At 40.8% G+C, this 112,003-nt stretch overlaps 3 protein-coding genes, 1 long non-coding RNA gene and 1 pseudogene across 25 annotated transcripts; 2 read left to right on the top strand and 3 right to left on the bottom strand.

Annotated features, from left to right (window-relative positions):
• Window positions 1-10,888: 10,888 nt before the first annotated feature.
• Window positions 10,889-10,977, bottom strand: LOC112209726 (U2 spliceosomal RNA; annotated as a pseudogene).
• A 10,506-nt stretch (window positions 10,978-21,483) lies between these two features.
• On the top strand, window positions 21,484-42,494 carry ZSCAN12 (zinc finger and SCAN domain containing 12). 6 transcript variants are annotated; one of them, XR_010157940.1, is made up of 7 exons: window positions 21,484-21,648; window positions 22,846-23,315; window positions 28,265-28,409; window positions 29,571-30,717; window positions 35,074-35,155; window positions 38,705-39,123; window positions 40,443-42,494. XR_010157940.1 is itself a non-coding variant. In XM_054685656.2 (5 exons), the coding sequence occupies exons 2-4, from the start codon at window positions 22,914-22,916 to the stop codon at window positions 30,857-30,859; spliced, it is 1,836 nt and encodes a 611-aa protein (XP_054541631.1). In that variant the 5' UTR covers window positions 21,484-21,648; window positions 22,846-22,913; the 3' UTR covers window positions 30,860-30,895; window positions 35,074-36,575. The 6 variants fall into 6 exon arrangements, 2 of the variants coding, with proteins under 2 accessions (XP_054541631.1, XP_024212862.1); XR_008548444.2 differs by having other exon boundaries at window positions 29,571-30,895; window positions 38,705-39,346; window positions 40,443-42,355; XR_008548445.2 differs by lacking the exon at window positions 35,074-35,155.
• Window positions 42,495-52,139: 9,645 nt separating this feature from the next.
• On the bottom strand, window positions 52,140-71,434 carry ZKSCAN3 (zinc finger with KRAB and SCAN domains 3). 6 transcript variants are annotated; one of them, XM_009450725.5, is made up of 6 exons: window positions 71,371-71,434; window positions 61,321-61,784; window positions 59,829-59,976; window positions 57,936-58,018; window positions 57,506-57,629; window positions 52,140-55,894 (listed from the first exon to the last, which is right to left on the bottom strand). In XM_009450725.5, exons 2-6 carry the CDS (start codon window positions 61,720-61,722, stop codon window positions 55,035-55,037), a joined length of 1,617 nt encoding a protein of 538 aa, XP_009449000.1. In that variant the 5' UTR covers window positions 61,723-61,784; window positions 71,371-71,434; the 3' UTR covers window positions 52,140-55,034. The 6 variants fall into 6 exon arrangements, with proteins under 6 accessions (XP_009449000.1, XP_001141819.1, XP_054541634.1 ...); XM_001141819.8 differs by having other exon boundaries at window positions 71,268-71,421; XM_054685659.2 differs by lacking the exon at window positions 71,371-71,434 and adding an exon at window positions 70,931-71,227.
• Window positions 67,104-108,423, top strand: ZSCAN31 (zinc finger and SCAN domain containing 31). 12 transcript variants are annotated; one of them, XR_008548446.2, is made up of 6 exons: window positions 85,582-85,668; window positions 91,971-92,446; window positions 94,216-94,366; window positions 94,895-95,711; window positions 105,529-106,139; window positions 108,189-108,423. XR_008548446.2 is itself a non-coding variant. In XM_016955100.4 (4 exons), the coding sequence occupies exons 2-4, from the start codon at window positions 67,425-67,427 to the stop codon at window positions 95,581-95,583; spliced, it is 873 nt and encodes a 290-aa protein (XP_016810589.2). In that variant the 5' UTR covers window positions 67,104-67,188; window positions 67,367-67,424; the 3' UTR covers window positions 95,584-97,010. The 12 variants fall into 12 exon arrangements, 8 of the variants coding, with proteins under 8 accessions (XP_016810589.2, XP_009449013.2, XP_016810588.2 ...); XR_008548447.2 differs by lacking the exons at window positions 105,529-106,139; window positions 108,189-108,423 and adding an exon at window positions 96,941-97,010 and having other exon boundaries at window positions 85,390-85,668; XR_010157942.1 differs by lacking the exons at window positions 105,529-106,139; window positions 108,189-108,423 and adding an exon at window positions 96,941-97,010 and having other exon boundaries at window positions 85,580-85,668; window positions 92,035-92,446.
• LOC129144228 (uncharacterized) lies at window positions 96,865-108,580 on the bottom strand. The gene is made up of 3 exons (XR_008548451.1): window positions 108,417-108,580; window positions 97,868-97,941; window positions 96,865-96,947 (listed from the first exon to the last, which is right to left on the bottom strand). It is a non-coding gene; the product is annotated as an uncharacterized LOC129144228 (long non-coding RNA).
• Between the last annotated feature and the right edge of the window lie 3,423 nt (window positions 108,581-112,003).

The raw sequence follows: 112,003 nt of genomic DNA, 5'->3' as shown, positions 1-112,003 counted from the left end.
CTTTTCAGTTTGGCATGTGAATCCTTATGACATGAACCTAGTCATCTTTGATAGTTTTCTTGCTGATCTGTATGATAAGATGTACGAGGCCCATCTTATAGTTTTCCTTACATAGTCCTAGAATTAATACTTTTTCCAAGGACCCCCGATTCTGCCTAATGGGAAATGGTATTTCAAAACCAAAAATAGGGCATTAGGAGTGCTTATGGCTTAGTCATTGGTCCTAGGCCTTTCCAGTACTCAGAGTTAGGAAAAAATTTAAAAGAAAGTGTGTATCATGAGTTCACATTGATAGTTCTAATTCACATTTACTACTTCGGGGTCTTAATCTCTTATCTTCATCTGTATCTCCTTTTAGAGGATTCTCAAAGACACCAGGAATGATAGAACATCAAATAATTACTCATTTGCTGTCCCACAATATATACACAATAGCCTCATAATAAAAAACATCAGCATTACCCACAAATATGATTACTGTAAATAGCTTAATGGTGGCGTGTGTGTGTATACACATGTTTTCTGTTCTTTTTGTTCTTAAGATATATCTCACTTGGGCTATACAAAAAAAAAAATTTACTGCTTTAAGGACATATGAAATAATTACTCTTTTATATGGTTATGCCACCAGTGGATATACACATAAGTTCCTTCTGTTATCTCTTCTGGCATGTAGTTCTAAAAAGTGCTTATTTCGTGAGCAAGTGATTGAGTAAAGTATATGTGAATGAGTGAATTATGCTGACATTTTCAGTCTCTTCTTTCAGATGATTTGATCAAAATGAAGAATGAGAATGTTCTTCCCAAACAAAAGAAATGAAATAACATGCCAACAGGAAAACACTGTCAGATTTGATGGCAGTATTCCTGAGAACTTTGTGTAGATGTCCAAATGTATAAGGAAAGACTAGGAAAATATCCAGAAAATACCACAGTGATGAATGTGGAATAATTTCTGCTCAGAACTCTGTCCTAATTCAGCATCAGAAATTCACACTGGTGAGGATTCCTATGAATGTAACAAGTATGGGAAAGCCTTTACTCAGGAGTGTAGGCTTCATGCAAATAAGAGAATTCACACTGGAGTTAGATATATAAATGAGAAGAATATGGGAAAGCTTTCAATGCAAACACTGGACTCATTCATCGTTAAGAGAATCCATACTGGAGAGAGACCCTATAATAAATGTGACAAGTGCAACAAAGCCTTTGGCCAGTGGTCAGTCCTCAACCAGCACCAGAGGCTTCACACCAGGGACATATGTTACTACCAGTGTAACAAGTGTGGTAAAGTTCACAGTCAGAATTCAGCTTTTTCATCATATCAGAATCCATGTTGGAAAGAAACCCTTTCAGTGTAATCAGTATAGTAAAATTTCTCTTTAACATTCATTCCTTATTCAACACCAGAGAATCCACTCAAAAGAGAACTTAGGAAGTTGATAAATATGGATGGAAAAGGCTTTGCATAATAGCTTCTCACCTGACATTGAAATTTTGTGAGTGTCCAGCATCTGAAATTGGCAAGGCAGAATTTCTTCCCACCAGACCTTGAACTTGGTTTGGATGAGAACTGGCCCTTCAAAATGGTCCCCACCAAAATCCCGTCATTTAACAGAACAAGCCACTTACTTTTCCCCTAACTGCTAATCAAATAAAACACTTTTGTGATTCAGAGTGGCCTGTGGACCACCAGTTCAGTTTCCAGATGTTTTACTAGTTGTTCCAAATTACAGTTCTCACAAAAGCTTAGACTGTTGTTTAATAATACTTTTTAGTGAAAACTTAAGTTGTACATAAAATGCAAATATTAGATGATTAATGTATTTTAAATGTAGCTGCAGTGGTGATAATTTGTCAAGTCAAACATGTTCAGCATCCTTTTAGGGACAGCACAGTGAATTCTTGGGCCTTCCATTCCTACCTAAGTTCTGATGTATAACATGTACCTCCTAGCCAAGACTCCAAACAAGAAAGATGCTTTTTTTTTTTTCCTCTCTCTCTCTCTTAGAGACAGGATCTTGTTATGTCACCCAGGCTACAGTGCAGTGGTACAATCATATAGCTCACTGTAACCTCGAACTCCTGAGCTCAAGCAGTTCTCCTGCCTCAGCCTCTTGAATAGGTAGGACTACAAGTATATGCCAACATGCCCAGCTAATTTTAAAAAATTTTTTTAGATGGAAACTCACTGTGTTGCCCAGGCTGGTCTTGAACTCCTGGCCTCAAGCAATCCTCTCACCTCAGCCTCCCAAAGCTCTGGTATTATAGGCATGAGTCACTGCACCTAGCTGCATTTTTTTTTTTTAATAGAGGTGTGTTAATTTTAATTTGCATTAGGAAAACACTGGAGATACCCAAGCTGGTCTTCAAAGGAAGGAAATAAGCAGACTCAGATTTTGTTTATGGGCCAGGCAGGTAAATGAGTAAAGTAGTCCTAGAGTCAAAAAAAAAAAAAGTGAAAACAAAACAAGTTTTATTGATTTATTATTATTATTAATACATTTTATTAGGGGTTCAGGAAAATTGCCAAAATCCTCTTTATTGATTTTGAGTTCTACTGCAGGAGAAAGATGATCAAGTTAATTGTTCATTTTGACCACCATAAACATAATGATCTTTTTATACTTTTGAGTATAGTGTAGAAAAGCTTACTACGTTTTACTGCTGAATCATTTAAATAATCAACTAATAGTCTTTGAACCATCATTAATTTTAATACCAGTCTGTAAATTATGTCATATGTATCCAGATGTGGTGGCTCATGCCTGTAATCCCAGCTACTTCGAAGGCTGATGTGGGAGGGTCGCTTAAGGTCAGGAGTTAGAGGCTGCAGTGAGCTACATTTGTGCTGCTGCACTCCAGCCTGGGTGACAGAGTGAGATCCTGTATCTAAAAATAAATAAATAAATTGGCCGGGCATGGTGGCTCATGCCTGTAATCCCAGCACTTTGGGAGGCCAAGGCAGGCAGATCACGAGGTCAGGAGATTGAGACCATCCTGGCTAACACGGTGAAACCCCGTCTCTACTAAAAATAAAAAAAATTAGCTGGGTGTGGTGGCGGGCACCTGTAGTCCCAGCTACTCGGCAGGCTGAGGCAGGAGAATGGCGTGAACCCGGGAGGCAGAGCTTGCAGTGAGCCGAGATGGCTCCACTGCACTCTAGCCTGGGAGACAGAGTGAAACTCTATCTCAAAAAAATAAATAAATAAATAAATTATGGATATCCCATTCTCCATTATGTGCTTATTTCACATTGCATGCCTGTATCAAAATATCTCATGTGCCTTATAAATATATATACCTACAGTGTACCCACAAAAATTAAAAAATTAAAAATAAATAACATAATCATACAGTGTTTCACAACTTGAAGTCAACTTCACAGGGGTCTTACTGTGTTGCCTAGGCTGATCTCAAACTCCTGCCTCAAACTATCCACCCATTTTGGCTTCCCAAAATGCTGGGATTACAGGCATGAGCCACTGCACCTGGCCTTAATATTCTTTATCATGAATATAATCTGTATTCTTATGTGAATGCAAAATAATAAATGGGAAGCTCTGGAGAAATAATTTGTCTTTTATCTTTGATACTCAAAATCACTTAGTAAGAAATTTTCCTGAATGGTCATCAGTATAAATTCCTCCAGAGGCATTTGTTTATTCCTCAGTCTAGTTTTGAAATGAAACCAGAAGAAGGTAAATAATACACAGCTATAAAGAAGTGAAGCTGGTCTGACTCCAGAGTCTGCATTCTTTACCATTATACCACCTCACACTTCTAACAGCCTTGAAGAAATATTTTTACATATATTACCTTTTGATTCACATAGTCACCCTATGAAGTTGTCAGGACCAGTTATTCCCGTTTTGCTGATAGGAAGTTGAGACAGTTAAAAACAAAATATGTACGTACATACCCAATGCTAGGAAGCAAATTAATAAATACTAGGGCTCTGTATCCCAGTCCATTGTTCTTTCCACTAGATGTCCATGGACTTCAATATCAGAAGCCCCCAGATTAAGATGATCTGGCTCCTATGTAAACTTTATCTTAGCCGGGCGCGGTGGCTCAAGCCTGTAATCCCAGCACTTTGGAAGGCCAAGGCGGGTGGATCACGAGGTCAGGAGATCGAGACCATCCTGGCTAACACGGTGAAACCCCGTCTCTACTAAAAATACGAAAAAAATTAGCCGGGCGCGGTGGCAGGCGCCTGTAGTCCCAGCTATTAGGGAGGCTGGGGCAGGAGAATGGCGTGAACCCGGAAGGCGGAGCTTGCAGTGAGCCGAGATCGCGCCACTGCACTCTAGCCTGGGCGACAGAGCGAGACTCCGTCTCAAAACAAACAAACAAACAAACAAAAAAACTTTATCTTAAAGCAATTGTTTTCCCTTTCAGGAGTTGCACAGGGAAGAAAATTATCTCTTACAAGCCCTCAGAAGTGCTTCCTTCTTAAGCTTTTAGCCTCCAACTCTTAGAAAAATTGTTACATTTTCAGCAATTGTTCCAAGTGTCATGAATTCACAACTGAACGTAGAGTTTTAAAAAATTGCCTAGCCTACCTACTAGTTATCTGCGTAGGAAAACAGCTTACTTGGATGCTGTCTTTAATCATAAGCATGAACAAGATGATTGTTTACTATCTTTCTTCAATAGGTTTAGACTCTTTTTACTCAAAGTGGTCAGAAGATCAGCAGCCTTGGCATCACCCCAGACCAACTGAATCAGAATCTGCATTTTAACAAGATCCCCAGTTGATTGTTATATACCTTAAACCTTGGAAAACACTGCTCTGCCCTATTTTCCAGATTTCCCCATGAAAAACCTCACAAATATACTGTTTTTAATTGCCAAAAGTATGTGAACTATTGAACAAAACCTCTTAGGTTGGTTAAAGAACAAATAAATTGTTCTATTTCATGAAACTTTTTTTGAGGCACAGGGAGAAAAAGTTTATCAAGTTAGTTCCCAATAACAAACGTGCCTAGCACTAAAACCTATTGTGAACAATTTGGAATTTACATCTTTATCGTTTTTTCTAAAGCTTATAAAATGTTTTCAGATGTTCTCCATTAATCATTACAACTCTGTGAACTAGTTATTGTCTGTTTTCTACAGATAAAGAGGCTAAGAAAGGTAAAGGTTTATTTAATGTTAGAAAGTAATAAGCCAGAGAACTGGTTTAAGTTCAGTGGATTCCAGGTCAGTGTTCTGCAGTCCAGATCAAACAATTCAGCAGCGTCTATAAATTCCTAGAACATAGGCTGTGAGCAACTGAAGACATGTAAAAAAAGTTGAGTGCCTATTGTATGCACAATACTATGCAAAATGCAATAATATCTTGCTAAATTTTGAAAGCAATGTGAATTGGGTATTTCAAAGCCATGAAGGAGGGGTACCAAATAATTTGGTTTCTCTTGCCATTTAAAGTGGATTTTTCCTCCCAGAATCATAAGAGTGTATACATTTTACCTACTGGACGAACACTGATAAGTAGCACAGGAAGTTGAACTTTTGTTTTATTTAATCAGTTACTGACTAGAATAAAGTGATTGATTTATGATTAAATTGACTAATTTCTATTCATATTTGAGTATTTCTGTATCTCCCAAGTTGTTTTATTAGTTGTGCATTTCAAAGTTCTTGTTAATTGATGAAAACGTTTTGCCTTCTAGAGTAATTCTCCAAACTACCACTTTTCCTGTTACTTCCACACCTAATTAGGTACTACTCATTTGAGTTAAATGAAAATGATTTGAACACCTATGTGTAGTACAATGTAAGCTGCTACAGGATTGCAAAGATAAACATGGTGTCATGCCTGCATTTCAGGAAATCTAAGTTATAGTATATGAGAGTCAATATTAATAATTACATTTGCTTTGAAAGTCCTTTCAATTATATTAACTAATCCGATCTGTCATGACAGTGCATTGGTAGTTATATCTCCTAGCCTAGGAGTAGGTCTCAGTCTATGCCACGTGGGATGACTGAAAAAGGACTGGAAAATCCGCAGTCTTACTGGTTTGAAGAACCAAAGGACAGAGTTTAGGGGATCCCAGCAACTGTAAAGGGAGTGGGGTGGGAATCCTAGGAAGGCAAAAAACAGATAAGGGCAGCCCCAAGTTCTATATATAAAATCCACCCAAATTTCCCCATGGTTCCTGAACCATGCATCACAGAGTAGATTTCAAGTAGTTCAGCTATGGCTAAAATGTCAACTTAGGTTTCAGTTGCCATCCAGTACGGGAGTGACAATTTAAAGTTATCTACCTGCAGCCAGGCGCGGTGGCTCACGCCTATAATCCCAGCACTTTGGGAGGCCGAGGCGGGCGGATCACCTGGGTCAGGAGTTCGAGACCAGCCTGGCCAACATGGTGAAACCCCATTTCTACTAAAACTACAAAAATTAGCCAGGCGCCTGTAATCCCAGCTACTCAGGAGGCTGAGGCAGGAGAACAGCTTGAACCCGGGAGGCAGAAGTTGTGGTGAGCTGAGATTACACCACTGCACTCCAGCCTGGGAGACAAGAGCAAGACTCCGTCTCAAAAAATAAATAAATAAATAAATAATAAAGTTATCTACTGCTTAAAAATACAAAACTCAATACTTTGGAAGAACATAACAGAATCCAGAGAGCCTACAACATATTCCCTTTTCCAGGGCTGCATCCAAAATTAGTTTATTAAAATTAGTAAATTGTGGTTAATTTTCAAGAGAAAGTAGAAACCACCCATAAGATGACCAAGTTTTAACATGTGAAGTGTAAAAATCCACATGGAAACTTATGTTTCTGAAATCCTTAGGTGACAAATATATTGAGCACATATTGGATGCCATCATCTCATTATTAATCCCTTTTAGATTAGGGAATCCCTTTCCTCAAGGAATACACATTCTAGGGACAGAGAACCGACAAACACAGAAGTATTGATAATTTTAGGTACTGATAAATGCTATAAAGAAAATAAAATAGGATGTTGTCATGGTGACTGGAGTGTGGTTAAAGGCTACTCTACCATAATCAGGAAAGGCCTCTATTAAGAGCTTAATAATTGACTGTATACTGTTTTTAAACCTCACAAATTTATTTTTTTAATGTTCTCAGACAATGATAAGCAAGTTTATTTTTTAACCTACAGACACTTTAAGCATATTAAAGGCCTATAAAAGGCCTTTAAAAATCAGCACAATCATTGGCTTTCAAACTGTTCTCCAGAACCTTAGGTGACTCCTCAGATGTTACTTGGCAGTCAGCCATGGGCAGGATCAGGTCAGTCAAGCAGGGTTCTGGCATCCAGCCCCCTTTGCTTCACCTGAGAAAAGGCTCTGCTTTATTTTTAGGAATTTATTCAAATTCCTAAAAATGGTTTTTGCCAAATGCAGTAGTTCACACCTGTGATCCTGGCATTTTGGGAGGCCAAGACAGAAGGATCACTTGAGTCTAGAAGTTCTAGACCAGTGTTGCAACATAGTAAGACCTCGTCTCTAAAGAAAATTTAAAAATTAGCTGGTCATGGTGGCGCATGTCTATAGTCCCAGCTACTCTGCAGGTTTAGGTGGGATCGCTGGAGCCCAGAAGGTGAGGCTGCAGTAAGCTGTGATCACACCACTGCACTCCAGCCTGGGTGACAGAGCAAGTTCCTATTTAAAAAAAAAGAAAAAAGAAAAAAAATTCCTTTTACTGGTCTGTAAAAAGGAAGGGGGAATGGGATTAAAATCTAATGGCCTAATTTCTTGTTTCATTGGTTACAAAATAGACTCAGAGTTTATGTTACTTGCTCGAGGTCAATTTTTTAGTTGGAGACAAAATGAGGCCAAAATAATTGAGACCCCAGTCTGGTGCATATTCCTTGGCAACCCTGTCTCCATATTTATCAACCATGGCTAGTGAGTCTTCTCATTTTTGAGCCTGATTGGGTTTCTATTGTCTTTTTTTTTTTTTTTTTTTTTTAAGACGGAGTCTTACTCTCTCACCCAGGCTGGAGTGCAGTCGAGCAATCTCTGCTCACTGCAACCTCCATCTCCCAGGTTCAAGTGATCCTCCTGCCTCAGCCTCCCGACTAGCTGGGATTACAGGCAAGTACCACCATGCCCAGCTAATTTTTGTATTTTTAGTAGAGATACGGTTTCACCCATGTTGGCTAGGCTGGTCTCAAACTCCGAGGCCACCCAAAGTGCTGGGATACAGGCATGAGCCACAGTACCCAGCCAGGTTTCCATTGCCTTTCATATATTATTTCACTTCCTTTTCCTTAAAAATTCCTTATTTCGGTGAAATTACTACTTTTTTTAAAAAAATTTGCTTTATCAGAATGTATACTGCTGCTATGGTCTGAATGTTTGTGTGTCCCCAAAATTCATATATTGAAACCTAATCAGTCATCACTGTGATGGTATTAGGAGGTGAGGCCCTTTGGAGATACCCTCTTAAATAAGATTAGTGCCCTTATAAAAAAATGGCCACAGAGAGCTGCCATACCCTTCCACTGTGTGACGACATAGCAAGAAGTCACCATCATTGACCCTCACCAGACACCAGATCTGCTGGGGCCTTCATCTTGTACTTCTCCACTTCCAGAACTGTGAGAAATAAATGTTTGTTGTTTATACATCACCGAGTTTATGGTGTTTTTGTTATAATAGACTGAACAGATTAAGACATATGTACACTTTTTTCTTTCTTCCTTTTTTTAAGAGACAGGGTCTCACTCTGTTGCCCAGGCTGGAGTGCAGCAGTGCAACCATAGCTCATTGCAGCTTCAGACTCCTGAGTTCAAGGCTCAAGGGATCCTCCCACCTCAGCCTCCTGAGTAGCTAAAACTACAGACATGTGTCAACATGCCCAGCTAACTTTTAAATTTTTTGTAGAGACAGGATCTGACTATATTGCCTAGGCTGGTTTTGAACTCCTGGCCTCAAACGATCCTCCCTCCTTGGCCTCCCAAAGTACTCAGATTATAGGCATGAGCCACCACACCCAGCCACATGTATACTTTGCTTTCATTCCTCCTTTCCTTCCTCCTTTCTTTCTTCCTTTTTCAACTGAACCATCTAAAAGCAAGTTGTATGCAATCCCATTTACAATAGATACAAAAAAAAAAATACCTAGGAATATATCTAACCAAGCTTCAAAGACCTCTACAAAAAGAACTACAAAACACTGCTGAAAGAAATCATAGATGACACAAACAAAGGGAAAAGCATTTCCTGCTCATGGATTGGAAGAATCAATATCACTAAAATGACCATACTGGACAAAGCAATCTATAGATTCAACACTATTCCTATCAAATTACCAATGTCATTTTCACACAATTAGAAAAAACTATTCTAAAATTCATATGGAACCAAAAATAACCCAAATAGCCAAAGCAACCCTAAGCAAAAAGAGCAAACCTGAGGGCATCACATTAGTTGACTTCAAACTATGCTGTAAGACTACAGTAACCAAAACAGCACAGTACTGATACAAAAACAGACGCAGAGACCAATGGATCAAAATAGCCCAGAAATAAGGCTGCATACCTACAGTCATCTGATCTTTGACAAAGAACAAAAACAAGCAACAGGGAAAGGGGCTCCCTATTCAATAAATGGTGCTGAGATAGCTGGCTAGCCATATGCAGAAGAATGAAACTGGATTCCTACCTTTCACCATATAGAAAAATTAAGATGGATTAAAGATTTAAAAGTAAGACCACAAACTATAAGAATCCTAGAAAAGCATGAACCCGGGAGGCAGAGCTTGCAGTGAGCCAAGATTGCACCACTGCACTCCAGCCTGGGTGACACAGCGAGACTCCATCTCAAAAAAAAAAAAAAAAAAAAAAAAAAAATCCTAGAAGAAAACCTAGGAAATGGCATTCTGGACATCAGCCTTGGGAAAGAATTTATGATAAAGTCCTTTAAAGCAATCTCAACAAAAATGAAAATTGACAAGTGGGACCTAATTAAACTAAAGAGCTTCTTCACAGTAAAAGAAATTATTAACAGGTAAATAGACTACAAAATGAAAAAAAAATACTTGCAATCTGCATCCAGCAAAGATCTGATATCCAGAATTTATAAGGAAAACAAACAATTCAACATGCAAAGAACAACCCCATTAAAAAATGGGCAAATCACATGAACAGACGCATCTCAAAAGAAGACATACAAGCATCCAACAAACATATGAAAAAATGTGCAACATCACTAATCATCAGAGAAGTGCAAATAAAAACCACAATGAGAACCATCTTACACCAGTCAGAATGGTTGTTATTAAAAAGTCAAACAATAAGAGATGCTGGTGAGGCTGAGGAGAAAAAGGAACGCTTATACACAGTTCGGCCACTGTGGAAAGCAGTTTGGTGACTTCTCAAAGAACTACCATTCAACCCAGCAATCCCACTACTGGGTTATGTACCCAGAGGAAAATAAAGCATTCTACCAAAAATATATATGCACTTACATGTTCATCACAGCACTATACACAATAGCAAAAATGGAAGTAAAGGCTCCCCCATGTACCCCATGCTCCATGGAATCAACCTAGATGGCCATCAGTGGTGGAATAAAGAAAATGTGGCAAATATACACTGTGGAATACAGGTAGGCGCCACCACGCCTGGCTAATTTTTTTGTATTTTTTGTAGAGACGAGGTCTCGCTATATTGCCCAGGTTGGTCTCGAACTCCTGGGTTCAAGCGATCTGCCCACCATGGCCTCCCAAAGGGCTAGGATTACAGGAATGAACCACTGCCCCCGGCCAAATTACATATTCTTTATGTTTTTTACACATTTAAATAAATGTGTAAATGTTTTTTATACATTTAAATAAATGTGTAAATGTTTTTTATACATTTAAATAAATGTGTAAATGTTTTTATACATTTAAATAAATGTGTAAATGTTTTTATACATTTAAATAAATGTGTAAATGTTTTTATACATTTACACTTGATCTTAGCCAAAAGGCCGAGAAGCAATGTTTTTATACATTTAAATAAATGTGTAAATGTTTTTATACATTTAAATAAATGTGTACATGTTTTTATACATTTAAATAAATGTGTACATGTTTTTATACATTTAAATAAATGCCAAAACCACAGTATATTTTTATTAGACATATTTAACTTCGTTTCTTATACTAAGTAGCAGAGAAGGATCTATTTAAGAAGTCTTGGATAAAAAGAGACTCCAGGGCACCATCAGTTGTTGACTTAGGATAATAAGTATCCCAAATGGAACAAGACTTCCACTAAACCTTGACTTGCTTATTTCTAGAGTGTCTCTGTCACATACTCTCATATTTACTGTGATCCCCTTTTTATGGTTGTCCATTATTAGTGAGTATAAATCAACCTCAGAATCATCATCTTTAACGGTCCTTTCCTGCTCCTTACCACTGGCTACTTTTCCAAAGATTTTATACACTTAGTCCATATTTCTACACTTACCCATATGCATCACTTTACCACTGCAAAAGTTTCAGACAATGTCTCCTTGCTCTCAAATATTGTCCCTTCTACACATCTTGATTGGCTTCCTATTGTGCTTTGCATTTTTTCAGTGACCTTCATCAGTCTTCTTGCTAACTACTTCCCTCTCCTACATGCAGAAGCCCTGTTACCCTCATCCTAAAATACTTGCCTCATAAATCTAAATTGTACCAATTGAATTTATGTTCTTCCTTGGATAGTTCGTCTATTTGTAGCTTCAGATGGTGATTCTAGAAACAAATACAGAAATATGTGTCCAAAGCAAGAAACATGAAGAAAGGGAACCACATAGGGAACTATCTGGCAGACCCAAAGGAAAATTTTGCAGAATCTCAAGGAGCAGTTAGGTACACTCCACGATTAAGAAACAAGTCAAACTCAATGACTCCAAAACGAACGTTATCCAGAATTTAGTACATAATCAGCATCAGAGGCTCATCTGAACACAGAAAGTCTTGCAGCATGGGGTACATGGGGGAGCCTTTACTCCAAATACAGACCTCGCTGAGCAGCAAAGAAAGCAAACTCTGAGCCCACCCACTGTTATGTGAAGAGTGTGGGAAGACCCTTAGATCAAAAAATGGCCTTATTCATCAAATGGGAATCCAGGTGGAAAGAAAAACCCTGTAATGTGATGGGTGTGGGAAAACTGTTAAAGATCAGTTTTTAGTCAACATTGGAGACTTAATACAAGTGAAAAACACTTGTTGAAAAGGCTTTACTCAGAATGCAAGAGTTTTTGATGATCTTGAAAAACATTCGGAAGAGAAATGCTTTGGCTGGAATCAGTGTAGTAAAACCTTGATTCATCGGTCTGCCTTGATTCAGCATCAGGTAGTTTATATAGCAGAGAAAGCTTGTAAGTGCCATGATGGCAGGAAAGCTTCTGTACACAACTTATCCCTCTTCAGGAGATCCACTAGATGAAAACATTCTTTAAATGTATTCAGTGTTAGCCTTCAGTTAGAGAGCAGGCCACACTCAGCAGCAGAGATCCACTACGAAGATCCATTATGAGGTCCTATTTGCAGGATTTCTCCTGCGAATAGGACCGGCATGGGCAACCCAACATCTGTACTAAGAATGCTCACTCAGAGGAGAAAGAAGATACCCAGTAGGAAAGTGAGAGTCACAATGGAGGCCTTCCTGGAAATGATTTTCTGAAAAACAAGCTCTGTGAGCATAATGAGATTGAGACTAGTGACTCAGTAAAAGTCTTGTGAAACATCAGAACATACACTCTTCAAGGGAGAAATACCTCGAAGGTACTGACTGTGGGAAGCACTTAAGCCCAGGGCTTACTGAACTTTAGAAAACTTATGCAGGAGACCAATCCTACAATCTTCATTTTACATGAAGAATGTAAAAAGACTTTAAGTGCAAATGGTAGCTGTATTAGACATTTTTTTAAAAAAACACACTGGAGAGAGGCCCTACAAATGTAATGAATGTCAGAAAGCATCCTGCCAGTTGTTAGCCCTTAACCAGCACCAGTTTTTCCATGCTGGAGAGGAGCACTGTTATTGCAATGAGTGTGGCGAACATTTCAGAACACAGGCCTGTTTTACCATCTCTGAGTACAAACTGGAGGAAAACCCTTTTCAGTGTAAACTATGTAGTAAGTTTAGTAAACTATCTTTTAATTTGAGACTATCATAAAACAGCATAGTAAACAATATTGATTAAACATCAGGACAGATTTTATGATTGCTTTTAAAGTGGGAAATCTGCCTTTACTGTAAATACCTTATTTATCTCCCAGATTATTGACAAAGAAATTGAATAAACTGGTGTCAGACATCAAAGCAAGTTGTCTATATTATTGTAAATTCCATTTATTGTGAATGTATTATAACTAGGTACTAGTAGTAGAAGATACTTCACACATGGAAATTTTTTAGAGGTGAGGCAACTGAAGCTCAATGGAGTGGTCGTGTGCTCAAGGTCACTGTGACATATTTCACAAATGCTATCTTGACCCAGTTTGTAAGTTATGGCTAACAAATCTTCAATTCCCCTTTGCAGATAGTTTGCTAACCCCTATCCCAGTCTCTTTACTTATTGGTCCTCCACTCTCTGAAGCCACTGTGCACACACCACAACTGCCTCCCTTATTAGGGCCTCATTCTCTGAGGACAGGTACTAGACAACTAGGGACAGCCCCTATGACCCAGAGGCTATGAAATTAACCAGTTCACATGGAGCCCCTGAAACCGAGCTAACTCCACCTCCTTGCCATATATACACTGCCTTCTGCAACTCCAGCTTGCCGTTACTCTGTCCCTGGGTCCAACTCTGTGTAGCCCTGCATGGCAGCTTCTCTCTTTTGGAGTTGTAAGTAACAAAGTTCTGCTTTTCATCATCAGTATGTTGTGTCCCTTCATCAACGAATCTTTAAATTTTATAAAACAGTCACTCGGTTATTAAGTGCCAGAAGTGAGGTTCAGACCTATATCAAAATCTCTTAGATTCAGACTCTCTCTTAAATTGATGCTCTGCTTCTGTGTCACACTGACTCTCTCCTCGTGCTATCAAAATTACCTACTGTTGCAGCTCCCAACAGTGTTTCTTTTAGTGTTTGTGGAAGATATAGATTGCAGCCTTCCTCTTTTCCTTTATTCATACTCATATTCTTAATGCTTTGATTCAATCCTAGATGGAACTCAACAGTCTTCAATGTGGGAGTAATTTCCTACAGGGTCTCTAAGAGGTCATACAAAAATATCAGTTTTATCAAAAGATCAAAGTCTATGTTACACATACACACACACGCAGCAGATATTGTAGATTGGCCATGATATCTTAGTGATCTGTGAATTTCAAAACCTAAGGACCTGTAACTCAGAGGACAATCCAGCCCTCCCAAAGAAACCATTTGTATTAAACAACAGAACTGCCTAGATGATGCTTCTAGGATAGGTACATTTTACTATTTTGTTAATATGTTCATATTGTTCATCTTGGGTATTGTTCGCCTTGGGCAGTAGCATCCGCATTTTGACAAATACTCAAAATGTTAATTTTCCTTTTTCGGGGACGGAGTCTCATTCTGTCACCCAGGCTGCAGTGCAGTGGTGCAATCATGGCTTACTGCAAGCCTCAACTTCCTGGCCTCAAGTGATCTTATCACCTCGGCCTCCCAAAGTGCTGGGATTACAGGCATGCACCACTGCCCTTTAATTTTTCTTTTGCTGTTGTCTTTTTCTTCTCTCTTTTTTTTTAAAACATGAAAACTGCCAACATGCTGTTGTCTTTTTCTTTAATCAAAGTTAGATAGGCTTATAATTTTTATCGACCACTTTGCACTGAAAGGTTTATAATATTTAAAAAATCAAACAGCAAACCAGGTTTTATGATGAAAAGCAGCAGACCTACTTTATTATTTGACAAACTCCCTGGTAGTCCTGAGGGGTACCTTTTCTATCTCTGGTTCTCCTAATGGTCACCTCCATATCACTAAGCAATTTAGTTCTATTACTTGTTGTTGTTAATTTTGTTTATTTACTCTTAACACTGCCTATTGAATATTTGCTATGTTCAATTAGAACTTAAGTCACAATCTTCAATATATGATTATGTTACTATTCTCAGTTTCTACTTTTGTCTCCTTGGGATGAAGGGCAGCTTAAATTTTTACTCACTTTTTACTTTTTTACTCGCTCACTTTTTAAAACAAGGTTTTATTCAATTTATGCCCAGTTATATGGCTCAGTATCTGCTTACCAGCATGGACCTATTGAAATAGTTTTCAGACTTCTTCTCAATCTGTCGCACATTTCTTAAAGGTAGATGAGAGATGACCGGCAAAAAACAAATGGTATCAATGGTTCATCAATTAGATACAATTTGATTTTTTTTTAAACAGCTAGTTATGGACTCTCCCATTAGAGCTGTAGATAGGAAACAAAACATTCTATTATATCCATGTGAACCCTGGAAGTTCTTCCTTTATTGACATATTTACCTGTGTTCTTAACTATATGCTTTCTCTGAAGTACCTGTTTTCTCAACTATATACTTTCTGAAGCTCACAGAATTCACATCACAAAACTTTGTTTTGCTTTTGGCTTCTGTTTTCAAATCTGTAAATGAAATACTTCCTTTATTATCACTAATGATGATTTAGAGTTAAGAAATTAGTTTTTTGTTTTGTTTTGTTTTGTTTTGTTTTTGAGATGGAGTCTCACTCTGTCGCCCAGGCTGGAGTGCAGTGGCGTGATCTTGGCTCACTGCAACCTCCGCCTCCCAGGTTCAAGCAGTTCTCCTGCCTCAGCCTCCCAAGTAGCTGGAATTACAGGTGCCCACCACCATGCCCAGCTAATTTTTGTATTTTTAGTAGAGACAGGGTTTTACCATATTGGCCAGGCTGGTCTTGAACTCCTGACCTCAGGTGATCCTCCCCTGTCGGCCTCCTAAAGTGCTGGGATTACACGCATGAGCCACCATGCCTGGCCAGAAATTAGTATTTTTTAATAAATATGAGAATTTAAAATTTGGCAATATGTTAAATGTTTATATATTGAGTTTAAATACTAACATTTTTCCAGGTGAGAAATATGGATTTAAAATACAAAAATGTGATTTGACAACAACTGTTTTAGTATAGTTACCACAGGATCCCACAGTTTGATTTTTTAAAAAGGTTTCAGGTCTAACCCTGATTTGGTTTAGTGTCTAATGTGATTAAGAAATTGGTTAGTAACAAGAAATGGGGAAAGGATTCCCTATTTAATAAATGGTGCTGGGAAAACTGGCTAGCCATATGTAGAAAGCTGAAACTGGATCCCTTCCTTACACCTTATACAACAATTAATTCAAGATGGATTAAACACTTAAATGTTAGACCTAAAACTATAAAAACCCTAGAAGCAAACCTAGGCAATACCATTCAGGACATAGGTATGGGCAAGGACTTCATGACTAAAACACCAAAAGCAATGGCAACAAAAGCCAAAACAGATGAAGGGGATCTAATTAAACTAAAGAGCTTCTGCACAGCAAAAGAAACTACCATCAGAGTGAACAGGCAACCTACAGAATGGGAGAAAATTTTTGCAATCTACCTATCAGACAAAGGGCTAATATCCAGAATCTACAAAGAACTTAAACAAATTTACAAGAAAAAATCAAACGACCCCATCAAAAAGTGGGCAAAGGATAGGAACAGACATTTTTCAAAAGAAGACATTTATGCAGACAACAGACAAATGAGAAAATGCTCATCATCACTGGTCATCAGAGAAATGCAAATCAAAACCACCATGAGATGCCATCTCACACCAATTAGAATGGCAATCATTAAAATGTCAGGAAACAACAGGTGCTGGAGAGGATGTGGAGAAATAGGAACACTTTTACACTGTTGGTGGGAGTGTAAACTAGTTCAACCATTGTGGAAGACAGTGTGGCGATTCCTCAAGGATCTAGAACTACAAATACCATTTGACCCAGTGATCCCATTACTGGGTATATACCCAAAGGATTATAAATCATGCTACTATAAAGACACATGCACACGTATGTTTATTGCAGCACTATTCACAATAGCAAAGACTTGGAACCAACCCAAATGTCCATCAGTGATAGACTGGATAAAGAAAATGTGGCACATATATACCATGGAATACTATTCAGCCATAAAAAAGGATGAGTTCATGTCCTTTGTAGTGACATGGATGAAGCAGGAAACCATCATTCTGAGCAAACTATGGCAAGGACAGAAAATCAAACACCGCATGTTCTCACTCATAGGTGGGAACTGAACAACGAGAACACTTGGACACAGGGTGGGGTACATCACACACCAGGGCCTGTCGTGGGGTGGGGGGATAGGGGAAGGATAGCATTAGGAGAAACACCTAATGTAAATGATGAATTAGTGGGTGCAGCAAACCAGCATGGCACATGTATACATATGTAACAAACCTGCACGTTGTGCACATGTACCCTAGAACTTAAAGTATAATAAAAAATAAATAAATAATAAAAAAAGATAAAAAAGAAATTGTTAACTATAGCCTATAAAAAATTACCTTATACTGTACATAATAATTTCCATAAAAATTGGAGCTATACCTGGCCTAAAATTTAGTTCAAGTCCTCGACATCAAGCTTTTTCCCAACTGGAAATTTAAATATCAACTACAAATTGAAAATTGCATGTTGACTATGTCATTGAAACGAAGGAAAGTTAATATTCTTAGGAAATAGTCTAATCAAACCGTTACAATCTAGTAAACATCTGATCTTGTTATCTATTGCTGCATAAACAGTTACTCCAAAACAGTGGACAAAAACACACCATCATGTTTTGGGCCAGGAATTTGGGGAGGACTTAGCTGAGAAATTCTTCTGTTTCATGTGGTGTCAACTAAGATCACATGCTGGTATTCATCTGGCAGTATAATTTGTCTGGAAAATCCAAGACAGCTTCACTGCCATGCCAAGTGCCTTGGCAGGGACAGCCAGAAAAGTGGGCTTAGCCGGGCTGATCTTCTCCATGTGGTCTCAGAGCTTCTTTATGTGGTCTCAGAGCTTCTTTATGTGGTCTCGGAGACACACAAAGCTCACTTTGGGGTCATTTTTTTGGCATCTTGAAGGATTCTTGCAACTCAGTCACTGGAAAGCAGGGTTGGCAGACTTCTTCCATGGTGGCTCAGGACTTCAAGAGCAATTGTTCTAAAAGACAAAAAGTGAAAGCTGCTGCTCTCCAAAGGCTCAGGCCAGAAACCACAGCATCACTTTTGCAGTATTTTATTGGTCAAATTAATGATTAACCCCACTCAGATTCAAGGGAAAGTGACATAGACCCCACATCTTGATGAGAAATGTCAAATAATTTGTAGTCATCTTTAATTTTCCACAATACCTTTATCCACCTCAGATTTAAAGTCTGAAGGAAAAATAAGCCTTTTTTTGAAATCTTTTCCCAAATAACTTTTTTCTCAATTGTCTCCATCCCCTTTCAACCTCACTAAATAAACCTGGCACAATTATGAGCTAATCAAGTTTATACATGCTTTCATTTTCACAAAGTAACAAAGTGAGCTTCCAATATTACAGTTTTACCTTTTCTCTTAGTCTTTGAGTCCTAGATCTCAACATCTGCTTTTTTTCCCTTTTAAGTGCAGTTAGAAGGCTTATCAATATATCACAGGAAGCTTTCTCCTTTTTAAATGTTAGAGTTATTTGATTAGTAAAATGGTCAAAAAGTGTTAGTAATAATGTTAGACAAAAATTGTTTAAAATAAAGGTATTCTGGAGATCCATTTTGTCTGCTCTTTGTCTCTATATCCTTGTGTTTCTCTAGTGTCAAAAGACGGAGATTGGTTTTACTCAGAGTTCTGTCTTAAGCTCTCTTTGTGCTTAGATGCTCTTTTCTTCTGGCTACATTGCATCTGTGACAAAAAGTTGACTGTTTCACCTAGGTCCCTGGGAACTATGCCAAGTCAATCATCCTTGGGCAAGCTGACTTTTTAAGTGAGACTTTCATATCAGCTTCTTACAGTAAGTCATGCCAAGTGGAACTTGGAAAACAACTGCGTTGCAAAAATCCTTCAAGATGCCTAGAAAAGGACCCCAAAGTGAGCTTGAGGGTCACTTCCAGGTTGAATTCAAGTTGTTGTCCAATAATTTCTCTGTCTGTTGTTTTCTGAGATGTTCTACGGCTTCAGGTGAGATTTGAGCCCTGGCACAGTGTGAGGAGGGATCTCTCTCTCCCTTCTCCGCAGACGCCCTGAAAGAAGAATCTATAGGGCTGGCAGTAGGGGGCAAAGGGCACTCCAGAAATCTGTCTTAGGCTGTTTTTTAGCACCACACACTTCATGAGATATCTTAATCGTTTTAACCATTACTGAAAGGTGGAAGGCTCCAAAATATGGATCTCAAGCTAACTCTCTTCTCATGACTCCTAGACCCACAAATCCCTAAACCAATCCATTAACAAATAGCAACATCTACAATGTAATGCTTCCTAGGATTTCGAACTTAACATGGCCAAGCTGTGCTCATAAATTTCTTCTCAAAATGCTACTTGTCATTTAGTGTCCCCTGTCTTGGTGGAGGGACCACCATCCTCTGACGATACCAGGCTTTTTTTTTTTTTTTTTTTTGGTTCTCTTATCCCCCACATAATCAATGATGAAGCCCTGATCCATTTTTCCTCCTGAGAATTTCTCAATTTCATCCCCTCATATTTAGCATTTTAAAAATCAGGCCTCCCCTGATCCCATTTAATCTTGTGTGTGTGTCACTTCATATTTTTGTCAAAGTATCTTTGAGATGGATTTCTAGAAGTGGTATTGCAGGAACAAAGGGTAAACTTACATATATAATTTTGCTGTATAGTATTATCTTTCCTACCTATGGGTTGTACCATTTTGCATTCCCACTAGAATGTTAAGAGTTTCTCCTTCCTCATGAGTAGAGCATGCTGTCAAACTTTTGTACCATTGCCAATCTGATGACTAACGGTACCTCAGTCAGCATAGTTTTTAATTTGTATGTTCATATTTTGAGTGAAGTTGAACATATTTACAGATGTTTGAGGGCTGCTAGCATTTCTTATTCTGTCAACTATTTATTTCTTTTGGCCATTTTCTCTATTGGGTTATTGGTTATTCTCAACTTTTAGGAGCTCTTTAGATATTTGGAAAACTAGCCCTTGCCTGTGATATGTTGCAAGCCTTTTTCTTTCCTTATTTTTTTTTTTTTTGACAAGCAATACATTTTATTTTCATGTAGCCAGATTTATTATTTTTATGGGTTTTAGATTTTGAGTCATATGGTTAGATAATGTTTCCCCATTCCCACGTGTTAGAATTATTATTCATGTTTTCTTCTAATACATGTATAGGTGGATTTTTTATATTTAGATCTCAGATCCATTTAGAATTTATCTCTATTGTGATGTGTGGTGGGAAATACAAATCCAGTTTTACCTTTGCCAAACGGTTATCATCCCAGCACAACTTCTAAGTTCTTCATTTCCCTGTTGATATGTGGTGTCACCTTCATCATTTACTCAATATCCTTACATACCTGGATCCATTTCTGGTCTATTCTTTCTCTCTGTTAATACACTAAAATTATATGGGTATGTTCCAGTATCTGATAAGGTTGACCCTCACCATTTTTCTTTTTCATGGGTTTCCTGGCTATTCTTATTTCCCCACTTGAATTTTATAATCAGTTTATCTAATTCCAGAACAATATTTGTTGATATTTTTGTTGGAATACTACAGTTGCATACGTATTTAGGGAGGACTGACCTCTTTGAGTCTTTCCAAGAACCTCATATCGCTTTCTGTTTGTTTAAATGTATACTTGGCCTTTTAGGAACGTTTTAAAGCTTTCCCCATAGAAGTTTTGTCCATTTCTTGTTAAGTTTATTCCTAGTTTCACTTTTTTGCTGCTCTTGTAAATATGGTCTTCTCTTCCATTATATCTCGTAACTCGTTATCATTGATTATTCACATATATGAAGGCCGTTGATTTTAGTGTGTTAACTTTATATCTTGCTATTTTACTAAATTATCCTTTTTTTATAGTTTTTCCATTGAACCGGGTTTTCTGACATATAATCATACATCAGCACATAAAAGAGAACATCAAAAGAATCGTGGATGGCGAAAGAGCCGGCAGAAACCAGCCGGCTGGCCGTTGAGAAGTCTGTGTGGAAGAAGTCCCTTCGCCACCGCTAAGCGCGGATTTGGGAAGGTCCCCCGGAGAACATCCCTTTGAGGCATCTCTAACCTCAGAGACACAGAATCCCAAAGTGAATGGAGATGCAAGGGATTTCCCTGTCTTAAGATCAGTTCTACAAGCCTCGACCACCCATCGGGTCGGGGGAAGTGTGGACAATGGCTGGGTAAAGAAGAGGAGAAAGATAAACCCGTTCCATTTACCCGCCGGCCTGAAAGCCATCAGCCTTCCTCTCACGTAGACGCGCGGAAACACTACCGAGTTGAAAGCCCCTTTCGCTCCCTTCCTAGAGCGGCCGCGGAAGTGCGCCCCGCGCGGGCTGGTTCTTAGACCCCCCGTGGCCGCTTCCGGTCTTTATGGGTCACTTTTGATCGGTTCCGGGTCCCAAAAGGGTTCGAGGCCTCTTGCCTTCGCTCCGTAGGAGAGAGTTCTCTTCTGGCCCTGGGGGCCGCAGGTGAGCGATGTTGTGCTCTGTACGCTGCGAGCAGGTGGGCGGGAGATTGCTGTATTCCAGCTGCTGGGCCCCTCAGGCTCTGGCCGGTGCAGAGTGGACCCCGGTCCTCCCAAACCCAGGCGGATCCGCGGGAAGCTCTCCCTCCCCAAAGTGCGTTGGGACATTAGGATGAGGGTTTGGCTCCCAGTCTCTGCAGCAATTCCAGGCTGTAAGGCCCATACCTTCCGCGTTTGCTTCGGGCTGTGTATCCTTGGGTTCAGCGCTTACCGACATTTCTGGACAGTGGTGGGTCACAGACGCTCGCCGGCGTCCTAGGGACCCTTTCCTGGGCCTTCCTCACTTCAGATTATAATCATAGACCACGAGGTTAGAGGGAAGCCTTAAAGAGTAACCTCTTCAGCCTTCTCACTTTATAAATGAAGAATGAGGAGCAGAAAGATTAAGTCCCTGAAGAAATAAATTTACATGACTGTAGCTTTTGTGATTTCATGGTTTCCACCAGACATCTGGACATTCAAAAGATAAAAGTAACTAATCAAGGATGTCCTAACCTTTTGTTATTATTATTTACTTGATCTAAATGTTAGTTTTATTCCATTTGTCTTTCATTTAGGACCAAATGAGAATAAGTTTACCAACAAGTCTTACTCTTAAGTCCTGAAACAACTTGGCACCTTTCCTCAGTCTTTCTCTTTAAATTAGTCTAATCTTTTTTTTTTTTTTTTTTTTTTTTGAGACGGAGTCTCGCTCTGTCGCCCAGGCTGGAGTGCAGTGGCGCGATCTCGGCTCACTGCAAGCTCCGCCTCCCGGGTTCACGCCATTCCCCTGCCTCAGCCTCCCGAGTAGCTGGGACTACAGGCGCCCGCCATCACGCCCGGCTAATTTTTTTTTTTTTTTTTTTTTTTTTTTGTATTTTTAGTAGAGACGGGGTTTCACCATGTTAGCCAGGATGGTCTCGATCTCCTGACCTCGTGATCCGCCCGACTCGGCCTCCCAAAGTGCTGGGATTACAGGCGTGAGCCACTGTGCCCGGCCTAAATCGGTCTAATCTTAAGTCTTTTCTATCAGAGTATTTTTCTGAGTAAGTATTGTACATTAATCCGGAGGTCAGATTTCAAAGGTCATAGTTAAGTTCTCAGAATTTGCAGTTTTACTTTATGGTGGAGTTTGTATTAATAATGATGGCTTATTCTTCAGGACTGTCCAGGAATACATTTTCCAGGTGAGATCTTACTTGAAACACCGGTAGTTCTAGCACAGCTAAAATGGCATCTACTTGGGCTATCCAGGCCCACATGGACCAGGATGAACCTTTGGAAGTAAAGATAGAGGAAGAGAAATACACCACCAGACAGGATTGGGACCTGCGTAAAAACAACACCCATAGCAGAGAGGTCTTCCGTCAGTACTTCAGACAGTTCTGCTACCAGGAGACATCTGGTCCCCGTGAGGCTTTGAGCCGACTCCGAGAACTTTGCCATCAGTGGCTGAGGCCAGAGACCCACACCAAAGAACAGATTCTGGAGCTGCTGGTGCTGGAGCAGTTCCTGACCATCCTACCTGAGGAGCTCCAGGCCTGGGTGCAGGAGCAGCATCCAGAGAGTGGGGAGGAGGTGGTGACTGTGCTGGAGGATTTAGAGAGAGAACTGGATGAACCAGGAGAGCAGGTGAGAAAAAAGATGTGACTTCTGCTTGAGAAAACATAAATTGTGGATTTCTAGGCCAGAGTGAAGAACAGCCATTTTTTCACAAAGCATGTTTTTGACAGTTTGGTGCATCAGAAAGGGGCATGAGTTTCACGGAAAGTTGGCTAATGTGGTCCCAACTTATTTATAACTTTTCTGTGGAAGGATTTTATATTTCTCTATTAAGCTACAAAATTCTGTTTGATAAACATGCTGCTCATCTTAGAAAACTTCTAAGACAAGAGAAGGTATCAAAGAGATGACAGTAGCAGGATGGGAAGCAGTCTCTTGGAGGGGCATCACTCTGTTGCACAATACAAATAATTAAGAATTAAGGTTTTGCAGATAGATCCATTGCTCTGACTCCATTACAGGGTTTTAAAATGAAGAAATTAACTATTTCAGGGGAATGAGATGTGGGAGTACAATGGAAAGTTAGTGAGGAGAGCAGGGTGGGGAATCTGTGTTTCTTTGAGTAGCAGAAAGCCCAGTTAGGTTGGAAAGGTGAATTCCGAATAGCAGAGTTGAGATAGTGTCCAGGACCTTGAATCTCAACCTCTGGAATTGAGATTTTATTCTGTAGGACAGATGCCCCTAACCTTTTCTCCTTGAGTCTAAATGAGCTTTACTAATTGTAAGATGTAAAAGAGAACCAAATTATGTAGAACGTTTTTGTTTTGTTTTTAATACTAAAATGAGACAGTGGTTCTCAACCAGTGCCAATTTTGTGCACCAGAGGGCATTTGGCAATGTCTTGGGACATTTTTGGTTGTTATAACTTGGGGAAGTGCTGCTAGTATCTAGTGGATCACTCGGGGAGGTGCTGCTAGTATCTAGTGGGTAGAGAGGGCAAGGCTAATGCTAAACCTCTTACAACACACAGGACAGCCCCAGACAACAAAGTCAGTAGAGCCAATGCTAGGAACATGTCAGTAGAGCCAATGCTAGGAAACCCTGGTATAAAGAGTTTGAAACTTAGGGAAATAATGAAACAGAAGTATAATCTAGCACTGTGATACAAAATGCAATAGAGAGGGTAGGAACATGTGGCAAAAATATCTAAGTTTGAAATAGGATCATGAGGCCAGGCACGGTGACTCATGCCTGTAATCCTAGCGCTTGGGAGGCCAAGGGAGGTGGATCACCTGAGGTCAGGAGTTCAACGCCAGCCTGGGCAACATGGTGAAACCCCGTCTCTACTAAAAATACAAAAGTCAGCCGGGTGTGGCGGGACATGCCTGTAATCCCAGATACTTGGTAGGCTGAAGCAGGAGAATCACTTGAACCTAGGAGGCAGAGGTTGCAGTGAGCCGAGATTGTGCCACTGTACCCCAGCCTGGGCAACAGAGTGAGACTCCGTTTAAAAAACAAAACAAACAAACAAACAGAAAAAAGAAATAGGATCGTGAAAGTGTGATTACCAAGGATGAGGCATGTCTTAGGTAAGAACTGTTTGGAAGTGATGACAGATTAGCTCTATTAAATAAAGAAGGAAGAACCAATGGAGAACTCTTTACAGAGCAATGTATTCTAAGCTAAACACTAGGGATTTTAAGCTTGAAAGACTAGTATAATGGAGACACTCCTAACAAAGTTAAAGACTGCAGGAAACAATTAAGCACATATTTACCGAATGTCTGTTTGGACTAGGTACTGTTTTAGGCACTGTGAATGCAACAGTGAACAAAACACAGGGGTTGCTGCTCTCATGTAGGTTCTGGTCCACTGAGACAGATAGTAAATTAAAAATCAACAAACCAGCCTGGGCAACATAGTGAGACCCCCATCTCTATAAAAAATACAAAAATTAGCCAGGCAGGTGTGTGTAGTCCTAGCTACTTGAGAGGCTAAAGTGGGAGGATTGCTTGAGCCCAGGAGATCGAGGCTGCAGTGAACCACGATCATACCACTGCACTCCAGCCTGGGTGACACAGTGAGACCCTATCTCCAAAAAAAAAAAAAAAATCAACAAACACCTACAAGATGTAGGTGGTAATAAATTCTGTTCAAACAACAACAACAATAAAAGCAGAGAAAAGGAATAGTGAAATAAGTGGGGATTGTGCTGTTTTCTGTAGACTTGTCAGAGAAGGTTTTTCAGATAGGTGACATTTACAGGAGAAATCTGATTGAAAAGAGCAAGCCATAAGCTATCAGGGATAACAGCATTCAGGCAGAGGGTCTTAAAGTGAGAATGTACTTATCATGGTGGAGATGTGTTTGTCAAGGAGGAGATGAAATAAAATGCTTATAAGATTATATTATGTCAGAACTTGTAGGCCATTATAAGAATTTCGAATTGTATTCTGAGATGGAAAGTCATTGGAGAATTTTGAACAGAAGCGAGATATAATCTGACTTGAATTTTAAAATAGTCACTCTGGCTACTGTGAGAAAGTTCCACAATGGGGCTGGGGTAGGCATAGGAGTAAAAGGTAGAGGCAACGAAACCATTTTAGGAGCAATAATAATAAGCAATAATCCAGGCAAGAGATATTGGTGACTTGGACTAGAATAGTAGCAGTGGGAGTGGTAAAATGTGATTGGATTCTGGATATATTTTGGAGCTAGAGCTTGACAGGGTTTGTTTTTATATAGAATGTGGAATATGAGAGAAAGTAAGTTAAGGATTATGCCGAAATATTTGGTCTGAACATCAGATAGAGTGGATTTGTCATTCATAGAGATGGTAAAGACTGGGAGAGAAGTGGGTTTGGGGTGGAAAGACAGGAATCAAAACTTAGGGTTTGAGCCAGGCACGGTGGCTCAAGCCTGCAATCCTAGCACTTTGGGAGGCCCACGTGGGCAGATCACCTGAGGTCAGGAGTTCAAGACCAGCCTGGCCAACATGATGAAAGCCTGTCTCTACTAAAAATACAAAAATTAGCTGGGTGTGGTGGCAGGCACCTATAATCCCAGCTACTCAGGAGGCTGAGGCAGGAGAATCGCTTGAACCCAGGAGTCGGAAGTTGCAGTGAACCAAGATCTTGCCACTGCACTCCAGCCTGGACGACAGAGTGAGACTCTGCCTCAAAAAAACAAAAAAAACAGGGTTTGGACATGTTAATTTTGAGATTCCTATTAGAATCCAAGCAGAAAAGTTGAGCAAACAACTAGATATAATAAACTGGAATTCAGTGGAAGGGTCTGTGCTAGAACTACAGAATTGGGGCTTTTCAGAATATGCATAGTATTTAAAGCCACGAGATAGGATGAGATCATGAAGGGAGTAATGAGCAGTAGAAACAGAGTAACTAGGGAGGTACAAAGAATGGGATTCTTAGATGCAGGCAAAAGTAATTTGGTTTTAAATGTGCTGAACTTGTATTGCCAACCAGTTCTTTCTCTGAAAGCACTGCAGGGGCATATAATGGAGTTTACAGCTTGATTTCTGAGGCCTGACCAGAGATCCCAGAATAGAAGGCACAGCTCACAGTACTGGCCTTTTCCCCTGGCTTTCTTTTTTCAAAATATGAGATATCAAAACACCATTTTCTATACATCTGAGATAGCATTTTGCTGACTCTCGCTTTTATTCTGAAGACTGAGGCTACAAAATGAAAATGTATCAGGGAAATAGAGGCAGTATATGGTGATTTCTTAGTTATAAAATTTAACCTTTGAAGAGAATGGGGGAGTAATTTGAGAACCTGTTGTATGCCAATCCCTGTGCAAGGTGGTTTATACAAATGTTATTTATAATCTCAGAGAGAGTAAGTAACTAGCCCAAGGTCACAGAGCTACTAGACTAAGAGAGAGAGTAAGTAATCCATGTGATTCCAAATCCCTGCTTTTTACAATACCTTGCTGAAGAAACCTGTTATTTTTAAATGCAAGAGGAAATAGGCCCATGGAAGAATGGGAGCCACCCAGTGGCTGAAATTGAATAAATGAGTTAACTGAGGGAGCAAGGGTCAGAGGGAAGCCAAAAGATTGAAGGCAAAAGTAGAGATGTAAGCCTTGAAAAAGAGAAGACATCATCCTAAGATAGAAGAAATGGAGAGGAGTATGAGGGTGGAGATAGATAAAATGAAGAGTAGATGATTTTTGAGATGATTGTGATCTTGGATAAATAGAAAATAAGATAATCTTCCCAGAGAGAAGTGGGACGGGCACCTCAGAAGAGCAGAGACTATTGGGAACAGCTTAGGGAATGAATATGGAAGAGATTTCTCTCCTTCCCTTCTTTTCCCTTTCTTTCTCCTCATTTGTTCCCTTCAACCTTTTTTTTTTTTTTTTTTTTGGAGCTACAGTGTCTCTGTCACCCAGGCTGGAGTTCAGTAGTGTAATCATAGTTCACTATAACCTTGAACTGGGCTCAAGCAATCCTCCTGCCTTAGTCCCCTGAGTAGTTAGGACTACAGATGTGCACCACCATGCCCAGATCATTTTTAATTTTTTTGGAGAGATGGGGTCTTGCTATATTGCCTAGGCTTGTCTCAAACTCCTGGCCTCAAGCAATCCTCCCACCATGGCATCCCAAGGGTGCCTTTTTTTTTTTTTTTATCATTTCTCTACATTATTTACCTTTACATATCCCCTTTCCTTTTCCTCTTTCTCTCTTAATGTTTTATTTTACCCTAAGTTCTATCTTATTTCCTCCTTTCTGCCTCTTTTCACCTTTTTCTTCTCTCCTTTATTTTGTCTTTCTCCCTTTCCTTTCTCCACTTCTTTAAGCATAAGATAAGGAGGTAAAAGTGGCACAACCAACATACTTTAGCGGTAACAACAGGAGAAATTACATCTGGGTGGAGAAGGGAAGATTCCCCAGAGGAGGCGACATTTATATTGGCCTTGAAGAATGGGTAGGGTTATGGCAGGCTTATATCTGGGAAAAAGGTCATTTCAGGGTTCAGCCACTGCCACAAATAGTATACTTTTTGTTTTCTGTTATCAGAGTGAGTCTGTCAGCTACATCTCATTTTCCTCAGGTCTCAGCCCACACTGGGGAACAGGAAATGTTCTTGCAGGAGACGGTACGTCTACGAAAAGAAGGAGAACCCAGTATGTCCCTCCAGTCCATGAAAGCCCAGCCAAAGTATGAATCTCCAGAACTTGAATCCCAACAGGAGCAAGGTAAAGAAGAAAGACCCATCTTGGGAGGAAGGGGAAGATGGGTAACATAGGACATTGGGGCTTTTTTGTACTTGCTACTGTTTCTGATCATTAAAGTCAAAAAGGCCGTCTCAGAATCTGATGGTTCATATATAGACTCTCAGACAGCCTAGTTTGTCACTCTTCAACCCTTACTTTTTTGTATATTCATATTCTTCTAAATTCTGGCTTTACCACTTAATTTAGTCCTTCTGATATTTATCTCTATTTATACTGACCTCCTTGCTATTTTTAGCCTTTATCCTATCAGACAATACCTCTATCTTCCACTTGCACTATATCCTTTCTGCTTCACTAAATAAGCCTTTGCTCCATTATGTCTGCAACTAACTTTCAGATGGTTCAAGAAAAAAAAAATTTGTATACTTACAAAGAAAAGGAGTAATAGGCTGGGTGCGGTGGCTCACGCCTATAATCCCAACACTTTGGGAGGCCAAGGTGGGTGGATCACGAGGTCAGGAGTTCGAGACCAGCCTGACCAACATGGTGAAACCCCGTGTCTACTAAAAATACAAAAATTAGCTGGGCATGGTGGCGCGTGCCTGTAATCCCAGCTACTCAGGAGGCTGAGGCAGGAGAATCGCTTGAACCTAGGAGGCGGAGGTTGTAGTGAGCTGACATCGCCCCACTGCACTCCAGCCTGAGCAACAGAGCAAGACTGTCTCAAAAAAAAAAAAAAAAAAAAAAGAAAAAATAATAAAACTAATGTTGCAAAATATTAAAAGTTGGTGAATGTGTGAAAGATCCGCTACCTTATTTCTACTTTCTCTGTATCCTTTTCATTTTCATTTAATTTTTTAAGTAGGTAAAAATGTACATGGCTCAAAAACAAAAAATTTTTAAGTTATTTAATGAAAAGTTTCTATTCTACTCGATTTTCCCAGCCACCTAGTCTCTTCCTCCTACTCTGAAATAGGTTGTAACTGTTACTAATTTTTTGTGTGTCCTTCCAGATATTTTTTTGATGCATATGTTTTCCATATTGAAACAAATATATTTTGCTCTCTTTATCACTAAGATGTTAGACTCTTGCATTTTTTTTTTCTAAACAGCTGCTTAATATTAAAATGTATGGATACATTTTAAAGGTAGAAAGAGGTAACATTTATGATCCCTTCTTAGTTTTAGATGTTGAGACTGGAAATGAGTATGGGAATTTAAAGCAAGAAGTTTCTGAAGAAATGGAACCACATGGGAATACATCCAGTAAATTTGAAAATGATATGTCCAAGTCTGCTAGGTGTGGAGAAACTCGTGAACCTGAAGAAATAACAGAAGAGCCCTCTGCTTGCTCCAGAGAAGATAAACAACCTACCTGTGATGAAAATGGAGTAAGCCTGACTGAGAACTCTGACCATACTGAACATCAGAGAATCTGTCCAGGAGAAGAATCTTATGGATGTGATGACTGTGGAAAAACTTTTAGTCAGCACTCACACCTCATAGAACATCAGAGGATCCATACTGGAGATAGACCCTACAGATGCGAAGAATGTGGAAAAGCTTTCCGTGGGAGAACTGTGCTTATTCGACACAAAATAATACACACTGGAGAGAAACCGTATAAGTGTAATGAGTGTGGCAAAGCCTTTGGCCGGTGGTCAGCTCTTAACCAACATCAGAGACTTCACACAGGAGAAAAACACTATCACTGTAATGACTGTGGCAAAGCCTTTAGTCAGAAAGCAGGCCTCTTTCACCATATCAAGATCCACACAAGAGACAAACCTTATCAGTGCACTCATTGTAATAAAAGTTTTAGTCGGCGTTCCATACTTACTCAGCATCAAGGAGTTCATACCGGCGCCAAGCCCTATGAGTGCAACGAGTGTGGAAAAGCCTTTGTTTATAACTCATCCCTTGTTTCCCATCAGGAAATCCACCACAAAGAAAAATGCTATCAGTGTAAGGAATGTGGGAAATCCTTCAGTCAGAGTGGCCTTATTCAGCATCAGAGAATTCACACTGGGGAAAAACCCTACAAATGTGACGTATGTGAAAAAGCCTTTATTCAAAGGACAAGTCTTACAGAACATCAGCGAATTCACACTGGAGAAAGACCCTATAAATGTGATAAGTGTGGGAAGGCGTTTACTCAAAGATCAGTCCTCACGGAACATCAGAGAATCCACACTGGAGAGAGGCCCTACAAGTGTGATGAGTGTGGGAATGCCTTCCGAGGAATCACCAGCCTCATTCAGCATCAGAGAATCCACACTGGGGAGAAGCCCTACCAATGTGATGAGTGTGGAAAAGCCTTCAGACAGAGGTCAGATCTTAGTAAACACCAGAGAATCCATAATAGAGGTGGTACCTATGTGTGTAAAGAGTGTGGGAAATCATTCAGGCAGAACTCAGCTCTTACTCAACATCAGACTATCCACAAAGGAGAAAAATCTGTTTCTGTGTGATGACTACAGGGAAGTTATCTCACAGAGTTCAGGCCGGTGAGAAATACTATTTAGCTTTACAATTACTGGGGCAAAACTTCAGTCACCATTGTTATAAGGAAACCTCAGATATTTAATAAGAATTCACTGTGTGCTGCCCATTGTACTAGGTGCTGTGGAGAACAAGAAGATAACCCCAAACTCTTTTCTCAGAGAGTTTGTAGCCTAGTTTGGGATAGATAAGATCCACATATTTAGTCATATAAGACTACAGGAGAGTAGAATAGATGCACCAGATGGTGTCGAATGAAAGTGGTACTTTGTAGACTATAAGTGCTGTAAATTCTAAAGGACAGGTTACTTTTGCCTGGAGTGGTCAAGAAAGATTTTATTTAAAATAAGGATTTGATGGGCAGACTTAGCAGTCAAAAGGGAGAAAGCGGGTAAAACAAATGTAAGCCAACGTAAGAGTGCATGTGGTTTGGAAGCATCAGGGAAAAGACTAGCCAATCTGAAGTAAAAGGTTCGTGCAAATTGGGCAATCAATAGCATTAAGTTGGAAACAGCTTGGGGACAGACACATAAGAGGGCCAGAGTGTGAATAATTTCATCTAATACTTTATAGCACTTGGACATTTACAGAGCACTTTTCTCAATTCCTAAAATACCTTGGTAAATCAAAAGCATTCTCCATTTTAAAAATGAGAATACTCTTGCCTATGGAGATGGCAACATAGCTATAATCCCACACAAAGAAAAAGACCAGTAACCTAAGTGCAGGTCTTTTGACTTCTAGTCCTGGCCATTACTCTAGTGATCCTCCAACTTTGATGAACATCAAAATCACGTTTGGAGCTTGTTTAACATCCCTGAATCCCACTCACATTCTGCTTCATTAGGCCTAGGATGGGAGTTGAGAATCTTCATTTTTATAGCTCCACAGTTACTTAATATACTTTAAAATTTGAGAAACGTTGAGTTGAATGACAGCTGACTTCATGGCTGTCTGTGAAGTGGGGAAGCCTGAACACAGTCCTATAAACTAAAGGCCACTGCAGACTTTTAGCACAAGGAGATCCTTACGGGGAACATGTGCCATCAGCTCTTTGGAGTGAACAAGGAATTAGACCCCCATCATGCCAAAAAACTAGGATTTTTAGGTGGTCTTTCCATCCCTTCAGATTTAAGTATTCAAAGAAAGAGAGACAGACCTACATTCCAAGGGTCTTCTGAGTGCAAGGCCTTGTGTTGTTTGTTTATTTAGGGGAGGGCCTGGTGCTCTTCTGTTTTATGCTTTACCTTCTTTTATTTCTCAGATCTCATGTTAGCACTATGTTCTGAATTCCCTAATAATTGCTCTTGAGAACTGATTTACATTTTGTTGGTTTGTTTACTTCTTGAGCACATAAAAGGACCCCAAATTAGAGATACTATCCCTTGGGCTTCTGAAAAATGAATCAACCAAAACTGGTTGACTCTAACCTTGCCTTGCTGAGTAAAAATTCTGCTTTGGATGAGAACCTGTCTTGATTATTTTAGTGGACAACAGATAAGCCACATGGAAGTACACATGGCTCCTGATCTGTCTTTTTATTTACAGAAATCATTCTTAATCTCTACTGAGATGGCCTGTTATTTCCTTCCTTTTCTACCCTACCACAGCAAACTCCACAATTTCTGGGACTAACTTCCTACTACACCCCAACACAACTCCAGTCCTCTCTTCTCTTCACACTTCTAGCTGGTTAGTGGGTTTGAAGTGGTGAGACAGTGACAAAAGGGGAAGGGGAAAAATAAAAGAAGGGTAATCTGCATTCTTCCTTAGTAAGTCCCACTCCTAATTACCTTTCTACACAGCCCTGTGTCTTTGTCCCATCTTCTCTTCACTCCTGTAATATACTCCCCACCCCCATTTTCTTAGTGCCCCTGTCTCTTGCCTCTCTAGCCATAAACCCTGTATAGAATTTCATCCCTGGGTTGGAACTAGAAGCGTCTCTGGTCCTATAGGAATATTATGTTTCTAGCTAAGTTGTAAATATGAACACATATTCCCATAGAAGTCATAATGGTATAAGTATTATAATTCAGGTATATTAGGTGTCAAATTGGCTTCTGGGATTGGAACTTACATGACTTTCTGTGTGGAAAAATCTTCTTGAGTTCACAAGAGAGAAAGGCAAATGAACAGTTGAAAAACAACTTACTCATAAGTTGAGGACTGCTTAGTTAGGCTTTTTTCATAACCCCAGCATTGGAGTTGCACACATGAGGCACTGAGGCAACTGGGATTGGAAACCTAGTTTTTTTCCTCCAGGAAACAAGGAACCCAGAGTGAGTCTGGGAGCTCTGTAGCTCTAAGTATGTGAGGCCTATGCTCTACCTAAGTTTACCCTGCCTCCCATTTCTCACATAATGAGAATGCAAACTTGTAACCAAACCAAGGTTCAGCTGCTTGCGGCTCCAAAGCCAAAACTCGGGAGAGAAGAAAATTGGTGCGAGGAAAAGCAGATTTATTCGGAGAGCCAGCAAACTGAGACGATGGTAGACTACTGTCCTAAAGTACCATCTTAAGTCAGTACAAATGTTGGGCTCGGCTCTTTTTATGTTAAGGGCAAAGGGAAGAGGACAGAGTTGGGATGAAGAGGTGACCTATGACCACAGACATCTGGGCGCCAGCAGGAGTCCAAGGAGGTTGGGAACTTCTTTGTCATTGGTTGGGTCACAATGCTCCTGCAAATCTTCAACAAAACATAATTGTTATACATACTTCTTTAATCCCAGAGTTAGTTTTTAAAACTACATGATTGCTGTTTTTGCATATTATCTCTGCTCTAAAATTAGCCTACATGGAGGAATAGGTAAAGGGTCCTTAAACAAAAATGGAGTTAGTTATGGTAGTTCTTTTGCTGTTTCACTGTTAGAAACTCTTCTCAGTGGAGGGGACTTTACTTAGTGATGAGAACCTGTGTGAGAATGTTCTCCTTACCAAACATGCTATGCATACTCCTTATCTAATCTGATTTTATAGACTTGTTATCCAAACTGAAATTACTGTTCATAGTAACTTCAGAGCCTCTCTTTTAATCTGACTGCTCGCTGGAATGCAATCGTTGTTTTAAACTTGCCTTCTACTCCTCTGAGTGCCTTTACTTGCGGTCTTTCCAGTTCATTTTCTGCTTAATATGTTCTGTCATTGCGCACATTCCTGCATTTGCCTTTCTGCACACTACTTAATCTTTCTTATATACCTAATATTATAAAGAGACCATAAACAAAGACTCAGAACAATGGAATATGCCTATTATAGGAGGGTACAGTTCATACTTGTTTAAAAATAAATGTGGAGGCTGGGTGCAGTGGCTCACACTTATAATCCCAGCACTTTGGGAGGCCGAGGTGGGCGGATCACGAGGTCAGGAGGTTGAGACCATCTTGACAATGTGGTGAAACCCCGTCTCCACTAAAAATACAAAAATTAACCGGGCGTGGTGGCACATGCCTGTAATCCCAGCTACTCGGGAGGCTGAGGCAGGAGAATCGCTTGAATCCGGGAGGTGGAGGTTGCAGTGAGCTGAGATGGCACCACTGCTCTCCCGCCTGGTGACAGAGCAAGACTCCATCTCAACGTAAAATAAAATAAAAATAAAAATACACGTGGGGGTTTTGTTCTGGTTATTTCTCATGCTTAAATACAGTTGTAGTACCAAAAAAAGGTGGAGTGACATGGAATTTCCAGGTAGGCATCAAAGAGGATTAAACTAGCTTTCCAGGATAAAGAGGAAATATAGTAGAATAAGGCTACTAATTGGAGCTAAATTGGCAATATAGGCAAATTGAAGGCCCTGAGGGGCAAATGGAGGATGTGACATGTTAGATATGGAATAGGAGTGCTACATTAGGGAATGCAGTGAAGAGAGAATGCTTTGTGATAAAGTCAGGAGTACATTTTGTGGATAAAATATAGATGTGGTGTGACAGTGACAAGATCCTAGGAAACCAGAAACCTCTGAAGCATTTTATGTATGTGGATTTTGAAATAACAATAACAGGGGGTGGGATGGAAACGAAGAATATAAAAGCGAAGCAGGTGCAAGGTAGAAATAATGGTCATCAATTGTAGTAACAATGGCCAGATAGAAGTATCTGTTGTAAAACTTGAATGAATCATAAAGCTTGCAAATAATATTAAGAATAAGAATAAGATTGACTGGCTTGTCTTTTCTAATTGGTTCAAGGTAAACAAGACATTAAGTGTTTAAGGCAAAAAGCATGGAGAGGTTGGGGAAGAGCCAAGTTTCTAAAGTAATGAAAAGTGAGGTGAGTTTCAACACGGGCTGTGAATGAAAACGTAACCTGACAATCAAACTGATTCCAGAGAGTGCAGTGGGAAGTGACTGCAGAGGAAAAAAGAATGGGGCCCTCCTTCCAAAAATAAATTGTATTAAGAGGTTGCCAGAGTTTGAGGTATGAGATGAAGCTAATGAGGAAAGACAGTGGGATTGAGCAGGGCTCCAAATTGAGACATCTCAACTGTATAATGAGGTTGGTTGTAGAGACCTCTAAGATACAAGAACTTAGACAAGTCTGCATTCCTGTACTCAGTACAGAAGTAGCCACTTTTGTTAATATACAGATTATTTGTAGAGTTGTTATAGTCAAAACAAAGCTGTTCTTATTGGCCATCTTCTGGAATTGAGAAAAGGATTTATTAATGACAATACTGCACACTTATTAGCTGCTTACTAAGGGCCAGACATTACTAAATGCTTTACTTACAACATTTCACTTTCAGCTGGGGAAACTGAAATAGATAAGCTAAAGCTGCTCAAGGTCCCGAAGTTGGTATGTGGTCAGGCCAAGATTTGAACCCAAGCAGCCCAGTTCCAGAGTTCACACTTTTAACCTCTGTGATACACTTCCTCTCTTTATTTCAGTTGAACAAACCATGTGTTGCAGTGGTAATTCAGTGTCTTGAGTAATTATCTGTAAAAACTTTTTATCTCCAGTCATTATTCTGAAAAATGATTCAGAAAGTCCTGGAGTCCAAACACCTCAGGTAATAATATTATCACCCCCTCTGCATACCAAATCTTGGATGAGGTTTGGCCAGCATAAACAGCTCTACTTCTTGTTGCCTGCACAGTGAGGGTGTCACAGGAGACATTCCACTTTAAAAATGGGCTCTTTATATGAAAAGATCACCCTTCTTAGCTTAGAATGATAAATCACTCTGCATTATTCTCACAGAATAAGGAATATTTGGCTGTCTAATTTAATACAGAAAGATTTAAAGATTTGTCCCCAAGTGTTGATAACCCATTATGTATCTATCTTTAATGCCAGTTTTCAAAAGTGATTTTATATTAGAAGATACTTCTTGGATTTAAAAATGCACACACACACATATATGTGATATATGATATTTTTCTTTGCTTAAGACTTACCAATTTTACAGTTCAAATGGTGACCCTCCTAACTCCACAAGGCCAGAATTTGAGCAAATGCTTGTTGTTCAACCTAGACATAATCATTCGATAGCCTTTAATTGAATCTCTTCCCAACTTTTATCCTTTAAACCGAAAAGTTATATACCACAGTCACTACAGCAGCTCATTTTATTGGAATTTCTTTGGATCCTCTCCCTCTCAAACGTTCTGTGTGCTTTTGGTAAGGAGTCCTCACACATTATTTTTTACTTGTATAGTATTTCTACATATATATATAAATGTGTAAAAAGTATGTATGAATATTTTTGTGTTGTAATTTGTATTTTATATATATATGACCTCATGTATATAATTTGATGTTGACAAAGCCAACTATGATAAGTGTTTTAAACTTTTCAGTTGATTAGCCCCCTAGCTTACATTGTAAGACCATCATTTAGAGCCAGCAGTTTTCCCTTGATTTCATCTCTTGAAGAGACAGTTGATTCTCTTCATACACGTTAAAAACACCATTTAGGTGTCAGAAACCCATCAGTCAAGGCTCCCAGAGCTTTCACCTATCATAGTTCAAGTTAATCTCTAGGGTATATGTCTGTTTGCTCCTGCCAGTCATTTTCCTAAGCCCAGTTGGCCTGCTCCTGGAAGTCCCAAGAAGGGCTCCATAGTGGAAGCCATTTGTTACTTTTGATTTATGATTACATCATCATTACTCCTCTTCAAGCTTAGTGGGCATATCTTAGTGTTTTGATCTAGTGCCTTAGTTCTGCCTACTTGAGTAACGAATTTAGGAGTAGATGTCTCCTCATTTCATCCCTGATAAAGATTGAGGCAGTTTAGGGACTCTGCAGCTTCCTCTGGCCAAATTCCCTACTTATTCCTGAGATAGGGTTTAAGAACCTGGATTCTAGAGACGGATTGCCATGGTTCGAATCTCAGTTTACTAGCTAAGTGACTTTGGGCAAGGGATTTAACCTCTCGTCCCTCAGTTTCCTCCTATGTAAAATGACAAGGATAATAGTACCAACCCAATGTAGATTAAATGAGTTTACGAAGTGTTAGAATAGTGCTTGGCACATTAGTGCTTTACAACTGCTATTTTGATTGTTGTTGTGAGCTCTCTCAAATGCATTGTCTCTAGATGCCAGTGACCCAGGTCAAAATTTACCTTTAACCAAGCTGCATGTTTCCCAGACTGCTGCACAGTCCTCCTAGCCCTGAGATAAAAGCTCCCACCCAGGTATACTTTTACTTTCCTGCTGGAGAACTGATGAGCAGTGGCCAGCAGGGGACACTTATCACCCAAGCTGGAAAGGAGAGATTTCTTCCCTTTTGTCTCCGCCCCTGTTAGTTATCAGAGGTACCTAGCGGCCCCTGCTACCCGAAGTTTGCCTTCCGAGCTGCTCTTCCGACGTTCTGCAGCTGGAAGGCCGGCCTCACACGGGTCTGACGCGCCCCGGCCTGGGAGCATGGGCCCCTGGGGTTACCTGACTGCTCAGCTGGAACTCGCGCTGCTCAGCTGGGGCGGGGTTCGGCCGGGCAACCACAGAGAGGAGAAAGCCTCCAGAATCCTAGAGAAGCTGAATGCTGAGACAGCCGTTGACGGCAGCGGCACGTGAAAGTACCGACCTTTCTGGCCTTTGTGACGGACCTTTGGAGGCGGGTAGTCTCAGGTTCGTGCGCTCCGGCCTTTCAGTGTCTCTGGTGAGGTTGGGCCTGATAGGTTGAGAGCTGCCAGGGGAAGTTAAGGATGACTTCCAAGTTTTGAGGTATCAGGAAAACTGGCTGTTGAGAAAAAGGAGTCTGGGTTCCCCGTTTGGTGAAAGGAAAGTTGGGTTCATTTGGGGAAATTATGTGATTCATGATTTTCCCAAGATCGACGCTGAGTACAAGAAAAGACAGAATCCACCTAGCTGTTGTGTGACTTTGAGCAAATTACTTAATCTCTCTGTGCCTCAGTTTTATTCCTCTGTCAGTGAGATTATAAGTGTCTACTTAAATGGCTGCATGCATGGTGCATTTTAAATAAATATTAGCTGTTGTTATTTTTCATTTCTGATGTTCTTATCTCCGCCGTTTATATAGGATATTGCATGTATGGTGCATTTTAATAAATATTAGCCGTTGTTATTTTTCATTTCTGATGTTCTTATCTCTGCCGTTTATATGGGTATTTTGAAGTGGGGGGGAGCCAAGGGAAGAGGGTCATGATCTTTAAAGTTTTATTAATAAAAACTTTTAGAGAGTAAAAGGCTAGCAGATGGGGCTAGCTAATAATTTGCAGTCACTTCTGCTTTCCTAATTTATTTACCTTCCTGACAGAGTGCCGTTTTCTTTCAGTGCCTTGTTCAGATAAGTGAGTTCTTGGCTAAAGAAGTAAACAAAATTTAGCTTCTGTTAACATTGTTATTTTATGCCTCAGGAAGAAGACCAGCTACAAGGAAATACTTCTGAAAAATCACTCTGAACCCCAAGCTGGAGTGAATCTTCTCCTGAGCTCTCTCATTCCAGAATGGCAATCTTGTTTCAGGAAAGATCTCTAATAGTGACTGATGGTAAAGGAAGAAGGCTGTGCCTAGAACAAAGAATCAGGCTGGCAAAGAAATCACAGGTCTTTCCTCAAACTTTAAATTGTTACTCTCTGGAGATAGCTACCTGGACTTTACAGAGCTGTCAGAAGACTTGGGAAGGTTTGCCAGCATTGGAAAAAGCCACTTGGACTTCACAGAGCTGTCAGAAGACTTAGGAAGCTTTGCCAGTAGTTCCTGAGACCAGAAATACATATTATGAAGCAGGTGCTGGAACAGGCCCTGGCCCCTACTTGTGAAGCTGCAGATATAGGTAAGATAATATCATCCAGAATGTGGAGACGAGGCAATCGATGATGCTGGAAAAGTTGAAGAGACAGTTTGAATGAAGGACAAACCACCGATGGGAAAGCTTGGGAGGATCACTTATAGCTTGACTAGCAAAAGGCTTTGGGAATAGGATAGAAAGCAGCAAACCTGAACTTTAGGATCCACCAGATGTCTCTGGAGCCATAACCCAACATTTCCCATAAATAGTAGGTTTTAATTCTCCTGCTATTTAGGTGCATCTCTGGGACCTCCTCTTTCTATATTGGGTTTTTTGTTTGTTGGGTGTTTTAACTTAGGATTTAGCTTCAAATTCCATTTCCCAAGACCAATTTTATCACATTGCCTTTAGGTCTCAGGCTAAAGGATATAACAAGATATGCTTTTGGCAAAGATAGTACCTTGGAATGAAAGGTTTCAGATCAAACCTAAGATCCTACCTTAGTTTACCTCTCAGTGTTATTGCCTTTTGATATGGAAAGCTGATGAGAGAGCATCTCTGGAGAGAAAGAAGAGGAGAGCCTCACGGGAAGCTTTTAGAACTTTTAGTAGCATCCTCTCCCCAGAAAACTTGTCTCTACTCATCTCTTTCTCATTATCTACCTGATTCGTTAAGTAGGAAATCTCAGCCATATTTGTAGGGGATTGGGGTTTTGATTTTTTCGACCCACTTAACTCCTTTAGCTTCAAAGTGTTGCTTTCTTACATTTTAGACATGAATATTATCTAGAAAATTTATTTACCCACTGTTGATTTTCCAGTTTATTGATTTCCCCACATCAGATTAGTGTGTATTTTGAAACTGGTTTAGCTATTGTTTCAAGTTAACTTTGATCATATCCCGTTGTTTACTGATCCACTCAACAAATATTTATTGAACATTCTGTAGGTTTATAGTAGTAGCCAAGATACTTAAAGTGAGTAGAAATAGTCCTTTTAACTGTCCTTAACAAATTAAACTTTCTCTTGGTTTCATGATATTCCTTGTTTCTCAGCTTTGGATTCAAACTGATCTTCTCTTTTTTGATTATACTTTCCTGATTTCTTTTATTGTCATATTTTTGTGAAAAGTCTTCCATGCACTTCCAGTCTCTTTCTGCCTAGCTGTCTCTTCTCACCCAAATTGGACCCCCCTACTCCTACCCTGCCACGTGCCTTCACAAAAATGAGATGCTTGTTTAGAGACTTAGAAAAGGCATGCACTTTAGGTAAAAGTGGGTTTTATTTTTAATCACTGTACCCTATCATAAATCTCATTTCAGAAGAGACAACTGACATTTGAATTGTCTGTGCATTTTGTTTTAGATGGTGTTACTGAGAAGGAAACTAAGGACTTGGCTCCAAAACAAAACAAAACAAAATCTGGAGATGCTGAATTTTGTTGGGGGGAATGTCTGTAGAACTGCAACATCAATGCAGTAAGTGTAGTAAAAGCTTTAGTTTCTGGTGAGTCATTACTCAGCATCATGGAGTCCACGATGAAGAGAATCTCTTTGCAATCTGTGCAGTCAACAAGTTTTTGAAAGGCTTTTGTTTATAGTGGAACCCTCTTTTCCCCCTAGAAGAACCACCACAAGGAAAAATGCTGTCACCATAAGGAATGTGGGAAAGTTTTCAGCCACATGGCCTTATTTGACTTCAAAGAATCCACATGAGAGAGAGACTGCATAAATGTAATAACTGAGGAGGCCTTTGTTCAGCAAAGAAACCTTATACAAACTCGTATAAGGAATGTAGGAAGACCTTCACCCAGAAGCCAGGACTGACTGTGCACCAGAGAATCTGCACAATAAACATGATGAATGTGGAGATGCTTGCTTCAGCATTGGAGAATTCACAGTAAAGGGAAACCCTGCCAGTGTGATGAGTACGGAAAAGTCTTCAGAGGTTGGAACTTGGGAAAAATCAGTGAGTGAATTCATATTAGAGAGGCTCTTATAAATGAGAGGATTGTGGAAACTTGTATAGACAGAGATCAGACCTCAACAAGGGAGCCTCCACAGTATTGAAAAGTTAATATAATTACTGTAAGTGAGCAAGTTGTATGGGGAATGGGTAGTCTAAATTGCTCATTTTAGCCAGTAAAAACATTAAATTAGTTTCTTAGATCAAGAAAAGGAAATGTTAGAAGTTATTTTTCCCTTCCAGAGGGGTCTATATGTGTAAGCAACCAGGACTTTTGAAATAAGTTGCATCTCTGGATTTGTGATCTGTCTCCTGGATGATTATCTCTGTTTTAGGAGACAGGTATTTTTTCTTCATGCCTGCTCTAGTCTCATCTCATATCTTTAATTCATTCAGCAAGTATACACAATAGTATTATCATCTACTGTTTGTTGTAAATATATATATATTATTTTCTTTTTGGTCTGAGTAGGCTTGTATTGGTACCCTAGGACATAAAAATCACATATATCATGTTTCAGTAAATGCAGTGAAAGGAACTATATTATTAAATTGCTGGGAATTTCTATAAATTTGAGACTACCTTTATATTCTCCAACACAAGACCGTGTAGGTGTCCCTTCAGAGAGTATATTTTTCTAGCTTTGGCTTCTTTATTTTCTTTATTTTTTTGAGATGGAGTCTTGCTCCTGTCGCCCAGGCTGGAGTGCAATGGCACGATCTCGGCTCACTGCAACCTCCGCCTCCCAGGTTCAAGTGATTCTCCTGTCTCAGTCTCCCGAGTAGCTGGGATTACAGGCACTTGCCACCACTCCCAGCTAATTTTTGTATTTTTAGTAGAGACAGGGTTTCACCATGTTGTCCAGGCTGGTCTCGAACTCCTGACCTCGTGATCTGCCCACCTTGGTCTCCCAAAGTTCAGGGATTACAGGCATGAGCCACCATGCCCGGCTGTTTTTTTAAGATAGAAAAATATACTTCACGTATAGCCTATTGACAGATAATGACTGATATTTTTTCTTATAGATAACACATAATAAACATTGTGAAGACTAATAAGTAACTTGCTTATTCTTTTCATTTCTAAAACCTGTAGGAAAGAATCTTTAGAAGCTGTCAACAAGTTGATAATGTAGCCCAATCTCTACCCATGATAGGAGAGTAAGGCTTATATATTTTATAGTAGGGCACTAAATACAGGAACCATGTATTTAAAAACTTTTTAGTGATTATCTCAGAATTCTAGGTGTCCCTCTGCTGTACATCCCTAAATTTTTTGCATAGGTATTATTAATAAATTCATTATTTTCAAAGATGGACTGTGTTCTGTAAAAAGCTTTTCCAGTATCTGCAAATCACACAGTTTTTTTTAACTCTATTACTATTATATAAAATGATTTCTTAATATTGAACCAACCTTGCATTCCTAGAATAAACCTCACTTAGCCATGATGTGTTATTTTCTTAATATATTAATGGGTTTACTTGCTAATATTTTGCTTAGTACATTTCCTTCAATATTCATGTGAAATTGGTCCATAATTTTTATACTATATTTTTCAGGTTTAGATTTCACTCTTTTACTTGCATTATAAAAATAATTTAAGTCTGTGTTCATTTTTAATGCTCTAGAACAATTTATGAAGCATCAGAACTAGCTAATCTTTGAAGGATAGATTCTGATGTGAAACCTTCTGGGTCATATGCTTTTTTGTGGGATAATTTCTTGGTAACTTCCTCTATTCTATGAAAGTTATCTATTCAGGCTTTCTATTTATAATGGGTTCCATTTTGGTAATCTTTATTTGCCTTGGAAATTATCCATTTCATCAAGGCTTTCAAATTTATTTGCCTAGAATATGCAATGTAACCTAATGATTTTTAAAACAAATTTTATTTATTTATTTTTTTTAGAGACAGGGTCTTGTTCTTTTACCCAGGCTGGGGTGCAGTGGTGCAATCGTAGCACACTGCAGCCTTGAACTCCTGGGCTCAAGGAATCCTTCACCTCAGTCTCCCAAGTAGCTGGGACAACAGGCACACACCACCACACCTAGCTAATTTTTTTGTTTGTTTTTGTAGAAACAGAGTCTTTGTTGTTCATGCTGGTCCTAAACTCCTGGCCTCAAGCAATTCTCCTGCCTCAGCCTTCCAAAGTGCTGCGATTACAGGCATGAGCTACCATATCTGGCTTCCTTATGACTTTTTAAACAGCTTTATGGAAGGAAATTGATATGTAGTGAACTGTATAAGTGTACAGCTTGATAAGTTCTAACATGTATACACCTGTGAAACAGTCACTACTATCAATATGTCACCCAAAAAAGCTTCCTCATGTCCCATGATAATTCCTCCCACCCTTACCTGCACTCTTCCCCCCTCTCCAGGCAACCTCTGTTCTGCCTTCTATTGCTAATTTAGTTTGCATTTTCTGGAATTTTATGTAAATGGACTCATACAGAATGTTCTGTTTCCGGGGGGGTCTTGCTTGTTTTATTCAGCATAATGATTTCAACATTCATCGATATTGTTGGATGTATAAATAATTCTTTTTTTTTTTTTTTTTGAGACACAGTCTCACTCTGTTGCCAGGCTGGAGTGCAGTGGCATAACCTTGGCTCACTGCAACCTCTGCCTCCCGGGTTCGAGCAATTCTTCTGCCTCAGCCTCCCAAGTAACTGGGACTGCAGGCATGCGCCAGCACGCCCAGTTAATTTTTGTATTTTTAGTAGAAACGGGGTTTCACTATGTTGGCCAGGATGGTCTCGATCTCTTGACCGTGATCTGCCCGCCTCGGCCTCCCAAAGTGCTGGGATTACAGGCGTGAGCCACCACACCCGGCCTGCTTTTGCAATAATTTTATCAGCTAAGCACCAGGTCTCCTGCCAGGTATTTGCACTACAGAAGTGTGAAATATTTACAGTTTATTGCTTGTATTTCCTGCGTTGGTCCTTTTATTTTCTTTTATCATGGGCTCTGAATTTATCTATTCTTAGAAGGTTTTGCATTCACCCTTAATGTATATATCTTATTCAATCGAGTTATTTGGTCAACTTATTTTGTAATTGGAATCATTATTGAACTCCTACTTTAATGAAGGTAACACTGAAGATTCATAATAGCTACTTAGTCTAATTTTATTTAGATATTCTAATCTGTTTTTGTTTCCAGTTCAATATTATACTAGTAAGATAATCTACATAATATCTCTATGTCCTCAAATATACTGATTTTAATTTTTTCTCATGGTAATTCTGTACAAGTTAGTCATTTAAGATATAAACAGTTTTCAGAAATGGTAGAAGAGTTCCCAACCATTTTACCACAGGACTGATGCTGTCTTCCACCACCCTGTTTTTGAAATATTGTGCCTGTTAAAATATAATTACTTAAGGCTGGGCTCAGTGGTTCTTGCCTGTAATCCCAGCACTTTGGGAGGCCAAGGCAGGCGGATCACCTGAGGTCAGGAGTTCAAGACCAGCATGGCCAACATGGTGAAACCCCGTCTCTACTAAAAATACAAAAATTAGTCGGGTGTGGTGGTGGGTGCCTGTAATCCCAGCTACTTTGGAGTCTGAGGCAGGAGAATCACTTGAACCCAGGAGGCGTAAGTTGCAGTGAGCCAAGATCAAGCCACTGCATTCCAGCCTGGATGACAAGAGTGAGACTCTGTCTCAAAAAAATAATAATAAAATAAAAAAAATATATAATTATTTAATATCTTTAACTTACTTTCCTGTTTCTTATTAACTCTCGAAAAGCATAACTAGCCAAGTTCACTCTCATTATCTGATGTATGTCTATACTAACAATCCATCAGCCACATAACAAGAATTCCTATCATTTCAGCAGCCACCCAATCTGAATTACCTGATTTACTCATTCAACAAATACTTATGTGCCAGGAAATGTAGGTATTGTTGTTAAAATGGTAAACAAAACATGCAAAATTTCTAGTTTTCACAAAGAATCTACATTCTAAGAGATGTAGGCCAGTTGACCAATGAACAAGTGAAAAATAATGTATGGGCATCCAGTTCCTGACAAGATGGAGCAGATACACTTCTCCCTATTTCTCCCACTAAGTACAGCTAAGACCCCTAGGCATTATATGTAAAACAAACAAGAAGACACTGCAAGTTGGAGGGGAAAAGGCATTTAGGACCTTCAGGATACAGAGAAAGACACAGAGGTGAATTCCCGTGGTATTTTTATTTTTATATTTTTGTTTCTGCTTCATGTATCTTCCAGTAACAGTGGAGACCACATGAATTGGGTGCTAGAGAAGCCTACAACTCAAAAGTGCTGCAGTTGATTCTACCCAGGGAGTTATTTCAGTAATTGGATTTTTCAGTTATAAAATTTCTATTTGCTGTTCTTTGAAAATATCTTCTAGCTTTTGCTGAGACTATTTCTTTGCTGAGACTTTTTTTTTCAAACATTTAACTAAATGCTTCCTGAAGCATTTTTATGGTGACTGCTTTAAAATCCTTGTCAAATAATTCCATCCAACAATACCAGAATACATTTTTTCTTTAAGTATCCACAGAACATTCACAAAGAATGACTACATACTGGGCCATAAAACAAACCTAACCAAATTTGCAAGATTGAAATCATACAGAGTATATTCTCTGGCCACAATGGAACCAAACTAAAAATAACAGACAACAGGAGAATCTCCAAACATTTGGGACTAAACAAAACAGTTCTAAATAATGCCTAAGTCAAGGAATAAGTCTCAAAGGGAAAAAAAAATTAAACATAGGCCTGAATAAAAATACAACTTATAATATGTGAGACATAGCTAACGAATGCTGAGAGGGAAGGTTAGAGCTCTGACTGCTTGTGTTAGAAAAGAGGAATAGTCTCAAATCAATAATTAAGTTCCTACCTCAAGAAACTAAAAGATCAAGAGCAAAACAAACCTAAGGCAGCGGAAAGAAGGAAATAACAAAGATAACAGAAATCAATGAAATTAACGGGATAACAATAGAGAAAATAGTTGAAGCAAGAAAACCTGTTAGAATTTATATCATAGAAGCAGAGAGCAGAACAGCAGGTTGCCAGAAACTGGAGAGGGGAGGATGGAGAGAGGTTGGTCAACAGGTACAAAGTTACGATTAGATAGGAGGAATAAACTCTGGGGTTCTATTATTGCACAGTAGGGTGACTGTGGTTAACAGTAAAATACCGTATATTACAAAATAGCAGGAAGAGAGGCTTTTGAGTATTCTTACCACAAGAGAAGTGATAAATGCACAAAATGATGGATACACTACACTGATTGGATCATAATACAACATAGATATTTATCAAGATGTCAAATTGTACTCCATAGATATGTAAAATTACATTGTGTCAAATACATAAAACAATTTTAAATCAATAAAACAGGTAAACCTCTAGCAAGACTGGCAAAGATAAAAAGAAAGGCCAAATCACTAATAACAAGAATGAGAAAAGGGATATTATTACAGATCCTGCATTCGTTTGAAGGATCATAAAGGTAGATTTGAAAATTTGCACTCATAACTTTGACAACTTAGAAGAAATGAACCAATTCTTCAAAAAGTCCAGGTGGCCAAGATGAAACAGATAGTTTGAGTAGTCTTATAATCATTAAAGAAATTGAATTCATAATCTAAAAGTTTCCAAATCATCAGGCCCAGATGCCTTCACTGGAGAATTCTACCAAACATGTGAAGAAGAATTAGCACCAATTTTACAAAACCTGTTCCAGAAAATAGAAGAGGAAAGTATACGCTCCAACTCATTTTATAAGGTTAGAATTACTCTGATACCATAAGGAGACAACGGCAGCACAAAAAAGAAAACTACAGTCTAGTATCCTTCATGAACTTAGATGCAAAAGTTCTCAACAAAATATTAGCAAATTGAATCTAGGTATTTATAAAAAGAAGTATACACCATGACTAAGGGGGATTTTTTTTTCCAGTACAAAAGTTTGTTTTAATATTTAAAAATCAGTGTATTTCATCACATCAACATATATATATAACAGAAATATTGTATAACCATACAATTGGCACAGAAAAAGCATTTGACAAATCCAACACCCATTCATGACAGAAACTTACAGCCCACTAGAAATAGAAACTTCCCACTTCATAAAGAACATCTGCAAAACATTTACAGATAACTTCATATTTAACAGCAAAAGACTATGCTTTAACCATAACATTGGGATGAAGACAAGAATGTCCACTCTCACCACTCTTATTCAACACAGCACTGAAAATACAAGCCAAAGCAACAGGCAAAAAATGATTAAAAGCATACAGATTGCTTGTAGATTTCATGTACACGCACAAAAGAAAACAAAATACAAATTGGAAACAAAAAAACCTGCTCCTATTTGCAGATTATATAATTGTGTGCATAGAATATTCCAAATAATCTATTACAATTTTTGAATCTAATACAAAATGTAGCTAGAACTAGTAAATGAATTCAGCAAGGTTGCAAGATACAAATCAACATGCAAATAACAATCCTGTTTTTATGTACTAATAATGAACATTTGGACATTGACATTTAAAATGCAAAGCCATTTGTAATCACTCCAAAAATAATGTAGAAGTCTAACAAACGTACAGGATCTGTATCCTGATAAAATGCTGAAGAAAGAAATCTGAATAAATGGAGAGACATACCATGTATGTGGATTAGAAGATACAACATGGTAAATATATCGATTCTTCCTATGTTTAGGTTTGACACAAATCCTATCAAAATCTCAGCAAAAATTTTTGTAGATATAAATTTATTCTAAAATGTGCATGGAAAGGCAAAGGACTAATAACTAAATTTTGAAAAAATAAAGTGAGAGGAATCACTGTACCCGATGTCAAGGTATACTATAAACCTACAGTGATCAAGAGAGTTGGATATTATAGAAGGACAGACATATAGTTGAATGGAACAGACTGGAGGACCTAGAAATAGATCCAAACAAAAACGCCTAATTCTTGACAAAGGTGCAGAAGCCACTGAGTGGAGGAAGGATAGCTTTTTCAGACAATGGCAATAGAGCACCGAACATCCGTAAACCAAACAACAACAACAACAAACTCAAAATGGGTCATGGGCTAAAATAATACCTAAAATTTGAGACCTCTTAGAAGCATCAGAGCCTAGGGCTAGGCAAAGATTCTTAAAATTGACATCAAAAGCATAATTCATTAAATGAAATGTTTATGACTTTGTATTTATCAAAATGTAAAATTTATGCTCTGAAAGACCCTGTTAAAAAGATGAAAAGACAGCCGGGCACAGTGGCTCATGCCTGTAATCCCAACACTTTGGAAGGCTGAGGCCGGTGGATCACAAGGTCAGGAGATCAAGACCAGCCTGGCCAACATGGTGAAACCCCGTCTCTACTAAAAATACAAAAATTAGCTGGGCATGGTGGCATGCGCCTGTAGTCCCAGCTACTTGGGAGGCTGAGGCAGGAGAATCGCTTGAACCCGGGAGGCGGAGGTTGCAGTGAGCCGAGATTGTGCCGCTGCACTCCAGCCTGGTGACAAAGCGAGACTGTGTCTCAAAAAAAAAAAAAAAAAAAGAAAAGAAAAGACAAGCTACAGATAGGGAAAAATATTTGCAAGCCAAGTCTTTGACAGAGGACTTATAAGTAGAATATAAAAAGAATTCACCAAATCTCAACAGTTAAACAGCAAACAATTTAACTAGGTATGGTCAAAAATCATGAACACACATTTTGCTGTAGAGTGTCCAACAATGGGCAGCTACTTGTGTCATTCACTGGACCATTTATGCCCCAGTGAATAGCGTCTTCCAGGTACCCTCACTCACAAGGTTGCTTAACTTTTTTCTTTTCATTGCAAGTTTTCCCCAAACTCTTATCAGCTGAATGTAGACACTTAAAAGAAAAAAAAAAAAAAGCAGATAAAGAAGTTTTGTGCAGACATTTAAAAGGTTACAATAGCAACTATCAGGAGAGCACGTAGTCTGTTGGCCGGGAGCTCGCGGAGTGCCAAGTAATGTGGAGGAGTCCATCATGCAGAGTTAGCTGGAGCACCAGAGAATCTTCTTTCCTCAAATAAACTGAGGTTGCGATATAGGCCAGAGAGAAATCAAGGGAGCACAGAAAGACCTGTTCCACACTGGTAAGCACAGACTTGCACTTTCATTTTTAAGTGCAAATCATCCACTCAGTCATAACAAACTTATTTTTTTTTTTTTGAGACAGGGTCTCGCTCTATCGCCTAGGCTGGAATGCAGTGTCACCATCACAGCTCGGCTCACTGCAGCCTAGACTTCCTGGGCTCAAGGGATCCTCCTACCTCAGCCTCCTCCTGAGTAGCTGAGACCACAGGCATGTGCCACTATGCCCAGCTAATTTTTTTAATTCTTGAAATTTTCTGTAGAGACAAGGTCTCGTTATGTTGCCCAGGCTGGTCTCAAACTCCTTAGCTCAAGCCATACTGCTGTCTGGGCCTTCCAAAGTGTTGGGATTACAGGCATGAGCTACCATGCCTGGCCTGCAACAAACTTTTAATAACAACTAAGGCATTGGGCAACTGGGTTCAATCCTACCTAAAGTAACTTAACCTCTAAACATTCATCAGGAAGTGGCATATGATATTGGATCCTGGAGAGTCTATTCACATCCTATAATCTAGCCAATGCAGTATAGCTATTAATACAATGGGAAGACTCTTACTCCTTCCTTCTTGCCCACCACTTAGGCAAGAACATGTGCTACTAGATCCTGGGAAGTCTCATCATGTGTCCTATCCAGTCCTGTGGGAGCACATCTATCTTTATTCTGAAAGGGCATTGTAATGTCACCAGCCCCATGTTTGGCACCAATTTGTCAAGGAAAGGCTAGCATATAGTCATGTGTCACTTAATGAAAGAGGTTATGTTTTGAGAAATGCATCATTAGACAATTTTGTCATTGTGTGAACATCGTAGAGTGTACTTACACAAACTTAGGCTGTTACTCCTAGGTTACAAACCCATAGAGCATGTTACCATACTGAATTGTAACCCAATGGTATTTGTGTATCTAAACATAGAAAAGGTACAGTAAAAATATTATAATCTTTTTTGTGTGACAGTGTTTTGCTTTGCCACCCAGGCTGGAGTGCACTGGCACAATCATAGCTCACTGTAACCTCGAATTCCTGGGCTCAAGTAATTCTCCCACCTCAGCCTCCTAAGTAGCTAGGACTACAGGTGCATGCCACCACACCCCGCTAACTTTTATTTTTGTTAGAGATGGAGTCTCGCTGTTTCCCAGGCTGGTCTCAAACTCATGGCCTCCAGAAATCCTCCCACCTTGGCCTCCCAAAGTGCTGGGATTACAAACGTGAACCACCATACCTAGCCTGTCATTATAAACTTATGGGGCCACTTTTGTAGATGTGGTCTGTTATTGACCAAATTATAATTGAGCAAAGTGTCATTATGCAGTGCATGACTGTACTTGATCAGAAAAGAAATAAGCCCTTTCTGGATTAAAACAGTTCAGCTCTCTATGTCTTTTTCTCACAAGATGGCATCAGAAGAAGCCATGTGACTGCAACACATATGGTGAAACATTTCGTTGCTGAGGAGCTGATGTTGTTCTGCAGATAAGCAGTTTATAGCTTGCAGTTATACCTTAAATGGGGAGAGGTAGAAAGCCTCATTCCTCATCAGAGGAAACTGTCTCAGGACAGCCTCCATGGTAGATAGGGAGGTGTGTGAGAAATGGCATTGTATCAGCTTCTCACACAACCTACCATGCACTCATGTTCTAGGTGAGTTATAGGGCTTACATCAGCTGGTGTTAAATCCTGGTCTATGTGGCTCATATGAAGAGATGCAAGTTGCCAGGCAGCCATGGTGCAGTCATTCCTCTGAAGGAAGAACTATTAAGTCGGCACCAAAGTGAGAACAGAAATGGATAAAATACCTTGTAAGACAGAAGATGGTTTAGGTCTTAGGTTCTTTGGGGGCAGAGATAATGTCTTGTTCATCTTTGATTCCTTAGCACCTGACATAACACAGTCAGGTTTGCTGAATGAATGGCTATAAACACATAATTTCTTTAGAAATAAGGGAAGACTTTTATGTCTGGAAATATGAATATGAATACTTTGGTCTCTGGCAGTCAGTGTCAGGAGATTTTATGTTATGTTAATAATACAAAAGAACAAATAGAACCAGTCAATTTTCAGAATCATTCATTTATCAGGAACTCTGCTAGATGCTGAGGATACAATGGTGATCTAGTTGTTTATCTCTTGTCCCTCAGCCTGCCTCATACCAGCCGTTCCCTATCCTGATCTGTAAGCAGGGTAGGGAGGCTACAAACATTATTTCCCAGGCTCCTACTGCCAATTGGAAGAACTGACAAAAGGGGGAAGCACGGGTTAAAGGTTTTAATGCTTTACCGAAACTGTAATACTATACTGTAGTTTTAATGTTGAAACTATAGTATTGTGATGGCCAGTTTTATATGTCAACTTGACCAGGCCACAAGGTGCCCACATATTTAGTCAAACATCATTCTGAGTGTTTGATTTTGGATGTGATGAATCATTGCATCAGTAAACTAGGTAAGGCAGATTACCCTCCCTAATGTGGGTGGGCCCCATCTGATTAGTTGAAGGCAGGAAGAAAACAAAAAAGATAACGCTCCCTCAAAGGGTACTCCTCCTGCCCATCTTGAGGTGGGACATCAGTCTTTTCTGGCCTTCAGACTCCAACTAGAACACTGGCTCTTCCTGGTCTTGAACCTGCTGGCCTTTGGACTGGAGCTAACACCACTGGCTCCGCTAGGTCTCTAGTTTGCAGATAGGAGAACCTAGGACTTCTCAGCCTCCATAATCATATGAACCAATTCTTTCCAATAAATAAATATATATATACAAACCTATATTATGTATAATATACATAAACCAGTATTATAAATACAAATATATATGTATACACATACAGACATATACATACATATTTAGACACAGATCCTATTGGTTCTATTTCTCTGGAGAATCCTAATATATGTTCAGAAAGTTTGGAAATCATGCAATGCATTTTTCTCAATTTAAGAATCCACTCAAACAAAGTAACCATATGGTTTATTACTATAATACAAATAATATACATTAGGATTTGTTAGATTTGTGTCCCCTAGATCCCTGAAAACCTTGAAGGACCAAGCCTTGGAAACTAGCATAAAAACAGGGACTTGGATAGTTCTATAAAGGATTTTGGATAATGATTCAATTTCTACTAAACAAAATACATACAGCAGGAGATAATATATCACAATGCCCAAGTCATTAACTATCAAAGGTGACCAGAAAAGTCTTGTTATATTTGAATTCCAGAGTTTTTGACTGATATTATAAATATGGAAGAGATTGCTGGTGCCAGAAACCGAGTGAGAAATGTGAGTAGATGCAATAATGAAAGCATATTTCTACAATAAGTAGAAGTGATACTAACAAAAAAGGAACTGTCTTTCCACAGTTGTCACACTCATAAGGCTTCTCCCATTGAGGGTTCTCTGGTGTTTGATAAGACCTGAGCTGCGACTGAAGCCCTTGCTGCATTGTTCATTTTGTTAGTGCACTTCTCCTTATTGTAGGAATAAGGTGAAGTGCTTACACAAAAGTTTGCAGCAGAATAGTCATTCCGAAATACTTTTGTAGAAACAACTCCACTGAATGTATACATAATAAATACTACTTGTATAATGCTGACTAAAAATTTTCTCACTTGAATACACAAGACTAAAATTTTGACTATCATGATGGGAAAAAAAAAAGATGGTCTACACAGTATGTTTAACAAAAAAGTAGATAGCCTGAGGAATTAAATTAATGGTTCAAACCGTCATCATGAAAAATTGAGATGCTGTTACCACACAGGTGATTTGGGAATCAATGTATAAGAAGACCAAGACAGTCAGACACTAATAATGGCGTTCTGAAACCATAAGTGATACTTGGGCCGGGCGCGGTGGCTCACGCCTGTAATCCCAGCATTTTGGGAGGCCGAGACAGGTGGATCACGAGGTCAGGAGATCGAGACCATCCTGGCTAACACAGTGAAACCTCGTCTCATCATTCTCAGCAAACTATCGCCAAGAACAAAAAACCAAACACCGCATATTCTCACTCATAGGTGGGAATTGAACAATGAGAACACTTGGACACAGGAAGTGGAACATCACACACTGGGGCCTGTTGTGGGGTGGGGGGAGGGGGGAGGGAAAGCATTAGGAGATACACCCAATGTAAATGACGAGTTAATGGGTGCAGCACACCAACATGACACATGTATACATATGTAACAAACCTGCACGTTGTGCACATGTACCCTAGAACTTAAAGTATAAAATAAAAAAAAAAAATAGCCCGGCGTGGAGGCAGACGCCTATAGTCCCAGCTACTCGGGAGGCTGAGGCAGGAGAATGGCATGAACCTGGGAGGCGGAGCTTGCAGTGAGCCGAGATCGCGCCACTGCACTCCAGCCTGGGTGACAGAGATGACTCCGTCTAAAAAAAAAAAAAAAAATTTGGTGTGAATCCATTGAGCTGGAGAAAGTATGAACTTAGCAGGAATAAGTTTTGATGCAGTTTACTATACAGTGTGTGTTGGGTGGTAGGGTGGGGCAGGATAGTATCGATTGTTTTAGGAGGCATTGGTTAGGCCCGAGAGAACTAAGATACTGAGCATTAGAATATTCATCATTTTATTCTGACTTGATGACTGATTTTCACACTGTCTGAATAGGAAAGTTTTTTCCTTAAAGAATAGCAACAGGAAAACATTAAAGAGTGAAATTTGGGCTGGGTATGGTGGCTCACACCTGTAATTCCAGTACTTGAGAGGGTGAGGCAGGAGGATTGCCCAGGATTTCGAGACCAGCCTGGGCAACATAGTGAGACCTCATATTTACAAAAAAAAAAAAAAAAGCAATTCCATGGATGGCACACATTCATAATGATTTAGTGATAAGCTTTTTAAGGCATTTGCACTAGAATAGAATTCCTAGTCTGGTAAAGAAATATGGATTCTTGGCCAGGCATGGTGGCTCATGCCTGTAATCCCAGCACTTTGGTAGGCTGAGGCAGGAGGATCATGAGGTCAGGAGATCGAGACCATCCTGGCTAACACGGTAAAACCCCGTCTCTACTAAAAACATAAAAAATTAGCCGGGCATGGTGGCACACACCTGTAGTCCCAGCTACTCAGGAGGCTGAGGCAGGAGAATCGCTTGAACCCAGGAGGCGGAGGTTGCAGTGAGCCAAGATTGTGCCACTGCACTCCAGCCTGGGCGACAGAGCAAGACTACGTCTCCAAAAAAAAAATGGATTCTTTCAATCACAGTAACCCTGCTCTGCGTATGTACTTGGTAAGAAACACACTAGATTGAGTCACAATCTAGGTCAGAGAATTGGACACAAGCACAAATGGCCTTGGCGAGAAGTTCTTCAGAAACCTGGATAACATCAGATTTTCAGATCTATGAAGGTAATCTCACTGGTACATTCAATAAACATTTATTAGCACCTGCAGAAAAGGCACAGAGGGGGATATAAGACTTTATGAATCTGACCAACTGTGGAGGATTCATTACAGTCAAAAAGAATGGTCAGAGAAGCAGCCCCCAAATCACAACCATCCACCCAGTAGACATCACCAAGTGCTGGTTTAGGGCAAGTAGCCAGTCTAAACATCCATTTAATTCTAGTGGGAGAGAACAAACAGTTTCAGGTCTTACCTCTTCTAGACAACTCTCCCGTAGCCTCCTATCAAATATGTTTTGATTACAAACCCCTTCTAGAACTTAGAAGATAATTTGTCTAACCCAGTCTACATTTTCTAACACCTGATAATGTGTAGTGGTAAATAAAGCTCAGCCCACAATTTCTATAGTTGAGACTCCAGGGGGAGTGGCTTCAGATCAGTGACAAATGAGCACCAACTCTGGCATGTATGGCATGGGTCACTGTGATAGGATGTTTTTCCCTACATGGCTTCTCTGATGTTGAACAAGGTATGAAATTCGGGTGAAGCCTTTTCCACATGCATTACACTGATAGGGTTTCTCACCAGTGTGGATTTTTTGATGTTCAATGAGGCCTGTATTCTGAGTGAAACTTCTTTCACACTCATTACATTTATAAGACATGGGAGTTTCAACATTTTCCAACTGGCCTTCCATCCTACTTTTCCAGGCCTCTCCCTGCTCAGGTTCCTGAACATTTTTATCCCCAGTATGGATCCTCTGATGTCTCAGGAGATGTGAACTTCGCCTAAAGGCTTTGCCACACATACTGCACTGATACGGCTTCTCCCCAGTGTGGATTCTGTGATGTTCAAGGAGGCTGCAGCTCTGGCTGAAGGTCTTCCCACAGTCATCACACTCATAGGGCTTCTCCCCAGTGTGGGTTCTCTGGTGCTTGATAAGGTCTGAGCTATGACTGAAGGCCTTACCACATTCTTCACACTCATATGGCTTCTCACCAGTGTGGACTCTCTGATGAATGACGAGGGCAGAGCTCCCAATGAAGGCTTTGCCACACTCTTCACATTCGTAGGGTTTCTCACCAGTGTGGATTCTCCTGTGTTTACTCAGGCCTGAGCTTTGAGCAAAACTCTTTCCACATTCATGGCAGATGTGCCGCCTCCCTCCTGTGGCATTTTTCTGCTTTCTTTGTAGCCTGCCCTCCTGTTCACCAGCTTCTGCACATGTAGGAATCTGGGCAATGTCTTCTCTCAGGTGGCACGATATCTTCCCATGCTCCTTTTCTGGAAGCTCCTCAGCTGGAGGCAAGTCCCTGCTCTTAGTCTGTTTTTCATCACCTGAAACAACAAATAACTGGCAACTGTGGCTTACGCCATGGAAGGAAAGCTCTGTGATGAGTACCAGGGAGGCAAGAATTACAGAGGTCTATAAATGCCTGGGATGAGGATTTAAGTGCTAGAATAAGGATGGGAATAAAAGGGGAGAACAGGAGTGCTGGGGAGGAGAGAGACCTAAGAATGGGAATGGGGCCATTGGAAAGGTACACACTGGGAGTGGAGGGAGTGGGTAGAAGACAGTGAGGATCCAGGACTATGCTGGGGATGTATGTGGTTGGATCCAGGACTATGCTGGGGATGTATGTGGTCGTTCTAAGTTCTAAGAATTGTAAGGCAGGGCCATGCACCTAGGATTAGATACTAAAACGGTTGAACAGAAAGTGACAGTAAATGGAGCATGTGGAAGGATTTCTGAAATACCTTTGAGAAACAGCGACTGGGAGGCTCAGGCTGGCAGATCACTTGAGGTCAGGAGTTCAAAACCAGCCTGGCCAACATGGTGAAACCCCATCTCTATTAAAAATACAAAAATTAACCGGGCATGGTGGTGGGTGCCTATAATCCCAGCCACTCAGGAGGCTGAGGCAGGAGAATCACTTGAACATGAGAGGTAGAGGATGCAGTGAGCCAAGACTGCACCACTGCACTCCAGCCTGGGCGACAGAGTGAGAGTCCATCTCAAAAACGAAAGAAATAAATAAACGAAACAGCGAAAGTGGAGAGTCAGAAATTGGGCACTGATCAATGATACGATAAAGACAGTTGTCTCGGTTCATATCCCAGGCAGAGGCAGGGTCCCCAAACAGAACTGGATTCAGTGCTGTGAATTTTATGCCACCAATTAGCTACGTGGCCTCAGACAAGTCAGGCAATCTTCTCAGCCTCTGCACCTTCATCTCTGAGGTCAGGGTCTATAGTCAATGTCTAAGGACACTTCTCTCACACTCTATGGTCCCAAGGCCCATTTCCTGAAGAGGCCTCCCAGCTTTCCTCTTCAGTCAGGGATAGGAACAGGAGGACATCAACATTTAGTGGGCATCTCCTGTGAGCCAGACCTGTACTCGGGGTTGTATCGACTTCAACCCATTTAACTTAACTAGAATACTGGCACGGAGAGGAGAAAGCAAGGTCAGAAGGGATAAGCAGGCCAGGTGGAGTAGCTCATGCTCATGCCTGTAATTCCAGCATTTTGAGGGGCCAAGGCAGGAAGATTGCTTGAGCCCTGGAGTCCGAGACCAGCCTAGGCAACATAGCAAAACTCTATCTCGACAAAAAATTAAAATTAAAAAATTAGCCAAGTGTGGTGGTACATGCCTTTAGTCCCAGCAGTTTGGGAGGCTGTGGTGAGAGGATCAATTTAGCCCAAAATGTTGAGGCTGCAGTGAGCCATGATTGTGTCACTGCACTCTATCCTGAGTGACTGAGCAAGACCCTATCTCTCAAAAACAACAAAAAAAGAAAGGGTAAGGAGCTAGTCAGTTACAGGCTTTCAGAAATGGTGATTGTGAATCCAAACATAACAGGGCTCAACAGCTTCCAATAGCTCAACAGGTTCTAATATACAAAGAATGCCAAGAAACCTTAACAGAAATTAGTGCCCTTTAGTCTTACCCAGGGAGACCAGGCTGCCATGGTTCTCCTGCTTTTCATCTCTACAGAGATTCCCCTGAGATGAATCCTGCTGTGTCCATTCAGGGGTGAGGGTCAGGGCCACATCTTCCACTTTCAACAACCCCTAAAACAATAGGTAATCCCATTGAAGAAGGGGCTGACCAAAATGGTGGAGTGGGGAAGATCTGGGAAGCACCCCCAGGCCCCATTCCTGCCAACAGCTAGTAATAAACAGGAAAAGCCTCTTAAGTGGGCACCTAAATAAAGTTAATGATAAACAACCTCGAGATAGATGAGAAAATGCAGATCCCATTTGAGATCTGTATGGAGGATCTAGGATGGGGGTAGAGGGGAATGGGGAGTGAGGAGTCTTCACAGGAAGCTCAATAGTAGTGAGGGGCATTGGGGGAGGGATAGGGCTCCAGCTCACCCGGGACTCTGGAGTAAGCCTAGAAGCTACCACTGCATCTTCTCTGCAGCATCCTCCATGGGCAAGCATGGGGACCTGGAGAACTAAGAAGGAAAGAAGCTCTGGATGAGATGTACCCTGGCATTCAGCCTCCCTGCCTTGTGCAATCTAAGTTAAATAACTGGATTAATAGATTCCTGTCTCACTTGATTGAGCCCAGGAGTCTGAAGCTGCAATGAGCTGTGATTGAGCCACTGCACTCCAGCCTGGGCAACAAAGTAAGACCCTGTCTCTCTAAATAAATAAATTCCTGCCAAACAAGTTTATACATAGTGTGCTCCTTTCCAAAATTCCTGGTCCCTACCAGCTCCAATCCTATGGCTAAAGATAACTGTTGTGCTCTGCAGATACACGAAAACAATGCAAAAAGGCAGGATCCTTGTGAGCAGTTGTGAAATAAAAAGAACATAAAAAACAAAAAAGCTTTCCATCTGAAGATCCTTTGAATTTTGCTAGAGATAGGAGGAAAAATCGGATTTTGGGTCAGTATGTCCTTAGTAGCCATTAGGGTGCTTTTTGCTCTGGATTTGAAAAGCTAAAAGGAGTCAGACAAAGCTGGGCTATGAAAGGCTAAGTAAGGGTCTGGCTTTATACAACGTATGGAAATTCAAGAGAGAGAAAAGTAAAGAACTTCAGGTTTCCTTATTATTCCTTATATAACTTCAGGAAGCATATATATATTCCTCATATATTCCTTATATATTCCTTATATGACTTCAGGAAGCATATATATTCCTCATGTATTCCTTATATAACTTCAGGAAGCAAATTTTTAAAGGGGCACAAAACAGGTGGTTTAGGCTAGAACCTCTGTTTAAAAATAAAGATCGCATGTTGGCTAGAACATCCCAGTGATGTGTATCTTGGGAACTTGTACATGTGTTTAAGACACATGAAAGGACATCTCAGAACACATACAGCCATTTCCTATGCAGTGAATTTCATATTGTTTTAATAACAGACCCAGGATTTAGAAGATTTATACCCTTTAATTTGCAATAGTCCTATAATTTATGAGATTGGCTGGCTGGCTTTACAGATTCTGTTTACTTTCTGCATAAGACTTCCCACTGTCATACGAATTGTATTATTAATGTGTTTATTTACCATCTTCCTCACTTAAATGTAAGCTCCACTGGGACAAGAACAGTTTCACTCACAGTTCCATTCCCAGAGCTAACTGGCCACCACACTGGAGGCCTCCATAATTACAAGTTAAAGAAGAACAAAGACAAGTAGCTGGTATACACAAGTGTGGTAGCTTACACCTATAATCCCAGCACCTTGGGAGGCCCAGGCAGGAGGATCACTTGAGCCCAAGAGTTTGAGACCAGCCTGGGAAACATGGTGAGACCTCAAATCCACAAAAAAGTTTTTAAAACCTAGCCAGGCATGGTGGTGCACACCTGTAGTCCCAGCTACTCGGGAGGCTGAGGTGAGAGGATTGCTTGAGCCCAGGAAGTGGAGGCTGCAGTGAGCGATCCAGAGGATCGCTTGAGCCCAGGAAGTGGAGGCTGCTTGAGCCCAGGAAGTGGAGTGCCACTGCACTCCAGCCTGGGTGAAACAACAAGACCCTGTCTCAAGAAAACAAAAACCAATACAACAAAACAAAACCCAAACAAGAACCAATTCTTTCCAAACCTAAGTTTTACTAATATCTTATTTACTATGTCCAGTCTTGGTTGAAAAAGCTTTCCATCATTATGTTGGAAATACTCCTTTTAGTCTCAGTCTTAAATGAGAGTTGATCTGTGATGGGCATATAAGCCCCCTATCAATGAATTTTGTTGGCTATCCTTAAATGAAATTGGATGAAGTCTGCAGAATTCATACTGTCTAGAAAATAATCCTTACCTCTATCTTGTAAGGGCTGGGATCCCAGAGATTCATGCTTGAGCAGAGCCTTCATTAGCTGAAATTGGCTACTTTGTGACCCTGGGGCTGGTGTCAATAGTGCCATCTTGCAACAGAGCAGTTCTTGCCCCTGGTCAACACCTGAAACCTAGAAATCATTTGTTCTTATTTTCATGTTTTCATCAAACACTTCCATAGAACTACCTAGGTGGCTGGCACTATTTCCAAGTGCATTATAAATGTTAACTCATTTAACGCAGAAAACAACAATCTTATAAGGGAGGTATTATTATTATACCCATTTTACTGATAGGGAAATTAAGGCACAGCCAGTTTAAGTAGCTAATCAGTGGCAATGCTAGGATGGGAGCTCAGGTAGAATGATGCCAGAGCACATGTTCTTATCATTACTCTATGCTCCTTCATATATACATTTGTGCTTTTATGAAAATCCATTGGAAACTGGTGCAAAATTCTCAGAGAATATTAATACCTTTTATTATCTGAAAAGGGGATTACAATCTCTAGTTTATGGAGTTTGGGGGACCCAAACAACATCACAGTATGTGAAATCACCTAACATGGCCTGGCATACGATATGTATGCAGGTTTCCTTCCAGACATTTATAGTTATTATAAAATTACAGTTTTCAAGTTACTTTCTCATGTGCAGCTCAGAATTTCCCACATCCTTTATAAAGAATGAAGCTAAGAGACTCGCACTGACTTTCCACTGTTACAGGCCTTGGGTGCAACAGACCCAAGTCAAGAACCTTGGTATCCAGCTCACCATTTAGAAGGCTCTGGCCACACAGGTCCTCTGACCTCTGAGGGTGTGTGCACAGGGACACAGGATGATGCAAAGAGGACACAGTCTCATAAAACAGGGAAGAACATGGAGGTAAAAGTCGGCCCATTTTCTACCAGAGGTTCATAACCAGTGGTCCATGAACTCCTTCCCACGTAGTCCATGAACTTGAACAGGACAAAAGCTAATCTTATTTTTAACTAGTCTTTAAGAGAAAGTTAGCATTTCCTTCCAATTATGAATGGAAGCAACAAATCAATGTAGCATAAGCAGTACCCACGACTTTGTCACCAATAGAACCTGCAGATGTTTTTACATCACATTACAACCAAGCAAACAGATACTTATCACTGCTTTGTAATTGCCAGTTATAAGACCTGTCCGTAGGTTTTATTATTTAGTGTACTAATAAAAAAAGTATGACTTTAATACAAATTTAATACTTTGCAAACTGTATGTTGATATGACTGCGTTCTTTTGTAATCCTTTATGGTTTCTTTATGTATTTTAAAAAAAAATTATTCTGAGAAGGAGTCCAGGGACTTCACCTTACTGCCAAGGAGGTTCACGGTACAAAAAAGAGATGAAGAACCCCTGGATGTTAAAGGAATGCCCCTCACTCCGATCTGGGATTTCAGGAGGAAACAGACCACAGCGCTCAGATACTAAACCTGTTCTTTCTACCTGCGGCGCCGGCTCATCCAGCTGCCTCTCCAAATACTCCAGTAGCACCACCACCTCCTCCCCGCTCTCTGGATGCTGCTCCCGCACCCAGCTCTGCAGATTCCCCGGCAGGATGGTCAGGAACTGCTCCAGCACCAACAGCTCCAGGATCTGCTCCTTGCTGTGCATCTCAGGCTGCAGCCACTGTCGGCAGAGCTCTCGGAGCCGACTCAGCGCCTCGCGGGGGCCTGCAGCCTCCGGGTAGCGGAAGCCTCGGAAGCGCTCGCGGGAGCCCTCAGAACCCAGATCTGGGCTACTGGGAAAACCGGCTTCTTCTTCCTCCACCTTTATGACCAGAAGCTCCATCTGGTCTTCTGTAGACTGGGCATCCAGGGCTGTGCTTTCACTTAATTCTCTAGCCATCCTAGGCCAAGGCAGTACTCAGGCCTCACTCTAGCTTCCAGCGCTATTTCTGCAGAAGATCCCTGAAAGGTGGGAAATCATTATTAACCAGTAAACTTGCAAGTAGTCCCTTCTCTCCTGCCCAGGAGCCCAGAGACATCTCTGGGGAACTGCTGCAGAAATTTCTCCATGTTCAGTGGTTCTGCAGCTTAATCCTCTACACCACCCCAAGCCTGAATCCCATAGTAAGGTTCCCAAAGGATGTCCTGGAGTGATCCTGGACACCCCCAAGCCCCTGACTAATCAGGAAAAAAACTGAAATTGGTGAGGATCCAGGGCACTTCCTGGACTCTCTAGGAAGCTCCTCTCAGTGACTTGCTCAGAGTTATCCCATTAACAACCAGGTCTGTGGTTGTCTAAATTCTAAGATGACCCTAACGATTTCCTGCCCTAATCCTCAGGACTTTCAATATGAGATAGCAAGTCCAGACTGACTGGACTGATCCCAAAGAGCTGAATTCTACCGACAACCTCAATGACCTCATAAGTAGATTCCTCTCAGAGCCTCCAGATAATAGCCCAGCCCTACCAACACCTTGGCTTTGGCCTGGGAAGACCCTAATATTGAACTCAGCTGAGCCTGCCTGGCCTTCTGACCTATAGAACTGGAACAAATAAGCTGATTTTTTTTTTTTTTTTTTTTTTTTTTTTGCTTATTTGTTTGTTTTGAGACAGAGTCTTGCCCTGTCACCCAGGCTGGAGTGCAGTGGCATGATCTCGGCTTGCTGCAACCTCCACCTCCCATGTTCAAAAGATTCTTCTGCCTCAGCCTCCCAAGAAGCTGGGATTATAGGTGTGCACCACCATGCCCAGCTAATTTTTGTATTTTTAGTAGAGCCGAGGTTTCACCATGTTGGCCAGGCTGATCTCGAACTCCTGACCTCAAAAGATCTGCCTCGGCCTCCCAAAGTGCTGGGATTAAACACATGAGCCACTGCGCGCAGCCCAGATTTTGTTTTAAGCTGATAAATTTGAGGTAAATGTTATACAGCAATAGAAAACTAATACAGTTGATTCTATATCTGTGGGTTCTGCATTGAGAGATTCAACCAACCACAGCTGGAAAATATCTGGGAAAAAAAAATAACAAAAACAACAATTAAAAAATACAAATAAAAATACAATATAAAAAGTGTTTACAAAACATTTACATTGTATTTGGTTTATAAGTAATCTAGAGATGATTTAAAGTGTACAAGAGAAGTTGAGCCTGGTGCCGCACTACTGCAGTCCCAGCTACTCAGGAGGAAGAGGCAGGAGGATCACCTGAGCCCAGGAGTTCAAGGATGCAGTAAGCTATGATTGTGCCTCTGTACTCCAGCCTAGGCAACAGTGCAGAGACTCCATCTCTTAAAAAAAACATACAGAAGGATGTGTGTAGGTTATAGGAAAATACTATATGCCATTTTATGTAAGACTTGAGCATCCACAAATTTTGGTATCATTGGGGATCCCGGAATGAATCCCCCACAGATAGTGAAGGATGGCTGTACCAGGTCTTATCTGTGGTCAAGGTACTGTAGTAAGGGGAAGAAGAAAGAAAAGACAGAAGGCCCTGGACCAAAAGAAATAGAACTGAATTAAACCTTGGCTGCCTGCTAGTGAGACCCTCAATTATATCTGAAGTGAGGCTTGCCCAAAAAACTGGCATAATATTCACATTAAAATTCAGCTGAAAGAAGGATTTCTGCAGGCTCTTCGGATCTTTGGGCTGAAGGCCCTTCAGTTTCTCTCAGAAACATCAAGGCAGCCGAAAACATCACCAAGCCCTTCCCCTGGAGAGAGCATAGGCTGCCCCTGGTCTTTGCCACCTCCTCAATCTGCCACTTTCTTTCTTCCCCTTCAAGACTGAACTTCTTGAAAGAAAGTCCTTAGTCCCTGATTCTAGTCCTCACCTCCCACTAAGCCTTCCACACACTGTAGGCTGCAACTGCCAACACCACTAAGATTTCGCATGCAGAAGGAACCAAAGGTGCTTCCCTCAATTCCCATTTTCCATGGCCTCTTCTCAGGCAACTGGGCTGAGGATACTGTCCACTTCCAAAAACTCACTTGTCCTTACTTCAAGGAACTTGCTTTCTCCTGCTTTCCTCCTTCCTGGTTCTTCTCAGCTCCCATCATAATCTGGTTAAGTGTTCTGAAGCCAGGTTTCCTGAGGTCGTCAAAATCCTGGCTTTACTACCTACTAGCTCTGTGCCTCCCTCTCCTTATCTGTAATAGGGATAGTGATAGCAGATAGGGCCATTGTAAGCATTAAGTAAGTGAGTGTATAAAGCTCTTAGAACAGTGCCTGGTGTGTGGTTGTAAGGAACATGGCTGTGCTGCAGCGAAGCAGGCATAGGCCGAGGTAAACATCCTGCACGACTCAGCAGGATTGGAGCGCACGCACACAATTCCGTGCATTATATAATCACAGTTATGTAGCCATAATCTGGGGAGGCTCATCACCTGGCTCTAAGATACTACTGTTTGTGAGGTGTATAAATGTGGCACTGACACTGTGAAAGAGCTGCTGAGTAAAGCCATGTCCCATCTACCTGCTGTCTCTCGAGTGTTCTTCCAGCTCCCTGCCCCCCATCCACCCACTCCCCTTGGACCTCAGCTGGGGCTCTAACCTGACATTTGGCATAGTGAGCAAGATGAGGTGAGTGGGTCTTCAGCCCCCAGGCTCCCGGAGCGGCTATGCAGCCACAGCATGAGCTGTGGCACCCAGTGGCAGCCGTGCTGCAAGGATGGGCTCTGGTGGAAACATGGGCGGCAGTGGACAGACCCTCCACGAGTGTGGAGAAGGTGCTGAAGCACCTGGAAATGCACAGGACCGAGAAGGAGTGTGCCTTTGCCAACAGAGTCAGATGGGCATTTGTGACTGTGCTGCTGGAAGGGCATGCCCAGTCCCTGCTGGACGCAGTGCAGGGAGGAGGAATAACCTCCGTTACAGGCTCACCCAGTGGTATGCAAGAAAATAGAGCATGAACAGCCACTGGGCCCCAAGGGTGGGCCTAGAGACCCCCTACCATAGTGAAGCACACTTCTTATAGTGCTTGTACCCCCCACTGAGTTGTGGGAGTTAGGCAAGCAGTGCCAGCAGCATTTGGGGGAGACTCCCTGCCTGAATTCTGTCTCTCCGGGACAAAGGAGCTGATCCATTTCCTGCTCCGCCTCTGAGATGGAAAAGCTGGCTTCTTTAATTACAGTGTGGTCTGATGCCGGTGAAATACCAGAAACTGTCAGTAGATGGCAGTTGTATATAGACTTAGTGCAAGTCATTCGGGAAAAGGACATTGCTGGGCAACTAGGTCCCGCCGGAGCGTTCCAGATCAAAGATTACCTGCTGCAGTCAGGCAGAAATGTAAAGTCTTTCCTGTTTGATTGGGAACTGACCAAGGTGCCGGGCTTGGGGGGACACCGGACAACCAAAGGCAATATATGGAATCGGCAAGCCACTGGTCCCTAACCCTGAATAAGTTTCCGGGCAGAGCTGCATTTATTGACGGTTATGAAAGCTGGTCAGTGAAAGTGAAACCTGTATCTTTGGACCTCGGCATCGGCCGCTTAGCTCCCTGCTTATGCACTGTGGATGTCTCTCCCATGCCTGAGGACAGGCTGTGGGTGGATGTTTTGCACGGCTTGGCAGCTGTGCCGTCTATCATGGATTTGATAGGCCACTTGACAACAGAACTGGGATGGTGCCACTGTGTGGTGGACTTGGCCAATGCATTTCTCTTAATCGACATTGCTCCAGAGAGCCAGGAACACTTTGTCTTCATGGGAGGGTGACAATGGACTTTCACAGTGTTGCTGCAGGGATATATGCATAGCCCCAACATATGTCATGATCTTATTAATGATGTTATATTAACCTCTGATTCTCTTGCAGATTTAGAAGCAGCAACGCAGCCTCTTGCCTGGAATTGGGATGATGCGGCTGAAACCACCTTCCTGGCAGCCAAACAGGCTATTCAGCAGGCACAAGCCCTATGGGTAGCTGATCAGGGGCACCCATTTAAACTTGATGTGCATGTGACCAGATAGTTTTGACTGGGGCTTATGGCATCACACAGAGCTCTTTAGAATGCCAGTAGACTTTTGGTCCCAACTTTGGAAGGGAGCTGAGCTCCAGTATTCCTCGACAGAGAAGCAGTTACTAACTGCATATGCTGCCCTTTAGACTCGCGACAGCCTGGCAGGATGGGCTACAGTCGTCGCGCGCATGACTTACCCAATAGCAGGGTGGGTATGCTCATGGGTAACAACCCACACACTGGGATGGCACAGACATCCACTTTTGTAAAGTGGGGTGCTTAAGCCTACTTGGAACAGCAAAGTATGCTAACTCAAGTCCCTTAGAAGCACAATTACAGGAAGTCTTAGGACCTACAGTCCTAATGCAAGAGAAGGTTATGGGACCTGAGGCACCCCTAGATCCTGAGCCTTCACCTTTTAAGGAAGGGCATTCCCGCATTCCCAATGGGGCATGGTACACAGATAGGTCTAGCCAGGGTGCTACTGCTACCTGGACTGCTGTTGCAGCCCAGCCTAGTACCAACACCCTATGGTTTGATACCAGGTATGGACAAAGTAGCTAATAAACTGAACTCAGGGCAATGTAAATGGTGATCACCAAGAAGGTGACACCTATGGTAATCTGCACTGATAGCTGGGCAGTTTATCAAGGCTTAACCTTGTGGCTAACTACCTAGAAGTTATAGAAGTGGCTAGTCACTGACCCATGTAGGGCCAGGCCATGTGGCCAGATCTATGGGAGAAAGGATGACTTCCTCCAACCAGGTATGGGGACAAACAGTAACCTGTTGTTGCCCGCCCCAACACCCTAAAGGTAGGGAAGCAAAAACCCTGGATTAATATATAAAGCAACACTGGGGTAACATCACCATGTAGTGATTGCTCACTATAACCTGAAATTATTGCTCCCTGTATTACTGTGGCCCAAGTGCCCAGAGCTTATGTGCCAGGCTTATGTGTCAAGCCTCTATGTATACATTGGGCCTGTGTGCCCAGAGCCTATATGTCAGACTTATGTGTCAAGCCTGTGTGTATCAGCCCTGGGTGCCCAAAGTTTATATGTCAGGCCTGTGTGCCAAACCTATATATTGGGCCTGTGTACCCAAAAACCTATGTCTCCCTCGGCCAAGGGGGTGGAGTGTAAGGTAAATGGATGTGCTTTGGTCAAGAATAGGCCGAGGCAGATATGCAGGCCAGCGTGACTCAGCGAGTTTGGAACGCAGGCGCACCACTCCACTTGTTATATAACCTGTTTGTGTAAGCTCATACTTGGCTTACAGCCACTATTGTCTGTAAATGGTATAACTGCCCTGCTGACGCTGTACATAGGACTTGTGCCCAGAGAGAGAGAGAAAAACTGCTGATCCTGTAAGAGAGAACTGGCCATCTTGCAGACAGACAGAGGTGAGCCAGGAATTAACAAGTGTGCCAAGGAGTACAGCTGTAAGTGTGGGAGCAGCAGGAGCCACAGAGCCGTTTGCTGAGAAGGGCTGCGGTCGGAGGAGGCAGCCGAGACAGAGGCAGACAGTGTGAGAGCTGCAGCAGCTGCTGCTGAATAAAATCATATTTTACCTGCCTACAGCCCCGAGTGTTCTTTCAACTACCTGCCACCCATCCAACAACTCCCCTCGGACCTCAGTATGGACTGGAACCTGACACTTGGCATGACAGTGGTAAGTACCATATACATGTTGGCTAATAGTATAATTCACTGGTCTTTCTTTTTTTAAATAAGAGTAGGCCTGGTGGTTCTGTTCTTGACCTTTTCTTTTCTCTATCCACAGTCTTCCCCAGAACTATCTTTAATCACTCGCAAGGTTTTAACTTCTATTTCTAGGCTGTAGACTCCTGATCCCTATCCTGAGCTGCCTTCCAGACAGTCCTATATGGAAATCTTGCAAACAAATCCAATTCAATATGCCCCAAATCAAAGTGATTTTCTTGCTTCCTAATCTACTCCTTCCTCAGTATGGTATTATCTAGAAACAACAGCACCAGCCATCAGGTTTCGTCAGAGTCATCACTTTGTAATGGATGATTTCTGTATTTTAGGAGGGAAAAGTAAGATATTCTGAAAGACAGCCTATCCCAGAAGCCATGAGACCTGGGCCTGATCTAAGAGGGAAGGGAAACCTGAGATTCCTGTGAACCAGCTGGGACTAGATTTTAAACTAGAAGTGAGTGACTGCAAAATTATTTGACTGGACTCGGATGTCAGTAAGTCCCTCTTTACTCAGTGGAATGGAGAGGCTAGAAAATGTAAGGCTGGGCTGGGCGCAGTGGCTCACGCCTGTAATCCCAACACTTTGGGAGGCTGAGGTGGGCACATCATGAGGTCAAGAGATCGAGACCATCCTGGCCAACATGGTGAAACCCCGTCTCTACTAAAAATACAAAAATTAGCTGGGCGTGATGGCATGCGCCTATAGTCTCAGCTACTTGGGAGGCTGAGGCAGGAGAATCGCTTGAACCCGGAAGGCGGAGGTTGCAATGAGCCAAGATCGCACCACTGCACCTGCACTCCAGCCTGGCAACAGAGCAAGACTCTGCCTCAAAAAAAAAAAAAAAAAAAAAGAAAAGAAAAGAAAAGAAATGTAAGGCTGGTAGAGGTTACAAAGGGAAAAACAATTCCAAGTCCGTATCTTCCTGAACCTCTATTCCTCAGTCCAACTCTCTACAGTTCAAAGGATGGTAGGGAATAGAAGGAAATTAGGAAACTGAGAGAAGCCATTGATTGTCACAAATGAAAAGTACCAGAAAATACTTCCTCCTAATAAGCTGCCACAAGAGATCTGGGGTACTGCTACATGAGCTAATAATACCAAAATAAGTGAGCCTAAATCTAATCTAGTCTTTAGATCCAAATACCAGTGTACAGGTGAAATATAGGAGCAAATTACATTAAAGGCTTTCAAACTTTGTTACATATTAGAATCACTGGGGAGCTTTTAAAACATCCTAATGCCTTGGGTACAATCAAGATCAATCAGTCTGGGTGCAGTGGCTCACACCTGTAATCCCAGCACTTTGGGAGGCCGAGGCAGATTTCCTGGGGTCAGGAGTTCAAGAACAGCCTGGCCCATATGACGAAACCCTGTCTCTACTGAAAATACAAAAATTAGCTGGGCGTGGTGGTACACACCTGTAATCCCAGCTACTTGGGAGGCTGTGGCATGAGAATCACTTGAGCCTGGGAGATGGAGATTGCAATGAAAAAAAAAATCAATTAAATCACTCTCTGGGGGTGGGACTTTTAATACATCAATAACTTTTAAAACTTTCTAGGTCATTCTGATGTGCAGCTGAGTTTGAGATCTAATAAGTTAAAGATACTAAAAAGAAGCAATCGACCAAATCCAGAATGTGAGGCATTTTATAAAACAGAAGGTTCAAGTTCCTCAACAAATAAATGGCATTTTAACCAAAAGGAGTGGGAGGGAATGGGAACTGTCATAGATTAGAAGACTGAACAGACTTATCAAATAAATGCAAATGGTGAACCATATTCGGACCCCACTGAAAACAACAACTGTAAAAAGACTGTAAAAAAAAAAACTCTAGAAATATTTGAGACAATTATTTGAAAATCAAGATAATGATATCAAGGAATTATTGTCAATTTTTTTGCATGTGATCATGATACTATGATTATATTAAAAGTCCCTGTATATAAGAAATTGACACTGAAGTACTTGTACTTGTGAGTGAACTAAAATGTTTCCATCTGCAATTTGCTATAAAATGAAAGAGAAGAGAGGGACGAAATGAGGAAAAAAGAGATAAAGAAAGAGGGGGAGAGGGAGGGAAGGAAAGGAAGACAAAGAAAGGAGGGAGAGGGAAAGAAAGGAGAGAGGGAAAGAGGGAGGAAGTAAAAGGGAAGGAGGGAGACAAAAGGGAAGGAGGAGGAGAAGGGAAGGAAAGAGAGTGGAAAGGAGGGAAAAGAAGAATGAAAGAAAATGACCAAAAGATGATGGCTGAAGCTGAGTCATGGTTATATTGGTGTTCATTGTAACATTCTCTCTACAATTAAATGTGTTTAAATTTCTCTCCAAAATTTTAGAAAATTAAACAATGTCCTAACTTCTTTCCTTCCTGAATAATACAGTCAAAAAGCATTAAGGTAGGGTCAAGGAAGGCGAGAGAGAGCCACAGCCCAACCCAGAGTGAATCTGGAGCCCAAGTGGAATGAGGAGGGTGTCCACGGTGGGGAAGGGAGGAAGTCTATGGCAGGAAAACAACACTGATACATTTACATCATTTATTCTACAAACTCCATTTAGGTTTCACTACCTGGCCCCTACTTGGATCTGAGCCAAACTGATCACAGTGGGAAGGCACAAGATTGGGAAATTGGTTGCAAACACAAAGTATTTATCAAATCAGTAAATATACTGAAGATAAGGAAAGGAAAGTTTCTCATTAACAGAAAAGAGTTACAAGTCTATGAAAGAGCTAACCCTGTAAAAGTTGGGTTGAAATGAAGGGTGTTAGTATGAAGCCAGTTTCAGGCTAGGGCGCTCCTGGAAGCTCGAAAACTGGTGGATCTCCAGCACTAAGCAGGACATCAGATTTTTGCAAAAACCAGGGGTCCTAGTCCTTTTTCACTATTAAAAACTTCTATTGTTCCTCCTAATCTCCAGCCAAGGAAAAGGTACCCCCGAGTCTTAAAGCCTTTGAGAGTTTGAGTATCACAACGTCCAACACAAACCAGTTTTGGTCTTTGCTTTGGGATAGGCTCTTTTTCAGAGTATCTTATTTTTCCCTCCTAAAATATAGAAATCATCCATTACAAAGTGAATTGATGAATGACAGTAAAATTGAAAGCAACCGTACAAAAGCCAGTCACTAATGTGTCATCATAGTTATAAATAATAATAGTACCACTAATAAAAGCAAATCTTTAAATCATGCTTACTCTGTACCTTACCCATACGAATGCATTCAATCCTCACAACAACCCAGTGAGTTAGGGAATATTATCCCCATTTTACAAAATAGTAAAATGAGGCAGAGAGAGAGCTTAGGAACTAGTGAAAAGTCACACAGCCAGTAAGTGGCAGAGGCAGGATTTGAACCAGATAATCTGACTCCAACGTTCTGGCTCTTGGCCAGTACCACAGAATAATTTAAAGACCTTGAAACTGACCTTGTTACCAGGCAGTGCAAAAATGTAACGGCTCCCATTCTCGAGGCTTGTCTATGTGACCCATGCATCCCGTCTCCAAATACCCTCAAGAACCGACCCGGACACTCGGTAACGGCCCTAAACAAGGGACACCCATATTGGGCTCTACGCGGGAACGCCGAGGACCACTTCATTCCGCCGCAGAGCGCCCTTCCCTCCCCCACGGCTTCTCGCAGGGGTCTCCCTCCTTGGGAGCCGAGGCTGCAGGAACTGGGGAGGGAAGGGCCTCTCTCCACAAACACACACACACACACACACACACACACACACACACACACACACACTCCTGCAAACGCACCTCTACCCGGGGACAAAAGAACTGCAAGACCGACAGGAGGAGAGCCGCGGGATGAGATTTAACCCCACAGTGGAAGGCAGACGCCGATTCACCCCATACTCACAAAGTGCTTCAAACTAGCAAACCACCCGCAGGGCGGGGCACAGAAGCCACTTCCGGGCCTCTCTAGCCACCTCCCTGACAGACTCTGTCGTTTGCTAGCTCGGCACCTTGTGTCCCCTCCCCTTTTGCTATTAAAGAGGCTTTAAAATTTTTATTTTTCCAGCTATAACTAAGGGAGAAAGGCAAGGTGCAGAATTCTTTTCATAATTTGCTATATTTGCGAATAGAAGAGAGTAAAAAGAATCTAAATTATGTGTGCGTGTGTGGCACAAAGAAGCCCTGGAAAAATCGGAAAATTAATAATAGTGGTTACCTACGAGAGGTGAACGGTCAGAAACTGAGTGAAAACGGGCACAAGAGTGAGAAGGAAAGTGTTAGGGTGCATGTTTTAAATGTACTTTTAATTTTAGAGTTGATTGCATTGCCTAATTAGAATATGAATTCTAAATACATAAATTTTAAGGAGCATGCTGCGTGGTTTACATAAAAAATCCAAGATAATCTAACACTCAAATTATGATGATTAATAAGAGAGTTTAGCAAGTTGGCTGGACTTTTTAAAATTCATGTTCACAATGACATTCTCCATCAAAATTATAAAAATAGAATTTTTAAAAGACATCTATCACAGAAGCAAATACTTACAAAAGATACCTGAATGGAAACATTAGTAACTTTATTCATTAGGGATAAGTAGTTGAAATTATGAGACATATATATGCACCTATATATATGAGACATATATATGCACCTATATATATGAGACATATATATGCACCTATATATATGAGACATATATATGCACCTATATATATGAGACATATATATGCACCTATATATATGAGACATATATATACACCTATATATATGAGACATATATATACACCTATATATATGAGACATATATATACACCTATATATGAGACATATATATACACCTATATATATGAGACATATATATACACCTATATATATGAGACATATATATACACCTATATATATGAGACATATATATACACCTATATATATGAGACATATATATACACCTATATATGAGACATATATATACACCTATATATATGAGACATATATATACACCTATATATGAGACATATATATACACCTATATATGAGACATATATATACACCTATATATACGAGACATATATATACACCTATATATGAGACATATATATACACCTATATATGAGACATATATATACACCTATGTATATGAGACATATATATACACCTATGTATATGAGACATATATACACCTATGTATATGAGACATATATACACCTATGTATATGAGACATGTATATACACCTATGTATATGAGACATGTATATACACCTATGTATATGAGACATGTATATACACCTATGTATATGAGACATGTGTATACAGCTATGTATATGAGACATGTGTATACACCTATGTATATGAGACATGTATATACACCTATGTATATGAGACATGTGTATACACCTGTATATGAGACATGTATATACACCTATATATATGAGAACTCAATATCATAAAGATATCATTCCTTCCTAAATTGATACACAAATTCAGTACAAAGCAAATCAAGATTCCAATTGTGCTCAGTGGAATTTGACTAGTTGATTTTAAATGTATATGGAATAATGAAAGAGTCACGAATCCAAGACATTTTTAAAACAAATGAAGGAGCTGCAGAAACTTGCCCTATATAATTTATTATAAAATTATAGCAGCTAAGACAATATAGTATTGGCACAACTACAGACAAATAGACCAATGAAACAGAACTGAGGACTGAGCAACAAACATGTATGTGTGGATGCTTGATATACGGTGGAAATTGCATTACAAATCAGTGAGGAATAAAGGAGCTACTTGACAAATAGTACTGTAATATTTGGATATCTAAATGGAAAAATAAAATAAAATTGGGTTTCTACTTTATATGTTGCACAAAAAATCAGTTCCAATCAGCTAACTTTCAGACTTTTAAAAGAAAATTTAGAATAATTGCTCTTTTTTCTATTCACAAGTTTGCTTCTATAGAATCATTTTTTTATGAGCTCAAGTAAAACAAGATTTCTTTTAAACTGCACAAACATACAAACTATAAGGAAAACAATAAATAAATTTGACCTCATTAAAAATTAAAACTATATCAAAAGATACTAGAAACTAATGGAAAAGACAATTAAATTAAAAGGTTGGGAGAAGATATTTGCAACACATATAGTCAACAAAGGATCAGTCCACTGAATATATAATGAACATCTACAAATGAATAAGAGAGAAAAAAGCCAACAATCATACAGAAAAAAAATGGCAAAAAATATGCACAGGCAATTCCCAGAGAGGAATCTCGAATGACCAATAAACATAAGCATATACAGTTAATCATTAGCAATTAAATAAAGGCAAATTTTAAATCATTTTATACCAACACCTGAGTAATAACATTTGCTGATAAGAATGTGAAAATTTTGAGACTGTCATACACAGTTGCTGGGACTATAAATTGGTACACTCATCTAAAAAAGCAATTTTGAAATATATAGTAAAGTTGAAATATATGGTAAACCTGAAAATGATACACACATTGGCCCAGCAGCTTCAAAGTACTTACCCTGTAGGAGCTCTTGTACATAAACAAAAATGTTAATAGACTAGTCTAGGCCAGACATAGCTTTAGATGCTCAGGATATAACAAGGGCAATAAAAGGTAAAGACCCCTGTTCTCATAGAGCTAATGTTCCAGGGGAGACTGGGCCAAAAAAAATAAAATAAAATAAACAAAAACAAAGAAAAGAATTAAGCAGAATAAATAAATACATAAACTGGAATGGAAGTTGATAAGCACTGCGATTTTTAAAAAGGGGAAGGAGAGGAAGAAAAAGAAGAAAATCAGGGTAGAGAGATCAGAAGTCCTGGCATGAGAGGGGGCTAACTGCAATATAAATAAGATGGTGTAAGTCTAGTGACATTCTGGCCAAGATCTGAAGGAGATGAAGGGGTTAGCCCTGTGCATATCTAAGGAAGAGTGTTCCCAGTAGAGGAAACAGCAAGGGAGCCAGATTGGCTGAGGTGGAGTGAACAAGAGAGGGTATCAGAGATAAGGTTACTCTGGGATTTTTAAGCAAGAATTTTACTGAGCTGTGCTTTCAGGAATAACACTCACAAGAAGTTAAAGAAATAGGGCTAGGCAGAGTAGTTGAACTGTGGTGCAGTTACAAGAGAGGCTCCAGCTGATCCTCTCAGGAGCTCAAGGGATGGGACAGTCCTTAAGAATTGCCTTGCCTTGATATAAGGGGTATAAGGTGGAAGGAAGGTAACCTTCTGTGAGGCAACTTTTTGACCAAGGAAAATTCCCAGAGACAGGCTCAATTAAGAGACATCAGCTACCTACTCTCCTGTTCGTTTGGTATAGTAAGAAATGGAAATAACTATTCCAGAATTATTCTTTCTTTCTGAGGAAATTTATAAGAATAGATTAGTAGAAAGATTTACAGTTCCTAGTGTTGTAGCATATCTTAAAGTCATAAAGGATATTTACTGTCTCTCTCCTCTACTATCCATTCTAGATTCCCCTCATCCTTTACTATCATCTTTGTTCATTTAGGTAGTTTACCTTGTAGGTGACCAAAACACTCTGGTAACTATGTTCTTCTCAATTGTGGCTGCTGCACTTGTCCATTTAATAATAAAGACTGTACCGAGGAGGCTGAGTGCCGTGCCTCATACCTGTAATCCCAGCACTTTGAGAGGCTGAGATGGGTGGATCACTTGAGGTCAGGAGTTCAAGACTAGCCTGGACAACATGGTGAAACCCCGTCTCTACTAAAACTACAAAAATTAGCGGGTGTGGTAGTGGGTGCCTGTAATCCCAGCTACTCAGGAGGCTGAGACATGAGAATTGCTTGAACCTGGGAGGCAGAGGTTGTAGTGAGCTGAGATCACGCCATTGCACACTGCACTCCAGCCTGGGAGACAGAGTGAGACTCAGTTTAAAAAAAAAAAAAAAAGATTGTACTGAGGAGAAGCAAGAAGCAAGAGAACACCTAATGGATAACTTGAGTGACAAACTTCATTTTTCCCTGTCCCCACTGTGTAACAGCAGCCTTACCTTCTCTTGATATTGGAACCATCAACTTCTGCCAGGGTGGTGACTCCACTTCTTGTGTGCTGATGTCAGAAAAAGGAGGCAAAAAAATCTGTGTGGCAGCCCTACCTTTCCATTTACAGGGACTCCCTGTTTGTCATGGTGAAAGTGTTCTTCTAGGAATAAAGACTTTTGAACTCACGGAGCCTAGAATCAAGAGGGTACATAGAAAGCACGTCTTTCCCTATGTGGGTCTCTAGGAGTGAGGGAATTCAGAGCTACTTCTACCTCTACTCCTTTGTTCCCAGGCATGCATAGTTGCATACTAGGAAACAAACACTACATAATAATTATTGTCTTAGGGTGTTTATACTTTGCTCTGGAGGATGACACCCCATTGTTTCAGGGTATCATATGTAAGTTGGCACTTTAGCTATGCTTTCAAAGGTTGTTCCATTGCTCTATCTGGCCAGCATGTTCCTGGTGGCTAAGTGTGTGATAGAACCAGTGGATCCCATGGTCATGTGCTCACTGCTACACCTCCTTTGAACCCATGTAAAGTTATGCCAGATCCTATGTCAGTGGATCAATGATTCTGTATGTTCTTGGATAATAGTACTAGCTGAGTCCTATGACCAGAAAAGGCAAACCCACACCTAGAATATGTGTTAATTCTAGTCAAGATGAATCACTTGCCACTGATGGGATTGGTCCCCTCATGATGTTGTATCATATCAATACTCAATATTAATTTTTGTTGCAAGTAAGTTGGACATTCAGTTGTAGCCAGGCACCACTGAGCGGGGAGGGACCATGCTGTTAGGCATAGATAGCCTCCATCTCTGCTGCTATGTTTACCTTGTCCATGAGTCCATCCTGCCAGCACTGGGGTAGCTAATGATGGAGGCTGGTTAATATAAACCAGCAAGGTCATTCTGTCTGCTTATTTGTTCATTGCCTTTTCCATGGTGAATATTCTATAATGAGTTTTAATGTGTACAACAGAGATCTTTGGACTTTCTTCCCACTCTTATAGGTCCATCCACATGACTCTTTCCCAGACCTCTTTGTTTTCAATCTTCCAATCATTTTTCTTTTCTTTTCTTTTCTTTTTTTTTTTTTTTTGAGACACAGTTTCACTGCGTTGCCCAGCTTGGAGTGCAATGGTGCAATCTCAGCTCACTGCAACCTCTGCCTCCTAGGTTCAAGCAATTCTTTTGCCTCAGCCCCCTGTGTAGCTGGGACTACAGGTACATGCCACCATGCCGGCTAATTTTTTCTTTTCTTTTTTTTTTTTGTAGTTTTATTAGAGAACGGGTTTTGCCATGTTGACCAGACTGATCTGGAGTTCCCGACCTCAAGTGATCCACCTGCCTTGGCATCCCAAAGTGCTGGGATTACAGGCGTGAGCCACCATGTCTGGCCCAATTTTTTTCTTCTAGTTCCCTAAAAATCAGACAAGACATTCATCATTACCCTAAATGTACTATATATATTTTTACCTGTAGCCACAAAGATAACTAAGTGCACCTAACTAGGTGTACCATTCAAAACTCTGCCCACTGGGTGGAATTCCCTTGACTACTAATGCCAGGATCACGTCTGAGAGGAGTTCTAAGATAGCCACCATCCATTTTCAGCCTTTAGTAACATACCATGATACTTAATCCAAATAATCCAAACTCAGTATTTTTCCTCCTTTGTCAATTAGTCATAAGGAACCTCCACCAATCACAACTATCACACACTCAGATAGTCACAGGGATGAGCTCAAAGATAGGTGCTAGTGTGGTTGAGATGGATGACAGGAACATGTGGGCCACCTACTCAGAAAGCTTATTTGTCCTCTAGTCCTGCACATGTCCAGTGCTGAACATACCACACACATCTTATGATGCACTGTTGCTGGACCCATCCAATCTGATATCTTGGTGGATCTGATAGAACTATGATAATTCTTCATTGAATATATCATTGAAGATATATTGGAACCATCAACTCCTGCCAAGGTAGTGACTCCTTTTCTTGTCTGCTGATGTCTTAGAAAAAGGAGGCCAAAAAACCCGTGTGACAGCCCTACCTTTCCATTTACATCTTCATTGAATATATTTCCCTGCTTCTGTAGAAAATGTATCTTATCAAGGCCTCCAACATATCACATTTTGCTCATGTGGTCTGAATAATACATTATCAGTAGAGTGAACCAATATAACACCCTTAGAATTGTATCTTTAGTCCAGATCCCTTCTGACTATAATATGATAAGGGGCAGGAGAGATAACATAGCCCCTGGGAAACAACCAGAAATGGAAACCTTTGTCCATCTTTTCATGCTTTTGTTCCTCCTTTCTAAGAGGGATGGAAAAGAATGCATTTACCAAATCAATGACTACACATTATATACCTGAGGTCATATTAATCTGTTATAGAAAATATACTGCATATAGGCCAGGCACAGTGGCTCACACCTGTAATCCCAACACTTTGGGAGGCCGAGGCGGGCGGATCATGAGGTCAGGAGATCAAGACTATCCTGGCTAACACGGTGAAACCCCGTTTCTACTAAACGAAATACAAAATATTAGCCGGGCATGGTGGTGGGCGCCTGTAGTCCCAGCAGGAGAATGGCGCGAACCCGGGAGGCAGAGCTTGCAGTGAGCCGAGATCCCGCGACTGCACTCCAGCCTGGGCGACAGAGCGAGACTCCGTCTCAAAAAAAAAAAAAAAAAAAAAAGAAAGAAAAAAAAAGAAAAGAAAATATGCAGCATATAGCATTGTAGCTGCAACTGGGGCTACTAGTTGGTTGAGTTTGCAGTAGTTAACTGTCATTCTTTAGAGTCTGCCTGGCTTTGTAGGGGGCTGGTGAGAAAAGGTGGGGGATGATCATGTCTACCACCCTTCATTCTTTTCATCTTTAAGATTGATATTAACCTTTCCACTCCCATTGGGATGCAAAAAATTTTTTTCTGAGTACTCTTTTGTTTGGGGAATGGGTAGCAGTTTCAGAAACTACCACTTGGCTTTTTCCAGTACAATAATTCTATAATAAACCCTAGCCCAAATGATCAATATGGGGTTACTCCAACTCAAATATGCTCATTCCAGTTTTATATTCAGAAATGAGAGAAATGATCAATGCAGGCAGAGAGTGTCTGTGGACCCACTATGAGCCTTATCTGGGCCAGAACTTTATTTCTTATCTGGCCCCTATATGACCACATCCTAACAGGGGGCCACAATGACACTCTGGGTACCTAGGTATCAATGTCAACTCACACTGTGTAAAAGGTTCATCCTAAAAAGCTTTGGATATTCCCCCTTTCTCCAATATATATCTAACTAAATAAATGTCCTGACTGCAGTCTCTCTGTAGAAGACTTGGAGAAATGTTCCATATGCTATTTGGTTTAGTGCTACATGGTCTTTCCTCTTCGGGACACAGCCAGTTCTGAGAACTAGCTGTAGTCCAAAAACTGCAGAAGGACTTGAGATGTTTTATTATGATAGTTGCCCTCAGCCTTATCACTTACCCTTGATTTTTAAAAAAGTATTATGGATCAAACAATAGCCATCTGTATATAAGCAACATCTCCCAGGGCCCTTGCCAGAATATTAAATCATAGTAGAGTGCCTCTATCTTGATACACTCTTTCTTATCCAACTTTATATATCAGATTCCTGTTGATCCAGCTCTCTTAGGATCCAATTATATATGTGTGTTCCTAGGTTCTGACACTACATGTTGGCTAGGTCCTACTGCAACTTTGGTAGATAGTGTTTTTACTCCCTTTGCAGACCCAGTACTTATCTAGCCAGATTTTGCTGTGATGTAACCTTAGGAACTAACGTAGTGTCCAGGTGTGGTGGTGGGGTGTGTCCTGAGCAGGCACATCATCTTCAAGCAAGTAGAGAACACTAGGGAGGAATGGGATACTTTTGAAGGTCCACAGGGTTCAGGAGAATCTGAGGAGTCGAGACTTTTTGGTGCTTTGGCCTAGATATCCCTATCCTAAATCACAGAGTTCCATTCCTTTCCAATTAGCTCTCTGGCATTAGCTTAGCAGGCCTGCTGGATGTGACATCTTTTCTCGAGCTCTGCCACACATTCAGTTGAGCTCCAGGCCTGATCCTCAGCCTTTGCTGCCTTTCTGGCTGAAGGAGACTCTTTATATGGTGTCAGGGATGTCTCTGAATTTTTCACTTTGCCTTACATTCATAATCACCCAATTCCATTGCCTTCTTCCAATGCATCTGTGGTCCTCAAAAACAACTGTACTATTTCAAAGTCATTATAAATATGTTTTCTACCTAAATTCTAAAAAAAAATATTAGAAGAACATTCCTTCTAGGGCCTTTTGTGTTCCTACACATCTTACAGTGTATGCCAACAATGCAAAGCCCTGACCATTCTTTTGCCCACGCCATTTCTCAGGGTTGTTTATGCAGGTTGTAAGCTACCCCAACTTTTCTTTGTTTTTAGCAGCCCCCAGGCATCCAAACCATGACAGTTCCATCAGCTCTCCAAATGAGGTAAGATAGAAGCCAGTCCCTTGGGCCATCCTCCAAAGAGCCAGAACAGAGGATGCATGCTCCAATTTTTTCTTTCTCCCAAGGAAGAAGTCATAAGCCAAGACATTCTCTCCTAGCTCTGAGCTGTGCGCACTTGGGGGAAGGGCTGACATGAGTCCTATGGTCTGAAGTTTGTGTTCCCCCAAAATTCTTATGTTTAAACCTAGCCCCTAAGGTGATGGCATTAAAAGGTGAGGACTTGGGAGTGATTAGGTAATGAGAGTTCTGCCCTCATGAATGGGGTTAGTGCCCTATAAGAAAAGGCTAGAGGGAGCCTGTTTGCCCCATCCACCAGAAGAGGACACATAGAAGGCACCATGTCTATAAAGTAGAGAGAAGCTTTCACTCTATGCCAAATCTGCTATTGCCTTGACCTTGTACTTCTCAGCCTTCAGGACTGTGAGCAACGAATTTCTATTGTTTATAAATTACTCAGTTTAAGGTATTTTGTTACAGCAGCCTGAATAGACTAAGACATTGTGTAAAGTGAAATTTCAATGTAGCTGTTTTGGATTTGAGCTCACCTGGGGTACTGCAACTTTTTAACTTGATTCTGGAATTCTCATAAGGATATATTGATCCATATATAATTGTTAATCAGCGTTTCTGCAGGGGAACAGGGCTAATACTTCCTATTCTGCCATCTTTCTCTTGTAACTCCTAACCCAGAATTTTAAATCCAGTGGAAATGTCCTTCAAAAATAAGAGTGAAATAAAGACATTTTCTATTAAATGAAAGCTGAAAAATACTTCTCCAGCAGACTTGCACCTGCACTGCAAGCCAACCAACCAAACCAAAAGCAAAACCAAACCCTAAAGAAAAACAAAAAACTTCAGTCTGAAGGGAAGTGACAGCTGAAAACTCAGATCTACAAGAAGGAATTAAGAGCATCAGAATGGTGAATATGTATGTGAATATAAAAGCCTTGCTTTTTAGTTAATTTCCTTAAAAAACAAGTGATCATTTAAAGCAAAAATAATATCATTTTAAGCTGGCAGTTATAATGTACAGAGAAGTAAAATATATAAGAATACTACAAAAGATGGGTGTTTTAGTCTGTTGTCATGCTGCTATAAAGAAATACCCAAGACTGGGTAATTTATAAAGAGAGGAGGTTTAATTGACTCACAGTTCAGCATGGCTGGGGAGACCTCAGGAAACTTACAATCATGGCAGAAGGAGAAGCAACATGTTCTTCTTCACATGGCAGCAGGAGAGAGAAGAAGAGAACAGAGTGAAGGGGGAAACCCCTTATAAAACCTCAGATCTCATGAGACCTTAGTATCATGAGAATAGCAAGGAGAAAACCGCCCCCATGATTCAATTATTTCCCACTGGGCCCCTCCCACCACATGTGGGGATTATGGGAACAATTCAAGATGACATTTGGGTGGGGACACAGCAAAACCATATCAATGGGCAAGAGCAAAGGAATAATAGTGTCATAAGTTTCTGTCTATATGTGAAATGTAAATTGTTAAATATGCAACTAAGACTAAAATGTGAAGTGATACAATATTATTTCCAATTAGGCTGTGATAAATTAAAGGTGGGTATTGTAATTACTGTAACAGTCATCAGATTCCTACCTATTTCCACTGCAGCACTTAACTTATTCAGAAGTGGGTTTATGATTAAGTCTATAAAGTGTAAGTGATTCTACATTTGCATGTTTCTTCAAATGCCCTGGCCTGGAATGATACCTAGCAATGTGTTTACATGGTTCATATGCTTGTAAAATTTGAGGGGAAAAAATGGATTCTACACTTGCAGTTTCTTCAAATGCCCTGGCCTGGAATGATACCTAGCAATGTGTTTACATGGTTCATATGCCTGCAAAATTTGAGGGGAAAAAATGGATATTTTAGCAACAGGTGTTTAAACCACTGTTTGTTTCCATTTCTGACTCCCCATCTCTTATTTTTCTCTTGTTGAGTGGCACTGAAATAACAATAGAGAATTTTAGCATCTGGTAAGGGGACACTATCTTAGAAATAAGTCATTTTAACTACAATTTGAAAAGATATTTTGGCATGATTTAAGCAATAAATGCTAAATTACAAAATTCAATAATTTATTAAAGAACTGAGAGCAAATTTAAATTTAAAAATTAATGGAGGCTAGGCGTGGTGGCTCATGCCTGTAATCCCAGCACATTGGAAGGCCGAGGTAGGCAGATCACCTGAGGTCAGGAGTTTGAGACCAGCCTGGCCAACACGGCGAAACCCCGTCTCTACTAAAAATACAAAATTTGCCAGGCGTGGTGGCACATGCCTGTAATCCCAGATACTCGAGGTATGAGAATTGCTTGAACCTGGGAGGCAGAAGTTGCAGTGAGCTGAGATCAAGCCACTGCACTCCATCCTGGGAAATAGAGCATGACTCCTTCCCCACTCCCCTGCCAAAAAAAATTAATGGAATGTGAGAAACAAAAGAAATAAAGATAATAAAATCAATGGAAATTATTCTGACATCAGGAAGCAAATTATAACAAAAGAAACAATGTCAAATTATATGAAATCAGCAAGTCATTAAGAAAAAAAGCTAAACTTTGAATACAGTAAAAAAATATGCTCTTGGATTAATTCTCTAGTGAAGAAAAGTGAATCACTGAACACATTGAAAAGAGATTTAAATTTCTTGCACATTTTACATAAAATACTGATATTGACAAAGACATCATAATATGCCATTGACAATGAGGACATCTAAGACCAACTAGTTAATGTGTCATCAACACAGAGATTCTCAGATTAGTCCCCATATAAAAAAATTTGAATGTCCTGAAATCTTGTAGCTCATAATTGAAAGAAACTTGATAGAAGTTTACTCAAATGTCAACAATTTTAAAAAGCTTTTGATCAACCATGCTAGAGGAATGGCTACATTAACTTTTTATTCTTTCTAGAAAAATTTAAATTATGAAATTAACATACAAAGAAGCAGTCCAAGAACATAAAGCCAACAAATTAGGGGAGAGTTACTATAGAGGAGTCAGGCAGTTAAATAATAAAAATATTTTGTTATTTTTCTGATTTTTGTTTGTGATATTTGGAAGACTTTAAAATTTGTAGTATAGCTGGATGTGGTGGCAGCAGCTCACACCTTTAATCCCAGCATTTTGGGAGGCAGAAGCAAGAGGATTGCTTGAGCACAGGAGTTTAAGGTTGCAGTGATCACACCACTCCACCCCAGCTTAGTTGACAGAACGAGACCCTGTTCTGTCTCGTTGTGTAATTGTAATTATCATTACAATTACAAAAAAAATTGTAATGTGATGTAAAGAATGTATTTTCCATTCTATATTTATTTATTTATTTTTTGAGATGGGATCTCACTCTGTCATCCACGCTGGAGTGCAGTGGCACAATCTCAGCTCACTGAAAACCCCACCTTCCAGGCTCAAGCAGTCCTCCCACCTCAGACCCACAGGCATGTGCCACAATGCCTGGCTAATTTTTGTATTTTGGGTAGAGATGGGGTTTCGCCACGTTGCCCAGGCTGGTCTTGAACTCCTGAGCTCATGCAATCTGCCTGCCTCAGCCTCCCAATGTGCTAGGATTATAGGCGTGAACCACCACGCCTGGCCTATTTTCCATTCTAAATCTCCATTTTTGTTTTTTTTCTTTTTCCTTCTTTATTTATTTATTTATTTAATTTTGGAGACAGGGTCTCAGTCTGTCACTCAAGCTAGAGTGCAGTGGCACGATCATGGCTACTGCAGCTGGTGATTCTCCCTGCTCAGCCTCCCCAGTAGCTGAAACTAATAGCATGAGTAACTGTGCCTGGCTAATATTTTTTATTTTTTGCAGAGACAGAGTCTCACTATGTCGCCCAGGCTTGTCTTGAACTCCTGGACTCAAGAGATCCTCCCATCTTGGCCTCTCAAAGTGTTGGGATTACAGGCGTGAGCTATTACACCTGACTTAAGTCTCCATTTTCATATCTATGTTTGTACTTGTAATTTTGTATTCCTTTTCTCAAATAGGGTCTCTTGAATTGTATAAGCTGGGTCTCTTTCTGTCTGTATTCCTTGTTACATTATAAACCCCATGAGGATGAGGACCTTGTGTCCTTCATTATTATTATATCCAGCAAGCCCTTGGCACAAAGATCGCATTCAATGGGAATCTATATAATTAATGAATGAGTTGTAAAAAATCAATTCAACCTCTTAACATGTATTATCTGTCTTCTCTATTTCTATTGCTACTGCCTTGATTCAGGCCCTCACTCTCTCTACCCTGGATTCTTGTAGTAGTCTCCTAGCTGGTCTCCCTGCCTGTAGTCTCATTTCCTTACAGTCCATCCCCACATGGCTGCCAAGATAACATTTCTAGATGTAAATTTGATCAGACTGCTCAAATTCCTTGGTTAGGGATCCAAAAAAAGTAAGAGCTGGTGCCCCTGCCACATATACCACTCTCCAGTCATGCTGATCAGCCCAGTTCTTTGGATGTACCAAAGGATTTCACCCCAGTTCTGCTTTTGTACATTTGATTCCCTCTCCCAGAAATTTATTTCCTTTGCTCCTTTTCCAGTGTACACTGGCAGATTCCTGCTGAGTCTTGTTTTGCCCCATTAGTTTTCCTCTCTCTTCCACGCCACGAATTCAAACTAATACATACATTTATTTCCTACATACGTACTTAGCATGTTCCAGAGGCTATTCTCATCGATTTACAAGCACTTATTTTATTTTACTGCATTTCACATGCACGTCTGTTTTACGCAGTTACTTGTTTACACGTTCTTCTTCTAGACTTTGGGATTCCAGAAGACAGAGGTTTGAGTGTAAAACACAAAATAACAAAACCACAACAAAAACAACTCTGTATTCTCGTCCCCACCATTACCATCTCTCCTTTGTGATGTCAAAGAGACCAGAGGAAGTGGACAGACTCGGGGAAGAATAGGTAAGTATTAGAGACAGAAAAAGTATGAAGTCCCTTCTGTGAGGACTAACAATAGTGATGCCATTTTACAACCTTGATGACTGTGTTCTCAAGAAACAAAGCAAATGTCAACCCCGTCCATAGCTTCAACAGAGCATAACAGCTCTAACCGCAACAGAGCCTAACGGCCCTAACCACATCTGTCCCCAGTTGGAAAGTGTCCAAACAGTTCCAACTAGCCAGCACTTCCCCAACCCCTCCCCAACAGAAATTTTATTATAAAAGCCTCAGCTTGTAAGCGATCAGGATCTCAGCCAGATTCCTAACTGGAACTCTTCGCAGGCTTTTCCTGTAAATAAACCTGTTTGGCCGTGGAATTGCCTCCTGTTACTCGCTCTCTACGTTTATATCTTCCTAACACCTTCCGGCTCTAATGTTTTGCGTCTCGATGACCATCTAACTCCTAAATGCTGGGGGCCGCTCCCCATAGAAATGCCTCGCCGGATTTCTCTGCCTCGCACCCAGTGGGACTGGGATTTTTGGCCCCGGGGTTTGCAATAAGGGAGTCACCAAGAAGCAGCCACCTCTGGAATTCCTAGGAAGGAAAGAGTTGCCTGGCTTCAGCCAGTGGGCTCAGAACGGCTGACGCATTTCCGGCCTTTGCGGTTGATCGGTCATTGGGGTGCTGCAGCCCCGCCACCTGTTCCGTAGCTTGCCGGTGCCCCGAAGGTGAGTCTTGGCCCCTTGTCGCGACCCGCCAGGTTCCCAGAAGATTTCAGGTCTGTGCCTTGGAGTAGGCGGGGAGGGAACGTCTGCGCAGGCGTGACCCCCGCCCCTACACATTCACTGGCCTGAAGCCCCCGTGGAGTAGGTGGAGGTCCCGCCCCTTATCCTGAAGATTAAACAGTCTTTCTTTGTCTGAGATAACGCCCGGAGTTCTTTGTCCTGCCTCCAAGACGATAAAGGAGCGCAGACACAAAGGTGAGGTTAGAGCGAAAGTTTAATAAGCGAAAGGAAAAAGCTCTCTGCCAGCAGAGAAGGGGTCCCGACCGGGAGTACCCATTATGGGGCCCGTTCTGGGGTTTTTATGGACTGGAAAGGAGAGGGAATGCGCTTAGTCTGCGGGCTGTCCTGGCGAACGCTTGACTCAGCTTGGTCCGGGACCAATCAGGAGCTGAAATGATGATTCATAGCTGCTGCTTAGCTTGGCCCAGGACCTATCAGAAGCCGAAGTGAAAGTTTGGCCCCGGACCAATCAGGGGCTGAGGTGATGATTCACAGAAGCTGGGCTTATAGTCCTAATAAAGGAAAGTAGAGCGCCTGCCGGAACCTACCAGAGCCCACCGTGTCCATACCCACAAAAGGAGAAGAAACTTTTCCTGGGAACCTGCTGACTATACAAAGGACAAAGGCATTATGTGTCAGGCCTTGTTCCCTTATCTGAGTGAGCTGGAGGTTCTGTGCAAGTTTTTATCCAAATGGCCCCGAGGTTTTTCTATCTATGCAGCCGTGGGCATATCTCTAGGCACAACACCCTGTGCTAGTTCCCTTATCGGTGCCTGCAACCTGGTTTTTTCCCCAGGCTTAGTTTTATGTTATGTGGGGATAAGACACTAAATCATGGGCGGGGGCAGGCTCTCCAGGGACCCTTCCCTTGCTATCTACCTAAGGCAAGCTAGGTAGCCCTTTCACAGGGTGGTGGGAGAGACCCCTAGAGAGGTCGGAGCTTTGCGGCGAAACCGAGGTCCAGAGGTAGAGAAGGGTCTCTCCCTGTCAAAAGCCTTATTACCTATATACACGTAACTTTTATTTAATAAGTCAACATTATGCAATGTTTGTCGCATATGTTTTCTTTAAATATTGTAAAAACCACCAACCTCATAACTTGTCACCTCTAGTTTCTAATGCATCTCTAAAAATTAGGGACATTTCCCTACATAACCACAAGATTATTAGCACACCCAACTAAGTGTAGGCGCTTCACCTAACACCTAGTTCATGTTTAAATCCTTCCACCCCCTGTTGTCCCACAGATGTCTTTTATACCTGTTTGTACCAACTAGGATCCAATCATAGACCACTCACTGCATGTAGTTGAGTCTTAACCTAGGGCAATTTTACTCTTTGCCTCCCTTCCTCCCATCCCATTGCCTTGTTGAAAAGGAGGCTCTTCCAGTCTTCCTGTAGTGCATCCCCATTTCTGGATTTGACTGTTCCCTCATGGTATTTAAGGTCTTCTTCTGTTTTCTTGTCATCGTAATTGGTATCCTTTGAGATTTATTTTACAACACACATGATTTGTGATTTACATGATCTCTTTGTTGCTGTTGCTAATTATGCTGACGTGAATGAAAACATTCTCATGAATGAAAACATTCTCTTTTATGCTCTTTCTGCCATGTTTTTATTTCAGTGAAGGACAGTGGGGACACATCAAATTCTGCATTGTTTCACTCTTTGCTGTCTGACACCTCATAAACACTTAGTAAATATATGTGAAATGAATTCCTTTGTGGATTACAGGCAATGCATAAAAACTTAATCTTGTATTTAGGATGAGCTCTTCCACTTCCTCCAGGGGTATACCTTGTATACATTTTTAAAATTATGGCTTTTATTTTATTGTATTGTAACTATGTCCTCATGAGCTATAAACACCTCTATATTCCAAGCTCTTAGCTCAGCTCCATAAATTGATTGTCCAGTGACTGAACTGCTTTTACAAAGGTTAAGCTCTTTCTCCTTTCACTTGTACAGTAACATCTAAACTAAGTGGAAGTCTTTCTAGATTCAGTGCAATAGTCTTCACCCCCTCCACTTTACCCTTTTTTTAACTCTTGCCTCTTCTGCTTCTACTCTTGCTTTCTGCTTCCACTTTTGCCTCTACCCTCATTCCCTCAGCTCATTCTCCATCCAGTAGCAGAGCTTCTCGGTACAGAATTCAGCCTTGTCACTCCCTTTCTTAAAGCCTTCAGTGGTTTCTCATTGCATTTATAAAATCCTAACTCCTATGCCCTACATGATCTGACTCCTGCTTGGCTTGCCAGCCTAATATTTTGCCACTCTTCTGCCACATGACTGTAGACACTCCAGCCTCCTTTCCTGTCTTTGATGGCAGCATGCACTTCCTCAGGGCCTTTGGATAGTCCAGAGTGCTCTTCCCCTCCCTCATCCCTATTCTGTATGGCTCACTTCTTTTGCACTTAAGGGCTCGGCTTAAATGTTACCTCACTTCCCACTACCCCATCTAAATAGGCTGTTCATTTATTTGGTCACTCAGTGCCTAGTTTATTATCCTCAGTAATCATCACAACTCATAATTATTTTATTTGCCTCCTTACTTATTTTTGTTGTTGCTTTTATTTTTGGTTTGTCTTCCCCGTTAAAATGTATGCTCCAGCAAAACAGGGCCTGGTCCCGTCTTTTTCACCATTGTAGCCCTAGTGCCCAGCCAAGTACCTGGTATGTTACGGGTGCTCAATGAACATTTATTGACTAAATGAGCAAATAAATAGGTTAGTTACTAGTAATGAGTCTCTCCTTGTCCCTTGCCTCCTGGGCCTTAGTTGCTGATAAAGTCATAAGCTGAGTCAGCAGTCAACTACCTTTTATTTTTCCGTCTCCCTTTCATGAGTGTGGAAGTCCACTGCAGGTCCTGGAATGAAACAGTGAGCCTGGTTCCCTACAACCTGAGACACACCACATTTAATCCCCCAGGAGTTGAATTCTAGGATGTCTTTGACTGTTTCTGCAGTCAAGTCATCAGCTCCACTAACTACTCTGTGTTTGTGTTTCTGGTCCACTGAGATTTTTGTCTTGTATTTGCAGCTGGCCATGTCTTTCTCTTTATCCCCTTTTATATATCATCTCCCAATGCCAAATGTTTGGAGTCAATTTGGTAATTAATCATAAATTGGCCTGTTTCATATCACCCTGGAAATCTGAATCCAATCTTTAATGTTGCTTTTGAGCTGTTGTTGGGATGTTCAGGGGGACACCCCTGGTGGTATCTAGAGATGGGCTTCAGTACACAAATGGGAGGTCACCACTGGTCACAGTCTGTCCTGGATTTTCTTGAATATTTCTTCTAGTATTTTCAACTGTCTACTGACTATTAACATATAAAGTCAATATTTTCTTTTGTTGGGTCTGTTTCCTCTATGAAATGAAGATATTCAATTTACTAATACTACTTTACTAATAATACCTGCTCATTGATATTTATGTAATAATTGCTATGGGCCAGGTACTGCGCTAAGCTTTTTATATGCGTTACCTTGTATAATCATAACACCTATAAGAGGAGTACTATGGTCATTAACGCTTAGAGAGGCCACAGGATTTGAACGTTATTCACTGTACTGCAGTGCTTCAGTAAAGATCATTTTAAATAGTTTATTCTATTTAATTTGTCAGATGTCTATCAAGTATTTGTTCCCTGCTAGGATATCAGATGACACCAAATTTGCATTTAATCGAATAAATCAGGTAAACAAAACATTGAAGATGCGTTCATAATTTTGTGGTAAGTCCAGACTTCTAAGTCTTCTAGGCATTTTAAAAATAAGAAGTGTCTGTAATCTGTAGCAGTTTGGGAGAGGAGATAGGAAGAGATGGGAGGACTGGCTGGGAACATAGGGTAATGCATATACATCCTGGGAACAGGGGTGGTTTGGGGGACAAGAAGAAAGAGTGTATTTTCCCTTCTGTGTTCCTTTCCCTGTCCTTACCATGGCTTGATGAAGTGAAAGGGGATATAGGAGGGGAGAATATATTTATTTGCCCAGAAAACATTTATGGAGCACTGACAGTGGGCCAGGCACTGTGCTATGCATTAAGGATAAAGACAGTTCATGGTGGCATAAGACCAGGAGGTAAATCCTAAGCACCAATTATGGGGAGAAGAATACAATTGATGGAGAAATACTCCACCTGTGGCTTTGGGTATGTGAGAGATTGCCTGTAGTGATCAAGAAAACAAAAAACAAAAAAAGCCAACTGTATCTCCATGGTTTCTCAATAGCATTAAAGTGCAGAACGCATATTTGCAGAACAATTTTTGCCTATAAACCTAAGGCCATGAGAAGCTACATGTTTAATAATAATGGAATCCAATACAAATTCATAATTAGAAATTTTCAGACTTTCAGTCTTCTGCACTGAAGACTCAACAAACCAAATTACCAGATGCTACAGTAAGGAGTAAAAAGATATACATTTGGCATTGGACATTGACAAAGAATAAATGCCATGATCTTTGTAACTCTTCAAATTCTCAATTCTGTAACATCATTTTATGTGAATATTTTATTAAGGTCTGTCTTTCCCATGGTAAATACCATAAAGTTAGGGACCGTTCCTTTATTCCAGACACCTAATAGACACATAATATTGGAATGAATTGAATAAATGCATTTTCACCCAATAAAGTGTAACTGAAAAACTTCCAAGTGATCTCAGACCTTAATAATTCAATTAGCATTGGGCAAAAATCATATAAAACTTAAATTACACCACTAAAGTCAACATTGTATCAGTTTAACTACCATTAAACTTCCCAACTTAAATGGCCACAACCTTGCAACATATTCTTACCATTTCCATCCTGAATCTTAATATTTTCTATAAATACAGATCTAACACCATAACAATGAAATAAAAGCCTTGATGCCTCTCAGTTTTCCATAAAGTCAAGTCTAACGTCTAAGCCTAGAGTTGAAGGCCATTTTCTATCCCATATAATGCATCTTTCTAACCTCATCTCCTCTCACAATTTTACCCACAACCCATATTCTATAGTTCAGCTTTGCCTGTCTTTATCGCCATTGTGTGTGCTCTTAAATACCTTTCCTCATGTTGTTTGCTTGATTTATGATGCCGGATACCTTCCTTTCTCTGCCTGATAAATTCCTTTTCATGATTTTAGTCTAATTCAAGTGTACTTTCCCCTAAGTCATATTCTTTCAATATTCCATACCCTGTCAGAAATTCTTTTTTCTATTCTTTACTCCCTGAATATTCTGGTGAGGCCTCTATTATAGCATTCATCATCTGATATTATAGCTGGTTTTATATATCCTGTTCTCCTCCTAGAGCTACCATATACACATATTGCCCAGGCTTTTAAATCACTTCTACAGACTGAATATCCCTTATCCAAAATGCTTGGGACCAGAGTGTTTTGGATTTCAGATTTTTCTGGATTTTGGAATATTTGCATTATACTTAACAGTTGAACATCCCTAATCTGAAAATCTGAAATATGAAATGCTCCAATGAGCATTTCCTTTTAGCATCATGTCTGTGCTCAAAAAGTAAATATCTCTTGCTTTTTTTATTCCACAGTTACCTAATTCTGCTTCCCAGAGGTTCACCCTTCTATATCAGTTATCTATTGCCATAATAATGTGGTATAATAAATAGCCACAAAACGTTGGTGGCATATAGTGATAAACTTATGTTTAGCACATAAGTATATGGGGCACAGCTTACTTGGGGTGGGCAGGCCCTATTTATACATCTGCATTCAACAGCTCTGCAGACCTCAGGCTAGGCCTGCTCACATGTCTGGCAGTTAGCTGGCTGTCAGCTAATCCAGGATGGTCTCATCTGCTCCACTGGGGTGATCTGGCTCTGTCCTGCATGTCTCTTATCATCTGAAAGATATCCTTCTTCTGGCAGTTTCAGAGGGCAAAAGTAAGCAAACCCAGTCACATAAGTACTGTTCAAACCTCTCCATGCATCACATTTGCTAATATCATTGGCAAAATCAAGTCATATTGTTGAATCCAGTGTCACAATGGAAGGGCACTGCAAAATATTAATACATGGCTATAGGGAAGGGGGAAGAATTGAGGCCATTAACATACTCTGCCATAGCCTTTTCCCAGTTGCTAAACATATGTAAGTCAGTAACTATATATACATTTTATTAACATAAATGATAGAATACCATTCATGTTTCCATACTTGGCTTTTTTCCCCACTACTTTATGATTTATTTCCATTAATATATAATGCTCTATCATCAGGTGTCTTCTCCTAAGGAAGATTAAATCAGAAAATTTTAAATCACAGTTATCCCTTTACTTAAAGCCAGAGTAAGCCTTCCAAATTAACCCCAGGAATGGCTTCAACAGAGGAACAGTACGATCTTAAGATTGTGAAAGTGGAGGAAGACCCTATCTGGGACCAAGAAACCCACCTTCGAGGGAACAACTTTTCTGGCCAAGAAGCCTCCCGACAACTTTTTAGGCAGTTTTGTTACCAAGAGACTCCTGGTCCCCGAGAAGCTCTGAGCCGGCTCCGAGAACTCTGTCATCAGTGGCTAAGGCCAGAAATCCACACCAAAGAGCAAATCTTGGAGCTACTGGTGCTGGAGCAATTCCTGACTATCCTGCCTGAGGAGCTCCAGGCCTGGGTGCGGGAGCACCATCCGGAGAGTGGGGAGGAGGCTGTGGCTGTAGTTGAAGATCTGGAACAAGAGCTTAGTGAGCCAGGGAACCAGGTGAGAGGAGAAAGATGGACTTCTAGACATTAAATACTAAATGAAAGGTGGGGTTTGGTGACACAGGTTGGTTGGCTATAGCTATATGTATTAGTTCTCTGTTTTGTAACAAATTACCCCTAAACCTTAATGGCCAAGACTATGGTCATCTGATGACAAGACTCAGGTGGGCGGATCCACTTCCAAGATGGTTTACTGGTACAATTGTTGGTAGGGGGCCTCAGCTACTCACTGGCTGTTGGCAGGAGGTCTTAGTTCTTTACCATGTTGGTACTCTTCATGGGGCTGCTTGAGTGCCCTCACAACATGTCAGGTGGCTTCCTCCAGAGAGGAGAAGGAGAGAAAGAGAGAGAAAGGAAAAAGCCACAGTGCTTTTTTGTTGCGGGAAGTCAGGGACCCCAAACGGAGGGACCAGCTGAAGCCATAGCAGAAGAATGTAGATTGTGAAGATTTCATGGACATTTATTAGTTCCCCAAATTAATACTTTTGTAATTTCTTATGCCTGTCTTTACTGCAGTCTCTAAACATAAATTGTAAAGATTTCATGGACACTTATCACTTCCCCAATCAATACCCTTGTGATTTCCTATGCCTGTCTTTACTTTAATCTCTTAATCCTGTCAGCTGAGGAGGATGTATATTGCCTCAGGACCCTGTAATAATTGCATTAACTGCACAAATTGTACAGCGTGTGTGTTTGAGCAATATGAAATGTGGGCACCTTGAAAAAAGAACAGGATAACAGCAATTGTTCAGGGAATAAGAGAGATAACCTTAAATTCTGACTGCCAGTTAGCTGGGCGGAACAGAGCCATATTTCTCTTCTTTCAAAAGCAAATAGGAGAAATATCCCTGAATTATTTTTCTCAGCAAGGAACATCCCTGAGAAAGAGAATGTGCGCCTGGGGGTAGGTCTCTGAACTGGCCCCCCTGGGTGTAGCCATCTCTTATGGTTGAGACTGCTGGGGTGAAATAGACCCCAGTCTCCCATAGCACTCCCAGGCTTATTAGGAAGAGGAAATTCCCACCTAATAAATTTTGGTCAGACCGGTTGATCTCAAAAACCCTGTCTCCTGATAAGATGTTATCAATGACAGTGGTGCCCAAAACTTCATTAGCAATTTTAATTTCGCCTTGGTCCTGTGGTCCTGTGATCTCACCCTGCCTCCACTTGCCTTGTGATATTCTATTACCTTGTAAAGTACTTGATGTCTGTGACCCACACCTATTCGCACACTTCCTCCCCTTTTGAAAATCCCTAATAAAAACTTGCTGGTTTTTGTGGCTTGTGGGGCATCACGGAACCTACTGACATGTGATGTCTTCCCTGGACACCCAGCTTTAAAATTTCTCTCTTTTGTACTCTGTCCCTTTATTTCTCAAGCTGGCTGACGCTTAAGGAAAATAGAAAAGAACCTACATGAATATCAGGACAGATTCTCCGATACTTTTTACGACTCAGAAGTTATATACCATCTCTTCTGCCTCACTTTCTATTCAGTAGAGTTGAGCTATCAAGTACAGCCCACATTCAGGGGGTTGGGGGCGGGCAGTTAGATTCTACCTGGTGGATTTATTTTAAACCACCACACTTGATTGGGCCACTCTTCCCTGTTTTGCTTTTGGGTAATGAATTAAACTCTGGTCCTTCCACTGTGACATCTCTCTAGAAAATGTTTCATATAGTTCCATGTGATATCTTTCATTTAGTATTAGCTTGTACTCCTATAATCCCCCTCTTTAACCAAATATGCCTACCTGCCTTCAGGCTCCAGACCATGAACATGGACATTCTGAAGTGCTCTTGGAGGATGTGGAACATCTGAAGGTCAAGCAGGAACCAACAGACATACAGCTTCAGCCTATGGTGACACAGCTCAGATATGAATCTTTTCACCTCCACCAATTTCAAGAACAAGGTAAGGATTTTGACAGGTCCCTTCAGGAGATCTCTGGTGGGTCTATATAGGGCGATAGTTAAGACTGTGGACTCTGGGGCTAAATTGCCTGGGTTGGAATTTAAACGCTGCATTTAATAGCTCTGTGACAATGGACAAGTCAGGTAACCTCCCTGTGCCTTCAGTTTATGCATATTTGAAGTGGGGATAATCATAGCACTTCAGTCACAGAGTCATTTGAGATTTAAAAAGTTAACATATGTAAAACACTTAGAACAGTGCCTGCCTTGTAATGATTATAATATAGTGCCTGCTTATGTACATCCTCACTGGGAGCCTCTGGGTGCTCCCTCCAGCCATTTTAGCAGTGCTGATGACCCCTTACTCTACCAGCCTAAACATCCCTGTTTAACCCAACCTGCTCCTTAACTGACAGTTCTTCATTCCTAGAACATGTCTGTTTGATATCGATCTTTCTATTTCCATCCTATGATTGTATTCTTTCATAAAGGAAAGAGATTACATTGTTTGGTCCATTTATTATTCCAGATGGTGAAAGTATACCTGAGAACCAGGAGTTGGCATCAAAGCAAGAAATCTTAAAAGAAATGGAACATTTGGGGGATAGCAGACTCCAAAGAGATGTATCTTTGGATTCTAAGTACAGAGAAACTTGTAAACGAGACAGCAAGGCAGAAAAGCAGCAGGCACATTCCACTGGAGAGAGACGCCACAGGTGCAATGAATGTGGGAAAAGCTTCACTAAGAGTTCAGTACTCATTGAGCACCAGAGAATCCACACTGGGGAGAAGCCATATGAATGTGAAGAATGTGGGAAGGCCTTCAGCCGGAGGTCAAGCCTGAATGAACATCGGCGGAGCCACACTGGAGAGAAACCCTATCAATGTAAGGAGTGTGGGAAAGCCTTCAGTGCCAGCAATGGCCTCACTCGACACAGAAGAATCCACACAGGGGAAAAACCATATGAATGCAAAGTGTGTGGGAAGGCTTTCCTCCTCAGCTCATGCCTTGTTCAGCATCAGAGGATACACACTGGAGAGAAGCGCTATCAGTGTCGTGAGTGTGGCAAAGCCTTCATTCAGAATGCAGGGCTTTTCCAGCATCTCCGAGTCCACACTGGTGAGAAACCCTATCAGTGCAGTCAGTGCAGTAAACTCTTTAGTAAGCGGACACTTCTTAAGAAACATCAGAAAATCCACACTGGAGAGAGACCATAAGGGTGATGTTTGGGAAAGCCTTCAGTCATCATTGCAACCTTATTAGGCATTTTAGAATCCATACTGTTCCAGCAGAACTGGACTAATTCTGTGGACCCTCAGACCCCTAAATGGGGCCGTCTTGGAAAGTAAGATTTTCAAGTGGCTTATTCTGTTCTTATAAAATTTATTTTGTATTGCATTGAACCACTTGTCTACAAACCAGGTGTTGGTGTCTCCTGTGTGGATGACTGTGATTGTAGGGGGTTGCTGGGTGGCCTTCTTATTCCCTAGCCTTTGGTCCATTTCTTATGATTTCCTTTAAAGGGACCAAATCTTATCTGGAAATAAATTGTTATGGAGGGGCTGTTTTTGAGCAATACTGCATATTGAACAATTCTAAAAGACCAGTATCTATGTATACTTTTTAAAAAAAGATTTGCTAAGATCAAAGGATATTCAGAGGTGCATCTTTTTCTGTAAGAGTGACATTTTAAACAAATGTAAGGTTTTGGGGAATAAGAATCGTCCACATTCCCACAGGAAATCATTGCTATGGTCTCCCCTAGGAATGTGATAGATAGCTTCTATAATTATGCAGCATTATCCATGGTATGAAACCTGTAGTTTTAATGGTTTAGAAATCTATGTCTCATTTCATATCTAACTCATGTTTTTGATATGAATCAATATATATGTTGATATCATGAGTTAATATGAGTTTGACATGAATCATCAACATAGTATATACATATCAACATAACTGTGTTGATGATTCATATCAAATTCTCAATGCAGGTCATTACTGTAAGTTTTCCATTTTTGTTACAAATAATAAGTAAGATGATACTTCAAAATCTCTGTTCTTCACAAGGTACCTCTTTAATTCATAGCCTTTTATGTCAGCATTATTCTTCTTTTGGGGGTTGGTCAGCAACTTTGAGTGCCATTGCAAGCAGCATCATTTAAGTAGTTTTATAAAGAAAAGAAGTCTGATATCTTGGGCAGCTTGCTGCTTACTGGGGAGACCAGCATGCTTAGACATTTATTGTCAGGGTTAAACATATGCTCTGGCACCAAGTTCAAATCTTTCCTCCCCATTTGTGAGCTGTGGGACTTTAGGCAAGTAATCTAAATGCTGCTATGCTATAGTCTCCCCACCTGTAAAACAGAGGATGATACCAGTACCTTCCTCATAGGGTACATAAGATTAAATAAATACAAACTTGTACTTAAAATGTAGCTCTCAATAAATGTGCATTATGATTTACATACGAAATAATAGCATTTAACAAATGTAGGTAGAATTTTAAGTATCATGTTAAAATTAGGATACGAAATGCCTCTGCTGACATTCTTGTTACTCTTTTCTCCACAGTCAAAACCTGAATCAGAATATTTCAAAAGAGAGGAAATAAAAGTTCAGCTTAAAACTGTTCTGCCCTAAACCTTTGTCTTTGAAGTTTATTTTTAAAGCGTTAAAGAATACATACATATGTGTGTGTATTTTTTTTTCCTCATGGCTTAGGAACCATAAACAATTCTTTAAAAGTCACTTACTATTTTATTTGTCAATAGAACAATTAGCAATTAGCTGAATTCAGATTTTCTGGAATAGTGTTTATGAAATTTTATAATACCTACAAATCACTTGAGATCTTGTTAAAATGCAGATTCCTACTTCAAAAGGTCAGAAGGGGGCCCAGGAATCTCCATTTTAAATGAGCAATGCACTCCTAGGTGCCTCAGATGCTGCTGGTTCATGGAGTGCACTTTGAGTATCAAGGTCCCAGACTACCCTGAGGATTAGTATGGTCCTTTTAATATGATACAGGCACCAAGCACATAATAGCTTCCTTTCCATCCTTCCACTTGCAACCTCTACATCAGTAGGTAGTCCCTAAACCTGTGCTCCCCTCACTGACCCACTGCCTGTCCCACCCTAAGAGGACTGAGATGCCTGTGAAGTGCAATGGGCAGGTGGGTTGAGGTGAGTTTGTAGAGCAAGGCAGTGTCCTTTGCTCTGGAATAGGCAAATAGAGCTAAATGTTTACCCAGGCAGTCTAAACAGGACCCATAAATGTTTACTTTAGGAAAAAGCTACTTCTACAGAGCTTCTGCTCCTCTTGCATGAGCTCACAGGGTGAAGGGAAAGGGGCTGTTTGTTGCATGTTTACCAGCACCTTGCAGACCTGCCAGTCCACACCCCCAGTCCTCTCTTGGGCTCTCCAAACTGCTTGGGCCACAGGAACAAGGTCTCAGCTGAGGTTTCCTTATCTATGGTGCTATGGCATGCCACACTTACCTTCAACACTGAAGCCTTGCGTGGTCCTTCTGTGACTCCAACCCCAGTGCTCAGATAGTCCCTTTCTCTCTCACCTATTCAGAAAAGCAAAGTAAAGCTGACAGAGGAAAAAGCCACAAAATAGAAGACATAAGGGTGAAGGAGGAACATTAAGGGCATGAGATACATCCCAAATGAGTAAGAGAGGAGGAGGGGAGAGATAGGGATGTAAAAAAGGGCCCGAATGGGCATGCCTGTAGTAAAGAGAAAATTGAAGGGAGAATTTGGGAATGTTTCTGTTTTTTTTTTTTTTTTTTTCCTAATTCTGTTTCATTGATCTGGTCCAAAGTGTTGTAGTAGTTGATGCCACTACTTCCTGCATTTGGCCTCATTGACAGTAACAAGAAGGATTTTCAGTGCCCCTGTTATTAGAGGAACACCAAGAGACCTAGAGAAGAAGGAAGGCTCAGACTGTGGATGGGGGCACTCTGTCAATCAGCAAACATCCACGGGGCACTTGTTAGGCCAGTGGGTACCATTGTAGGAACTTGGGATGCATCAGTAGAGCAGACAAAGTTTCCTGCCCTCATAAAGTTAACATTCTAGCAGGAGAGAAAAATAATAGACAATAATCATAATAACTACGTAGTATATTAGAAGGTGATGAAGTGCTTTTGAAACAGAAGAAAGTGGAGCAGCATGAGGAGTAAGATTTCCTTATATAGGGCGGGGGATGGGGGTCAGGGATGCTTCATTGAGGAGGAGACATTTGAGCTAAGATGTGGAAGTGAAGAGGGAGACAGCTTGATGCTATCTAGAAGGAGGATGTTCCAGGAAGAGAGATCAGCCAGTGCAAAGGCTAAGTCATAGAATAAAAATTGTTTTCCCACTGAGGTTGTCAAGTGATCCTCACAATCATCCTAGAAGAGGAAGGCACAGGTGTTTGCCATACGTGTTTATTGTGTAAACTGAGCACAGTGAAATAAAAGTGATTGCTCAATGTCACATGCCTGTGAGGCGGCAAAGGTCTGCATTCAAGACTGACTGATTCCCATCTAGTGTTCTTTCCTATTAGGTATTGAGTAATTATTTTGAATGAGTAGCTGCACCCTGAAAGCACTGGAGGGAGGGGATGTGGGAGATAACCTGTTGGTATACAAGAGGAAGAAATGAATAGAATTCTGGTAGGTCAGCTGCATTAATGCAGATGAGGTACAAGAGGCTGGGGAGTGATTGGGAAAGTGCAGCATCCTGGGAAGGAAGGGCTGGGAAAGTGAAGACATATTTAAGTTTGCTGCTTGGTAGCATAGCGTAGCTGTAGTTTGTTACTACCCAGCTGTGTGACTTCTGCACAAGTTACTTCACCTCTCTGTGCTCTTGTGGAAAGACATGAAGGTTAGGTGGGTGAGGAGAGAGCTCTCAGGAGGTAAAGCAATACAGGTAAAGCCTGTAAATCCATCTGTGGGGCAAGTGGTGTACAGGGGTGGGGTGGGATCCAGGGTGGTTAGGAACTGGAAAAGAAGAACTAAACAGACGGTCCCAGGATGTTTGAGGAGTAAGGAAAAGAGTCTCCTACTTGCCTCTTTGCCCTAGATGGGCCCAAAGTGAGGAAGTTAATGACATGAAATATTCTCCAAACCACCTAAGGAGGCAGCAGAAGGTGGGTCAGTGGTGCAGGGCTTGCCCAGGCTTTTCCAAAGCCTTTTCAAGGTCCCCAAAGGCTTTGGAAAAGTCTCTGTTAAAGGTCGGCTCAGCTCAGGGTGAGTCCCAGGGTGAGTGGGGTGATGCAGGGTGGGGATGTACACTGGGCTCCAGGCTAAAGCCCAGGAGTGACTGGGGGTGCATGGTGCAAGGGGTGCCAAGAACTGTGGTTGGATAAATGCCAACATTTTAAGAATAAATATAATAATGATAATAGACACTTCTGAAACACCATATGCCTAGCACTGTTCTAGTTCCTTGACATGTATTAATTCATTTAATCCCCATACATGATCTAAATGTGTAGTCAACTCCATTTTAAAGAGGGGGAAACTGAGGCACAGGGAGGTTAAGTCACTCACCCAAGGTCACACAGCTTGTAGGCAGCAGAGGCACCCTGCTGTATATGTAATGTTTCTGTAACAAACTTTTAATACATTACAAAAAACTTTTCCTTATCATCTATGTGGTTACCAAGTGGTGTACAGTTCCTATGGAAAAGGCAGGATAAATACTTGTTTCCCTTTATTTACCTGTTTTCAAAATACATGGCTCCCTAGCATTCTCCAATGGTGACCATTTTCTTTTTTTTAAGAATAATTACAAACTCATGGATATAAACATACTTGAAGTGTTTCAACTCATTGCTGTCATTATCTTTACTGGTCCTCAAATTTTCCCATCTTCAAGTGGGAAGGTCTTCAACTTGGCACCTGAGTACTTCTGACTCAAGACCCTTGCTTTATGGTATGACAAGATGTTTCAGGCTCATGCCATACATTTCTTGCCTCTGATCTGGATTCAGTCATGTCTCCCAGGAATCCTGATTTCTTTTTGGGGATATGGAATTTCAAGATGACAAATTGGATGCTAGCAAAGGCTCATTGTTTGGCTGGTTATTGTTTCCAAGCCTTTTCAATAGAAAGACCTAGGAGACATATATCTGTGTATGCCTGTTTGTTTTTCTTTCTAATTCAGAACTACAGGGTTTTTACTTCTCTTTACATTTGTATCTCCCCTTGTATTATTATCATGTATTGCTGTATAATGAATTAACTAAAAACTTAGTAGTATAAAACAACGCACATTATCCTTTCCATGGGTCAGGAATCCAGGTATGGCTCAGCAGGGTCCTATGCTTCAGAGTCTCTCAAGACTGAAATCAAGGTGTTGGTCAGAGTTGGCGTCTCATCTGAAGGCTTAACTGGGGAGGGATCAGCTCTAAGTTCACATGACTGTTGTCAGAAATCAACAAACCCTTTGAGGGTTTTTGGACTGAGGGCCTCAGTTACATGCTGACTGTTGGCAACAGGCAATCCTCAGTTCCTTGTCATATAGGCTTAACATGACAACTTGCTTCGTCAAAACCCCCAAGGGAGAGCATCTGCTAGCAAGACAGAAGTCACCGTTTTCTTTGTAACCTAATCACAGAAGTAACATCCTCTCAACATTGCTGTATTCTATTAATTAGACGCAAGTTATTTAAAAGGAGTGTGTTGGGGGTGATAAAGGGGAGGCTGGTGGCTGTGGCTGCTGCAGTTTTCTCCCGGTGCCCAGCAGAAATGGTGGCCGTGCAAGGTATGATGGGGCCGACCCAGTATCCCCGGGACCCTCCTTTCTGTGCAATAAGGGCTCTGCACTTGCCAAGGCCGAGGGGCAGGGGTGAACGTGGCCCCTGTGGCTCTGTAGCCTGATAGGAATTTAAACCATCTCTCAGATGTCTATGGTAGAACTAAAAAAGACAGACTGCCAAGGGTCATCTGAAATTGTGATTGGGTCACTAATAATAGCAGGACAAAGTTAGAGATCACTACTCAAGCATAAGCCCCGGGTTCATTCTCTTCTTTTTTCTTTTCTTTTCCTTTTATTTTCTTTCTTTCCTTTCTTTCTTTCTCTTCTTCTCTTTTTTTCTTTCTCTCTTTCTCCCTCCCCTCCCCTCTCCTCCCCTTCCCTTCCCTTCTTCGCTCCCTCCCTTCTTTTCTTCTTCTTTTTTTTTTTTTGAGGGAGTCTTGCTCTGTTGCCCAGGCCAGAGTGCGGTGCCACAATCTCTGCTCGCTGTAACCTCCACCTCGCAGGTTCAAGTGATTCTCCTGCCTCAGCCTCCCTAGTAGCTGGGATTACAGGCATGCACCACAATGCTCAGCTAATTTTTGTATTTTTAGTAGAGATGGTGTTTCGCCATGTTGGCCAGGCTGGTCTTGAACTCCTGACCTCAGGTGTCCTGCCCACCTTGGCCTCCCAAAGTACTGGGATTACAGGTGTCAGCCACTGCGCCCAGCCCCCAGTTTTCATAAGACTGCTATGAAGATGTTTGATATAAAGGCTTGTGGAATGGGCTGCAAAGGACCCATATGACTTCCTTACAACTGTTATTTTGGCCCTTACTCCACTGTTCCTAGCAAGTGTTGTATTGTGTTGGAAATTGGCCAAGATGATTGAGGCCAGGGGTAAGGAGCAAAAGAAGAAACAAAAACGCCTAGAAAACATTGCAAAAGCTAAACAACTATGAAAGGATTGAAGGACTGAACAGGCTCTGCAACCAGAGGAAATAATGTAGAAAATTATGCAGCTTTGGAAGGACCTACTAAGGTTTCTTCTTTGGATTTCTTGACAGTATTCTTTAGTAAATGAAATTTGACCAAATGGAAGAATCATGTTAGTTCCGACCTCAATACTGTAGTAACTTTTAGGCTTGGGTGTAGGCATTTATAGGTTTCTATTGACACTTATTGTAAATTAGCATTTATTATGGTACAAATTCTTTATAACTGACTTAGTCATTTGCTGTTTAGCAGTTTACGTACTGAAATGAAAACATCCTGTGGGGAAAAATGACTTTATATTATGAACCCTACTCAAATGAACTCTATTTAAAATGGCGTCCCATTTTGGACAAAGGAAATCAAGAAAGTAAAAGTCAGAACTGTCCTGTCTGAGGTGAAAAATGTGCTTTGGCTTAAAAGAGATAATGTATTAATTACATCTTTTATTATTATTACTTCTTAGAATCATTTCTGGCTTTCTCAAAATAATGTTAATCAACGAGTACTTCTATTTGCTGCATTTTTCTTACTTTAGCCTTTGAGACAACTGGTAATTATCAAGACATTTTACATTATTATTATTATTTTTTGAGATGGAGTCTCACTCTGTCACCAGGCTGGAGTGCAGTGGTGGGATCTCGGCTTACTGCAACCTTCGCCTCCCAGGTTCAAGCTATTCTCCTGCCTCAGCCTCTTGAGTAGCTGTGACTACAGGTGCACACCACCACACCCAGCTAATTTTTGTATTTTTAGTAGAGACAGGGTTTCACCATGTTGGCCAGGATGGTCTTCATCTCTTGACCTTGTGATCCGCCCGCCTCAGCCTCCCAAAGTGCTGGGATTATCGGCGTGAGCCACCATGCCTGGCCGCATTTTTTAAAATGTAATTTTATAAAAAGATTCCTCTTACCTTGACTATGTAAAATACCACCTATTGGATAGAACACTTTTTGTGCTTTCAAACACTGCCATTTTCTTAGAGATGGCTTGTTGAGAGGAGTAACACTATAGTTTAGAGCTTGCAGTAAAAATGCCAAACACTGTAGTACCTTGGAACCAGTTTATTCTTGTGCTAAGCAGAACTGTAAAATAGTTAAAATGTCCTATCAAGTAATTCACTGATTACATAGACACCACTTTTGTTTTTTATTCCATTTTTTGTTTTAACTCATGTGGTAGTGATATTTAATACTTTCTGATCAAACAGGTTCAAAGTGTATCTTTAAATTTCAAATTTCTTTTAAAGCTTTTTTTTTTTTTGAGATGGAGTTTCACTCTATTGGTAGGCTGGAGTGCAGTGGTGTGATCTCAGCTCACTGTAACCTCTGCCTCCCGGATTCAAGCAATTCTCCTGCCTCAGCCTCCCAAGTAGCTGGGACTACAGGTGCGTGCCACCACGCCCGGCTAATTTTTGTATTTTCAGTAGAGACGGAGTTTCACCATGTTGGCCAGGATGGTCTCAATCTCTTGACCTCGTGATCCACCCGCCTTGGCCTCCTAAAGTGCTGGGATTACAGGGGTGAGCCACAGCATCCGGCCAAAGAACTCTTCATGAGTAACAGTGAAGTCATACTTCATAAGTGGTAAAGAAAAGTACAACATTTGGAAACATTTTGTTGGGCATAGTAGTAATTGGGTGAAAAAGGATAAATGATCTCAAAATAAGAATGTGCTGTAATTGGAAGGAGCTAAAGGATGTTTCTTTCAGTTAAGAAGTATAACTGGGATGTTTTACTATTAAACATGGCTTTTATAAATGCATGGTCCAGTAATTTTATTCACTGTTAGTATCTAATTCACTGTCAGCTTATTAGTGTTTTCTGTACCCCGATAATGAATTTTAAATTACAAAAATTGTCCAGTAGCTACAGTTTAAAAATGAAACTAGATATTGTAATAAACTTGATGATTTTTTATAAAGAGGTCCTGGGTTTTATTTTTTTTTGGAGAGACTAACATTTTAAGTTACATTATGTTATGCAGGTTAGAATTTCAATTACAACTAAGCATACTTGTAAACTTTTAGGACTATGTTCCTCAAATTTGAGAACCTAAGAACCACTGAGAATGTTTATGGACCAGTTTGAATAACACTTAATGCTATTCTTTTAGATTATCAGTCTCCACTTGGTGCCAGTGTGAGCAACACATTGTAACTGAAGGCACTGAAACAGTTCAGTATTTAGTCAAGATATATCTAAAATATGTTTGGTTTTCTGGAATCAAGCTGTTCATGGAAAGAATTTATGTACATATGTTTTACTTATGGTCATATTTTAGAGCAAAAGTATTGAAGCAAAGGATATAGTCATAATTCTCAGTTATCTACGAAAGTTATGGTTTCATCAGTTCTGTTGTAACAACGTAAAGGTATTTAACTAAAAGTGTTTTTCTATAATTTCTGTTAAAGTCTTAACACATGCCTATTTTGTATTTCTTTGACATATGCTGTTATTTTTTCACTTTTTCCTGTCATTTATAGAGCCTTTCTATATATGTGAGATCAAGATTTTACATTTGTGTGTGTGTGTGTGTGTGTGTGTGTAAGGGGCTGGGAAATATAGAGAATATTGTGAGGTTTGGGATTCTTCAGAAAAATCATCTCTCACTGCAACAGAGTACTATTGTTGAAAGAATCCCATTTACTGTTATCTAGAATACTTCTTTTAAGAACTTGTTTACCTATTATGTTGCTTCTGAAGTTCTGAGAACTAAGTACAATCAATTACCTTTCTATAGCTGGTTTGAGGGGAAAAAGAAAGCTATTCCCAGGTTGCCTGTAACAAACATTTAATCAAAAACAAGCAAATAAATAAAAGTTTGTGTGTCAGAACTTGAAAAAAAAAGGAGGGGATTATGCAAGGCCTTGAATACTGGGAAGTGGGAGTACTGGGGGACATTTTAGAGGCTGTCACCCATACTTAGCTTCCATGTCAAGTATCCTAGTTCTCAAAGACAGTGGAGAATGACAGAATTAAAACATGATATCATATGTGCATTTAAAATTTTAATACCACTAAAGTGCCACCAAATTGGCTGTATATATATATATTGCCACCAATTGCCAATATATATTCCCACTAGCACAGTATGGTTGTTATTCTGTATCCTTGCCCATTATCAAACTTTTAAACATTTACCAAGCTGTTAAATGTGTAATGGTATCTCACTTCAATTTTTAATCCTTGAATACTAATGACACTGCATCTTTTTATACCATTTATTGGCCATTTGCATTTCCTCCTTTGTGAATTCCTTATTCATACCCTTTGTCTGGTTTTCTGGTGAACATTTTAACTTTTTCTTATCAGAGGGTAGAAATTCTTTATATTTTAGATATTAATCCCTTGTTGTATGTGTGTGTGTGTATTTATATATAGAATATATGTAGATATACATATATATTTATTATATAATTTTGTTTTTTATAAAAATTAGGACTAACTCTGAAGATAAAATGCTGAATGGGAATCTTCCTGAATTCCAAAATTCTAGGCAGAGTGAACCTGCTACAAATTTTCAAGGCTCAACCTATCTGGAGAACAAGAGAAGTCCTAGTTGTGGCCATGCCAGTTCCCTGAGGTACAGAAAACAGCTGTGCAAGTCAAGGTGGAAAAAAACAGTCGTGTATGCTTCTTTAACATGACAGCTTGCCTGGCCTATTTTCTGTCCTTTCTTATCATAAACTTCCTACTGCCTGCTCCTGGTTTGCACTAGTCATTAGACATGGAATCAGGAATACAGACTTCTAGGAAAGAGTCCTTCATATCATGAAATCTGCAGATGACACTTCAGGCACCTCTGCTATCAGGATTCCCCTGGGCCTTGAGCGACTCTGAGACACCTCTGGGAGACTTGCCAACAGAGACTGCAGCCAGAGCACCCACACCAGGGAGCAGATTCTGAAGCTTCTGTTGCTGGAGCAGTTCCTGACCATCCTGCCTAAGAAGCCCCAGGCCTCAGTGAGAGAGCATCATCCAGAAAGCGGAAAAGAGGCTGTGACCTGCTTGGCCATGTAGAAGAGAAAGACTGATGGATCAAGACAGCAGGTAAGAAGGTAGAAGGCTTGGAGGTATAAAGCCAGAATGAGGGGCACTGACAGGTTGGCAGTGAGGAGATTATTTCTGAGAAACTTCAGTCTTTACTGAGCCAAGCTAAAGTTATTAGTTATTTGCATTTTTCTTTTCAACTTTCAAACATCACCCTTGCAGCCCTTGGTCTAATGAAACACTAATTTTTCTATGTCCTGCAATCTCTTCTCTAAGGATTTAGCCCTAATTCTCGTAATAAACCTACTGATTCAGGGTCCAGCCCATCTCCATAAAAAGGACAAAATCTTGAGGGAAAAATTATCTTTGAAGGCATAGAAGGCATACTTAGTCATCCATCTGCAGCCCATAAAGACCCAGGTAAATGAGAACCTCCAAAACCATGTACCTTTCCAAAGACTGGTGAGAAGCGGAGTTTCTTCTGAGATGGAAGTATTGCCAGCTAAAGACATAGAAGTAATGTTCGGCCCATTTTTTATTCATTTCCCCTTTCATTAAAACTCTACTCTATCCATCTTCTTATGCCCAGTTGATGCATACAAAAAATTTATTAGCTAAATGAATGAAGATATGTGGGCAGAACCAACATCTACCCATTCCTTTTGGAAACCAAGTGTGTTTGGCCTCTTGTTTGTCCTATCATTTGAGTGGCCTGTGTTTAGTCTGTGTCTCAGCATAGACAAGAGAGAACTGACTATAGCCTTTACCATAAGAGTGTTGATGTGACCTTTTGAGAATGTGTGATCAGTGCTTAAGACACCTTCACATTAGCATGTAAATGTGTACCCATGATTACATAGCCATACACACAATTCTAGACTCAACCATGGCTCTAGGACCACGTGAAGAACCTTGTGTACTGCCCCTCACAGTTGGATGGCTGCCAGGTTAATTAACTCTGGCCTTTCTTGGCTTAGTCTCTCTCTCTGTGCTACAGGTACCTCCCTAAAGGAAAATAGCAAGATATAGAAAATATAAGCATCAAAGAAAGAAAAGAACATTAAAAGACTTCCTGGTGGCTGTTTCTTCCTATGAACTGGGGAGAAAATAACTAGAACCTACTCTGTAGAATCTCCTTCGTTAATTACAACTTCACCTCTCACATCTGCCTAATTTTGTTATACTCCTTTTCCTGGCTATAATATTTCACTTACTCCCAGTCCTCTGGCCCTAGAATAAAAATGTGAGCCACCTTTAGCTCTCATGCCTGCATTGACAAATCCCAGGTTTCACCTGGATATCCTTACCTCCCCACCAAGCTTGTTTTAGTTTCAGACTTGCCGATCTGCACCTCAAACCCCAAATTCTCATAAATGATAGCTTTTCTGCCTGCTTTTCTTTTGATGCTCTTCCTTGACCCCAGGTGAGACTATATAAACTATATTATTTCCCTTTCAACCAACCAGCTCCCCTCCCCAACTCTTGGGCTTCCTTAAGTCCAGGATGTGAAGAAGAATTATCAGCAAACTATATCCATATTTTTAAAAATTCCTTTTTGTCCATGCCATAGGTTCAACATATATTTGGTTGAGGCAATATATGGTTTTCTGGTTTCAGTTCATTGATGATTTGTCCTAGCACCTGTGCTGAAGGAAATTACTTAATGTGCCTCAGTTAGTCACGGATATCTAGATAACATTCAGCAGTCGACATGACAGTTGGGAATAGTGATTCCTAAATCTTAGAATTTAAATTTTATATATACATGTCATCGTTCAGGAATTAAAAAGTCAATTTTGTTAACTCTAACAAAACCTTAAGCAAAGAATGAAAGCAAGGGGTCCAGAGAGTCAGGATCCAGAGTGGCTCCTCATGATTCAGTGTTCAGCTTCAACAGAATATTTTCTGTCCTTTCTTTTTTCTTTTCTTTCTTTCTTTCTTTTTTTTTTTGGAGACAGATTCTCGCTCTGTCCCCTTCCTTCAGTTTTTGGCAGTGATCCCTTGCACACCTTTACCAACCCTCAAGCTTACTACACTTTTGTTTCACTTGATTCATCCTGTTCTCCCCCAAGATGGGGACCGGTTGACAAATTTCTTTTATATTTTCAGATCAGAATCTAAGGTTGAAGATATGGAGACTAAGAACAACAACAACAACAACAACAACAACAACAACAACAACAACAACAAGTGAAATAGCCTTAAAGCAAGAAACACCTGAATAAGTGAAACCCCCTAAAGCAATCCTATGCAGACCTCGAATCAAAGTTTTTCAGTCCTAAATGAGACAGAAGCAGTGAATGGGCAAACCCACAAGGGAAAAAAGGTTCACGTGACCTCCAGATCCACCCGAGGATGCATTTCCTTGCAAGGGAAAGACCATAAGAGTGCGCCAAGGGGAAGTCGGCGTAGGAGCAGCACTCCAACCAGACCCAGCACCTGCGTGGGCCTAGGGACTTCGGCCACTCCCCCAGCAAGCACTTAGCACCACCGCTGTGCGCATGCCTCCGGCAGTTAACCGTCTTCTTCCTCAGCGTCTATCTCGTACTCCACGCAGGCCCTACGCAAGCAAACGCTGCCGCAAGCGCTTCCTAAGGAGCTCAACCCGCTTGCAGCACCCGCAGGTACACACACAGGTGAGAGGCCTGATCACTGCAGCGGCTGCCACGAAACTTTCAGCCAGAGTTCCTGCCACATCCCGCACCAGCGGGTCCACATGGGCGAGAGGCCCTATCAGTGTGTATGTGGCAATGCGTTTGGGCAGATCTCAACACTTCTTGGGCATAAGAACCCTCTATTTAAAAAAAAAAAAAAAAAAAAAAAAAAAGCCCAGAAAAGATGCTAATTGGTAGTGTGATGGAAAGAAAACCTTCGAGTAGAACTTGAATAAGTTTGGATTAATCAATATATGAACATTAAGAGAAGAAATGAAGAGCTTAATTCTTATACCAGAACTGCATCTATTACAGCATAAACCAATTATATCTTTGACCAGAACCTATACTTTACTAATAGTGGTAGTCACCTATTTCTGAGAGTGTATCAAGCTGGAGCAGGAGCATGGAAAATAAAACAGAGCTGGAGCTTGAATTGACACTGACATCATCCCTACCTTAGAAGACAAATATATGTATGTGTATATATACATACACACACACACACACACACACACACACACACACAGCAGAGCCACAGATATAGTCAATCTGAATACTTTGGTAAATTTGTCCTGGAGAGAAAACTTATCAGACAGTTGAATTTGGTGCTATCTTCCTTCTTCAGTCTGACTTCCAACATCAGAAACTCCATGTGCGCAAGAAGTCCCACTTTCATTTTGCTCTGAATGACAGGGGAGTGAAACCTCAGTAAAGAATGAATTTTACGGGACAAGACAGGAAAATGGTGAATAGGAGGCAGGACTAAATTGCAGCTCCCACTCAGATGGACAGAGCAGTGTGTGGAGACTAACATCGTGAACTTTTGCTCCAAGAACTACCACAAGAACATACCAGGAAAGCCAAGAGAACCCATAGAACCTTTGAAGGAAGTGGATTGCTCCTGCAGGCCCCAGCAGACAGCTGAAAAACTGTGGTGCCCAAAGTATGAAAGGGGGATCATCTGCCCCTGAACACCCACCGTCACTAGGGAACCTGAAGGTCCAAATCACAAGAGAAGGATTTGACTTTACTTGGAGCTGAAACAAAATTAGAGAGCTAAGTGAAACACAGGGGTAGAAGCAGCAGCGGGAAGAGCCCTATGGGCGCTTGGTCAGGGAAGGGAAAAAGTCCAGGGACAAAGTCCAGGGAAGCCATTTCTGACTTTGTCTCAAAGAGGTCTTTGGGGAAGGTTGCTAGAGGAACTGAGAAAAGACCACAGAGAGAAGGAAACGTCCAGCTGAACTTTGTAAGAATTTTGACCAAATTCAAAATTTCTTGTACAGAACTCCCAGGAGGGGGTGAATCGGGAGTGCAGACACAACACAGAAACCACATCAGGTGGGGAGGCACAAAACCTGAAAGCACTGCTTGCTTTCTCAGCTAGGAGGTTGGTAGGCTGGGGCAAGTTCTCAGCCCTGCTCACCTGCTGCCTGGAAATAAACTCAGTGCAGCTGGGGGAGTACAGTGGGCGTAAGACCAGTCTTTTGGGCTGTGTGGGAGCTGCGTGAGGCCTGGCCTATAACTGCCAGCTTTCCCCAACTTCCCTAGCCACTCACGTGACTCAGCAGAGGCAGCTATAATCCCCCTGGGAACATGTAACTCCATTGGCCTAGGAACCATAATCCCATTCCTCAGCGGCCACAGCAAGCCCTGCCCAAGGGGAGTCTGAGTTCAGACATGCCTGACCCTGCCCCAACCTGATGGTCTTTACCCACCATGCTAGCTGAAGACAAACGACATAATCTCTTGGGAGACCTAGGGCCCCACCCACTGTCTGATCCTCCGTACGCTACCACCGCTGATGCTGTCTTGAAAGTACCACCTCCTGGCAGGAGGCCAACCAACACAAAACTAGTGCAATAAACAAAACTACAACTAAGGATCCTCACAAGAGCCCATTTCACTCCCCTGCCACCTCCACAACAGCAGGTGCTTGTATCCATGGCTGAGAGACCTGAAGACTTTCACATTACAGGACTCTATGCAGACTCCCCCAGTACCAGCCCGAGCTGCGTGGCTAGATCCAGAAGAGAAGACAATCACTGCAGTTCAGCTCTCAGGAAGCCACATCCATAGGGGAAGAGGGAGAGCACAACATCAAGTAGTCCCCGTGGGACAAAAGAATCTGAACAGCATCCCTAAGCCCCAGATCTTCACTATGACATAGTCTACCCAAATGATAAAGAACCAGGAAAACAATTCTGATAATATAAAAGGTTCTTTAATGTCCCCCAAAAGATGATACCAGCTCACCAGCAATGTATCCAAACCAAGAAGAAATCCCTGAATTGCCAGAGAAAGAATTCAGGTTGATTATCAAGCTAATCAAGGAGGCACCAGAGAAAGGCAAAGTCCAACTTAATGAAATTTAAAAAAAATGAAACGAGCTACGAAAGGAAAAATCTTCAGTGAAATAGATAGCCTAAATAAAAATCACAACTTCTGGAAATGAGGACACTCTTAGAGAAATGCACAACACACTGAAAAATCTCAGCAATAGAATTAAACAAGCAGAAGAAAGAACTTCAGAGCTTGAAGACAAGGTTTTTGAATTAACCCAATCCAAAAAAGACAAAGAAAAAAGAATTTTAAAAAATGAAGAAAGCCTCCAAGAAGTTTGGGATTATGTTAACCAAATGCAAGAATAATTGGTGTTCCTGAGGAAGAAGAGAAATCTAAAAATTTGAAAAATACATTTGAGGAAATAATTGTGGAAAAATTCCCTGGCTCTGCTAGAAATCTAGACATCCAAATACAAGGAGCTCAAAGAACACCTGGGAAATTTATCACAAAAAGATCATCATCTAGGCACACAGTCATCAGGTTATCTAAAGTAAAGACAAAGGAAAGAATCTTAAAAGCTGTGAGGCAAAAGTGCCAGGTAATCTATAAAGGAAAACCTATCAGATTAACAGCAGATTTTGCAGCAGAATCCCTATAAGCTAGAAGGATTGGGGCCCCATGTTCAGCCTACTTAAACAAAAGAATTATCAGCCAAGAATTTTGTATCCAGCAAAAATAAGCTTCATAAATGAAGGAAAGATAGTCTTTTTCAGACAAACAAATACTGAGAGAATTAGCCACTAACAAGCCAGCACTACAAGAATTGCTAAAAGGAACTCTAAATCTTGAAACAAATCCTTGAAATACACCAAAATAGAACCTCCTTAAAGCACAAATCTCACGGGACCTACAAAACAAAAACACAGTAAATAAAAAACAAAACAAGGTATTCAGGCAACAAATAGCATGATGAATAGACTAGTA

This window comes from Pan troglodytes, chromosome 5 (assembly GCF_028858775.2).
Source record: "Pan troglodytes isolate AG18354 chromosome 5, NHGRI_mPanTro3-v2.0_pri, whole genome shotgun sequence".
NCBI classification, from domain to species: Eukaryota; Metazoa; Chordata; class Mammalia; order Primates; family Hominidae; genus Pan; species Pan troglodytes.
This window is presented reverse-complemented; position numbering and strand designations above follow the sequence as displayed.

Bases quoted from the DNA above. Each gene is read 5' to 3' on its own strand.
- ZSCAN12 (XM_054685656.2), top strand. From the start codon at position 22,914: ATGGCATCTACTTGGGCTATCCAGGCCCACATGGACCAGGATGAACCT. The intron at 23,316-28,264 runs GTGAGAAAAAAG...CATTTTCCTCAG, and splicing joins TGGATGAACCAGGAGAGCAG to GTCTCAGCCCACACTGGGGA. The intron at 28,410-29,570 runs GTAAAGAAGAAA...ATCCCTTCTTAG, and splicing joins TGAATCCCAACAGGAGCAAG to TTTTAGATGTTGAGACTGGA.
- ZKSCAN3 (XM_009450725.5), bottom strand. From the start codon at position 61,722: ATGGCTAGAGAATTAAGTGAAAGCACAGCCCTGGATGCCCAGTCTACA. The intron at 59,977-61,320 runs GTAGAAAGAACA...AATGATTTCTAG, and splicing joins TGGATGAGCCGGCGCCGCAG to GTTTCAGGTGTTGACCAGGG. The intron at 58,019-59,828 runs GTAAGGATTATT...TTTCCTTCTTAG, and splicing joins CCAGCCCTTACAAGATAGAG to TTCTCCAGGTCCCCATGCTT.
- ZSCAN31 (XM_009450735.5), top strand. From the start codon at position 92,066: ATGGCTTCAACAGAGGAACAGTACGATCTTAAGATTGTGAAAGTGGAG. The intron at 92,447-94,215 runs GTGAGAGGAGAA...ACCTGCCTTCAG, and splicing joins TTAGTGAGCCAGGGAACCAG to GCTCCAGACCATGAACATGG. The intron at 94,367-94,894 runs GTAAGGATTTTG...TTATTATTCCAG, and splicing joins CCACCAATTTCAAGAACAAG to ATGGTGAAAGTATACCTGAG.